Source organism: Camellia sinensis, chromosome 12 (genome assembly GCF_055761805.1).
Source record: "Camellia sinensis isolate YWXY chromosome 12, ASM5576180v1, whole genome shotgun sequence".
Lineage (NCBI taxonomy): Eukaryota > Viridiplantae > Streptophyta > Magnoliopsida > Ericales > Theaceae > Camellia > Camellia sinensis.
The window spans coordinates 144,987,018-145,102,217 of record NC_138972.1 but is presented as its reverse complement, the minus strand read 5'-3'; the positions used below and the strand labels follow the sequence as shown (position 1 = coordinate 145,102,217).

Here is a 115,200-nt window from a genome sequence, read left to right as displayed (position 1 = left end):
CCAAAAAACACGTACGCATTCTGACACGTATCGGGAAGAGGATTAACCGTCGAATTCTTGACTTCTAGCCAAACACGCCGACTAACTGATGCTAGCGAGGTGTTTGGGGGGCAATTGTGGGAGCCGGATTTTGGAGTAATCAGAAGCGTACTCTAGAAGACAAACTTTACACGGCTCTACCCTGCACGATAAGGATGCCGAATATAATAGATAGGTCGAATAGATACTGAGCTATGGAGCCGACTAAAAAAGATGACAATGAGTGACAAGTGGGCCTGGCCACGAGGTCCTGGAAACAAGTATAAATAAAGGAACAACAGACTAAGAAAGGCAGGTGAGAATTATTGTGCTTAACTTAGAATACAAGCATTCTTGAGTGCGGATTCTGACTTGTCCGTCAGAGTGCTAATTCCGGCACCCTCGACCTGAGTGTTTATTCCTTTTTAGATAACCAGAAGAGGATCACGAACGTTCTTCAAGATCAGAAGAGTATTTCCAAACCGTTTCTTCACAAATGTATTTTTTAAAGATTTTTTTCACAAATGTTATACTTTTTAAATATATTTATGTTAGGTATGTCTAAAAAATTTTATAAAAAAATTACTTAAAATATTAAAAAAATTCATTAAAAATATTAAAATATAAAAAATAAAAAATAAAATTTATTAAAATTATTTTTTAAAAATCAGAACCAAACAAGCTGAATACTATTTGATTTTGAATTCTAGAAAACACTTTTCAAGATATAATTTTTTTTTTCAATAAATTTTTTAAAATTAAGGATAAATTACACTGATCCAGGGTCTGATAAATGTTATAGTTACAGATAGACAAGACAACAATACCATCACTTATTTATTTATTTATCTTGTGTGAAAAAGAGATTAATTTAGGTGAAAGCGAAACAACTGCTAATCCATCACTGCTGAAAAAAATAAATAAATAAAAAATAATAATAATCAACATATAAGACTTCAGATCAAGCGCAGTACAATTGCATTCACCATGCTTGCTTGTGTTTTTTCAAAAACACTTTTTAAAAAATTTTATTTTCTTATTTTTTGTATTTTTTTATTTTTACTGAATTTTTTTAATATTTTAAACAATTTTTTTTATTTTTTAGACATACCTAACATAAATATACCTAAAAAGTAAAAAAATTATGAAAAAAAACCTTTTAAAAATTCACTAAATACCAAACATACAAAAAAAATATGAAAATTCAATACATTTTTTATATTTTTATGTATTTATTAAATTTTTAAAATATTTTTTCACAAATTTTTTTCATTTTAGATATATCCAAGTAAGGTGCATCTAAAAAAATAAAAAAAATATTTAAAATTTTAAAAATATTCACTAAAAAGAAAAAAACACAAAAACCAAAAAATTAAATTTTTAAAAAACTTAATTCAAAAAACTCAAACTAAACACACTGATTGCATTTCTATAACAGGTATACTGATCGTCATAAAATTGAAAATACACTTTCTGTGAAACCCTTTATCGTCCCGGTTTGCACTCTCTTTATTGTTGAAAGAAAGGAAACTGTACATGGAAAACCCTTCATAATTTCCGAGATACTCGAATGTCACAAAAGAGAAAGAGAAACAGAAACAAGGAGAGAATAGGACAAAAACCCTTAAATGTATTTTTAACTACTGTCATTAGCAGCAATGCTCTCGTAAAAGAGTATGTACCCGTGATCTGTGTTACTTGAATACTCCTGAGCAGATCCGAAGAAAGTTTGAACGGCAGACTCATCAATCATCTCTACATTCTCGTCATCAAAGAACAACCAGTGGTCATGGCTTTTCACAAGGCTAACATAGTGCCCGTGGTTTGGCCCAGTCCCAATATGAACGACAACAGCAAATAAGGAGTATTCAGAATCGGCATCTTCCATGGTGTTGCTCAGTTTCAGCTCCAGAGGGAACACAACACGGTAAGACAACTTCTTGTTCCGACCAAGCTGTTCCACGTACTTGAAACGCTTCAGATGAATAACCAGGACCTGAGGTGGTTTCTTTATTTTCATCCTCTTCTGGGCTTCTTGTAAACTGCTTTTGAGGAACAAACAATTAATTCTTCATTTTTTTTTTTTTTTTTATAATTAATTCTTTACCCCACTAAAAAGCAAGGAATGAGCATATTCTACCTGCAGCACTTGTCGCAGAAGAATTTGTCCTCAGCATTCAGAGTTTCAGTGGAACTGAAATTTTTAAGGCAGCTCGTTACTGAACTATTCTGTTCAATATCAAGGCTCAAATCTAAGAATGTCTCATCCCTTGCTGTCACCGTCTCACACCGTAAGCACCTTGTTTCATTGGTAAGAATACCCTGCATTTGTAGGCATCAGCAGCTAAGAACTCATCCAAGAACACAAGTTGAAGTCTAATGACTTAATTGTTATATTTAGAAGGTTAGGGACCAAAGTGCAATCCAAATGAAAGTTGGCATAATTTACATTTCACCCTAAACTTTTTTTAAATTCACTAAATATTTAATTATAGTCGTGTCTGCATTCTACTTCTTTGAAAATCATTCCATATTAATGTCATCGCCATGTTCCATGCTTCTTAGATATACTAGGAGGTGTTCCAAAATCCACAATCAAGAAGGGCAACTAGATAACAAATAGTAGAAGCTCTAGTGCAAAACACAAATATAACAAAATGTTACTCATATCATATCAAAGGAAAAATAAACAAGATGTTTTATTCAAATAAATGTAAATGTCAAAACCACAATAAGCTCACCTGGAAATTTTTGTGAACCCAAGTAACTAATGGTGCTTTCTTAACACCATTCGCCTGAGGATTGTTTGGTCCATTTGCAATCTTTTCAGGTGGAGAAGTTTCAGGAATACTTTTTGCTGCATGGGACTCCTTCTCCAATATGTCAACAAGCTCATTTAACAAGAAGTTCAAAAATTCATGGGCATCCTACACTCACACAAACAAACAAAAAAAGAAAAAGAAAAAAAGAAAAAGCCGTTAATTGTCAGGATAATATAAATGGGATTGAAGAATGTAAGAAATATGTATATCCTCATTCCTTGAGTAATTTAAATAAGCAATATCTTCTATGGAGAGCCATGTAAAATATAGAGACATGAGGAACGGAAACATATGGAAATGGGAGTGTATGTTCCCTATTGAAGTGACCTTATTACACATTGCTCAAATATACCTAAACAGTACATATCTTCACAGGATAAATCTACAAGCCATAGGTATCATACACACACAAGCCATGGGAAGCATACATATAGCTGTGGAAACTGAACCATAGACCATCCATTTGATAGACCAGAATTGGTGTAAAGCAGGATTTCAGCACCACAAAGAAAGTTCACTAATAGTCATTACTGAAAATCTCTCCCCCAATTTTTTCCATTCCATTCACCTAGCTATGTCATATATTGGTCCATCAAACGAGAGACATTCAAAACAAAGTGAAGTCATCAATTACTCCATTGAGAAGCCTTGGTTTGAGTACCGAATCATGGAAAGGTTGATGCTAAGAAAAGATGAATTCAGAGCAGTGGGAACCCAAAGTGCTACCTAACGTTAGAAATTTGAACAGTTAATATTGCAATTGTAATACCAATTCAGTTTTTGAGCATGAGAGACATGATAATTTTAATTGACCAATTTAGAGGATTAAAGGGAAAATCCTGATATTTTTAAGATGGTAAATTAACTACTGCAGCAAAATAATGCATCCTTACAAATAAAATGTATGGTTTTAGACTTTTATTAAGAATATATCCCCTTGCATGATATTTGTAGCTCACCCTGTCCGCGATTTTGATTATTATTCAATTTTGGAAACTGGTCTAAGACTCCCTTAAAATTGTATAAAAAAAATTACTTCAACCTCTAAAATACAATATTTATTAAAGAAAGTTTGATCACAAATGTTGTACAAACTAACTTGCAAAAGTTAATGGTTAAAAACCAAAATTGGAAAGGACAAGTTTATATGACATATAGGCCAGAGATAATCCTTTGCTAGCATAAAGATTATATTAAAGAGGAAAACCTGAGTTTATAATGTTCAAGAGTTTTATCTCGTGATTTCTCAAAGCTAACAGATACACTAACCAATGTTAAAATCATACCTGATGCATGTAGCCACGAAAAAGCTCATTTTGTTTCTTCAATCTCTGCACAAAGCGTTTTGGAGCAATTACACCTGTTTTCTTCTTCTGTGAACTTATCTGCACAAAAGATAATTGATCCAGCTGTTACAGTAAGTGAACAAACAACAACAAAGAATATCATTTTTATTTTTTCAGAACATTTACTCAAGTAAGTCCCATGGATTTCCTTTTTAACCCCTTAAAACAATCTGCTTTCCCATCAATACTCCAGGGTCCAATCAAATCCAAACAGCTGAAAATAATCATTTTGTCTTTCAAGAAGTTAAGTTCTGCATCTTGCATGATATGAGATGCCATGCCATGCCAGATTCCATTAAAAGATTCAACACCTAAGTTTACACGTGAGTTTGGCCATAGAAGCTTACACTGTATGAAGTCAATCCAAAATCCTGGTTGCTACAGTTTAGAAGCAGGTCTTTATTGCAATAATGTAAGAGACGTCTTGCTCATACAGTAAAAGAAAATTGTCAAGAAAAAATAAAAGAAGCAGGTTACAATTGATGCAATCTATGGAAATCCCCAATGTGATTCTTCATAATAAAGATACATGCATGACAATAAGTTTTTGCTTCTTTTACTACCATAATCTGCATCTTGGCACAACCCATCTCTTCTGTTCCTCCAATATTTAGGTTTCAAAGAATAACCTCTGACTTCTTTCCACAATAACAGCATGATGCCAAGCAAACTAGGGCATAACAATTTCGGTAGGAATAAAATAGCAAAAATAGTTTTGCCATCTGAAAGAAAAGTAAATTCCAGAGTATAACTTATAAGCAAGAACAATATTATCCGCATGAACCCTTCAATGCAGAAAGAGTAGACACTAGACACTATAACTTAAAGCATTCCTTGAGAATTAGCTAAAACAAGAGGGAAAACAAATTACTAGGAGTTTTCAAGTAATTGGGCAGCATAATTATCTTGAGTAAAATAGTGACATACATTAAAAATAAAACCATTTACAGCAAGTAATTTGGAAACAGCAAACTAAATAAAACCATTTATATTGTAAAACTTAAAAAGATGAATCATGAATCAGGTAATGGTGCATCACTGTTTCAAATGAACAAAGGACCACATTTTCTACTGGATTTGATACCTGTGTAAATAAGTCTGCCAAACAAGTAAGAAGATTCTCCTCTGCATCCCCTGGATTTTTATTATTTGCATAATACTCTAGTAACTGTTCACGGAATGGAACACAGAAGTAAAGTGCCTGCAAAATAAAATGGAGAACATATTAGGCAATATTCTAAAGGAGAAATCCTGCTTGATAACAAAACCTATGTCCTCACTAGAGCTCTTCTGCATTCCTAATATTGTAGCCCTAACATCTAAACCTGAGAGATCAATTTATGCAACTCAAGACCGACAAAACTATGCAAACCTACACAAAATAAGTTCACACTAAAAATAGGTATCAGGCAATTTTAATGTGAGTTTCTCACTCGCTCCAAATGGTTAGTTTTATTATAAGGAAAGGCAATAAAGAAAACAGCGGATAAAATCTCCTCCACTAAATACACCAAAAACTCAATGTATGAGACTGAATTATGAGCAACCAAAAATTCTTACTAAATAAACCCCCACCTAGAAAACCTTCATTTTCCAAAATCATCAACAAATTACCAGCTCTCAAACTAAAGGAAGGTGGCAACCAAATTAACTGTTTTGAATTACTGTTAAGAACAAAAAATTACTGGAAAAGACAGATATTTTTTACATTATTATGTATGTCAGCAATAGTTGGAAAGCCTACAAACAAGAACAGAAAGGACATATATTCCTAATTCCTAGCTCAGGCTTCCCTTCCATGTAGGAGCACGCCAATCCACATAATAAGTTCTTTTCGACTGGCATTAAACTCATTATCTAAGAGATTGGAAAATTTTAAGACGCATTTCCTAGTAGGTATTTAATAATGCAAGGCAAGACTTCTTTTCTCAATGGAAGTAATGAATGTGAGAGAGCTTGGCTGTGGCAGTTGACACCTTATCAAATAGTGAACACAAAAAATATACTTGTGCATCTGTGTATGCAGTGGCGGAACCACTATAGGCCAAGGAGGGTCACGTGCCCCTCCTCAACTTTTCAAAATTGTAGTCTTAAGATTTTGAAATTTTTTTCAATTTTTCCCTTCAAAAATTATATATATATTCCCTAAATTTTTTTCCACTCGTCTTCCAAAACACACGACACATCATTGACTAAATAGGGATATAGGCTGACTCCTTATTTGCTTCACAAATAAATTTAAAAAATCATTTCCTTTTTATATTGTGTATTTTGTTGGCATTTTTTATTATTTAATCTTCATCTCTTATTATTTAAGAGTTCTATAGATTTGAATGGTAGGATGATTTTATTATAGTAATATGTATGATAATGTAAATTTGTAACGGTACTGAAATATTGATAATTGGTTTTTCTTTTTTCTTTTTCTTTTTCTTTTTTTTTCTCTTTTCTTTATCAAATCAAACCAAACTAAATTGTGTTTCAAATCCATCCAACTCAATAATTTGAGTGAGTGAATACAAGCAATTACCTGTTTGAAGCAGATATAAAAATGGACAAAAATGAAATCAAAGCACCAGTAACAAATATATATGGAGTTCTAATCATCAAATCATCAGAAGCTAAAAAACCCACTATTCAGAAGCATGAAATTCGAAACAAAGAACCTTGAAACATCCGAAATTAGCAGAAAATCACAAATTAAATCCCAAAAAACTAAATAAATAAATACTTGAATCGAACCTGCAAGACGCTGTTGCAGTAACAGGTGTTGCCAAAATTCTCGAGGCCAAAGTAGCGCTCGCCTTCGGGAAATTGGTCTCCGAGAGCTTTCTCGAGCTTCGAACCCGAAGCACCCATGAGACCATCGACCAAATTCCAAAATTTCTCTATTTTTACCCTCTTTCTCTCTCCCTCTCCACCTCTTCTACTTCTTCAGCTTCATCAAAGCTTCAAATTCCAATAGATAGTTTCCTACATCAGGGTCTCCCCAAACTGTATTTCTAGAGAGAGAGAGAGAGAGAGAGAGAGAGAGAGAATTAGCTAGGTTTCTCTTCCCTGTATTGATGTGTTTTGTTAAGAGGAAAAAAACTTTACGCTATTGATCATTTTTTTTTCCTCTTTTGTTTTTTTCTACACAGGTGTCTCTTGACTCCTCCATCTGGTTTTGTATTTATGGGAATGGGAGCTTCTTTTTAAGATTTGTGTAAATTACAAGTGAAAAATAAAAAATTCTTTAACAAAAATAAATTTCGAATTTCGACTTATTAATTTAAATTTAAATTTAATTTTTTTTGATTTTCTTTTTTATTTAAATTATTTACCTATTTTTGTTAAATAAATCAACAAAAAAAAGTAGAGTATCTTAAACATAAAACTCAATTATCTAAAATTTCATTTACCTATTTTTATTAAGTAAAATTGATCACAAAAAAAATATTTTGATAATTAAATTTAGTAAAAAATAATATTTTAGATATTTTATGTACATTTATATTGAGTTTAATATTTACAATATTATTCTCTTTTCTTTTATCAATTTTACTTAATGAGGATAAATAAATAGTTAAAATTGAAAAAAAAATCAAAATATTAAAATTTAGATTAACAAAATTAAAAACTCATATATTATATTCAAATTTATTTATTTTATTATAATAGTCAAACTCTGTATAAAAAAAATTATAATTTCTCCTAATTTTTTTTTTATCCCCATACACTCTTTAATATTTCAACTTGATCCCATCTTTTAACTGTAATGATCCATAATTTTTCCCTCTGCTCGAGCGGGGGAGTTGACATTCAGTGGACTTGAGGGGCTCCCGGCATTTTTACAGTTTGTCCGAAATTCTGAGAGTTGTGAATTCTCGCTCGAGCGTAGGAGTGATTGCTCGAGTGGACGGCTTTGATGGTCTGCGCACTCGAGCGTGGAAAGTAAGATTGCCCTTGACATTTTTTTATTAGTGTATTTGGAACCTCCTTATTTTATTTTAGGGTATTGATTGAGGTGGTAACATGATGGTAAAGTAAGATTGGACCAAAAACTTTAATTCGAATAATTTGCCTATGATCAGCCGTCGCTCTTTTGCCCTTTTCTTTTTCCATACTTTGAATTTTGGTGTGAGGCTAAAACCATTGGAAAGCTTGTTTCCGAGGCTTCAATTTGGACATAAGAATGACCTAAAACGAAGTCCAGATGAGAGAGTTATACATGTTTGAAGTTTTAGAATCTGTGTTGGAAGCAGGTACGCTCGAGTGGACTGTGCAAATTCAGCAACTTAAAAAGTGAATTTCTACATTATTCTTTGTACTTTCTTTTTCCTTTTTCCTTCCTCTCACCCTAGGTCCGAAAACCCTAGGATTTTAACCCCAAATACTCTTCATTTCTCTAAGTTTTGGCCAAGATCTCTCACCAAGAAGTAAAGAAAGCTTGAAGATCTCATTTTTCTACCAATTGGAATTCAAATTTGCGAAGGATTCTTCTTGAAGCTTTGCTCCTTGCTTGATTCTTGAGATAGGGGTCCTAACTCTTCTTCAATACTTACATTAATAGATAGATTTGTGATATTTTGATTATATAAATGCAAAGTCTACATTTTTTAGCATATAGTGTTATATCATGAAATTTGGGGGTTTAGGATTTGAAGTGTTGGGGTTCAATTGTTGGGTTAATATGGTGGATTATGAACCTTAGGTGTATAATCAAGGGAAAATTCGAATTAAAAGTAGTGGTATGAGAAGTTTCAATTTTCTTGAAATTTTTGATTTTCTTGAAAACCCTAGGTTGATTCATGATGATAATTAATGATTTTGCCCAAATTGAAAGTAGAATCATGAAATTGAGGTATTGAATTATATATATACAAGTTTAATTGAAATTTGAAAGTGTTTGAAAATTATGTTAAAAATTAGCGATTGAACCTTTATTATGAATATTGTAAATCATGCTATAATATGAAATGAAAAATAGGGAAAAAGATTTGTTGATGATGTGGATGATATAAACTTGGTTATGGAATGTTGAAGTGGGATTCAAGAATTTATCTTGAATTATGTTGAATTGCAAATAGTGTTGTTGAATTAAGTTGTGTTGACTTATGTTGAATTAAGTTGTGTTGAATAATGTTGAATTGAATTGTGTTGAACTATGATGAATTGTGTTTGAATCATGTTGTGTTGAGTGGAGTTGCGTTTGTAACAACTCAGATTTTTAATTATTCCGTAGAATTTATACTAATATTATTTAATCTCAGTTAGGAAAATATATAATTTATTATATATTATTATGTGTAATTTTGTAAAACAATATAATTATTAAAAGTTTAGGGGTCAAAATATAAATAACAATAATAATAATAATAAGTGTGGTAGTAAAATAAATAATTAATTTTCTGTGAGTATATGATAAAGTATAATTTAATTAAAATTTATTTATTTATATAATTATATTAAGAATCTAGATTAAAATGTAATTATCTTAATTATTTATTTAATATTAGGATCGGTTTATAATCTAATCGAATGTGGTGAAGGATTCAGCCTGGCCACGTCTTGGCCAGGTATGCCTAAATATTATATTGTGATAGTCGATTTAATTATATTATAATTTTATATGATTATATATGTATATTAATTTTTTTTTTGTGCATGATTTGTGAAAGATATTAGATATAATTTTATTTGTTATAGGGTGTCGGGCTCAAACACCTACCAAAATTATAATATAATTAAATACATATAATTTTTTGGTCAGTACTCAAAAAAAAAATTTATTTTGATGTTTTTTAAAATGGGTTCAAATTATAAAGATACTAATTTTGAAACTATTTTTCATCAATGAAAAGTTCATCTCAAATTTTTCAATTCTTACATATAATTCTGTCATTGCGTTCTCATTTTTATTTATTTTTATCGTAAATAAAACGAGTGAAAAGTTTTTAAATTCGCTCCTTATTTTTTATTTTATTTTGGCCCAAAACAATTTTTGACAACTAGACAATGAGTTATTTTTGGTAAATTTTTTTTTTGAGGTACTATTTTCTATCAGATTAATCATCTAATATATAATTATCAGAGTGCGCAGTGGATAACTTACATATGACAAATTTCGAGAACGAAATTTTAAAAGAAGGGAAGATTGTAACAACCCAGATTTTTAATTATTCTGTAGAATTTATACTAATATTATTTAATCTCAGTTCGAAAAATATATAATTTATTATACATTATTATGTGTAATTTTATAAAATAATATAATTATTAAAAGTTTAGGGGTCAAAATATAAATAATAATAATAATAATGTGGTAGTAAAATAAATAATTAATTTTCTGTGAGTATACGATAAAATATAATTTAATTAAAAATTTATTTATTTATATAATTATATTAAGAATTTGGGCTAAAATGTAATTATCTTAATTATTTATTTAAAATTAGGATCAATCTATATTAAGGCCAAGTCTGGGAAGATAAGAAAAAGTCAAAAAGTTAAAAAGTTATTCAAAAAGTTAAAAAGTTAACACTATTTACCAAAAGTCAACAATTACGGCTGCACAACTCTCAATCCTAATTTTCTCCTACAAACCAATTTTTACAATTTTTTAATACACATTTTTTCATAAAAAGTCAAAAAGTTAACTTAAACATCCATATTTTTTTCCTTAATTTTTTAGTTTAAAAAGATATAAAATATACTTATTTAAGACATTCCAAACAATCCCTAAATCTAATCGAATCTGGTGAAGGATTCGGCCTGGCCACGTCTTGGCCAAGTATGCCTTTTACCTCCCTATTATAGGGAGGGGGTCCGACTATGGTACCCAAAAGTGGTATTTGGGTACCATACATGAAAATAATTTTGAACCATTAGATTTGAATCTTTAAATCTTAGCCATTCAAAATCAAAACAAATTAGTTTAAAAAAAAAAAAAAAGCATCCGGTATTGTACTGCTCATCTTGTACTCTCTTCTCTCTCTACTGTGTTATTTTTTGTTTCTTCTTCTCTCTCTCTACTATGTTAGGACCCCTTGTTTACTCTCTTCTTCTCTCTTTCTCTACTGTGTGTTAGGGTGTCTACAAACCCTTGTCTCTCACACCCCGTCGGCTCTCGCCGCCTTGATACCATTGTTCCACCACCACCGACGCAACTTCGGCATTGATTCTCGCCACTCATCGCCTGAAGATCCTTGACAATACAAAAAGCTCTGTTAATGGCTTCCTCTGATAGGAGAAAGAAGAAAATGGTTTGCTTTTTAAACTTTTTTTTTCCTTTTGATTTTTACACTCAGTTCACAGTGGAGATGCAAACTTCTTTTTATTTAGTTTCATATTTGCCTAGAGTAGTATAATGAGGAGCGAATATGCATATCAAAAAATAAAAATAAAAACAAAAAAATAATTGCACAATCCACAGAGAGAAAGAGAGATAGAATGGGCATTTTGTATTTGAAGGCTCCACAAACTACCTGCCAAAGAGATAGAATAGGCATTTTGTATTTGTAGGCTCCACAAAATTATCTGTCTTGTTTCTTGGGTAAGATTTCGAAATATCAACTTCAATCATGTGGAGAGTGTTTTTTTTTTTTTTTTGTATTTTTTGTATTTTTTGATTTTTTTCTTTTTCAAAATCATTTAGAAAGTGAAAGTGTTTTCTTTTTTTTTTTGGTTCCAGACTATAGACAAAAGTAGATGGGTAAGTTGGTTTTAGTTTTTTTGGATTTCTCTAGTCTCTAAACCTTTTTTCTTGTCCTTGATTTTTTTTGTTCAAAATCAAAGGCAAAAGTAGATAGATAGTTGGCTTCTTCTTCTTTTTTTTTTTTTTTTTTTTTTTTAGGGGGGGAGATTTCTCTGCTTTATTTATTTTTTATTTTTTTGTTCGACAAAAGTAGATGGTTTTAGCCCTTCAAAATTGTAGATTTAGTCCCTTCAAATACTCTTGTCAAACATGAAGCATCCTCCACATCTTACTACTAATAAACCAATAATCATGATTTTTTTTTCAATTTTTTAAATATTTCGCATGGCCTCTTAGAATATTTTTTTTTTCCAATTTTTTGTTTGTTTTAAACTAGTCTAACCAACTTAGTTTAATTACTAAAATAATATATAATATATTTATTATTATATAAAATTTTCAGAATTATTGAATCAAATCGAACCGAACCAAATCGAACCGACTTTTATGATTCAGTTTTGATTCAGTATTTAATTACGATTTCAATTTTTCTGAAATCGTAGAAACCGGTTTAGTTATTAATTTATTCCAAATTTGAACTAATTTGATGTGTGAACACTCTGAAGCAAAGTGGGTTTTTTTTTTTTTTTTTTTTTTTTCTTCTGATTTTTAGAAAATCTTGGATAGGTAAAAATCATATATGTATATATATTTAAAATTTATATATGGTATTTTTTTTTGGATTTTTAGTGTATGGTTGGAGGTGGAATTTTTTCCCTTAATCCCCAAATCTTTCTAGAATACTAGATATATGATTGTCTCATATGCTTTGGAGTTTGTTTGTTTGTGGATATGAATTTTGTATTGTCTCATATGCTTTGTTACTTTTTTTTGAGTAGATGGTCCATGGTGGTCCCATTTGTGTTGTTTATGTTTTTTTTTTCTTTATCATTTATGCATTTGTTTGTTTACGGAATGGAGACATGAATTGTTGACAAATTGTCTCATTGGTGGGTAATAGAGACTTTGACACTTTTTGTTAGATAATAAATAGTTGAGTTTTTCTTATTAATTTCTCGTGGTTATGAATTTTTTGTATTGTCTCATGCTTTATTGTTTATATTTTTAAAAGTAACATAGTCTATGGTGGTCCCATTTGTGTTTTTTTTTTCTTTTTTCGTTGGGTCTTATTTCTATTTTTTTTTTTTTTTGAAGTAAGATAGTCCATGGTGGTCACATATGTATTACTAGTTTGCTTTGGAGATTGTCTATATGTGGCTATGAATTTTTTGTGTGGTCTCATATGCTTTATTGGTTTTATTTTTCAAATTAAGATAGTTCATGTGGTCCCATTTGCGATTTATTGTTTTGTTTCTATTTTTTTTTTTAATTTTAAAGCAAGATAGCCCATGATGGCCCCATTTCTATTACTATTTTTGTTTATAGAAGAATAGAGGGATATGTAGGCTTGATTAATTGTCCTACTAGTGAGTAATTGGGACTGGGTGCTTTTGCTAGACTTGGGTGAGTAATCTGAAAAGTATATATACACAATATTTATAGAATGAAATGAAAGAACACTATAAAAAATTAATGATATTAATAGTATGGTTTAATTGTAATGTTTTAATGTAGGATTAAATTTTCATGGTATGTTTTGGAATTTAAATTTTCATTGTATGCCAGATGTGTGGTATCTACCTACATATTTTTGTGTTGTCTCATATGCTTTGTTACTTATTTTTTTAAAGTAAGATGGTTCATGGTGGTCCCATTTGTATTTTTTATGTTCTTTCTTTCTTTCTTTTCTTTATCATTTTTGCACTTTGTTTGTTTTTGGAATGGAGGAACTTGAATGGTTGACAAATTATCCCATTGGTGGGTAATGGGGACTTTGACACTTTTTGCTAGACAATAAATGGTTGAGTTTTTTTTATTAATTTCTCGTAGTTATAAATTTTTTGTATTATCTCATGCTTTGTTGTTTATATTTTTAAAAGTAAGATAGTCTATCAAACTTGATGTATTAGTCATTTAAACAACACTTACTACTTAATAAGACTCTATTTATTATTTTATCAGACTTAACTCATTTAAACCACACTTACTACTCAATGAGACTGTACTTACTACTTTATCAGAATCACACTTACTACTCAATGAGACTCTACTTATTACTTTATCAAACTTGACTTATCAGCAATTTAAACCACACTTACTATTCAATAAGACTGTACTTACTATTTCATCAGACTTGACTTACCACTCATTTAAACCATACCTACTACTCAATACTTGACTTACCACTCATTTAAACTATACTTACTACTCAATCAGACTGTACTTACTTCTTTATCAGACTTGACTTACCACTCATTTGAATCACACTTACTACTCAATGAGACTCTACTTACTACTTTATCAAACTTGACTTATCAGTCATTTAAACAACACTTACTACTTAATAAGACTCTACTTATTATTTTGTTAGACTTAACTCATTTAAACCACACTTACTACTTTATCAGAATCACACTTACTACTCAATGAAATTCTACTTACTACTTTATCAAACTTGACTTATCAGCCATTTAAACCACACTTATTAGTCAATGAGACTGGATTTACTATTTCATCAGAATTGACTTACCACTCATTTGAATTACACTTACTACTCAATGAGACTATCCTTACTACTTTATCACACTTGACTTACTACTCATTTAAGCCACACTTACTACTCAATACGATTATACTTATTACTTTATCAAATTTGACTCATCACTCATTTAAACAATACTTACTCAATGAGACTCTACTTACTGCTTTATCAGATTTGACTTATCAATCATTTAAACTAAATTTAAGACTACATTTACTATTTCATCAAACTTGATTTTTTTTTTTCTTACCACTTGAATCTCATAATTTTTCTTTTAACTAACTGAAATGTTATTTGTACGGGGAGGAAATAATTCTCCTCGTATAATCCTGTTGACCAAGTCCACGCTTCTCCGTACGACGTCGCTTTATAACCTGAAAACACAAAAGTGAGCTAGCCGGCGGGTGTGTGCCGGAAACCTCTCTGATGCCTAAGTTAGTAAGCTTGACAAATAGACAAAGCTCTAAGTTCTCAGAAAATTGTGTTCAATTACCTCCTCCAAGGTGGTGCTTGTGAGCTTTTATAGGTTTCGAGTGGCACAATCCTAGTAGGACTTTTATTTCTCCATACAGAGTCCTCATAGGATTCATACTCCTGAGGATAATGCTTATCCTTTTACACCCTCCCCCACTGCTTAAACCAAGTGGGATGGTTTCCTCCATGGCCGAACTACCATTTAACCGAAATAAAAACTGGCTATGTAGAGCTACAGAGAAGGCCGAACTATCCTTAGCTCGGATTTCTCCTCCAACTCCTTATCTCGGCTTTCCCCTGTTCAACCATGGTGTGTTTAGATCAATCTTCCAAGTAGCAAGTTCTGACCGACCTAACCATAATATGTCACGACCGGACTAAATGCAAGGCCGGACTCACTTCAAACTGCCACCGGACCGGAGTTGCTTTGCACATTCTTGAACCGGAGTAACCACACCCCTCCTGGGCCGGAATAACTTCACTTCTCCTGGGCCGGAGTACCTGTACCTCTGCTGGGCCGAAATAACATTACGGCTTCTTACCGATTCCTTCATACTTTGGGCCGCAGGGCCCAACTTACAGCTCGGCCCAATTCTTTCCCAAAAATTACCCTCTCAATTGCCCCTTAATTTCATCTGCATAGCATGATTGAGATTACAGATCCTTCAACCGAGCTGAAGTTCTACAAGCCTTTCCAGCCGAGATAAAAACCCTTCAGTGTATCCAGCCGAGCTAGTTTTACTCCGAACTCTGCTTTATCCGGTCAAAACGTCTCTTCAATCGCGACTGTAACGCTTCCCTTTCCCTTGCCACGTGGCGGGCTCTGATAGGCCGTGAGCTGTCATCACGCCTCCTTCGTACTTCGAACTTTTTGAACAGTCCCGCCCCTTTTTGCCGCGTTTTTCTCTCTCCTCTTTCACAAAACAACCCTTCTTTTTCTTGGATCATTCACCTTCCATTCTTCATCTCCTCTTTCTGTGTTCTTGCCGTTCGTGTTCTTCCTTCACTTTTGAGAACTGATTTTGCTCCCACTTTCCCTTCATCAGATCCCACTTCTTCCACCTGGTAAGTAGACTCACTTTGCTTCCTTTATTTTGCTTTCGCATCTGTATATCTTGTTTTGTATGTTTTTTGCAAACATTTTCTTCCATTTGCTGTTTTTGCTTCCGTATTTTCATGAAAAAACCAGTAGAACTTCATGTGTGTACGAACTATTATGTAGAAAACCAGTCTTAGATCCAAAATCACATAGCAACCGAACTAGGATACTGTTTGTCCAATATTGGTAGATCACTTCAGTCAATAGTCGAACTAGAACTTGTAGAGACAACAGTAGCCTCAAAAAATAACCTTTCGATTCACTTTAGCCGAAATAAGATCACCGAATGAAGTCTGAATATACTAAACTAAGAACCTCGGTTTTTAACCGTACTAAGCTTTTGGGGCCAAGCCGGCTTCCTTAGTTCCTAAACTGAACTCAGAAAGCCGCCCCTAGAGGCTTAACCGAAGTAACTGTATTCACACTGCAACCGATTTAGGCCTTGGGGCGAAACCAGCTTTCTTAATTTTTTAGACCGAACTCAGAAAGCTGCCCCTAGACGTTAAACCGGTCTACCGAGCAAACTGCTCAAACCGAGCTACCAAACCTTTTGATGAAGCGAGATAGAACCAGTTTTTTGAGGCCGAAGTAGGGCTCTTATACCTTGCTTTTAAATTGTAGCACGGTCCATTGATCAGTGCTTTAACCCCCTCTGTTTTTTACTTTGCAGACTTAGGTTACCCAGGCACTCCTGCGTGTGCTCAACCGAGCTACTGAGCACGATTTTTGCACCAATATAAATTATAAGTAAATTATACATCAGATGGGTAAGTATAGGTATCTAGTTGAGACCCCTGGTGGCATGGCCGAATTTAGGAAAGATTACCAAATTCCTGATGACGTCCACCTGGTGTTGGCCAAAAAAGATGTTATTCCTTGGGAAAACGAAGGCTTCGTCCCTTTTACCCTTCAATCCATAATAGAAACCGGACTACGGTTCCCTGTCCAACCATTAATCTGTGAATTTCTTAGGTAGACTAGATTATGCCCCACCCAACTGTCCACCAATACATACCGCATTATAATGGGGATTGCCGCACTAAACCACCAAACCGGATTAAACCTTGGCCTGGCCGAAATATTCCATCAATACTCCATCGGCTCAAAAGATGCTGGGTGGGTCTATTACCTTAGGATTCGCCGCCGCCGAGAGAAGATAGTTAAACACACACCGGACAAAGACCTTAATGATGACGATTTTTTCTGGGTCTTTGGGAACTTTGAGGACTTTCAAGCCCAAATTCCTGGCCGACCTATAAATTGGAAAAAGGGAGAGCCCGGTAATTTGACTTCAGTCTTCTTCATTGTATTTTATTTCGGTTTTTTTAGTCCATTGACCGATCTAACACTTCTCTTTTTTGCAGATTTCGCCCACCTCCGTTCCCTATATAGCTATCCCAACCTTGCGATTTTGCGAGCCGCACTACGGTGTCAAGAAAGGAGTTGGGCTAAGCTTCTAAACTTTGAGCCGACCTACCGGTATAGCGGTCGCCGAAAAGCAAGAGTAACCGATTTCCTTCTTGAGGAAGCACCAGAACCGGACCCAACCTTACCCGAAATACGACTTGTCCCATTAACTGCTGAAGAAGAGATGGCAAAGAAAAGCAGAGTTAGGGCCCTTCTGACCGCAACAACCAGAGCCGAAGTACCACCAACGATTGAGGCGCAGCCTACCGTTGTGGCACTCCCTTCTCAACGGCCTTCTTCGTCTCGCCCTTCCAAACGCGCCCGATCTACATCGACCGAACAGCAACTTGTCGATGAGGTTGAATCCATGCCCCAGAGTCCTCAGCCTTCCCCCCAACCGGAGCAAACTGTCCGAGCTGAATCTCCGAAGTGGGCTCCGCCACTGACCTTCAACGACCGAGACATCAAAGCTACTGACTCGGGCGTGGCTGAAAAAGATCACCAATTGGCCTTTAACCTGGCCAAAAGTGTGTGGCTCCCCAAGGACATGGAGCACCACTTAAAGCAATTGAACACCGAAATGAAGTCAATTCGGTCTGCTTCCAAGTCCATGATTTTGGTAAATGGCTCTGTCCATTTTTTCTTGTTTGAATTTTCCAACTTTTACTTCGGCTTAAGAGAAGTCTGTGTTTTGCCAGGCCTTACAGAAGAACAACATTACTTACAAGAAAGTCCAAGAACTCCGAAAAGCCACAAGGCAGGCAATGGCTGAAGCCGAAGCAAAAGCGGCCGAGCTAGAAGAAGCCGAAAAGAGAATGGCTGAGCTACAAGCGGAGAACGGCCGTCTTGCCGATCTGGTTAGTTCGGCCGAGGCAAAAAGGCAAAAAGCGGCCATTGCAATGAAAGACAAATATCTGCGTGAGCTACGAAAGCTAGAAAAGAGAAAGGATACCGAAATAAGCCAACTAAAAAAGAGTGTGGAGGGAGCCGAAAAGCAGGGTTACAAGCAGGGCTACAAGAAGGCAGAGGAAGCCTATGTGAAACAATGCGATGCTGCCAAGGAGTTGTTCTTCAAATGTGGCTGGAGGGCGGCTGTTGAGCAGCTCGGTCATGATCAACAGACCGAGGTCTTCAACCCTCCAGACTACTTTATACCGAAGTCCCTTGCTGAGTATGCCGATACCCTGCAGCAAGAGTTTCTGGAAGACTCAGATTCCGATGACTCCTCTTCTGAAGATACTCCGGTCGATAATGTGGACCAGCCAGTTCGGTCGGTGCCCACTGTTGAAGACCTAACTGTTGATCTTCCCAGTGAAACCGTGGTTCCAGCCGAAGTGACTCTCCCCATTGTGAATGAGCTCCCTCCAGAAACCGGTCTTCAAGTTGGTGGTGATGCAGGTTTTGATGCTGATATTGAAGAACTTTTTTCCTGATTTTGTACTTTTTTTCTTTGTAACCGAACTATGCCCCTTTGTAATGACTTTTCTTTGAATGAAAATTTTACGCAACTCTTACTCCGGTTTTGATGTGTATGCTTGCACTTGTAATGTCTTCTATTTACTTCAAGTGTTATTTCGGTTTTGGCTGGTTAAACTATGCTTACTAGCCAACCACTCCTTAGCTGATATAATCACTTCGGCTGAGGAGTACAAAGTGTTGGTTTATTCCAGCCAACCACTCTTCAGCCATGCACTTACTTCGGCTAAAGAGTAACAAGAGTTGGTTTATTCCAGCCAACCACTCCAGCCATGCACTTACTTCGGCTGAAGAGTAACAAGAGTTGGTTTATTCCAGCCAACCACTCTTCAGCCATACCCTTACTTCGGCTGAAGAGTATCAAGTGTTGGTTTATTCCAGCCAACCACTCTTCAGCCATACACTTACTTCGGCTGAAGAGTAACAAGAGTTGGTTTATTCCAGCCAACCACTCTTCAGCCATGCACTTACTTCGGCTGAAGAGTAACAAGAGTTGGTTTATTCCAGCCAACCACTCTTCAGCCATACCCTTACTTCGGCTGAAGAGTATCAAGTGTTGGTTTATTCCAGCCAACCACTCTTCAGCCATACACTTACTTCGGCTGAAGAGTAACAAGAGTTGGTTTATTCCAGCCAACCACTCTTCAGCCATGCACTTACTTCGGCTGAAGAGTAACAAGAGTTGGTTTATTCCAGCCAACCACTCTTCAGCCATACCCTTACTTCGGCTGAAGAGTATCAAGTGTTGGTTTATTCCAGCCAACTACTCTTCAGCCATACACTTACTTCGGCTGAAGAGTAACAAGAGTTGGTTTATTCCAGCCAACCTCTAAGTTAGTTTTTCCAGCTAACTTAGAATAAAATGCCTGCATTAAACCTAATCTATACTACGGCTAACTCTTACAAAAAATAACTTGTGCTGAAAAAGAATTGCTTGTTTTATTGAAGGAAAAAGAAATTACATATGTTTGAAGAAGAAAAGTTAAAAGTAAAATAACTTGAGATTGGCTGTATTCCATGGCCTAGGGATTGCCTTGCCATCCTTGTCTTCTAGGTGGTATGCCCCTTTGCCTGCTAACCCAACCACCTTATAAGGACCTTCCCAATTTGGGCCTAACTTGCCGTCTCCTGGGATCAAGGTGTTTCCCATTACTTTGCGTAGTACCCAATCCCCAATCTTGAATTGTCTTGGATGCACCTTTTTGCTGTATTTTCTGATTAACTCTCGTTGGTATGAGGCGATGTGGACTAGTGCTCTTTCTCTTCTTTCCTCTACAAGGTCGAGTTCTAAGGCTATGGCCTCTCCATTTAAGTCTGAATCAAAATTTTCGCTTCGAATTGTGGGGAGGCCAACTTCTAGTGGGATCACTGCTTCCATTCCATAGGCTAAGGAGAATGGTGTTTCTCCCGTTGATCGCCGAGGTGTGGTGCGGTAAGCCCATAAAACGTGAGGAAGTTCATCTGCCCATTTGCCTTTTGCTTTCTCTAGCCTTTTCTTTAGCCCATCCAAGACGACTTTATTTGATGCTTCAGCTTGCCCATTTGCTTGTGGATATGCCGGTGTGGAATTGTAGAACTCTATCTTGCACTCTTCACAAAAGCTTCTAAAGATTCTACCGTGGAACTGAGTACCATTGTCTGAGATCAATGCTTTTGGTATGCCAAACCGAGTGATGATATTCTGCCAAACAAACTTCTTCACGTCTTTTTCTTTGATTGATGCCAATGCTTCTGCTTCCACCCACTTTGTGAAGTAGTCTGTTGCTGCGAGAAAGAACTTCCTGCCGCCGGGCGCTGTTGGAAGTGGTCCTACTATGTCCAAGCCCCACATTGCGAAAGGCCACGGGCTTGTCAGTGGTAGGAGTTCTCTTGCTGGTTGATGTATTTGGTGCGCGAATTTTTGGCATTTCTCACACTTCTTCACATATTTCTCTGAGTCTGCTTGCATATATGGCCACCAATATCCTTGCGAAATAGCCCTGTAAGCGAGCGACCTTCCCCCTTGATGACTTCCACACACACCCTTCGTGTATTTCGAACAAGAATGCTTCTACTTTACTGGGATGAACGCACTTGAGGTAAGGCCCAGAGAATGACTTCTTGTATAATGCCAAAGATGGAGATAGCCAAAATCGCTGCGATTTTGCCCTTATTCTGTTGGCTTCTTTTTTCTCTTCTGGTAGGATGCCGTCTTTCAGGAACAGGATGATGGGATCCATCCAAGAAGGGCCTAATTCTGTGCAACATACTTCTTCTGCTTTGGGGTCTTCTATGCTTGGTCTTGGTAAGAAGTCGATGAGTAATGGATGAGGGATTGATGTATCTGCCATTGAGGCCAGGCCTGCTAGTTCGTCCGCTCAGCAGTTTTCCTCCCTGCCAATTTGTTCTATCCTTACTACATCAAACTTCTTGATCTCTGTTCTGACTAACTCTTGGTACTTGGCCATTCTGTCGTCCTTTGCTTCGTATTCGCCAGAAATTTGGTTTACCACCAGCAGAGAGTCACTGTATACCATTAGTTCGGTTGCCTTCATGAAGTGTGCTGACTTGAGTCCTGCGAGAAGCGCCTCATACTCCGCTTCATTGTTGGATGCTGGGAAGCCAAAGTTGATTGCTTGCTCTATAACCAGGCCGTCTGGAGAGATGAGGACTATGCCAAGCCCTGCACCATGTCGGTTGGATGCTCCATCCACAAAGAGCTTCCACATCTCTCCAACGAATAGTTTCCAGCAAGTGGAAGGATCAGATGATGTCGTGAGGTCAAGAATGGTGTTTTCTTCCAGGTCCATGTTGGCTATCTGTCCTTTGTCCTTTGTTTGAACTGTTGGTGAGCCTTTGTTTGTCTCTTCCTTGTTATCCTTAGTATGGTCTGCCTTGGTGCTTGATTGACTACCTTCTACTAGGGGTTGCGCTATTCCGGCGTCAACTTCCGTCCCTAGTTCGGTTGTGTCAGTTAGGTCGACTGGGCAGATATGATGACTTCCAGGAGTAAACTCTGCGACGAAGTCTGCCAAGGATTGGGCTTTTATTGCGGTCTTGGGTTGGAACTTGATGTCGAATTGTCCCAACTCTACTGCCCACTTCAAAATTCGCCCACTAAAATTCGCCTTTTCAAACAGAGCTTTTAGTGGAAAGGCCGTGAGGACGACTATGGTGTGGGCGTGAAAGTAGTGTGCCAATTTTTTGGATGCCATCATTAATGCTAATGCTAGTTTCTCCAAGGGCAAGTACCTTGTTTCGGCTCCCAACAATGTCTTGCTGACATAAAAGATGGGTAAGTGTTGTATTCCTTCTGCACGAACCAACACTGCGCTGACTGCGTGCTGAGAGACTGCCAGGTATAAAAAGAGTTCTTCACCAGGTACTGGAGTAACAAGTAGTGGTGGGGAAGACATGTACTCCTTCAAGCTTTCCAGAGCTCGGTCGCATTCTTCATCCCACTCAAACTTGGCCTTTAAAGCTTGGAAGAATGGTCGTAGTCTGTCTGATGACCTGCTTATGAACCGGTTGAGTGCAGCCGCCATACCAGTGAGATGCTGTACTTCTTTGACTAAGTTTGGTCTCTCCAACTCCTGGATTGCTTTAATCTGAGAGGGGTCTATTTCTATACCTCGGTTGGTCACCAGGAAGCCCAAGAATTTGCCAGATCCAACTCCGAATGCGCATTTGGACGCATTGAGGCGCAACTTGTGTGTCTTCAGGATCTGGAACATCTCGCCTAGATCTTTAAGATGGTCATTCTCATCCTTGCTTTTGACCACCATGTCGTCGATGTAAGCCTCCATTGTTTTGCCTAACAATGGTTCAAACATCTTGGTGACCATCCTTTGGAATGTCGCCCCTGCGTTCTTTAGGCCAAAGGGCATGACCTTGTAGCAATATAACCCTCTTGGTGTTGTGAAGGATGTGACCTCCTGGTCTGGTTCATGCATGGCGATCTGGTGGTAGCCTCTGTATGCATCCAGAAAGCTAAGTCGGTTATGTCCTGCCGTTAAGTCCACCAGTTGATCTATCCTTGGTAGAGGAAAGCTATCGTTTGGGCAGGCCTTGTTGACTGTTTTGTAGTCGACGCAGACACGCCATTTACCATTCTTTTTTGGCACTACAACTGTGTTGGAGATCCATCTTGGGTAGTGCACTTCTCTAATTGCTCCTGCCTCCAGCAAGTTGCCTACTTCCTCCGCCACTATTTCGGCGTGGTGGAGTGCCGATCTGCGTGTGCGTTGGATGACTGGTCGGGCGGATGGGTGGACATTGAGTTGGTGACTGATGAAGTTTGGGTCAATACCTGGCATGTCGTAGGGTGTCCAGGCAAACACTTCGATATTAGAGGTCAAGAATTCCAAGACCTCTAATCTCTCAGTGCTGAACAACGATGAGCCAAGCAAGAAGAACTTATCCGGGTTCTTCTCATCTATTTTTACCTCCACCAAGTCCTCCACTGCTTTCTGATCAGCCTCTTTGCCGATGTCCGCGAATAGTTCATTACTTTCTGGTTCTTCCACCGAATGAACGTATCCTTTGGCAACTCGGCTTCCATTTGCTGTGGCGAAGCATTGTTTTGACATGATCTGATCACCATAGACTTCTTCAATTATGCCGGTGTCGTTGGGGAACCGCATTACCTGATGGTATGATGACGCTACCGAACGCATGGCATGCAGCCATGTTCTGCCCAAGATGATGTTGTATGTGGAGGGGACCTTCAATATCCAGAACTCCACTTGTTTTGTTACACTCCCTGCTCTGACTGGAAGGATTATTTTGCCGACAAGCCATTCTGGCATGGAATTGAATCCAATCAGGGGAGAAACTGCAGGCGCCAAGTCTTTGTCTTGCAGCTTCAGTTGCTTGAATGTGTCGTAGTACATGATCTCACATGAACTACCCTGGTCGATCAGAATCCGCTTGACGTCAAAATCTTTGACTCGGAGAGTGACAACCAGAGCATCATTGTGAGGACAGTATATTCGATCCAGGTCTTTATCCGAAAAAGATATGACGTTTGTTGCCTCCGTCCTCCCTTTCTTGGTGGTAGGTTGGGCACCTAGCACTTCTCTAAAGTGCTCAGGCTTTTTGATTGACCCTCTGAGCTCGCATACGCGCTCAGGTTCAAAAACTCCATGTATGACATTGATAATACCTTGAGGCGGTGCATCGATTGGCATTCTGTTGGGATGGTCATTATGATCTTGGGGGGCCGGTTGCGTTCCTCCTTCAATGTATTTGTCCAAGTGGCCTGCTGCCACCAATTCTTCCAAGTGCTGTCTCAGTGGCGTGCAATTCTCAGTTCGGTGCCCCTTTTCTTTGTGGAAGGTGCACCGTGATCTGTCGTCGTAATTTTTCTGAGCTCCCCCTAGCTTGGTTGGCCACTTGACAAAAGGCTTATCTTTTATTTCGCTAAGAATCCGATATATTGGTTTTTTAAACACCGTTGTTATGGCAGTGCGGATTCTCAACCATCTTTTGTCTGGGTCTTCTCCGTTATCTCGTCTGCCACGCCCGTTTTTATTCTGCCGATCTACTGTATTGACCTTTGCTGAGGTCTTCTTTTCTGGTACTGCGGTTGTACTAGATTTTGCTTTTGCACGTGCGCCATCCTCTTCTACCCTGATGTGCTGATGCACTCTTTCCATTAGGGCCTCCATGGTGAGGGGTGGCGTCATGGTAATCGAATCCCTTAGTCTGTTCCCTACTGGAAGGCCTCTTTTATATTGCGCAATGGCTAGATTGGTGGGGCAGTCTCCAATCTGGTTGAATGTCTCCCAGTAGCGACTGTTGTGAGATCTGAGGGTCTCTTTTTCACCCATGTCGATGGAGAGTAACTGGTCTATCTCCACCGGCGTTTTAGTGTTTGTTCGAAACCTCGTTACGAATGCTTCTGCCAATTGGGCCCAGGAGGCTATGCTGCCCTCTGGGAGCTTTTCGAACCAAGTCAAGCCTAGGTCGCCAAGACTTGACGGGAAGAGTATGCACATTAAGGCCTCGTTTCGTCTGTACACAGCCATGACTTGGCTCAAGTGGCTCAAGTGTGAATACGGGTCCGTCTTCCCTTCATATGTGGTGAATTTCGGCTGAAGGAAGCCTGATGGTAGGGGCGCGTTTTCGATTGCTGGGACAAACGGCGAAGTCTGTAATCTTGCCAATGCCTTGTCCGTTGGTTCGTAGGCCGGTCGCGATATTGGCATTCCAACCTCGACGCTTCCATGCGTCCGAGGAGCCAACCGTTGTAAGGCCGAAACTCGGTGTGGATCCCTTGCCCTGGCATCCTCCTTGCATCGTGCTTTTTCTTCGAGTACGGTTCGTAAGTCGGATGACCTGGGCAGCTCTGTTTGTCTAGATCTGGTTTGGTGTGAGTGCGAAGGCCAATACGTGCTTCCTTCAGTGTATGATCTTTCGGATCTCATCCTCTCAGACCTGGAGTGACGAGTTCTGGAAGATAAGGAATGAGTGTCGCCTGTCCTGAGGCTTCTGCTCTCTCCTTGGGAGGGTGTAGTATTCCTACTACGATTCTCTGAGTGGCGAGGGGGCGTCTTGTGCTTGCGCCCCTCTCCTGTCGCCACATCTTTAGTCTTCATCTGGCGTTTTAATGCTTCCATGTCCGCCGCCATCTTTCGAATTAGTTCATCTTGTTCCTTCACGCGATCTTCCAGGGCTTGAGGATCAATCCTCCTCCTTTGCCTGTCAGGACTTTGAGAGTGACGAGGGCTGCTATTCCGCCTTCCCCTGCCACTCCTCTTAGAGTTATGTTGTTGGGGCTCCAGATCTGCCATAGGAGGGACAGAGGGTAATCCTTCACGCCTTGCGCCCCCGTCTGGAGTTAGTCCGTCGACGGCGGACTGCGGTAGTTCTTCAATGTGTGCCATTGATTTGAGAGAAAGGAGAAGCTTAGTCAAGAGGTTTTTGTTCTTGTCTGTTCTTCCCACAGACGGCGCCAATTGTACGGGGAGGAAATAATTCTCCTCGTATAATCCTGTTGACCAAGTCCACGCTCCTCCGTACGACGTCGCTTTATAACCTGAAAACACAAAAGTGAGCTAGCCGGCGGGTGTGTGCCGGAAACCTCTCCGATGCCTAAGTCAGTAAGCTTGACAAATAGACAAAGCTCTAAGTTCTCAGAAAATTGTGTTCAATTACCTCCTCCAAGGTGGTGCTTGTGAGCTTTTATAAGTTTCGAGTGGCACAATCCTAGTAGGACTTTTATTTCTCCATACAGAGTCCTCCTAGGATTCATACTCCTGAGGATAATGCTTATCCTTTTACACCCTCCCCCACTGCTTAAACCAAGTGGGATGGTTTCCTCCATGGCCGAACTACCATTTAACCGAAATAAAAACTGGCTATGTAGAGCTACAGAGAAGGCCGAACTATCCTTAGCTCGGATTTCTCCTCCAACTCCTTATCTCGGCTTTCCCCTGTTCAACCATGGTGTGTTTAGATCAATCTTCCAAGTAGCAAGTTCTGACCGACCTAACCATAATATGTCACGACCGGACTAAATGCAAGGCCGGACTCACTTCAAACTGCCACCGGACCGGAGTTGCTTTGCACATTCTTGAACCGGAGTAACCACACCCCTCCTGGGCCGGAATAACTTCACTTCTCCTGGGCCGGAGTACCTGTACCTCTGCTGGGCCGAAATAACATTACGGCTTCTTACCGATTCCTTCATACTTTGGGCCGCAGGGCCCAACTTACAGCTCGGCCCAATTCTTTCCCAAAAATTACCCTCTCATTATTCCAACAAAACATAAAAAATTATATATACACAATATTGTCCTATTAGTGAATAACTAGGACTTGGGTGAGTAATCTTAAAAGAATATATATATATACACAATATTTATAGAATACAATGAAAGAACACTATAAAAAATTAATGATATTAATAATATGTTTTAATTGTAGTGTTTTAATATAGGATTAAATTTTCATAGTATGTTTTGGAATTTAAATTTGGTCTAATGCATTTTTTGTTATTGTGTTTAGCTAACCATGACAACTCGGACAGAATTGAACTCAGTTCATGAGTTAATACAATTGCTTCAACCATTACAAAAAGAAGCTATCAAATCAATTGGCTTTGGAGGTTTATTAGAGCTTAAATGCACGAGATTGCCACGACAACTCTGTGAATGGTTGGTTGGTTGTTTTGATCATACATCTCGGTGTTTATTCGTTCATGGTAAAAAAATAATTATAACACCATTTGATGTAAGCCACATATTAGGACTTCCTTGTGAGGGATCAATTATAAACGTAAATGGGGACCATACTGATATTGAAGAGTTGTCGAACAAGTATGGTGTTAAGAAGTGTGGTTCTATTTTATTGAGGTCTTTAAGGAATGAGTTGTCTAATATGAAAGTAGACGGGGATGATTTTAAGGGAGGATTTGTATTGTACATTCTAGGTTCTCTTTTGTGCCCTACATCGGAGTTGTCAATAAATCGTTGTTTTCTCCATTCCTTGAAAGATATGTCTTCTTTACATAAGTTAAATTGGTCAAAACTCGTCTTAGACTTTTTAGTCGATGGTGTGCGAAAGTACAAGGACAAAGGAGAAGGAAAGGGACAACGAGGAATTCGAGGTTGCTTGTTTTTTCTGATGGTATGTTTCTAAATCATGGTAAACAAATGATTGTCTATTTAGTGCATTCTTGAACTTACTAATCATTACATAACCATATCATGTAGTTATTCTACATTGAGCATGTGACACCTGCTGTGGATTTTGTTAGTCCATGTGCAAGTAGACAATCACCTCGTTTAGTATATTGGACAGATGAGGTGATTAAAAAGAGAATCTCCATGTTAGAAAAACTTCAATACCAAAACAACAAGAAGGTAATCTTATGTGTTATATAATTTAATTTGTATGCGTGTTGTAATTAAAGAATTCGTTTAACATGTTTGTTATTATTTTCTTAATAGGTTGGTTTTATTGTTGAAGATAATGATGTGAGTGTAGAGCCAAACATAGATGCACGACTAAGTAATGTTGAAAAAGAAGTGAAAGATTTGAGAGGAGACTTGAATAACTTAGTCGTTGGTGTCAGTCAATCAATAGAATCTGCCAAAGAAGAGATTTTGATAGCAATTGCAAAGGTAGCTAATGGGTCATGGGCTATTGAGAAGGAGAAACACTCTCATGATATCGACTGTCAATTGAAAAATGAAGAAAGGAAAGAAAAGAAAGAAGAAAGATGAAAGAAGAAGAAATAAAGAAATGTATTTTACGTATGTTTTAACTTACTATGGTTTATTTTATACAAGTTATGTTTTATAAATTATTATAAATTATATTATTATTTCAGTTACGTGGTTTTATTTTTGAACCTTATTTGCTTAAAAAGAAACCCATGGATATGTTTGTTTATATTTTAAAGAATATTTGACTATGACTTTATATACAATTATGTTTTGTAAGTACCACCACGGGAGTCCCACGCCTTGGGGGACTTAAATAACCATTGGCCTCTGTTTTGCCACTTTGTGGTCCTCTGTTTGTCATGGATCCATTGACCTCTGTTCTGTGCGGGGTAAAGTGCTGTGCGGAGCTAAGTGCTGCACTATTGTGGGAGCTATCTCTAGAATCCGTACGAGCCACCTCTTGAATCCGTACCTCTGTTCTGTGCGGAGCTAAGTGCTACACTTAGGGGTGTTCATGAAAAACCGGAATCCGACCCATCCGCCGGCCCGAACCGAACCGAAGTAAAACGGACGGTTTCGAATATTCAACAGGTCGGCTACCGTTTCGTTTGGTTGAATTTCGCGGTTTCACGGTCGGCAACGGTTTTGTGTAAATTATTTCGGTCGAAACCGACCCGATCGAATTTTCATGCAGTTGTTACATTTTTTTTTATATTTGTATAATTGTTTTATTATTGGGAGAAGTGCAAAGCTTCTCGTGGAAGCTTTCTATGATGATGATGATGCATTTCAATTTTCAACTTTCAAAGCAAAAGGAGTTGTCCAACAGCAGACCTATCATATCATATCAACTCCTCTCCTCTCCTCTCCTCTTCCCCATATTTCTCTCTTTCCCATATTTCACTCTCTCACTCTCTCTAACGTAAACCAATCTTTTCCCTCATTACATATCTTTTTACAGCTTTGATCACACATTCTCAACTTCCATCTCTTTCCAATCTCTCTCTCTCTCTCTGATACTCTTTGAGGTGTTTTATCTATCCTTCAAATCAGAGATGCTGGTGGTGATGCTCTCTTACTAACCAAAGCTTTAGGTATGAGTTTATTTGTTTAAACTGTTTTTGATTAATTGCAACTCGTGATCGATATTGTGTTTATAGTTAATTGTTTCTTGAATAACTGAAATCCAACATGGATTTCGTATTTTTAAATTTTGTTTTAACAAAAACACTAGATTTAATGTATATATATATTTAATTTTTTGTAGACTAACTAACATAATCCATACATGGATTTTATTTATTTATTTATTTATTAGCAAAACCCCTTGTTTTAAGTCATTGTTTTTGTTTCAAAGAAGCTAAATGAAAAAAAATCTGAATGCTCTCATGTGTGTTTTTTTATTCTTTGGTACTTTAAAATGTTTGTTAGTTTTTCAATAAATCATTGTATTAACTGTTTTGAAAATGAAAATTTATTATCATGTTTGATTAGTTGATGTAAATTATGCTTTAGATAATGGATCATTCATATTTTTGAATGCTCCAAATATATTTGTTCCAGTATTTTTTTTTTTTTTCAGATCACCAAAAACCTTAGATTTATTTTGTCATTTTATTTAGTTTGTTTCAAGTTAACAAAATCCCTACATGTAAAAAAGATTTTTAAGTAACTTATTTTTCTTAAAAGAAGCTGAAATGGAAAAACGAAAAATAAAAATAAAAAATGAATGCTTAAATATACTCAATAAGAATGAAGTGTATGTTTTTTTTTTGTTTTATTTTATTTTTTTTTTTGTTTTTAAATTACAAGCTTAAAGTTAAAGTGTATGTTTTTTTATTTTTTTATTTTTTAATATCTGTTTGTTTGCTATTATTTTAAAAATTGCAAGCTTTATATTTTTGTTTTTTTTTTTCATTAAGTAAGCATGCTTTTATTTATATTTTTGGATCCTATAATAATGGTATCATATTAGAATGCATAATGCTCTTCTGTTAAAAAAAAAAAAGAAAAAAAGAATGCATAATGCTCTTTGTTTTTGTATGGATCATTTTTTAGAAAATAGTTTGTTAACTAACTGTTTACAAAATTGGAATTTATTAGCATGTTTGATTTGTTTATGTATATTATGTAATATATTTATTGTTGTATTTTGTGTCTAGATAATGGATCATTCTCCTACTGAAATAGCCACTATTGGTGCCCAACCTAATGAAGCAGTCACAATTGCTGCCCAACCTACTGAAACAGCCGCTGGTAGTGCCTAACCTATTGAAGGTAATACCACTGGACCTTTTCTTTCTAATAAGCCTCCATTACCACCTAAGGAGAAGGGTAAGGCACGGGGAAAAGGTAGTGGTAGGAAACCATCAAGAGCATGGGATCATTTTGATAAAATTAAAAATGAGGAAGATGGGAAAACACGGGCTGTATGTAAGTATTGTCAAAAAGAACACATGGCTGAGTCAAAGTCTCATGGGACTAGTAATTTATTGAGTCATGTGGCTAGTTGTTTAAAGTATCCTTATAGAGAACAAGAAAAGAGTCAACATACATTGTCTTTTCAAAACAAAAAAGATGGAGATGGTGTTGGTCTAGTGGCAACTTCTTTTACAGTGGAAGGTGCTAGGAAAGCTCTAGCTGAAATGATCATTCTTGATGAATTGCCTTTTAGATTTGTTGAAGGGGTTGGTTTTTGTAGGTTTTGCAATGCTTTACAACCAAAGTTTACCATGATTCCATCTCGTACCACTGTTGCTAAAGATGTAGTTGCAATTTTTAACACTGAGAGGACTAAGTTAAGAAATTTTTTGAAGGGTCGTAGAGTTTGTCTTACAACTGATACATGGACATCCATACAAAATCTTAATTACATGTGTTTTACGGCTCATTTTATTGATGATGATTGGAAATTGCAAAAAAGGATTTTAAATTTCTGTCAAGTTGAGGATCATAAAGGTGAAACTGTTGGTAAGAGGATTGAGTTGTGTTTACTTGAATGGAATCTTGGTAGTGTTTTTACTTTGACTGTTGATAATGCGAGTTCTAACAACACAGCCATAAAATTCTTGAAAAGAAAAACAAAAGATTGAAAGGGCACTGTTTTGGGTCATGAGTTCTTACATATGCGTTGTTGTGCGCATATTTTGAATCTCATTGTTGGTGAGGGCTTGAAAGAGTTGGATACTTCAATTTGTTGTGTGCGTGATGTTGTGAGATATGTGAGGTCCTCTCCAAATAGGCATGAATCTTTTAAGAAGTGTGTGGAGATGTGTCAAATTGAGTCCAAGTCTTTGTTATGTCTTGATGTACCTACTAGGTGGAATTCAACTTATTTGATGTTGGAGAGTGCTGAAAAATTTGAGAAAGCATTTGAGTGTTTAGAGGAGGAGGACTCAAATTATCGATCTTACTTTTTAGAGGGTGATGGGGAGGATGGAAGTGGTAAAAAGAAGAAGTCATGGGGTGCTCCAACAGAGGGTGACTAGAACAATTGTAGACTATTTTTAAAATTCTTGAGGCTTTTCTACAATGCTACTAAATGGTTTTCGGGCTCCCTTTATGTAACTTCTAATTGTTTTTTTGATGAGATGTTTGTTATTCTAACCAAAATTGAGCAATTAAGTAAAACAGATGGGAGGGAAGATGAATTGTTGGGTTTAATGGCAAAAGGAATGAAAACAAAATTTGACAAATATTGGGGTAATGGAGATAAAATAAATCTGTTGATGTATGTTGCTATGGTGCTTGATCCACGAAAAAAATTAAGGTATGTCCAGTTTTACTTTTCCCAATTGTTTGGTGAAAATGTAGTCAATACAATGACTAGTCAAGTGAAAGATTGTTTGACTCGTTTGTATGACCATTACCTTGCAAATGATTCAAATTTTACGGAAGTACTTGACACAAATGAACCATCTAGGATGGTGATTGATGATGATTGTGATGATCCTCATTTGTTGATTGAATCTCAATTTAATACCTATTTGGATGCTGAATTTTCTGTTATGTGCAAGTCCAAAGTGGACAAGTATTTGGCTGATTGTTGTGAAGGAGTGAGAGATGAAAAATTTGAAATTTTGGGGTGGTGGAAAGCTAATTCTTCTAAGTATCGAGTGTTGTCCCAAGTAGCTCGTGATGTATTGGCAATGCCGGTTTCAATAGTGGCTTCGGAGTCGGCATTTAGTACCGGTGGACGCATTCTTGATCCTTTTCGAAGTTCTCTTTCTCCTATGATGGTTGAGGTACTTGTTTGTACTCAGAATTGGCTTCAAAGCACTGTGCCAATCTCTCTTCGCAAGGCAATGGATGATGTTTTAGAATTTGAGCAGTATGCCTCAGGTAATTTTGAGTATAAATTTGATTTGTTAATTTTGTTTATCTTTTGATTTAATCATCTATTTTTATTATTGACTTGTTTTATTTTGTGATTTTTCAAGAATCAAGTTCATCCTCAAACTTAAGTTCAAGTCCCATAACTGTTTAGCATGGCAATGGAGCATAGCTTGGTAAATAAACTAAAGTCTTTTTTAATTTTATACTATGTTGTTTCCTTTTATTTATGTTTACTTATTTATCAAATTTTTTTCCCTTGTAGGTGGTTGATATCTGTTGATAATACTGTTGATAATACCTTGTTGCTTTGGCAGACTGTTTGCTGATGGTTATTTTTGTGTATTTTTTGTCCATCCTTCCTATCCAAGCTGTTCATATTCTACTAAGTTTTGTATTAATATTGCTTCAGTTCTATAGTTGGATGAATGTAATCATTAAACAAAATTACAAACTTCTGGTTGGTTATTTTTTTGAAGCTTTTTGGCTACCAACTGGAGTGACAAGTATGGAAGTAGGGAATATTTTGACAGTTGCTAAGTATAGTTATATATTTTTTTTTGGCTATGAACATCATTAGTTGATAGGTTATCTTGATGATGTTGCCAATCAGAAAAGTTGATAGTTGATCTTGAATTACTTATTTTGTTTGTTAATTGGAACTTAGAAGTTTGTAATTTTTTTGTTTGTTTATTTGTTTGTTTGTAAAAAGTTTGAAACTACTATTCGTCGATATAATTGGGTTCAAAACAGGTAGTAAGTGGTGTATGAAATTTCTTAGTTAATTATTTTTTATTTATATTATTGTGTGGAATTTATTGTTTGTTTGGTTAACAAATAATTCTTTAAGGTCGAAACTACTGTTTTTATTCATATTTTTTTATTTATCAACATATTTATTTATTGAATTGGTGGAATTGATTTTAGAATTGTAAAATTATAAATTTAATATTTTTTGCTAATTATACTTTTAATTGTAAAGTTGTCTATTTTTAAAATTACTAATATTTTAACTTGGTAATAAATTAAAAATCATGAAAAATGTCTATTTTCATAATAAAATTGCTAATGGTGAAGGCCTAGTTATGGTTTGGCCCAAAATTTTTTATTGATACAGCCCAACCCGTGAAACTAACCGAATCCGACCGTCAATCCGATTCCTATGAATGGACGGTTTCGAACCATCACCTGATCGAAATCGGATATTAATTCTTCCAACCCGAATGTGTTCGGTCGGCTACCGGTTAATAGGTTAACCTGATCCGAACCGACCCGTGTGCAGCCCTAGCTACACTATTGTGGGAGCCACCTCTAGAATCCGTACGAGCCACCTCTTGAATCCATATCTCTATTCCGACTGTCACTTCTGTAACCTCTGTTCTATTCTGTTCAGTACCATGGTTATGGTTATGGTTATTTATTTTCATAATTTATGTATTTCAGTTTTCTGCTACTCAAATGATTTATGTACCAAACTGAGTTATGTAAATGTTTTGGCCTAATTAACTATTCATGGTTATTTCGTGTCCCTTATACTCTTGGTATAATATTTCTCACTCTGCCATGTGCTTATAGTTGTTTACCAATTTTCAGGAAATAATGCAATTCAGAAATAGCTTTTCGCAGAGTCTTAGATGCGGGGCTACGGAATAGACACACAAAGCACTTTTATTGATATTTTTTATATGTAAATATCGGCCTTTTTGGTTAATAAATTTTGTAATAAAAATAGAAGCTCTGATGATTATTTTGGTACCCTTATTTAAATATTACTTCCGCTCGCGTTTATTAATTTGTTTATGAATTGGTCGTAGGTAACTTCAGTTACTGGTCATCACGATACTTAACTTTTTGGTACTGGGAGTGGTCGTGACAGTGTTGGGTTATGTTGTGTTTGGGTTGAGTTGTGTTGGTACCCGCGCGGGGAGTCGAAAAATATTTTTTCGGTGCCCACGACCATTCGTATAATAGCCGGTAAATGTAGGGGATGGTTTTAAAAATTGAAGAAAAAGGTTTTTTGAGACCCACGTCCCGCCGTATGGTAGCTTCCAAATGTGATGGTGGTTTTGAATTAAAGATGCCCAATTGCCCTATCTAAGTTTATCGCTGGACGAATGTGGGAAAATATTTTTTGATGTCCACACAGTCTCGCCGTATAGTAGCTGGCAAAAGTGGAAAAATGATTTTTGGGTGTCTACACAGTCCTGCCGTGTTGTAGCTGGCAAAAGTGGAAAAATTGATGGTTTTGGGTGCCCACGTCTTGCCGTATAGTAGCCGGCAAATGTGGGGGATTGTTTTAAAGAGTTGAAAAATGGTTTTTGGAAAAATATGATTTTTCGAAAGAAAATGGCTTTTGAGAAAGTGGTTTTTGAGAGTTCACTTCCCGCTGTATAGTAGCCGGCGAAAGGTGGAAAGTGTTATGAATTGGGTGCCCACTATCTCGCCGTAGTAAGTCGGCAAAAGGTGGATTGTGTTGAGATATGTGTTGACAAGTGTGTTGAGTTGATGATGTTATTTGTGACTTGTGATGAATCGGTGAAATTGCAAATTGATGTGTAATTTGGTTGAAAGAGGAAATGTACATAGACATTATTTGTAAATAATGGAACCCAAAAATGGGTAAGGGGATTATGGATTAGTGATGGTAAACTTAATGAATTAGTTATGATAATAAAAGTAAATTATGAGTGTTGTTCTGTGAATAAATGAGAGGCTGAATCGGAAAGGGTGTATTAATCTTGCGTTATCTTGAAATAAAATTTGAGTGTGTAAATAATGAAGTAAATTGGATATAGGAGAATTGTTAGTGACTTAAAAAGGGAACTTGAACATGATGTTATGGGGTTCTGAATAAAAATAACGAATAGGAAAGAAGAATGAAAGAAAAAGAGGAATGTTAAAAATGGAAATTAAATTAGAAGTATTTTGAGAATTGGTTAATAATTTGTAAACGATGTTGTTTCTTAAATATGTTTGTTTTACAAGGATCTATGGTTTTTTAAAGTTAAGGGATGATTTTAATAGCTGAAGGTTTTTCCTAAAAGTGTTTAAATAGTTTTTGAGAAAAAGGTATTTTATTTATAATATTTTGAAATTATAAAATGTCACCCTACTATATGGTATTACCCTGTATGCATGATCATTTTTATCTGTGTGTTAGTTATTGATTTAGAACTATGAGATTCCTACTGGGCATTAGTGCTCACCCCTTTATTGTTTTATTTTTTTTTCAGGCAGAAAGTGTGGATTCTTTGATAGAGGAGTTATGGAGTCTTAGAGTCTCTTTGTATAACTTCATAGTAGAGGTAAAAAGAAATGGATCTTGTATTTGTATTTTATTAATTTGTAGCTTCATAGTAGGAGATTGACATGGATTGTTGTCATTGTAATATTTCTTGAGAGAGAGAGAGAGAGAGAACATGTATCATTGTATTTCTATTACTCAAGGGTAATGGATGTTTTAAAAAAATAAATAAATAATAAAAAAAAATGATGAACTTAAATTACAGGCTTTGATAATGTTTATGAGTAATTAAAAATTGGGGCGTGACATTAACACTCCTTTCTTCTTGTTACACCCACCTCTTTCTTGATCAAATCTAAGTTTTCAAGGCGGCAGGAAGGCGATTAGGATTCTAAAAGGTGGTAAAATGGTGAAATTTAATGGTGTCTTGGAAAGTTGGTAAAAAGTTAACTTTTTGTTTTTTTGTGAGTAAAAAATGTGAGAGGTGATGTGATCCAAAATAAGTAAAAAATTAAAAACTAGCTTTTTTTTTGCTTGCCAAAAGATGGGATATTTGGAGAGACGAAAAAGGAAATGTGACAATGGCTTATTTTGAAAAGTTGGTAAAAAGTGACTTTTTGACTTTTAACCAAATTTTTTTGTTTTTCAAAAAGTCATTTGAGAATGTGGTAAAAAGTGACTTTTTAGCTTTTTGACTTTTTTAATTAATAATTTTTAATGTTGTCATATCATCATGGCATAATGTAAAATGACCAAAATACCCCCCTTTTTTTTTGCAATTTAAAGAATTTCACCTACTCTTTGCAATACTCCTTAATCGAATAAGTGACTTGTGCATGGCATTCTTGTAAATTACAATTCTGCGTTTATCCAACTTCCCAAATGGGTTTTAAGAACAAAAAATCCACGTTTGACTTTTTCATCACACGCCCAAACGTGACTACAAACCACGTTGCCACAACAAGCCAATGTTTCACAAACATCAAATAACTTGTCTTACATCTGTAGTAGTATTTTGAAAAGTTGGTAAAAAGTTAATTTTTTGACCTTTTAGCTTTTTTGGCAAAAAACTGGATTGTTTTGGGTAAAAAAACTGATTTTTTTAGCTAAAAAAGCTAAAAAGCTGAAAAATTGACTTTTTACCAATCTTCCCAAAGTGGTTTCTCTTCACAAGTATAAAAAGTTTCTTACTTTTTCATTTTTGTTCTTCGCTTTGTTTATGTTATAATTCATGTTTATACGAGGAATTCAAAAAAAAATTGTACAACCACAACCCTTCTCTTCATTTGAACTTGGAACTAGCAGTGTTAAAACAACAGCGGCAGAGTAAATGTTGAGCACCCTGTTTGACAAAATGATTTACACATTCTTCTTGTTCAACCTCTTCTTTTTCAACTCTATTTTTCCCAACTTGAAATAGTAGGTTCACAGTTGCTGAGCTTGTATCCAAATTATTAACTATGGTGACCCAAAATTATGACCTCCTTCCTGGATGTTGATTTCTCTCTCTCTTTGGTGGTGTCTTTCCTGAGAAGAAAGAAAAAGCTGGGGCTTTTCTTTCCTGCGAAAATACAGAAGTTAGAAAGAAAATAAAAGAAAAGAAAAAGTCAACATACATTTTCACTATTGAAGAACAAGACATTGACAAATAACGATAACTTAGTATGGACACGCCAATATGAGTGTCGTGGCTGTGTTTGACACGTAAGGAACACACGTGTCTAACATAGTAACACTTCAGGACAAATTTGTAGAAGTTTTTGCTATACTTTTCTAAAATTGATTAGGGATTAAAATGAAATAAAATACGAATAAATAGAGAAAAAAAACACATATGTATCAATGCCTATCATATGTATCTTAGATTTTGGACATAAATAATTAATTTTTTTTTGTCGTATCCCAACTTGTGACTCGTGTTCGTACTTCTTAGAGGATGACAGAAATGCATGGTAAGAGAAAGTGTGCCATTGTAATGTGGAAAATCAAAGAATTTGAGAAGTCCTATTTTTGTATCTTGACATTATTATGATAGCCAAAAAAAAAAAAATGAAAAACAGTTGCTGTATGATATAAAAGTCAGTAACAGGTTTCCTCTGACTTCCTAGGGTGGCCATTTTTGAATGAGAAGAGGATAGCAGAATATATACACCAATCAATGAATCGATACACACACACACAGAAGTTCAAAATCAAAAACTTGAACAAAATACATTACATCTTCATCATAGCATCTACTTCAAAAAAATTGCAAGTAAAACAGTCACTTTCACTGAATAGGATGATACTGATCTGATACGCGTCTTGGTGGCAGCTTCCGAAGGATGAAGAGCACCAGAGCAGATGGAAAAATCTCTACCGTCTGAAGAAAACAAAGCATAAAAAGTAAAAATCAATGTGAACATTAGCAGATTTAATAACTGCATTTTCAATTAGTTCACTCATTTCTTGTCAATAAGAGAGGTACGAGACAGAAGATGCATATGAACATTAGTAGTGAGGGATCAACATCTGCATTTCATTGATTGTGTTTTTTTTGTTTTTTGTTTTCAGAAACAAAAAGAACAAAGAGTTTGAAAACACTCATCATTTACATTTTTGTGCGAAATTTTTTGAAATTTTTTCGAAAACAAATATGTTGGTGTTTTCTAAACGTTGGCTCCTTTTAAAGAAAATTTTTAAAAATAGTTTTAAAAGCATTTTGTAAACAAAATTTATATGTTCCCCCCCCCCCCCCCCCCCAAAAAAAAAAAAAAAAAAAGAAAAAGAAAAAGAAGGTAAGTTCAAGAAAATTTCTTTTGGTGCCAATAAATCTGGCCACCCAATATTTTGTTCAGAAGATGTTCATGATATTAGTCATTTGAAGAAAGTAGCCTAAGAACACTGTACCGTGAATAAAGAACTGAACTTTGGGTCGAAGGGAAAAGAAACAACTTCGGCTTCCTTACCATGTAATATACGAAGTTTAGAATAGGGTGATTCAGGACATCGACATCAGCATCCTCATCGAATGCAGAGAGAGCTACCTACATACATCTCATACCAATCAAGGTGATCTAGTCACATAAATTAAAATTTGGATTTCACAAGTGCTCAATATAGAATCAAAAGAAACTCACCACAAAGCATCTTATCAAGAAACAGGTGCAACAAATTCCTGTTACAAAGCCGACCTGCCAAACAGATAGAATAAGCATTTGATTTGACAAAAGCCATGAAAACAACTAAATTACTTAAAAAAATCATATTTTACTTTTTATCTAAACATTAAACACATGTTTAGTGGGCTCATTTTTATTTTAAATTTTTGATCAGTAAAAAAGGACATCAACAAGAAGGATAACTAAGTTGGAGTATTAATCAAATTTGAACAAGAAAAAGGGAATTTAAAGCCAAACACAGTTGCTATACTCCCATTTACACAGACCTCATGAAGCTTTTTCCGACGACCTGTAGATTCAATAGGGAACCGCCTCAGCATGAAGAACAACCTACAGGACACAGAATTTAATGTAGCACAAAAAATAAACACATCTTCGTAACACCGAACGATGATGGAATTTTTTTTTGTTTGGGGTGATCTTGGCTGTACCTCCCACCATATATCAAGAACCCCAAAGCAGTGCAGAAACAAATAACTGCAAAAAGAAACAAATGGTCCTTTCTTCTCATTTTCTTAATCATCATGACAACAAAACACACAGAAGCATTTTCCCCAAATAAATTAAGTGCATGAAAGTAAATTATTATTTTTTATAATACTACCTGAAAAGAAGATTTTAGAAAATTCAACCGCTGCACGACTTTGGCCAAGTCTTATGTAAATCCAGATGCATACCTATCATCAACACATTCACTACTAACTGGGATAGTTACTAAAAAAAAAGGTTACATTGTGTTCTCTTTTATCTCTCGTTTTTTTCTACAGTGTAATTTGTTGAATAGCTCATGAGAAATTAGATGCTTTTACGATTTTTACCCACCTGCGTGAAATATATAGCTCCATTTAGAATAAAGTAAGCAGGTCTAAGTTTATTAATTGGAAGGCTTCTTGCCTGCAGGTAATCGTAAAATCAATTATCAATATTACTTGCAGATAAATAACTTGTAACATATAAGAAAACCTAAGACAAAAAGCAGAGCACCTGATGATATATCTCGGCCCAGAACAAGATCAGTAATGTATATGTTGAGAAAAATAGAAGTCCGGGAAGATCTAGAAGCATCATTTCAAGCGCCTGAAGCATCGATATTTTTAGGTAACAAAACTAACAAAAAACAGGTGACACAATCTGATAGTTTTTCATGCAAAACAAATTGACAGCCAGCAAAGAAACCGAAAAAAGTTGCAGCAATATATTGGCAAACACATGTACTGCTACATTTGCCCAATTCAACCCCTCCTGATCTTTGAGATGGCCAAAAAAAAAAAGAAAGGATGATACTTTATCTCAAAGTGAACATGAATTTCACTTATGTTATGCTTTACATGTTAGGAAATTTGTAACACCAAACCATCGGTAAGAGTGAGACACGAAAGATAGAGAAGAATGAGTGTACGAGAATTATAAATCACATGCGCACACAGGAACACAAGAATTATGCAGTTTACTCCAGAAATATGGCTACGTCCATGGTTGTTGCGGTTCTACTATGATTAGAAAAGTTATAAGAGATACAAAGATAGATGCACCCTGTCACAGGTGCGGAAATACTACTTATCATGATCCACACTACCCCAACATTACCCATAAAATGTTCATGACACCTCTGAATTTTGTTTTGCATCCAAATTCGAAGGAAACTAATGAAACAGAAATGGATCCATGTATCTGACCCAAGTAAGAAAAGTTGCATCACATTGTTTGCAGAAAAACACTTTACTCACCATTTGAAGACTTAGGCAACAAAACACGACCTGATTTACCATTCAGAATATGTCAAGCCGTATAGTTCAGATAAGATGTGTAATTTTAAATCCATTATCTTATTTCAAGTTCTATAAATCATTGAATAATTTTAAATCAAATACTCTTGATTAGCTATTAAATAAGATCGGAGCTCATGTTACCAGAATACAGTTTGAAGAAACTTACTTGTGATTTGAGACTGAATACAGTCTTGTACAGTCCAAACAGGATAGCTCTTACTGTCAAAATGCATTTTGTTTTTAGCTAGCTTATGATATACTTGATGTAAAAATAGTTGCACAGTTAACTACAGCAATGTAAAATGCAACCCTTACATCCATTGACAACAAAATTCATCAAGTGAAAAACCTTTTGTGTTGTCCAACCATACTCTGGTACTCTCAATTGAATGCGGACAAATTGTACCTGAAATTAAGCAACGTTGCCATTTAAGAAACAAATAAAACCATACACATCTTTTGCGTGTCACAAAATTTAAAAAACTATGGGAACTATAGAGAAGTGAAATGATCTTCGTTGAGGGTAGTAAAATAAATAGAGGAAGGCTAAAGACACTGAAAATGAGTGTGAGTAATTACAAGACATTTCCTAACCTATATGAGGACACAGATACAAGGTAGTGCCAAGTGTATTGTCTGACAATCACATGCGACTGACACATTTGTCCGTCCCGTTTACTGTATCTTAGGACACTGATACACATGTTTGATGTCTTATATGCACATGTCACCAAACAAATTCAACTTGACGAAGGCCTCTAATTAGTTGGGGACAACCAATCTTGACCACTCTCGATCTAAATCCATGTTTCACATAATTTAGTAGTGACAATATCTTTCTTGCATTTTGAGTCCCCATTCTCTTCTTCTTGTTTATTTTCCTTATTTCCCATCTCTTGTTTATGTAATGCTTTCAACTTTACGTAATACATCCCAAGATAGTTGTTTGAACTTGTTTCACATAATGAAATCATTGTAACTTGGTTCTTGTCTATCTTTAGTGCTGCCTCAAGCTTCTCCAAAGTGAATGCATTGCCTTTCTTCTCTTCTCTTGCATAGCAACTCAATAAATATAACCAAAATGAATTATTTCAGGTATCTCATAGTGTTTGGTACCTAATCCTCATACTATAACCAGCTTGTTGATTCACAAAAATATTTCTGTATTTTTATTGTCTCAACTAATGCACTCTTCCATTCCATCCATTTTCCTCTTATTGTACTAAAAGCATCCTCTTCAATATTTTCCTGCTTATTAACAATCAATCAACATAACCAAAATGAATTATGTTAGGTATCTCCTGGTGTTCAGTACCTAATCCTCCTACTATAAACTGTTCATTCGCAATCATATTTCTATAGTTTTAATTATCCCAACTCTAACTTGTCAATTATTACCACATCTTCATTTAGTAACCCATGCCACCAAAAGTTGTTGCAATTTTTACTTTCGTTAAAATCAATAATCCATTATGTGTTGGGGGAATACCGGAAAAAATAAAAACGGGGAAGTAATTGCAAAACAATAGACAGCAAATAAGATGTGCCCGGTCCAAGTGAGAAATGTGACACACACTTGTACTCCATTTTCTATAAGATTATGTTTGGATCTTGGATGTGTGAAATGGATCTGTGAAGGAAAACAAAAAAGAAAAAGGAAACAAGAAATGAAGTAGAAGCTATTTTTTTCCTCTTTTCCCTTTCCTATCCTATTCCCTCCATAGATCCATCCACAAATTCAAGATCCAAACTTGGTCAAATGTTCCCCTCAAATCTTAATCAATAGAGACTGAAGGAAAGAAGAAAATTAACAACTTCTCTTCCTTACCAATCTGCCACTAAAAGAAAGAAATATGGGTGTGCTGTAGCTTTCAAATAAATTGGCTCTATTGTCTCAATTATACTACTGAAGAGATAGACCAGGTCCTGTCATTCATTAAATTGGATGACAACAATTCTAGGGTGTAGTGGTCCCCTATAGGCTATATATATGCATAGTGTTTATTTCAAATTTGTACTGCCTTACAAAAAACGGACACTTCTAAAAAAATAACATGTCGTGTCAAATACTGTATTGGACAAACACTTCTTAACACTTAAAACAAAAATGAAAGACATTACACATTTGAATAAAATAACTTGAAATCCAACTATAAAACAAAACAACGTAAATTTATACCTACTCTCTTCCTTTAAACTTTAAAAATTATTATCTTTGGCTTTTTTTTTTTTTTATATAATAAAAAATTATCCTTGTATATTACATATAATAAATACATATAATCATATATTTTGTACGTGTCTGTATTTGTATCTATATCCCGGCTTCTTAGGTACATCCCAATTGATGGGTATTGATTCCATTAGAAAGGGGAGTCAAATTTTATCCCCTTCTTGTACTATATATGCTTTTTGCAACTCAAAGCAAAGAAAAGTGAATCGGAATTGTCGTATTTTAAAATTATGTTGAAATATTGGGGTTGATTAATACATTTAAGTCTGTTTCAAAATCACATATAACTTACTTAGATTTGAATGATAATAGGAGATTTTCATATAAGACTTTTTGCTAAAATTTTGATTAGGGTTAAACTCAATTATAGCCAATGTTCAAGATATCTAACTTTTTGATAATTAAGAATTTAACATGGTATGATATGGCCACAAGTGAGGGGTGTCAAGGATAAAAATAATTAAGTTCCCTCTTTAACATGGTCATAGTTTAAGCTTGTAAATAGGTTGGGTATTTTTTGGGGCGTAAATTACAAACACACATTCTGGGATTTTCTTAAAATACAAATTGCTTCCTGTAATTTTAAAAATTACAAATACCTCTTGTCATAATTTTTTATTTAACATGATTAATGAAAAAAAATGAAATTTCTAGTTACCTTCCTATACAACAATAAAATTATTTGAATCTTTAATTGAAGTACATTTTTTATATCATTAAAAATTGTTAATTGAGTTATGATTTAATAATAAAAGAGATTATTTGTTATGCGATTAGAAACTTGAATGGACGAGATGTAATTTTTAAAATCACAGGGAGGACAATTCGTATTTTAAGAAAATCTTAGAGGGTGTAATTGTATTTTACCTTCATTTTTTGATAACTTAATATTTGGTTAAAAGGACCTAACTAATCTGGGGACGAATCCCATCATTGTAATTTAACAACAAAAAAAAAGAAGGTTCGTATGACTACACAACCTTTTACTTTTTTCCCAAAACAAATCCAAAATATATATATATATATATATCATTTTTTTTGTTTAAAAAATCAAAAAATCATAATGGTGTTTACCACTAAACATTATCAAATATTAACCTCACAATGTCACATATCATGTCAACTTTCCATTGGTTATCCCTTTCAAATCCTTCTCGCATGGTATGAACATAATGCAATGATATGGTGACCAAATTGTGAATACCATATGATCAATGACAAATCGACAATATTAGGGGAATTAACTATATAAAATATTCTTGACCATATCCATAATAAAAATTACTATTTCATTAAGATTGTGCCACATGTTTTATGTAGTTGGTTCCATCATTTCGTTTCCGTCGACTAACTGATGGCAAATATAAGGGGCCAGATCATGGCAATTAGAAACATCTCAGCAGTCCAAATTTGCAATTTTACCCCCAAAATCTATATAATTTACTTTAATCTTTCAAAATTTAAATATATTTACCTTATCCTATTTTGTAAAACTTTGGATTCGTGCCTAATGATTTTTACACATAAAGATGATACCCAAATATAGTCAAGGTAATATATGCATAATTAACAAAGAAAATCAGGTAATAGATTCAAGGGACATTGAAGGCATAACTATATGAGTAATTCTATACTCATTTTTCTCCCATCATTTTTACCACTAAATATATAGCCAATAGAGCCCACACTAATAAGGTTGAGTTTGATAATTATTATTTTTTAATAGTTATTTATTTATTTATATCTTTTATAAACTTTAAAAAAAAATTCACTTGTAGATCTTCTTTAGACTGGACGTAAAAAAATTATTTAAAAAAACAAAAATAAAAAATATTTTTTTTAAAACTTTTTTCTTGTTTTTATTTTTATTTTTTAATTTAATTTTTAAGATCCTTGTAGAAACATAAATTTTAAAAAAATTATATTTTTTAACTGTGAAACAAATATTGTAAGTGGAGCCCATGTCTTATATGAAAGGAAAACCCATTTTAACGCAATAATTTATAATTTAAAAATGAAATTATGTGATAATGTCACGTATATTTGTATTAATATATTACATATTTTTCTATCAAAACATTTTTAAAACACAAATGCCTAACATATAATATTAAAAAAAAAAAACTTAGTCCAATAAAATCAGATTAAAAATCTACTAAATATAACATTTTCTTAGCAATATAAAGAACGAAATAAATAAATAAATAAATAAAAAGAGAAGGAACATACTAGGGCAATCAAGGAGACCAATGCATAAGAGGCACAGAGTGTATAGAAGATGCCTTGTTGCCATTGTTCAGAGTTCTCGATTTCGTTCCACCAGTTCGATAGACCTAGCCTTCCTCCTCCTCCGTCTCTCTCTCTCATCACCACAAAGCTCTTCGTTCTCAGCATCGACGCCGCCATTGATTTGATGATTTCTGAGATCAAACAAAAAAAATCAAAATGCTCTCAAACTCTGATGATTAACAAAAATATACCAATTTAGCCTAAGAAGAAGAGGAGTGAGAAAGTGAAACAGTTTAGAGAGAGAGAGAAAACAAAAACACACAAAAAAAAAACTAGTTGAGGTGGTGGGGGCACGTGGAGGGAAGGGAGCGTGCCACCGTATAACGGCCGACTTCACCTCGTGGCATGCATTCATTAATTTCGCAACAGAAATCAGCCCCGCCCCCTTCCCACCCTTTTCTCCAACTGAAAAATATCATCAACAAGTTGCCTGAGAAGTTATTCGCTGCTCTTCACCACTCTCGCTGCTCCCCACCAAGTACAACGGCCGACTTCACCTCATTATCTTTTTATTTTTTTTTTATACATTTAAAAAAAATTAAAAAATTAACTTTTAATATATTTTCCAACAAGCCTTTTTCTAGCTTAAAAAAAAATCTTAAAAAACAGAAAATTGATCATATAATACATGATTAATGAAATTGTTTAGTAATATTGGCAAGTTATTGTTTTGAATTTGTTTTTTTATTTTTTATTTTTACTAAACTGTCACCCGATCACCATTGGACTATAATTGACAACCAAAAAAAGTTTTTGACATAGGTAAAATTATCAGAGGTAGCCAACGGCGACAAGTGATGGTATAGTGATTACGAAAAAAATTGATAAATTAAGTGAATAGATAAGTGACACATAGATAAATAGAGAGATAACATATAAATAGATAGACAAATAAGTAATAATAGGAAAATGTTTGGTGGCCACAAATTCTATGGCTTAAATGGCTTGAAACTGCCAAAACGACGTTGTTTTGGGTGTTTTGAACCATTTGAGTCACAAAATTTATGGCCACCTAGCATTGCTGGTAATAATAATGTGATCTTTCAAATTTTTTGTTATCATTTTGATATAAAAAACTAAAACTTTGAATTATTGCTCAAAAAAATTTAAAATTAGACTTATCCCTGTGCCTCCACCCCCTCCCCATTTTTAATGGAATGAAGCTTACTTCAAGTCTATTATTTTGGATTGGTGGTTGCAGTTTAGGACAAATATGACCATTAATTTTTTTTAAAAATTAAATATATGGTTATTAATATATGATTCGTTTGATTTTTTGTCTTTTAGTGATACTCTAGAGACACTTGTTAGTAACACGTTTATCTATTTATTAGGTACCAAATTTTGAAAGGTTTAGATCACTGAAGTGGGGGCAAAATGGTCTCTCAAAACTTAACTATACCTTTTAGTCCAATTATCAAATGACTTAACACAGGAATGTCAATTAATTGGTTATTATTATGGAGAAATTAAATATATATATATATATATATAAATACATTCTTTAAAATTTATTTAAAATATAAAATTTTCTGTCAAGCTTCGAAAAATATAACCCTTTTAAAGTTTCAAATCGCATAATAAACAGCCTTATTGTTAGTCATGACTAATTGATCAATTGTTTAGGTTGACTAATTGATTTTGCCACTATCAGTAATTTTATTTATTAAAATACTTATTTAACTCTCAACACTCTTTTTTACACGCACGCACAAAAAAGAAAAGAAAAAAAAAAATGAAATGGGGGAGGTGATGAGGTAGCCGTGGATAGGGAAAGAAAGGGATAGGTGATGAGGCAGCGGTGGAGGGGTGGGGGACTCAGTGGGTGTGAGGGGTGGGGGACTCAGTGGGTGTGACGGTAGTCATGTGCAAGGGTGGGGGAGGGGTAGCCACTGTATTGGTTTCAGTGAAGAAGAACAGAAAAAAATATTAAAAAAAAAAAAAAAGTAAAAAGAAGAAGACGAGAGTAATGATGAAGAAGATGAGGGTAGTAGAGTCATTTATTGAAGGATATAATCAAGTAATTTTATTGTTAATGTTGAGGGGAAGATTATGGTACATATGCATTTTATAATTGAAGTAGAAAATATTATAATTTTATATTTTTCGAATCATAATTAAAGAGAGAGAGAAAAAAAAAAGAAAAAAAGGGTCATCACTGAATAATACATGAAGAGTGTGTTTGATTGGACGGACTGGATAAGGGGAGATTATAATCCATCGGACTTGAGTCCTGGAATTGTGAATCTCCAGGAGTATTTGGTTGGATTGGATATGTATTCTGTGTTTGTTTTTTCATGGGATTAGATGTCTGAAAATGACTATTTTTAGTGAATCCAACGTTTGGTTGGACGAACTGGATAGGATAAATGAACAAATGACTATTTTACCATTTTTTAATTGTTTACTAAGTAATAGCAATATTAAACATATCTTTAATATTTTAATTATTTTTAGCTAGATTAAATAAAAATTTATTTTATTTTATTTTTTACACAATTAAATAAATTTATTATTTTTAAAAAAAATAAAAAAATAAAAAAATATCAATAAAAATATATATTATTTTTTTTAATTAAAATTTTAAATAAATTTGTTTTTAAAAATAATAATAATAATCAAAAAATGAAATTAAATAAAACATCTATTAAATTTAAATAATGAAATTAAATAAAATATAAACAAAATTTTAAAATAAAACATCAATAAAATATTCATAAAAAATTATTTCAAAAAATTAAATAAATAAAACATCAATAAAAAGTTAAATAAAATTATTTTATTTTTAAATTGAGACATTTAAATTTTATTGAATTTTATTAAATATAATACATAATTAAATAGTAGATGGTCAAAATGGTCATTTCATCATCTAATCCAAACAGTGATTAGTCCCCCCAAAACAATCCCACCCCCAGGACAGAATAGTCCCCCATATGGGGGACATGGAGTCTGGCAGACTAAAAAAAAATCAAACGGCGGATAAGGACTACTATTTGAATTACAATCTAAATAGTGGATAGTCCCTCCCTTATCCCCCAATCAAATATGCCCGAAGTATAACTAAAGAAAAAAAAATCATAATTAAAGAATAAAATAACATAATTTAAAGAAGCATATGATAGGTGAGAGGGTGATTTATGCTCCGGTGTTGGGCCGAGGTATAGACCGAACAAGTTGAGGGCCCAGCAGAGCATTGGGCCGAGATGATCGACTGTTCACCCGGAGGTGGGCTACCAGAAGTTGGGCCGGGCAGAGTTTGGTCTGTGTGCTGCCCCGGACCGTGCAGAAGCTGCTCGGCCAGGAAGTGACCGGTCAGGCTAGGATGCTCGGTCCGAGGATTGTCGAGACCAGACAGACCGAGATGCCGGCGCTCGGAAAGGCGCGGTCAGCCGAGGTAGTTGACTGACCGGCGAGAAGGCCGACCAAAGGAGGAGCCCGGGCTAAGCTCTGCCGAGATGCCGCCTAGCCCGGTCCTTCATTCGGTTATCCGGTTAGGCGCTTAAGGTATGAAGCATGGTATGACCGAGGTAGGGCAGCTCGGCTGCCGAGCTCCAGCTATGCTGACAGGCAGTTGAGAGCAGGTGATGAACGGCATGGTTTATGCTGACAGATGGGATAGCAGAGCCACGTGTCAGGAGATGACAGGGAGTGGATATGGGGCTCAGAAGGTATATAAGCATGTCTGCGCCCCCCATACGCGATAGACGAACACTCTGTAAGAAAATCCTTACACTCAAACACTCTCTCCCTTCTCTCTATTCCCTCTAAGGTGTGTGCTAACTTGATCGTCGGAGGGTTTTTCCGGCCACACACCGCCGGGTAGCTCACCGTTATTTGCTCGCAGGTGATCGGACATCGACGGAGCTCGGAAGAAAGGAATACGGGCACGCCGGAATATTTGCTCCCCGTACAATTGGCGCCGTCTGTGGGAATCTTGACAGACAAAACCTTGTCTTCCAGGTTCATCTGATCGCCATCCATGGCAAACAACGACGAGTTCCCGTTGTCCGCCATCGATGGAGCCACCCCGGAGTATACCCGAAGGAGAGAGGGACCACCTGCCGTCCATCCAATGGCTGACTTGGGGACGCCCACTGGAGGACAGTCAGGTGACGCGCGGGATAAGCGCGGAAGGAGTCATGGGCATTCACGAAGTCCAGACGGTCACCGGCGGAGAGACTCACACGCCAGGCGATTGGAAAGCAAGTTAAGGGACCAAGACGCTGTCATCAGGCGGATGGCGGCGGAGATGGAGGATCTTAAGCGGCATGTCAAAGGGAAAGGTGTAGCTGGGGTGGGAGACCACAGTGAGCGCACCCCATCCCGCCGGTCAGGCGATCAGAGTCAGCGACGTACTCAGTCCATTTCCATCACCAGGAGTTACCAGGTTGGTGATTCCGACATACGTGCAGAAAAGTCTAGCGCGCAAGACAGCACTTACAAACCCTCACGTCCGGCGACGACGTCGAGGTACTCTTATTCTGCTCAGTCAGAGGATCTACGGGCCGTGTTAAAGGAGCGGGCTCGCCGGCGCGAAGCTCAGAGAATACCTGCTTTCCAGCGGCTCTTCTACGGAGTTCACGGCAGCGAGGAGGTCGGAATGCCTCCACCCCGCCCAGCAATGCCAATATTCGAAGATACAGACTTGGCAAGGCTGAGTGCCACTCCTTTTTCCCTGGAAATAGAAACAACGCCGCTTCCGGCAGGCTTCCACCAGCCTAAGTTCACACTTTACGACGGAAAAACCGATCCGTACATGCATGTGAGCCACTTCCGACAGGTTATGGCCGGACATCGGCGCAATGACGGACTTATGTGCCTAATCTTCCCGTCAAGTTTAGGCGAGCTGGGCCTAAAGTGGTTCGAGAGGTTGCCGGAAGAGAGCATACAAAGGTGGCATCAGTTGGCCGAGGCGTTTGTTACGCGCTTCAAAACCAACACAAAAACGCCAAAGGAAGTCGATCACTTGCTAAGTGTCAAGATGGAACCGTGCGACACACTGAAGGCGTACAATTCAAGGTATTGGGAAACCTTCAACGAGATCTTAGACTGCCCGGTCAACCTTGCTATCACGCAATATAAGCGCGGTCTCCCGGTCGGACATAGACTGCGGGACTCGCTTACCATGCACCAACCGACCTCCATGGGCCAGCTCATGCAGCGCATCAATGAGCACATCCGAGTAGAGGATGATGCGTCGGCTTCCACCGTGAAGGCCACTCCGGTCGGAACAGATAAGAAGACAGCAGGCAAGGTGCACGCAGTTGGGCAAGAGTCCAACCGCTCAAATGACCGAGCAGAGGAATCAGACCGAGGTTCAAATCGAAAAAACCGGGGTAGAGGACGTCGGAATGACCGGGATGATTATCCCCGAGATGACGTTGAGGACGCAAACAGAAGAATGAAGGCAAGAACTGGCATAACCACGGTCTTCAAGATTCCAATCTATCGCATACTTAGTGAAATCCGAGAAGAGGAGTATGTCCGGTTTCCTGCTAAATTGGGTGATGGACAAAAGGGCTACAATCCGCGGTATCGTTGTACGTTTCACCGGGAGAGGGGCCACCGAACTGAGGATTGTTTGCCTCTACGACAGCACTTGGAAGAACTGGTTGCGGCCGGGCATCTGGACCTTTACATCGATGGCGGAGTGAAACCGAATCAGGCTCCGGTCGATCCCAGGGGACAGGACGACCGAGATGCACCACCACAGGGAGTAATTAATGTCATCCACGGAATCGTGGAACCGGAGCGTGTTTGCGAACTCCGGGGCATGATTAAGAAGGCAGAGCATATGAGGGAGGTTTTGTCAGTACAGCCTGCCATCAAAAGGGGGAAGACAGAGGAGAAAGACGTGATCAGTTTCACCTCAAGGGATTTAGAGCGTATCCAGACGCCGCACAACGATGCTCTTGTCGTAACACTACGCGTCAAAGAATTTGATGTTAGACGGATCTTGATCGATCAGGGAAGCTCGGTCGAGATCATGTATTATGATGCGTTCAAACAGCTCAAACTTCGTGAGACAGACTTGGCACCGGCCACTTCGCCACTGGTTGGATTTAACTCGCAGCCGGAGTGGCCATTGGGAAAGATTATCCTGCCGGTCAAAGCGGGATCCGTGGTCCACCAAGTGGAGTTTTGGGTGCTACAAGTGCCTTCAACATACAACCTTATCCTTGGAAGAGAATGGCTTCACGCCATGCAAGCCGTAGCATCGACCTACCACCAGGTGATGAGATTCCCCTCGGCTATGGGGGCAATCGAGGAGATTTGGGGTGATCAGGTCATGTCCAAGCAGTACTTCGTGGCGGTCAACGGGAGCCGGGCTGCCAAAGGATTCGTTCAAATGATCGAGGGACCGGAGGACCAGAGTGTCTTGGATGATGTTGGCACCAAAGCAGAAGACAAGGCAGTTGAAGAATTAGTTGAGGTGCGGATTGATGCCGAGCAGCCGGACAGGTTCTTCTTGCTCGGTTCAAGTCTCTCGGCCATGGAGAGAACCGAGATGATTGAGTTTTTAATGGCGAACATCGAAGTCTTTGCATGGTCGCCCTATGACATGCCTGGTCTTGACCCAAGCTTTATCTGCCATCACCTCAATGTCTTCCCTGGAGCAAAGCCAGTCATCCAGCGAACAAGGCGATCGGCGCTGCATCACGCCGAGGTAGTAGCAGAGGAGGTAAAGAACTTGCTTGAGGCACGAGCAATACAGGAAGTGCACTACCCTCGGTGGATTTCCAACACGGTAGTGGTGCCCAAGAAAAATGGAAAGTGGCGAGTTTGTGTCGACTACAAGACAGTCAACCGAGCTTGTCCAAAAGACAGCTTCCCTTTGCCGCGCATTGACCAGCTAGTGGATTTGACGGCTGGACACAGTCGGCTCAGTTTCTTGGATGCGTACCGCGGCTATCACCAGATTGCCATGCATGGGCCTGACCAAGAAATCACCTCTTTTACGACTCCAAGGGGACTCTTCTGCTATCGAGTTATGCCCTTTGGTTTGAAAAACGCCGGGGCAACCTTTCAGAGGATGGTGACCAAAATGTTCGCTCCTTTGCTCGGCCGGACAATGGAGGCTTACATCGATGATATGGTGGTAAAGAGCCGACATGAGGCACACCATTTGTCCGACTTAGCCGAGATGTTCGCCATTCTTAAGAAGCACAAGCTGCGCTTGAACGCCTCGAAGTGTACCTTTGGCGTGGGATCTGGGAATTTTTTGGGATTCTTAGTCACGAACCGAGGCATCGAAGCAGACCCTACTCAGATCAAAGCCGTGCAAGAATTGAAACAACCCAGCTCGGCTAAGGACGTGCAGCATCTGGCCGGGATGGCCGCCGCGCTTAATCGATTTATAAGCCGGTCATCAGATCGCTGCCGCCCTTTCTTTCAAGCATTGAAGTCAAAATTCTCATGGGATGACGAGTGTGACCGAGCTTTGGCTGAGCTCAAAGATTATTTGTCTTCTCCGCCGCTGTTGGTTACACCAGAGCCCAGTGAGGAACTCTACCTTTACCTTGCCGTCTCCCAGCACGCAGTAAGTGCGGTGTTAGTCCGGGCTGAAGGAATTAAGCACCTCCCAATTTTTTACGTAAGTAAGACCCTTCTGCCAGCTGAGACGAGGTACTTGCCGCTGGAAAAGCTTGCGTTGGCACTGATGATGGCTTCGAGAAAATTGGCACATTATTTTCACGCCCATACCATCGTCGTACTGACCGAGTTCCCTCTCAAGGCCTTGTTTGAGCGCGCAGACTTTTCCAGCCGAATATTAAAATGGGCGGTCGAGTTGGGACAGTTTGATGTGAAGTTCCAGCCGCGCACCGCACTCAAAGCCCAAACCTTGGCCGATTTTGTTGCCGAGTTCTCACTTGGCACTCATCCGGTATGCCCGGTCGACATTGCCGGGGCAGATGATGAGACGCCCACAATGCCAACCGAGGAACTACTAGCTGCAGAAGGTCGCGCCGCGGAGTTAGCGCGCACCATCGAAATTCCCTCAGTTTGCACGGTCATACCTCCCGGTGCTGCGATGACGGAGTTGTGTATCACCAACCCATCCACTCTGTCCGGTACCGCATCACCAAGGGGGGAAGGAATGGTTCCACACAGCTCAGAACTTGATGATTCGCCTACGGACTTGGGCATTCTGAACCAACTTGCTGAGTCCGGTGCCGAATCCTCAAGGGGGGAAGGAATGGTTCCAGGCAGCTCAGAACCTGCGGCCGGCTTCACACCGCAACCTGGTGTTTCGCCTACGGACTTGGGCATTACGGACCAACTCGCTGAGTCCGGTGTCGAATCACCAAGGGACACTGACTTTGAACCGGTCAACACCAAACTTGACACCGCACAGCCGAGCAGTTGTGATCCCATTGCCCTTCGCAACTCTCAGGACCCATCTGACTGCTGGAAGCTTTTCGTGGGGGACATGTGGAAGCTTTTTGTTGATGGAGCGTCCAACCGCCATGGTGCCGGCCTAGGTATTGTTCTTATATCCCCGGACGGCCTAACCATAGAGCATTCTATCACACTCGGCTTCCCGGCGTCTAACAACGAGGCTGAGTACGAGGCGCTTCTTGCTGGGCTCAAGAGCGCAATCCAAATGAAGGCTGCCGAGCTTCTGGTATATAGTGATTCCCAGCTTGTGGTTAATCAAGTTTCCGGGATTTATGAAGCGAAGGACGACAGGATGGCGAAGTACCAAGCTCTGGTCAGGGACCATATCAAGCAGTTTGAGGCAATCAGAGTCCAGCAGATTGGCCGGGAAGAAAACAGCCGGGCTGATGAACTCGCCGGCCTCGCTTCCATGGTAGATAGCACATCTCCAAACCCCCTGTTGATTGACTTTCTTCCGCGGCCAAGCATTGAAAACGCCGGGCAGACGGATGTACTCTACGCCGAGCTAGGTCCTTCATGGATGGACCCCTTGATCTCGTTCCTCAGAGACCGGACTCTTCCAGCGGACAAGAAAGAAGCACACAAAATCCGGGTGAAGTCCGAGCGGTTTTGGCTCTCTCCATCAGGCGCGTTGTATAAGAAGTCCTTCACCGGTCCTTATCTCAAGTGCGTGCACCCGAACAGTGTGGAGGCCTTCTTGTTTGAAATTCATGAAGGCAGTTGTGGCAGCCACGTCGGGGGACGGTCCTTGGCCTACCGAGCTATTTCGCAGGGATACTGGTGGCCGTGCATGCAGGCCGACGCCCAAAAATATGTCCGCAAGTGCGAGAAATGCCAAAAATTCGCCCATCAGATCCACCAGCCTGCCAGGGAACTTCTTCCCCTCACCAGTCCTTGGCCTTTCGCCATGTGGGGGCTAGATATAGTGGGACCGTTGCCAACAGCACCGGGCAACCGGAAATTCTTCATTGCGACCACAGATTACTTCACAAAGTGGGTTGAAGCTGAGCCCTTGGCAACTATCAAAGAAAAAGACGTGAAGCGATTTGTCTGGCAGAACATTGTCACGCGGTTTGGCGTCCCCAAGATTTTGATCTCTGACAACGGTACCCAGTTTGACGGTCGCCTATTCAGAGGATTTTGTGAAGATCTGAAGATAGAATTCTACAACTCCACCCCGGCCTACCCGCAGTCCAATGGTCAAGCCGAAGCATCAAACAAGACTATACTGGATGGGTTGAAGAAACGGTTGGAAAAGGCTAAGGGCAAGTGGGCTGAAGAATTACCGAGCGTCCTTTGGGCATATCGAACAACCCCGCGACGTTCGACCGGGGAAACTCCATTTGCTTTGGCTTATGGCATGGAGGCGGTCATACCCTTGGAAGTTGAAATGCCCACCCTCAGAACTGAGAGTTTTGAGCCCGAGCTAAATGCCGAGGCTATTGCCTTGGAGTTGGACCTAGCGGAAGAGCGCCGGGAGAAAGCCCTCATCCATGTTGCCGCTTACCAACAAGAGCTCTCCAAGAAGTATAACAAGACAGTGCACCCCAGACCGTTCAAAGTTGGGGATTGGGTTTTGAGGAAGATTATGGGCAACACCCTGGTGCCAGGAGAAGGCAAACTAGGGGCAAATTGGGAAGGACCCTACAAGATCACTGGTCTGGCAGGCAAGGGGGCTTACCACTTGGAGGATCTAGAGGGAAGAGCCATACCCCGGCCATGGAATGCGGCCAACTTGAAATTGTATTATTTTTAAGCTTTTTACTTTCCTCTTTTTTGTAAAGCAATTTTTTGGCTTGCAAAGCAGAATGTAATTCTTTTTATCAAATTATAGAAGTCATTTTGCATTAGCACTTGGATTGTTCTTTTAATGTTTAAAACCGAGATGATTTGCTCCGGTTGGAAGAGTTGGTGTTTTGTCCAACTTAGGATTCCCAACCGAGATGATTTGCTCCGGTTGGAAGAGTTGGTGTTTTGTCCAACTTAGGATTCCCAACCGAGATGATTTGCTCCGGTTGGAAGAGTTGGTGTTTTGTCCAACTTAGAATCCCCAACCGAGATGATGTACTCCGGTTGGAAGAGTTGGTGATTTGTCCAACTTAAAATTCCAAACCGAGATGGTGTATTCCGGTTGGAAGAGTTAGTGTTTTGTCCAACTTTGGATTCCCAACCGAGATGAAGTACTCCGGTTGGAAGAGTTGGTGTTTTGTCCAACTTTGGATTCCCAACCGAGATGAAGTACTCCGGTTGGAAGAGTTGGTGTTCTGTCCAACTTGGGATTCCCAACCGTGATGAAGTACTCCGGTTGGAAGAGTTGGCGTCTTGTCCAACATGGTATCTTGTCCAAACTTAGCTACAACCGAGATGGGTATTTCGGTGCATGAATTTGTTTTGTTATGCTCAAATTGCTTCGACCGTGTTATGGACTCCGGTCGACAAAGTGTTCCAATGATAAGTTATACCGAGATAGTTTGCTGAAGATGGAATGGATTACTACCGGACAAACACTTGGCGACAACTCAAAATTTTTCATTGATAAAGAAATTCATTACAAGAGGTGGGGACAGAGCCCGGTTACATCAAAAGTATTGAAAGCAAAAATACAAAGAAAAGAAAACTAAACCAAGGGGGATAGATTGGTGAATTCATCCTCGGCAGCCTCAAGGTTGACGGTTGGGCTCGCTTCTTGGGCACCGGGCTCAACTTGACCGGGCTGCACTTCCACTTCGGCGTCCTCAGCCTCCGAATCTGTCTCGTCACTTCCTTCTTCAAGCCCCTCCTCGGCCTCCGCTTGAAGCGCACTGAATACATCATTTGCGTAAGGCACGAGGTAGACCGGTAGCTTGGCGGGAGGAGGATTAGTAAATACATCGGTGTCGGAGCCCTGGCCGAGGTGCTCGCAGGCGGACTTCCAGCCAGCCTTGAAAAAGATGTCTTGTGTTGCAAAGACTTGTTTCTTGTAATTCTTCTCGGCTTCGTTAAACCCGGCATTGTTGGCAGCCCGGCAAGCTCTCCTCTTCGTCTTCTTAAAAGCGTCCACCTCAATCTGGAGCTCACTTTGTTTTTTCTCGGCCGCCTCCAGCTGACCGAGCAGTCTGTTGTTGTCAGCATTGGCTATCTGGAGGGAAGCCTTAGCCCGGCCCAGCTCGGCTTGAAGGCTCTCAACCTGGCTGGCTGTGTCATTTGCCTTTTGCCTAAGCCGGTGGATGCGCTCCAAAACCAGATGTTGTTTTTGAATGGCCTGCAAAAAAACAAAGTTGATGAGAAACGGAACCGGGCAAACACTTAGGAAAATTTTCAGAGCTGCATTGGCTTACCCGGGCCATGGACTTTACTGATGACTTGACTAACCGAGTGTCAGGGACGTGGTCGCTGCCAACCACGTCGCTCGGTAGTAGGAATGCTTTGGACAGATCAAAGGCGAGCAGATGCTCTTTGTCAGCCTTGATCGAAGCCGTCGCCGGGATGTCCTGACCCCGGTGCTTCAGATGTGGGCGCCAGGCTGGCACTGGGGCGGGGGCGTCCGTGGGATGCTCGGTGGCGAGCTCGGTGACTAGCTCGGCGGACGGATCTGCCCGAGCTCTTTTCCCGGCCCGCCGCGCAGAAGGTTCTCGGCTGGATTGCCCAGCGGATGCAGTGGCTAGGGCGACCACGGCGCCACTGGATTGACCGGCGGTTGGCGACCGGGTTACCACGCTCGGCACCTCGGCAGATGTGGCGGTGAGCAGGTTCTTGATTCGACTTCTCTTGGCCATTTCTTGCTCGTCTGTTAAACGGATTAACGGGATGTCGGGAAGGGTTGGATCTGGCGGTGGCGAAGGAGCTCTGAGGAAGTCGGTTACTTTACTCCGGCGGGGAGCGGAATATCTATATGTAGGACTGTAGCCGAGTAGTTGGTTACAGTCACGATCCCGGTAGTGAAGCGCGGTCCTGATCGCCTCTACGTTGGGGAAGTTGTAGTTGGCTTGCAAGGCTTGGATGGCTGCAAAAGAAACAAGAGAATGATTAAACTGCGAAAAACATAAGTATGTAAACCGAGATTATTTGCGCAGCTTACATGTGCTCCCAAAACTTTTGCTAATCATCCAGCCCGGTGTCTCGGCTGTTTCATAGTTACCAGACACCCAGAAGAAATCATCGTCATGAAGATCCTTGTCTGGTGTGCCGGTTACGATTTTTTCTCGGCCCGGTCGAATCTTCAAGTAATAGGCGAGACCGTCGCCGGTGTGGCCAAGTGTGTACTGGCGTAGGATCTCGGCTAAACCTAGGCTTATGCCTAACCGGTTATTTAACTCATGCACGCCATTTATTATCCTGTATGTGTTGGTGGACACTTGGGTTGGCGCTAGCCCGGTTCGGCGTAAGAACTCGGTAATCAGCGGGTTAAGAGGGAAACGAAGGCCCCCTTCGACAATGGACAGCACGGTGAAGGGGCATTCCTCCCTACCCCAAGGCGTGGTTTCTTCTTCGGCCAGCTCGAGATGGACGTCGGCCGGGACGCCGTAATCCTCTCTGAAAACGGCTAGCGCGGCCGGAGTGTCCACTAGGAAGCAGAATTTCCCCATTCGAGGCCGACTTACTATAGCCCGGTTGATGGGTTGGGCACGGTGGTAATTGGCTGCAGCTCGGTCCTGAGAAGTTCAGGAATGGCAGTGGTCCCCTTGGACTCTGCAGGAAAAGGATGGCAAGTGTAAGTGAGCGCGGTTTCGCATTAGGAGCTAGACTTCAGCTCGGTCGGTAAGGGTGCCAAACCACCTCGGTTGACTAATTAAGGAGCTCGGTCGCCCAAGCAGACCTAATTTTAGCCCGGTTAAGCGATCGAGTAATTGGGTTATCTCGGTTTGTGCCGTGGTTATTACAAACATGTTGTTTGCCCGGTTTGGTTGGTTTTTTGGATCAAAAGAAGGCCCAGAGCCCGGTTCACTCCAGTTCTTCAGCGTTCTTCAGGGAGACGAAGAACGCCAAGAACAGTGGGAGGTTTGTGACGTTTTCAGTGATCAATGCCCTAAAAGCTACGTTTTTGTGCCCTAATGTGTGTAAAATGAAAGAAAATAGCAACTAGGGGGATCGAAAATCTTACCTTTGGAGGTTGGGGGCAGTTCTTCCAAGAGTGAGAAATGGCAGTCGAGATCGAGTAGAGGGCTTGAGCTCTGGATCGTCAGGAAGTATAAGGGCAGTAGGAAGAAACGGCTTGAGGAGGGTGTTGTATTTGTAAGGGTGAAAGGCCGCCCAAATTCAAATTCTGGCAAAAACGGCGGGTTGGCTGCCCGATGACCAATGGCAGACCGCCACGTGTCCCCATTTATGGCTTTGGCAGGACTGAAGCGACGGGTTGAAAAGACGAAGAGCCAACCGAGCTACTTTCAACGGGAATAGGTCAGCCGAGGAATATAACCGGTCAAATCTGCGGACAATTACGTCAACTAGCTCGGTCGAGGCTTATCGTCTTGACGACCGGAGAAACGTTATCTCGGACGAGGTGAATAATCCCAGTCACGCTTCCGCGGACGGAATTAAGGGGCAATTGAGAGGGTGATTTATGCTCCGGTGTTGGGCCGAGGTATAGACCGAACAAGTTGAGGGCCCAGCAGAGCATTGGGCCGAGATGATCGACTGTTCACCCGGAGGTGGGCTACCAGAAGTTGGGCCGGGCAGAGTTTGGTCTGTGTGCTGCCCCGGACCGTGCAGAAGCTGCTCGGCCAGGAAGTGACCGGTCAGGCTAGGATGCTCGGTCCGAGGATTGTCGAGACCAGACAGACCGAGATGTCGGCGCTCGGAAAGGCGCGGTCAGCCGAGGTAGTTGACTGACCGGCGAGAAGGCCGACCAAAGGAGGAGCCCGGGCTAAGCTCTGCCGAGATGCCGCCTAGCCCGGTCCTTCATTCGGTTATCCGGTTAGGCGCTTAAGGTATGAAGCATGGTATGACCGAGGTAGGGCAGCTCGGCTGCCGAGCTCCAGCTATGCTGACAGGCAGTTGAGAGCAGGTGATGAACGGCATGGTTTATGCTGACAGATGGGATAGCAGAGCCACGTGTCAGGAGATGACAGGGAGTGGATATGGGGCTCAGAAGGTATATAAGCATGTCTGCGCCCCCCATACGCGATAGACGAACACTCTGTAAGAAAATCCTTACACTCAAACACTCTCTCCCTTCTCTCTATTCCCTCTAAGGTGTGTGCTAACTTGACCGTCGGAGGGTTTTTCCGGCCACACACCGCCGGGTAGCTCACCGTTATTTGCTCGCAGGTGATCGGACATCGACGGAGCTCGGAAGAAAGGAATACGGGCACGCCGGAATATTTGCTCCCCGTACAATAGGAATGTTTATAGTAAAATTTTCCTAATGTTAATACTATTAAAAGTCAAATGCACCAACAAGGGGTTGGTTCAGTGGATAAGACTTTTAAATCCCTCGCTCAAGGCTTGAGTTCGAGTCTCGATAACCCTTTGTTGGGGTCAAACATACTCTTTAGTGCCTGGAGCACGCAGGTGCCTAAGCTTTGGCCTCGACGTATGTGTGGTGGGGTTCCCTGCAGATATGCTGTAGGTGCTAAGGGGCGACGTAGGTGTGGATATATGTTATAGGTGCTAAGGGGCAATATGGGGCAACATAGGTGTGGTGGGATTCCCTGCAGATATGCTGTAAGTGCTAAGGCAATATTCCTTGACAAATATATTGGAATAACCTATTTACATATCTATTTTGTTGAATTGAAAAAAAAAAAAAAAACAGAAGTCAAACGCAGACAGTAATATATTTATAATTTTTCAAATTAGATAAAAAAATTATATTTTAAATAAATCTAAAGAAATATACTTATAATTTATTTAAAATCTTAATATAATATGCGAAAGCATAAAAGCACTATTTCGGACGATACTAAGGAACGCGCTTGTTAAATTTGTAAAAGAAATATCCACTCGTAATTTTTCCAATTCATTATTTACTGGTTTTTTTATTATTTTATTTGAATTATTAAATAAAATCCCCCAACAAAAGAGAAAAAAGAAAAAAACCGAGGAGAAAAGTACGAAAAGGTTGGGGTATAAAAAGAAAAAGTTTAATCTAACTTTTATTTTCTAAATTATCACAATTTTTTATATTTCATCCATGTACTATCAATTTCATCTATATAATTCTTAAAGTTTTTATTTTTTATTTTTGTTCAGGTGGCTCAATTGGAGATGATGCCTTGTTTAAAAATATGTTATTTTAGTAAATTTTTTAATTTTTTACAAAAAAAAAATTAAGAGAATGATATAACAACTTATAGTGACTTTTTGACTAAAACTGAAAGTTGCCAAACGAATTGATGAGAAAAATGGTAGAATTTTAATTTAAACAATTTAAATCCTACAATCAATAGTAAATTAGAAAAAATATTTCATTTACACAATTTTTCCTTGTAAACTCTCTCGAATGACGTGACAAGAAGAAGATAAATTAATGACTTACACTTCTATATTCCTCCCTTCTCTCAAAACTTTTCAGCTAATCTTGTCACGTCGTTTAAAGATATTTGTAAGAAAAAAATTGTGTGGATATAAATTAGTTCTGGTATAATTTGTTCAAAATAGTAAGAAAAATCAGTATTCTTTTGTATGATTTAAGCTTTTACAATTAGCAAATAACATTTTCTCATTAAATTAGACTTCAAATTTTATAAACTAAATAGATCAAATTGATAATTAAAAAAAAATATTAATAATCTATCTATATGTTATATAAGTAAAAAGGAATATCTAATATGAACGATTCTAATGCCTCTGAAGTCTCAAACTAATTTTTCTGAATTTTTATAATTATAAATTTACTCTATTTCTTATGTGGCATACTTCTCCCACTCTATCCTTATTTGTTTTGACTTTTCAAATTTAAAAAAAAAAATCCACACAAAGGCATAATCTCTTTAAACTCTCTCAAATTACCCTTCTTTCCTACCCTTTCTCATTTATATTTCTTTTGTTGAAAAATTTGAATTAAAATTTACTCTAATGGTTGTGTCTCTTGAGATGGAAAGGTGTGTCATTTTAAAGAGTTACAACCTTTCTGAAGAGTCATGGATGAATCTATAAATTCCATCTCCCTCACTTCAATTTGGATGGAGAATTTGTCATTTCTTCTTCATCTTTGCATTTATTCTTCATATTTTTCCTGAGTCTAATTTTTCCTATAAAGAGAGTGCATGCACAACAAAGTTCGCTAGGCTTGTAATAGTAGTGCTGCTAGTGTAAGATATTGATCGTTGTATCATGGGAGATAGACGTCCATTGAATCATAAGCACTGATAGGAAGACAAATCTGTCTTAAGAAAAGTATGTCACACACTTGACTCGATCAGGTTTTATCTATTTATGTACTGTAAATTTTATTTTAGTTTTGGTTTTGCTCAAAAACCGTTTACATATTTTTAAATTATTTTTTACATATAGTTTGGTATTATTTTTCTAACAATCTTAAGACAGACTCATTCATGTTTATAGTTTTTGAGAAAATATAATTGATTTATTATTTGTATATGGTGAATTGCATGGGCCGGTGGCATTGCAATATGTTGGACCATCATATTTGTTTTTTTTCTCTTCAATATTCAAATTTATTGTTTGATGGTTGTTAATAGTTTATATACAATTATTATTGTTGTATAACTGGAAACTTGCAGCTTGAATAGAACTTACCATGATAAATATTTGTTTATGTGATGTTAGTCATCATTCGAATATATGGTATTAAAAAATGATTTGTTCAAATCAATTACTTTTGTGCATTGTTTATTTGGAGATGGAATGGTTACATTCGTGAGGGAAATATAAACGTTACTCGCAAACTGTTTGATGAAAACCCCTTTTCGAGAGACCCCTTTTCGAGAGACGTCTCTTGGAATTTGATGTTTTTCGGATACTTAAAACACAACCAAATCCAACACGCTCAACACATGTTCAATCAAATGCTCCTAAGAGACGTTGTTTCTCATGTTATCTGGTTTGCTCTAGATCAAAAACCCACAAAGAATCTACCATTGTTTCCTATGTATGGGAAGAGATAGATTGAGACCGAATGATTTCACATTTTCAATAATCATCAGCGCGCTTACAAACATGGGATTTACCCTTTTGATCCCTCAACTCCATGGCCTTGCACTCTGTTCAACACTAAATTCGTGTGTGTTTGTTGGGTCCTCATTGATGGGAGGTTACACTGATTTGGGAGATCGCAAAGGTTTATATCTAGTGTTTGATGAAATTTTAGCAAAAATGTGAGGCTCAGAGAACTTTTGAGATGATGTGTGAGAAGAATTTTATTTCTTGGACTACTTTGATATTTGCCATGATGGCAATGATGGTTTATACAGGAAATGTTTTATATATAAAAGTTTTTATTTTTTAATTTAGTTTATTTATTAGAAAACTGGTTTTTTGTTTAAATCAGAAGAATTTGAAAATAGTTTTCTGAGAGGGGAGATTTGCGCGTTAGTACGGCCGAGCTACGATAACGCCGATCATGACGAACCGCACGGCGCCGAGCAGACTCCTCTCTTGTATGGCCCAGTGGCCTGACTTGCACGGCCAGAGAGGTCGACCGACCAGACACGAACCAATGCCTGGCCGAGCTATGACGCGGCTGAGCGCGCAGCGGTGTCTGATGACCAAGCTAAGAGGAGCCCGGACTAGACTTGAGATGCGATTAGCGCCGGCATGGGCCTAACCGATCGGCCGAGATGGACGGGCTTCATGTGATCAAGAATGAAGAACGGTGGAAGTCCAGCGTGCTTCATGGCCGGTCAGTCAAGTGGGACTGATCATAAATAGCTCGGTCATAAGCATAACACTTTGGCCCCTTTGCCAAGTGGCAGGTCGGCGTTTATTAGCTCGGTTGTGTGCTTGTGGAGAATTGCCTCCACAAGGAACCGGCCGGTCGTGGTACTCCGGTTAAGTGTGCCACCTGGGCCAATGGCGTGAGAAAGAGGACATCTGCTCCACGCACGCACCAATACTGTTTGGCAGTTCTGCATGTGCTGGTTGGAGGACAAAATCTTTATACGCGTAAGGTGGTGAGAGGCAAGCACTGCCACCTGTCCAGGGAAGGACAACAGAGGTGGTGCACGCACGATCTTGGGGCTGCATGGCCAGCCTAGAAATAGTGGAGGAAGGTGAACGTTAGAGGTATGTACCTTCTTCCCCAAAGAGAATACTCTCTCTCTAACAGTTTTCTTCTTCCTCAAGTGGACTGACTTGATCGTCGGAGGGTTTATCCGGCACACCACCGCCGGGCAGCTCACCGTTTCTGTGTTTCCAGGTAGACGCCGTCAAGAGAAGCTTGGAGTACAAGGAGTACGGAAAGCAAAGGATATTTTGCCCCCGTACAATTGGCGCCGTCTGTGGGAAGTCTTTGATACTCAACCCTTGTTCTTTGAGCTTCTTCGACCATTTCCATGGCAAACAATGGCGAAGCCCCACTGTCCGTCGTCGATGGCGTCACACCTAAGTATGTTCGCTTGAGAGAAGGCCCCCCGAATATTCCAGCCATAGCGGGCCTAGAGACTTCTTCGCGAGGTGCGCGAGACAAACGCGGGAGGAGTACTGATCGCTCGCAGAGTCCAGAGGGCCGCCGAGCCGGGGGGAGTCCCATGCACAGCACCTGGAGCACAAACTCAAGGACCAAGACGTCCTCATTCGCAAGATGGCGGCGGAGATGGAGCTGCTGAAACGCCAAATTAAAGGGAAGGGTGTTGCTGGAGAGGGCAACCTCAGTGAGCGCACCCCGTCCCCTCGTTGTAGCAGTCGCCGCCAGGGGAAGACTCACTCTCTCTCCATCACCAGGAACTATGGGGTTGGAGATTCTGACCAAAGAGGGGGCAGGTCCCTCTCTCGCGACAGCACTTACTGCCCCTCACGCCCGACGCCGACGTCGGGATCCTCTTTCTCCACACGTTCCAGGGACTTGAGGGATGTATTGAAGGAGAGGGCGCGCCATCGAGAGGCTCGGAGAGTGCCGGCATTGCAGAGATTGAGCGCTCCAGTTCATTGTAGTGAGGAAGTGGCGATGCCAGGCCCCAAAGTGATAGCCCCTGCGCTGGTGGACAAAGAGCTGGTGCGACTTACAGCCACGCTGCTGTCTCCAGATATTGAAAGTACACCACTCCCCGCCAGATTCCACCAGCCAAAGTTCACTTTGTACGATGGCAAGACGGATCCGTACATGCATGTGAGCCATTACCGGCAAGTAATGGCTGGCCACTGGCGCAACGACGCCTTAATGTGCCTCATATTCCCAACAAGCTTGGGAGAGCCGGGTTTGAAGTGGTTCGAAAGGCTCCCGGAGAGGAGTATTGAGGGGTGGCAGCAACTAGCGGAAGCCTTCGTCACCAGATTCAAAACCAACACACGAACGCCGAAGGAGGTCGACCACCTCCTGGGCGTCAAGATGGAGTCTGGATGTTCGTTGAAGGCATATAATGCGAAATACTGGAAAACTTACAATGAGATCCTCAACTGCCCCACCAATCTGGTGATCACTCAATACAAACGGGGTCTCCCAATCGGACATAGGCTGCGAGATTCACTCACGATGCATCAACCCACGACCATGGAGTCGTTGATGCAGCAGATCAATGAGCACATTCGTGTAAAGGATGATGCCGCCTCCGTGACCGAGAAGGCTAATCCGATCGCGGCAGACAGAAGGGTGGCGGGGAAAGTTCACTCGGTTGGGCAGGAGGATAACCGCCCAAACAACCGGTCAAAAGATCAGCGCCATGGTTCAAACCGTGATGACAGAAACAAGGGCCGCCAAAACGACCGGGCTGACACTCCCCGTGATGCAGCAGAGGATGCCAAAAGAAAATGGAAGGCACGAACTGGAATCACCACGGTCTTTAAAATCCCCATCTACCACGTTTTGAGCGAGATTCGAGGTGAACCCTTCGTCCGTTGGCCGGCCAAGTTGGGGAGTGCGCAGCGGGGTTTCAATTCGAAATATCGCTGCACCTTCCATGAAGAACGGGGCCACCGAACGGAGGACTGCTTGCCGCTCAAACAACACTTGGAGGAGTTGGTGACGGCTGAACATCTTGACCAATACATAGATGGAGGAATGAAGGCCGCACCATCAGGGCAAGCCGAGCCAAACGGCCTAGCCGCCCTGGATGCGGCCCCGCAAGGTGTAATCAATGTTATCCATGGTATCATTGAACCGGCCAGGGTCTGCGAGCTGAGAGGGATGATCAAGAAGGCTGAGCACATGAGGGAAGTGTTCTCTGTTCAGCCTGCTGTGAAGAGGGGAAAGACCGAAGAGAGGGACATCCTTTTATTCTCGACCAAGGACTTAGAAAGAGTTCAGATGCCGCACAATGATGCTTTAGTAGTCACTCTTCGCGTCAAAGACTTTGACATCAAGAGAATCTTGATCGACCAGGGGAGTTCAGTAGAAATTATGTATTATGACGCGTTTAAACAAATGAAGTTGGAAGACAAGGACTTAGCCCCCACAACGTCCCCTTTGGTCGGCTTCAACTCACAGCCAGAATGGCCAATCGAAAAGATTATTTTTCCGGTCAAAGCTGGATCGGTCGTAAAGCAAGTAGAATTCTGGGTGCTCAAAGTTCCATCGACTTACAACTTGATCTTAGGCAGGGGCTGGCTGCACGCCATGCAAGCAGTTGCTTCGACCTTCCACCAAGTCATGCGCTTTCCGGCGCCCACCGGGCAAATCGAAGAAGTTTGGGGTGACCAGGTGATGGCAAAACAATGCTTCATTGCGGTAAATGGCAGTCGAGAAGCCAAAGGGTTCGTCCAGATGATTGAGGGGCCCGAGGGGAAGGAGGTCCTTGAAGACGTAGGAAGGAAGGCCGAGGAAAAATCGGTAGAGGATTTGGTTGAAGTGCGCATCGACGAGAACGACCTGACTAAGTTCTTCCTCTTGGGATCATCTTTGTTGAGCGCCGAGCGGTTAGATTACGTCAAATTCTTGACTTCTAATTTGGAGGCCTTTGCATGGACGCCTTACGATATGCCTGGCGTTGACCCAAGCTTCATTTGCCATCAGTTGAATGTCTTCCCTGATGCACGGCCCGTCATCCAAAGGACACGCCGCTCAGCCTTGCACCATGCTGAGGTGGTAGCGGAAGAAGTGAAGAACCTGTTAGAAGCTGGGGCCATAGAAGAAGTGCAATACCCTCGATGGATATCCAACACGGTGGTGGTTCCAAAGAAGAACGGCAAGTGGCGGGTCTGCGTTGACTACAAGACTGTCAATCGTGCTTGCCCAAAGGATAGCTTTCCCCTCCCTTGAATTGACCAGCTGGTGGACTTAACCGCTGGCCATCAAAGGTTTAGCTTCTTGGACGCATATCGCGGCTACCACCAAATAGCTATGTATAGACCGAACCGAGAGATCACATCATTCACCACTCCCAGGGGCTTATATTGCTACAAAGTCATGTCGTTCGGACTAAAGAACGTCGGGGCGACTTTTCAGAGGATGGTAACAAAGATGTTCGCTCCTCTTTTGGGTCGAACAATGGAGGCCTATGTCGACGACATGGTGGTGAAGAGTAGGGAGAAGTCTCAACACCTCGCCGACCTAGCAGAAATGTTTGCCATCCTAAAGCACCATAAGCTTCGTCTAAACGCCTCCAAATGCGCCTTCGGAGTTGGCATTGGGAAGTTCTTGGGTTTTCTGGTTACTAACCGGGGAATCGAAGCCGACCCATCACAAATCAAGGCAATACAAGAGCTGGAGCGTCCTAACTCCACGAAGGACGTGCAATATCTTGCCGGGATGGCAGCCGCGTTGAACAGATTTATCAGCCGATCTTCGGATCGTTGCAGGCCATTCTTTAAAACTTTGAAGTCCAAATTCTTCTAGGATGATGAGTGCGACCGCGCACTAGCAGACCTGAAAGCATATCTCTCCTCAGCCCCTATTTTGGTCACGCCTCAGCCGGGCAAAGAGTTGTACCTCTACTTGGCTGTCTCTCAACACGCGGTCAGCGCGGTATTGGTCCGTGCTGAAGGCATCCAGCACCTACCGATCTTCTATGTAAGCAAGACTCTGCTCCCAGCCGAAACGAGATATCTTTCCTTGGAAAAATTGGCGCTGGCCCTAATGATGGCGTCAAGAAAGCTGGCACACTATTTTCATGCCCATACAATAGTTGTGTTAACTGAGTTCCCACTCAAGGTGCTTTTTGAAAATGCAGACTTTACTGGGAGAATTTTGAAATGGGCCATGGAATTAGGACAATATGACATCAAGTTCCGACCACGCACCGCAATCAAGGCTCAAGCACTTGCTGACTTTGTGGCGGAATTTGCCCCTGGGATGCATCTAGTATACTCGATTGATTTGGTTGGTGCGGATTTAGCACAACCCATGGTTCTGGCAACAAAAACAAGTGTTGGTTCGCAAGTAGGAAAAGGGACGAGCACGACCGAACTAACAAAGTCCGGCGATGATGAACCCAACCAAGACAAGGAAAGAGACCAGAATGAACCGATCAGAGACTTGGAATTGAGAAGCTCCAAGAACCCCTCTGATTGCTGGAAGCTGTTTATTGGTGAGATGTGGAAGCTTTTCATTGATGGGGCATCCAACAAACATGGGGCCGGGCTGGGCATCGTGCTGAACTCACCGGACGGGCTGGTCATCGAGCAGGCAATTACATTCGGCTTCCTAGCATCCAACAACGAGGCTGAGTATGACGCTCTCCTTGCCGGACTAAGAAGCGTGCTGAGAATGAAAGCCACAACCCTTATGGTATTCAGTGATTCCAAGTTGGTGGTCAATCAGGTCTCAGGGGAGTATGAGGCAAAGGACGAAAGAATGGCCAAGTATCAGGCGCTGGTACGCGCAGAGATCAAGAAGTTCGCTGCAATAAGGATGGAACAAATCGACCGCGAGGAAAACAGTGCGGCTGATGAATTGGCCGGACTTGCTTCTGCTCAGACAGCTTTTCCTAACCCCTTGATGATAGAATTTTTACCCCGGCCAAGCATTGAGGAACCAAAATCAGCCGAGGTACTCTGCACCGATTTGGGTCCTTTCTGGATGGATCCCATCGTCGCCTTCCTGAGAGATAGAGTTCTGCTGGAAGAAAAGAAGACGGCCAACAAGGCCCGAGCCAAGTCAGAGCGGTTTTGGCTCTCCCCTTCCGGAGCTTTGTATAAGAAGTCTTTCGCCGGGCCGTACTTGAAGTGTGTTCACCCCTCTAAGGTGGAGGCCTTCCTCTATGAGATCCATGAAGGCATCTGTGGCAGCCATTCTAGGGGCAGATCTTTGGCCTACCGAGCGATTTCTCAGGGCTACTGGTGGCCATGCATGCAGGCGGATGCGTAGAAGTACGTTCGCCGGTGTGAAAAATGTCAGAAGTTTGCTCATCAGATCCATCAGCCAGCAAGAGAACTGCTCCCCCTTACCAGTCCTTGGCCGTTCGCACTCTGGGGATTGGACATAGTGGAGCCACTTCCAGCGGCCCCGGGCAATCGGAAGTTCTTCATCGCCGCCACTGACTACTTCACGAAGTGGGTTGAGGCCGAGCCATTGGCGACCATAAAGGAAAAGGACGTGAAGAAGTTTGTATGGAGAAATGTCATCACCCGTTTCGGTATACCCAAGGCCCTCATCTCGGATAATGGCACTCAATTCGATGGAAAACTCTTTCGCGGATTTTGTGAAGAGTTGAAGATCAAGTTTTACAATTCAACGCCAGCCTATCCTCAGTCAAATGGTCAAGCCGAAGCCTCAAACAAGACCATCCTGGATGGGCTGAAGAAGCGGCTTGAGAAGGCCAAGGGCAAGTGGGCAGAAGAACTCCTTAATGTGCTCTGGGCATACCGCACTACGCCAAGGCGGTCGACTGGGGAAACACCATTTGCTTTGGCCTATGGCATGGAGGCCGTCATCCCGTTGGAAATGGGTATGCCAACCATCCGCTCTGAAAATTTCTAGCCAGATCTGAATAATGAAGCGGTGGCATTGGAGCTGGACCTTGCTGAAGAAAGGAGGGAGCGAGCATTGATCCATATAGCGGCTTATCAACAAGAACTCTCCAAAAAGTACAACAAGGCTGTGCACCCCAAGCTATTCAAGATTGAGGACTGGGCATTAAGAAAGGTGCTTGGCAACACGGTGGTCCCAGGTGAAGGAAAGCTCAGTGCAAATTGGGAAGGACCATACAAGGTGATTAGTCTCGCCGGCAAAGGAGCATACCATTTAGAAGATTCGGATGGCAAGGCTGTCCCCCGACCTTGGAACGCAGCCAATCTTAAGGTCTTTTACTTTTAAGATGTAATCGCTTTTGTTGTTTAGATTTATGTAACTTTGAGCCTCTTGGCATTTTGATGTAAGAGATGTAGCACGATATTATGTAATGAAAATTAGCCCTCTCGTTGTCCGGTATTACATCTCTGTACAATGACATCGCAAGGATACAAGACAATTATGGCTGCCAGGGGCAAGGAGACCGACCTGAATGGGACCGGACTGATCTCCTCTCGCTGGAATGGAAACAGGCCGCACAAACAGTTGGTGCTTTATCCAAAGAAATGATTGGCGAATGAACCAATTCACATATGAGCCGAGCTGGGATTTGCTCGGCCAACGAGAATGTTGGCGACATGACCAACCTAAATGAAACATTGGTGTTTTGCCCAATGTAGCGGCTGGGCTGACTTTGCTCGGCCAGATTTGGCATGTTGGTGTTTTGTCCAACTAATGAGAAGCCGAGCTGACATTGCTCGGCAGAAGTGAAATGTTGGCGATCTACCCAACTGAAAGGGCGAGCTGGTTTTTGCTCGGTCACATTGAAGTACTAGAATTTTATAAAGTTTGAAAACCCGTTAAGGCCGAGCTGATTTTGCTCGGCCCCGTTCATGAGCCCTTAATTTCGAGCCGAGCAGATTTTGCTCGGCATTTTAAAAGTTACATTTGAAATTTCAAGGAGCCGAGCTGCTAGATGAAGTTTGAACACATTTAAGGAAATTTTGCACGTTGAAGCCAAAAAGCAATAGAAGTTAAACGGGCAAAAAGTTCGAAAATTTCATTCATTGAGAAAGTTACAGTACATAAGGGCGGACATAGCCCGGTTACATTCCAAAACAAAGAAAGGAAAGAAGTAAACAAAAAACAAAGAAAATAAAGGCAGAGTTCAATCTAATTCTAGTTCAGCTGTCTGTTCGGCGACTTGCACAGTTTGCTCGGCCTCCTCCACATTGCGCTCGGGCAGGTTTTCTTCGGCCTCATCGTCAGCACCCTCCACCGTGACAAGCTCCCGGTCAATAACTTCTTCATCGTCGGTATCTTGAGATGCTGCAGGAGAAGTTTGCTCGATTTGCTGTGCGGCGGCGGCTTCTTCTTCGGCCTCTTTCCGTGCCTCTGCGATAAGCCAGTTTTGAGTGGCCTGGGAGTACGCCAACATGTAGACCGGGATATAGGCCGTAGGTGGATTTATGAACATGTCAGAATCCTGTCCAAGGCCAACTCTCTCCACGGCAGCTTTCCAGCCGCACTAGAAAAAGATGTCCTTGCTCGCTTGGACCTGCCGCTCATAAGTTTTCTCCCCCTGAGCGTATCCCCGGTCCTCGGCGTCGTCCACAGCTTTGTCCTTTTCTTCTTTGTGGGCATCGCGCAGCTTGCGCAGCTCGGCGAGGTACCAGGCCTTATTTGACTTCACGGCCCTTTGTTTGTCCGCCTCAGCTCGGTCAACCTTCAGGCGCAGTTCATCTTGCTCGGCCATAACTACATCTTGCGCGGCCTTGAGTTTCTCAATCTCGACCTTTTGAACCTTGTTTTCGGCAATGGCATCCCGAAGGCTCTGCCGCACTTTGATCATTCGGTCGTGGGCCAAATAGTTCTTTTGCGCGGCTTGAAAACAAGCGAGAGATTGTGAGTATTCGAGAAACCGAGCAAAAACCGAGAAAACAGTTTAAAGTAAAGAATGGAGAACTTACCAGCACTATGGATTTTGCCGCCGAACGGAGGACCTTGAGGTCGGAAAGCTCGTCGTGTTTTTTCATACCAGCGGGCAAGATCAACCCCTTGGTCAAATTGAAACCAAGCGAGTAGTCCTTGTCTGCGTAGACAAAGTCTTCAGCAGAAACTCCTCGGCCCTGGTATTTGAACTTGGGCTCCCAGATCGGAGGGGTGGCTGGGCCCTTGGATTTGCCGGTCTGTGGTTGCTCGGTCTGGTCCCCGAGCTCAATGGAGACGCGATCGATAGAGTCTTCATCTGCTAGACGCGGCCCGGTTTGCTCCTTCCTCGGCCGCTTCTTAGACCGACCAGCCGGTTGCTCGCTGGCAAGTGCCAGTACTGCCCCTTCTTGTTGTCCGGTGGGTGTGGAGGATGTCCCCCCAATTGCCTCTGGTTTTTGGGACTCGCCTTCTTCCCCGGTGATCATGGACTTGATGGCCCTGATTTTCGCCATTTCTTGCTCGGCGGTGAGTGGAACAAGCCTGATTGGTGGTAGGTTCGGATCTGGTTCTGGGGTTGGTGCACGCAGAAAGTCGGTAACCCGGCTCTTGCGCGGTGTGGTGTAATGGTATGTCTGTTCGAAGCCGAGCAGTTTCGAAGCCTCCCTCTCCTCGGCAGGATGGCACAACAGGGCTCTGATGGCCTCTTGGTTGGCCTGGTGGTAGTCTGCTGCTTGGTGCTTATCTGCAAAAAGAAGATAAGTGTTAGATTAGCATGGAAAGTAATTAATGCATAAAGAAAATAGCGCGGTCAGCCAAGCGACTCACTGGCACTGCCAAAATCCTTTCTAATATACCATCCCGGTATGGGTGCCTCGGTGTCCTCTTAGCGACCGGACACCGACAAGAAGTCGTCGTCGTTGGTCTCCTTGTCCAGGTTGCCCTCTATTAGCTTTGCTCGGCCCTTCTTGACTTTGAGGTACCAGCAAAGCCCACTCTTATTTCTACTTAGACTATACTGATGGAAAATTTCGGCCAGACCGAGATTGAGACCGAGCCTCCGGTTCAGCTCAGCGACCCCGTTTATTATTTTGTAAGTGTTATTTGAAACTTGGGTCGGGCAAAGCCTTGTCTGCCTCAAAAATTCGCAGATCAAGGGTTGAACCGGGAAGCGGAGCCCTCCCTCTACTATTGATACGACGGTGAAGGGGCACCGGTCTAGATCCCCCCAAGGGGTGTCTCCCTTTTTGGCAAGCTCTAAGACGACGTCATCTGGGATGTTGTACTCCCTACGAAACTCGGCCATCGCACCGGGCGAGCTCACCATAAATCGGTACTTGCCCATCTATCTCAGTTTTATTTGGTGAACTAACTTGTATCTCGGACAAAAATGTTGGTGTGTTTGCTCAGATTTTGAGCTCCACCAATTATAGTGTTGGACTAGCTTGGTCGGTCCTATTTGTTTTGCATGTTAAAAAATAATTCCAAGGGTTAGCACGGCATAAATTGCGCGGCCCCTATGGGAATTGGCTCAGTGAAGGGATTATTAGTGTTTGGCTGGTTCGACCCCTACCTCGGCTAGGCTACTTGGTCGATTTCCTAGTTCGGTTCTAACTCTCCACTTCTAGCTCGGTCAAGGTCCAAGAAGGAGATCCTAACAAAGCTATTGCTCGGTCGGGTCTTATTTGACGAACTAACTGAGCCTTTAGCTCGATCAAGGCCCAAGTAACGACCTCAAGTTTTCGCCTCATTCAGTTCTATTACCGGTCTAATTGGTAGTTCAGCTCGGCTACAGCCTCTACGAGAAGCCACAAACCAGTTTTTTGCTCGGCCGTAGTATCATTTATGGATCTAAACGAGCGTTTAGCTCGGTTCTACCCAGATTCAAACTGTTCATCCTAGAAATAGGACGAACTCGTTCGAACCCAGGAGAAACAAGGGGCACGAAAGCCCCATCCATTCCTACTATTTTTGTTTGCCCTAGGGTGTGTAAGATCTAAGCAAGGGAAAGCAACTCTAATGGCCCCAAGCATAAACATGAAGAATACAAGCACAAAAAAGTGGAAAACTTGAGGAACTCGAGTACGAGAGTTTGAAGGAAGTGTAGGAGGACTTACCAAATACCAGATGCAAGAACAGGGTCTCTCGAACTTGGTTGTGACCTCACGAGAAACAAAAAATAGGAACGGAAGCAGGTGAGATGCAGCGGCAGTTAGGGCAATTTCTCAGAGAATATGGAAGCTAGGGTTTAGGGTTTGTGTAGAAGAGAAGGTGAAAAGTGAAGGGTTTTAGGCCCTTCGTTGGAATACAAAAGAGGGGGGAAGGAACCCAAACGGCTGCGCCGTTTGAATTCTACGCGTGCAGAACAGCTGGCTGCACGACCCAATGGCGTAAAGCCACGTGGCACTGGGAACGCGACTGTCAGTACGGCTGTACGACCTTTGATGAGACTACGGAGGAAATAGCCGACCAAATGGGACAACTCGGCGACAGGTATGCCCCCAATCGTGCTCGGCTTGGTAATGGCGCAACTCATCCATTAGCTCGGTCACGATGGTAACCCCAATCACGACTAGGTCGGATGGGGCTAAGGGGCAATTGAGAGGGGAGATTTGCGCATTAGTACAGCCGAGCTACGACAACGCCGATCATGACGAACCGCACAGCGCCGAGCATACTTCTCTCTTGCACGGCCCAGCGGCCTGACTTGCACGGCCGGAGAGGTCGACCGACCAGACACGAACCAATGCTTGGCCGAGCTATGACGCGGCTGAGCGCGCAGCGGTGTCTGATGACCAAGCTAAGAGGAGCCCGGACTAGACTTGAGATGCGATTAGCGCCGGTATGCGCCTAACCGATCGGCCGAGATGGACGGGCTTCATGTGATCAAGAATGAAGAACGGTGGAAGTCCAGCGTGCTTCATGGCCGGTCAGTCAGGTGGGACCGATCATAAATAGCCCGGTCATAAGCATAACACTTTGGCCCCTTTGCCAAGTGGCAGGTCGGCGTTTATTAGCTCGGTTGTGTGCTTGTGGAGAATTGCCTCCACAAGGAACCGGCCGGTCGTGGTACTCCGGTTAAGTGTGCCACCTGGGCCAATGGTGTGAGGGAGAGGACATCTGCTCCACGCACGCACCAATATCGTTTGGCAGTTCTGCATGTGCTGGTTGGAGGACAAAATCTTTATATGCGTAAGGTGGTGAGAGACAAGCACTGCCACCTGTCCAGGGAAGGACAACAGAGGTGGTACGCGCACGATCTTGGGACTGCATGGCCAGCCTAGAAATAGTGGAGGAAGGTGAACGCTAGAGGTATGCAACTTCTTCCCCAAAGAGGATACTCTCTCTCTAACAGTTTTCTTCTTCCTCAAGTGGACTGACTTGATCGTCAGAGGGTTTATCCGGCACACCACCGCCGGGCAGCTCATCGTTTCTGTGTTGCCAGGTTGACGCCGTCAAGAGAAGCTTGGAGTACAAGGAGTAAGGAAAGCAGAGGATATTTCGCCCCCGTACATTTTCTATTTTATTTAAAAAAAAATTTTGTTTATATAAACTGTGCTGAAACAATTTATTTATTTATTTTTTTTAAAACGGTGCTGGAAAGAGTTGTTTTTAAAACTGTTTTTATTTTTATTTTCTTATTCTGGAAATTGTTAAACTGGTTTTGAATAGTTTATTTTTTTGGTTTTTCTAGTTTTGAAATTTAAAATGTTTTTATGTATTTCCAGTTCTGAAAATTTTTGTTTAAATTTGTTTTCCGATTTTCAATGCTGAAAATTTTAATTTATTTGTGTCCATGCCTACATATGTTATAGAGTTGATAATTAATGTTTATAATTCTTTGTAATCTAATGTCATTAATTGATATATTTGATATATCAATTTGGTATGTGGTGTATTATAAATGGATGTCAATTATTTATCAAAGTGTTGATAAAAATGTGAACTTATGTCTTCTGAAATAAGAGGAATTCTAACTATTCTTTGAAATAATGACTAAAATTTGTGTGGTGACCGATAACTCTATAATGAAATATTATATGAATTAAAATATTTCATGGGTGAAAGAAGCTTTGGTAATTGTCGACGTAGTCACCAATACTGGATAAGACAAATAAGATATAACTGTATTTACATAGTGATATTTATATTCCATGTTAAGATTGGAATTAAGGGTTGCAGTAAACAAAAAAAAAAAAAAATGCATGGCTAAAGAAATGTTGTTTGACAAAGTGTTGTGGCCACAACCAGTATTAGCCATTTTTTCTTTGTACTTAAGTCTAATTGTATTTTAAACAAATTAGTATTGTGATTATATTCACAAAGCAATTTACATCTTGTTATTTAGTTCAAGCACACCAATTAATGATACATTCGAATTACCTCAGAATTGTGGGGGTGTATTAACATTTTTGTATAATTATACATTAGCAAGAGAAATTAAGTTTCCTTAGAATGCTTAAAATGTGGGGGTGCTTGGAAGATTTTACCAAAGTAACAGTTTCGATAATAGGTATACAAAAAATTTCAATTCTTTCTATAGGACAAAGTTGGAGTAGAAGCAAAAATGATTTCATTAACTTTTAAAGAATAACTCTATGTTTATTATTATTTACATTTGAAAATGGGAGTGATATAGAGTAACGGTAAGTCTCGATCTAATCAAAGGCTTAACACCATAGGACATTTGCTTTCAGTTGTGAATATTTTCTAAGGATAATATAATGGATCTACTAACTACTCAATGATATATAATTGAGAAGGTCAAACGGAAAATAGCGGCCGCAAAACAAAAAGTTTGACCACAGAGCAAATGAGGGAAAAGTTCATCGAGGAAAATGTGATTAAAGCCTATTACATCAGAGTTATCATAATGGCAACCCTACTTAGATGACTGGAGATCGCAAGAACTAAGTTCAAAGGGACAACTAAGTTATGTGTGGCTCGCCAGAAATCACAAAAGGAGTCTATCTCCTATCCATTTCTATGATGAGAGTAATATCTGTAACATGTATTGTATGTAAGGGACTTAGGGTAAACTATGATTTTAATGATCACTTATATGTTGAAAAACCCTAGAGGGATATCTTTCAAAATGAGTATTTAAGAGACTCAAAATAAGGATCACCTATATGAGTGTGAATGAGCCACTTCCATGAGAATTGATAAGGTTAAATTTTCTAAAGCACTCATGAAACACCTAACATGCCTAAGGCCAAAACGGGCACAACCATGAGAACTAAGCTATGTCTGGAGATATTCTGTTTCAATTCTATTGTCTTGGCATTGTAGACGCGCCCCGAGGGCCTCCGTGCTACAATTCGGACTCAAATTGTCACGGTTCTTAATCTGATCTCACAATGTGCAATGTGAGATTGATAAATCACCAAAGAGTCCAAATCCGGCAAATCGTTTTGGAAAACTGATTTTTAAGAAAGAAGTGCCAAACATGGACTGCTTTGCCACATACAGAGTCGCCACCTAAATATTTTTATTTTTGGTGAAATTTAGGAAACCCTGACTCGTGCCTAAGGCCACGTGTCCGTCATCATCAAAGTTGTCTCGGCTCGGGAACTTGGGTACGATTGGGGAAGGTCAGCTATGAGCACCCCCGCTCGCCCGATCAAGATCGGCCACTACTAAACATGATATCTAGTTTTTGAAAACACATGTGTTCTTATTCCGATTAATTAGCTAATCTTACTGTGTGATGCGCACAGCACACAAGTATAGACTAGATCGCCTAATTTGGAACAAAGCATCGCATATCCGTTCGTTTGGAAATGGTTTGAAGTTTGCTACTCGTAAGTAGGCTAAAACACGGATTTTAATGAATTGTTTCAATTCAGGTAATCCAACTTTCACCCACAGGCATTTAGACAGTTAAACACTTAAGCAAATAGCCTCATGGCAAGCATGCTATCATGGCAGCACTCACACACATGCAGTATGCTAAAGCATAAAAGCTTACCTAGCACTCCGAGCCAAAATAAAAAAAAACTAGTTAGAAATCAATGCATGATCCTAGTTCATGTTAAGATGGCTAATGTAACGCATGCAAGATGTAACTAGAAATAGGCTCGGCTATTCTAAGATGACATATGAGATGCTATAATTGATACATGTATTCAACTTGGAATTGAAATACGATACAGTTAGTATGATGCGCCAAGCCCGGTGCATGCAAGATAGATGAATGGATGCAAACATGCATGCATAAGTATGCTAGACAAATGAATGGATGCAAACATGCAGAGCATAAGTATACTAATTGAAAAGTGAATGCAAACACGCAAAGCATAAGGATGCTAATTGAAGAATGACCTAAAACTAACCAACAAAAGCAGGTAAGTAAAAGGAGGAAAGACATGGGGTTGGAAGACATTCACACACTCACGCACATTTATTACAAAATTGGCCCTCTTGACGGAGGGTCCGAATAAATAATACAGAACCGAATAATAAATCAACTATCCTAACTAATTAATTATTACAAACCTTTAATTAATTAACAAATTAATTACAAAACAGTCTAAGTATGAAACTAAAAGAGGTCGCCGCAGCCCCGCCTCGAAATGCTTGAATGATGCATGCTCGATCGCCTTGCCCGGAAACCCGTTGCCATGCCACTGTTGCCTCTGTTTGCACTGTTCTGCACCTCTAAGAACTATGAAAATCCATGGGATGCTCCTGAATAACCTCATAGTCATGCTGAAAAGTCACCGGCTAGAATAAAAGGTCACCGGCCACAGGGAAATGGTCATCGACTAGGAATGGGGATATCGGCCAATAATTGATGGCCGGTCGGCATTAAAGATGGTCGACCGACCATCTGTTCCTGTAGAACCCTATTTTTGTTACAGCAGAGGACAGACAGTGCATGGCAAGGCGTTTACAAGACAATGTGTGCACGACCATTCTCCCTATCATGCTATGAACTCAAGGAAGTATGGCCCTCGACCCTCGGGCCACCAATCACGCATTTCGATGCATGATGGCCAAAGGTGTCAAAGATGCATATCAATATGGAATGAATGCAACAAACATATGAATGCCTAGAGCTCTATCATGTTGGATCAAGAGCTTCAGCGACTAAGGGTTGAGGTATGTTTCGTCACTTCAAGTACAAACATCCCTCATTCCTCACGTTTGGTTTGACACCCCAAACCAAACAAGATGCAATATGCGTATGCCATATACAATGCAAAGCATGCAACTAATGCAATGCAATATGACATGAGCATGCCAAGTGTAATGCAATGCAACCTATCATGCAAACAACATGGTAATGCAACAAATATCTAATACTACAATGCAACCTAGATATGGGAATGCACAAAGTCATAGGCATGCAACAATGATACCAACCACAAGGATGTGACAACATACAATGCGATAAGCCTACAACAATACATAAATGCATGATCCATGGACTTACACTAAGGATGGATAGACCTCAACCGTACCAAACAGTGGCCGAAACACCCAAATCAAGGCACCAAAAGGGGAGACATGCATGTATATTCATGGACCCGTAAGCTAGGCAATGATGCACAATCCTCAACCATGAGTGAAATGGGATAAACATGAGAACATAACAATGCAATGAGCTCTGAAATCAAATGACGAGTGATGCCAAATCACATACACAAGTGAAGCATAGCATGCTAATGGACCCAATGCTCAAAGCTAGTCAAGGGGCTAACACCATAGCCATACTAACCAAGCCCCAAAGGGTCAAAGGGACATAAAACAGTCATAGGACAGACCAAAACAAGACTAGAACATGTATGGAATGAGGCCAAAACATGCTAAAAGATAGGCATAAACAAAGGGGCATGCAAGGCTACAAAAGGGAGCATTGCACTACACCTATCACAACCACATGAGGCATGAATTATGCAACCAAAAATAGAGTTATAATACGTCAAAATAAGCCCCAAAACCCACTGACATGGCAGCCTAAGGACTTAAACAAAGAGGCATGCACAATGACCTATTTTAAGGCACAAAAGGACAACTCTTCAAAGCATTGAAAGGATAATAGATGCAAGCACACAAGCATGGAACATGGACTAAAATAACATGATAAGTGATTCCAAATCACTGAAATAACCCAAATAAAACATGCTTATGACTCACACAGTCAAAGCTAACAAGTTAGGATATATGGTAGCTATACAAAACATGGCAAACATGAGTGAATCAAGACCAAACAGAGCTTAAACACATCACAACATAGCTAAAATCTTCAAGAAGTCAAGCTAAAACATGCATGCATGATGGTCTAAATGCATGGTACATGTTATGACAATACAGGGGATTACAAAGCAAGTGCATGATGCAAACAATAGGCCACCGAACCAACATAAAACAGAGGTCTAATGCGATAAACTAACACCAAATACCCTCTGAAATGGAGCCAAATAAAGCTATGCAAACATGCTACCTTTATGAGCCCTAAATCCAAGCAAATGAGTCACAAAGGGAAAAGGGGTGTCCCTCCCCTATACAAGACCTCAAGACCACTTCTTCACTACTGAAAACCCTCTGGATTTTAGTGGTGAGAAGGCCAATACATGAAGGTACCGAAACTCAAAAAGAAAAGGCACAAAGAGAGGCCAAACAAGGCCAAAGAGGGAGTGGACAACCCCAAACACAAAAGTGACCTTAATGAAACATCTTAAGCATGAAAAATTAGAACTTTTATCAGTAGAACACTAAGCTTAAAACAGTATGCAAGATAAGCTAAAAGCCCATGCAAGAATAGGGAACATAAAGCAATAGTGCTCACCCTTGAAGAACACTTCAAGAACACCAACTTCAGTCCCTCCTTCTGATCAAAACCAACTTAAAAACTCTGAAACCAGCCCCTCAACACCTCAGTAACCGAAGTATAGTGTAACACTAGGTGTCTTAGTGCAAAACTAAGAACAAAAACCCCTTTAGAACACTATTACACACACAACCATATATAGAGAAGGAGATATAGAGATTGTGGAGAAGTGGTTTTAGAGATACTCTTCTGATCCTGAGGAGCGCTCGTGATCCTCCGATAGTCACTTGAAAGGAAATAAACACTCCGGTAGGGGGTGTCGAAATTAGCACTCCGACGGACAAGTCAGTCACCAGCTCTAGGTTACTTGTATTCTAAGTTAAATACCACAATTATCACATACCTCTCCAAGATTGTAGGTCTTCTATTTATAGTATTCTCCTCGGGTCTGGGAACTTGGCCCACTCATCGCCTCTATAGTGCATTCCTACACGGCACTTATTAGTAGGAACGCCGGCTCTTATACTCGGCCCCTCAACTGGATAGGGTAAATGCCGAATAGAAGTCACGTTCGAGGCCGTCCTGTCCTACTCTCATTGATCTAGAAGTTATTCGGCTCCCACAATTGCCCCCCAAACACCCTACTAGCAACAGTTTAGTCGGCGTGTTTGGCTCCTGGTCTGGAGGTTAGAAATCTGGCGGTTATTCCTCTTCCCGATGCGTATCAGAACGCGTTCATGCTCCTTGGTCATTGCAACGCTTTCCCGCCCCTTCGTACGCTGCCTCCATTTAATGCGATTTGAATTTGCCTTTTCGAATGTGTCTTCTGCACACTCAAAGATATCTGGTTCACCTTCTAGTGGGACTCCTGTACTCCGCGGCTTTTGCAACCTTTTGTTCCTCACCTTTTCCTTCTCCTCCTGTAAGTCTTCTTTCTCCTGCATTCTTTTTGATCCCTTTTTTATCTGCTTTTAGTTTTTTTTTTTTTTTTTTTTTTTTTTGTAATCCTTGGGTCGGCCAAAAAATGATAAAACATTTGAAGGACCTCCTTTCTGCGGATCGAATCTCCGGCTTTAGATGCCATTTCTCCATCCCCGATGACGTCCATCTGTCACTTCTGGCAGACAGCACCACTGATATGGTGAGGAAAGATGAGAACATGATCGTCTTTCCTCTTCTATCAATTGCCGAGGGTGGCGTCCGTTTTCCTCTTCACCCACTTTTGAGGGCCGTCTTTTGGTACTGGGGTCTCATCCTTCCCAGCCCAATGTGAATTTCTTCCGCATCATAATGGGAATTGTAGAAATAAATCGGCGTCTTAGAATTAATTTAGGTATCCCCGCCATTCGGCACTGTTACGTCCTAGCCAAATCTACTGGTCGGCTAGGACGCTACTTCCTTAGAACCAAGGATACTGATCACCACTTAGTGACCATGCTTGCTAGCTCTGGCAAGCGTGTCGATAACTTAATGGTCGTAGTCCGAGGCAATTGGGAATTCGGCGAAGGGGAAGATCGCCTAGATCCTGTGCCAAGGCAAAAAGGTGAACCAGGTGGCCGACCGAATCTCTTTGTTTTTATCACTTACATATGCATTTATTCGACACTGTATCTCACCTAAGTGTTTTATTTATGCCGGCAGCAATTTGAAGAGAGTGTTGACCTCAGACGACGAAGTTGTGCTCACAGAAATCAAGGCCGCGTTACAGTTCTTCGACTGTCCAGACCTTAAAAAGAAAGGGAGGGCAGCCCATATTCTGTTATGGTACGAGCCCACCTATACGACGTTTTCGGCGGTGGACAATATTCCCATCGCGCGAGGCGATGACCATCTGACGGCCCTGATCTTCCCCAGCTTCAAAAACTTGAGACAGATCGGCCTCGAATCATCTAACCCTGAGAACGAACAAGTGGTCAAACCAATCGCTGACGACCCAGAGGATTTGGCCGCGGACGTTGACGAAGCCATAAATTCGGCCTTCGAGGAAGCCGGGTTGAACTCTTTTGGCCCTCCTTCTGCATCAGGCCGAAGGGATGCCTACGAAGATATCTTTACAAACTTGGGAGACATTCCCGACGATTTCTCTAAGGATATGGCTGGAGAAAGCCTGACGCAGATGGCACGAAAAAGGAATGCCGAACGTTTGGCCGCCTGACAAAAGGTCGTAGCCGTTCGTTCCGGACTTATTCTGTCTGAATCTATTGCCCCGGCTGTTGTAGAAGAAACGGCTCACGTCGTCGTAGTCGAGACAGAAAAAGGGGTCGATCGCCCGATTGCGGAAATACAGCCGATTTCGAAAGAGCAGGGGGGAAAACGAAATGCAGAAGGTGAGGACGGCTCCGAAGGGGGTCCTACTGAAAAGCGGCCACGCTTAGAGGAGTCGGCCGTGGTCGCTTCTTTTGTTATCGAGCCAAAGATAGAAAATGTGCTGATCTCCTCCGAAGCGTCGGCTTTGAAAGATCCAGCCGTGGCCCTAAGCCTGGCTGCCTCGATCTCCTTGTCGGCGGACAGGGCAACCATTCATTCTGAGCCGGTTTTGGTGACAATAGCTTTAGCCGCCCAGTCGGCTCTTCTAGTATGTGACATTTTTGGTTTGGTTTACAGTTGATATTTCTCGGCATACGATGATTCTTTGTTTTGCAGATGGTTGGGAGGATTACAGAATTGGGCCGCCGCTAGCATGACGCTGTGGAAAAGATTGGCTGTTTGCAATCTGAAGTCGAGGGTCAAAGGAGCAAGGCGGAGTTTGAGGCGATGAGAGCCGCCAAAGAAAACGCACGGGTCGAGGCCGAGGAGGAAAAGGCCAGGACGGCGGATCAACTCAGAGCTGATGCCGAGAAGAGGGCAAATGCGAGCGAGGAATCGCTCAGGTTAGCCAAGGAGGCGCTTGCCAAGCTTGAGGCCGAATTTGAGGAGTTGAAGCAGGCCAAGGAGAAAATTGACTCTGAGTCTTTGGCGGCGTTCGAGGCGGGAAAAAGCTCTGTCCTTTAAGACTATGTAGAAGAGGTCCCCAAATTTGAGAATCGGGGGGTTCAAACACGGCTGGCTCAAGGCCCTTGCTGCCACTGGAGTTACATTGGCCATGCCAATTCTTTACGAGCAAGTGGATGTTGAGCCGCTTGAGTCTGACCCTGAGACTTGATTTGGGAGACGTTCTAGTTTTGCTAGGCTTTTCTTACTTGTTTTTTGTCTAGTAGATTTTCGTCTATTTTGGATTTTCATATGTAAAATGTCCGCTGTTGGCGCACAATTTTATGAATGAAAATTTTATATACTTTTCCAGACATTTTTTGTATTGTTTGTTGTGTGAGTAGACAACTAGGAGCATCAGTAGTTATGACAAAATGTCAAGACTACGTGAGCTGGCAGGCTTACGAACCAAATAACACTTTGATGCTAATTTTTGTGTTGATGAATCGATTCGTGGAGCTGTTGGGTCATTTGAACCAAATAGATTGATGAATCTGCCCTTGGCCGAGCGGGTCCACAATCGCAGCACACTGAATAACACGTTTATACCGATTCATGGAACGGCTGGGGTATTTGAGCCGACTGGATTGATGAATCTGTCCTTGCCCCAGCGGGTCCACAATCGTAGCTCACCGAATCACATTTTCATGATTCTTGTGTTGATGAATTGATTCGTGGAGCGGCTGGGTCATTTGAGCCGAATAGATTGATGAATCTGCCCTTGGCCCAGCGGGTCCACAATCGCAGCACACCGAATAACACATTTACGCCGATTCATGGAACGGCTGGGGTATGTGCTCGGCGCACGACCCGGTCGGCGCTAGGTTGTTTGGCGCTTCGACATTAAGGAGATTGCCTTGGAGGTGCTGTCCCCGCAGATAATAAATGGGTGTGTACTTCGTGAACGGGGGTCCTATTTACGTGCTCATTTAGCAGTTCATTCCAGCTCTTTCGAGGAAGATTAAACAAGCGAGAATGTTAGATAAACTTTTCTTCAACAACAAAGGAGAAACAAAGACGCTAGCTGAGCTGGGAGGAGCCATGAGTCGAAGTGGTGAGCCTTCACGCACGGGCAATAAGACTTCGAGGGATCGGGAAGGACGCCAATCTCCTCGTCGTTGGAGTAGGTCGCCTAGGAAGGACAAACAACCTCACCGTAAGTCTCCTCAACCAGGTCCAGGCAGGCAATCTGACGCGACTCCTTGTCCATTGAGTTTCGCGGTCTTTGTGGGTAATAGACCAATGACAGAGGTGGACTTAATTATTTGAGATCCAAACGTGGGAGTCGAGTTTGCTCGACAGATTTTCCCGCCCGAAGTTCAGCAGCCGATGGTAGGTCGACAGGATTTCAAAGTGTTTTGCGAAGGTGTTCACGGGGCGGTGAGGGGACTATACACGGCTTACGAGATTGGCATGCGTCTCCGCGTCGCTCATCGCGATATCGAACAGAGAGATGACCGCATTCGGAAATTGAAGGCTCGCGTCGAGAAGGCCGAGCGCGAACTAAGAAAAATCAAGTCTGCGGGGCCCCAATCGACCAGCCACCCCAACTCGATTGTTGAAGAGAGGGTTACTCAAAGGCTGATTAACGAAGCGATCGCCAATCAAAATACGACTAGCATGTTTGTGGTCGAGATTGTGAGGACAACGACTTATGAAAAAGGCTTCCACGACGGCCGAAAGATCGAAATTCAGAAAACCAAGGAGAAGCTCGCCGAAGAAGTCTGCCGATGCGAAGATCGCGGATTTAAGCACGGTTGGATCAAGGCGCTTCATCAAGCGGAGAGTCTCTGGACAACAGGGCTGGATTCGGCATTTCCGTTGTACCAACAAAATGATCTTCCCTTCTCTGCATTTGAAATTGAGAAGAGCGATGACGAAGAAGACGACGAGCCGAAGAAAACTTTGTAATACTTTGTAATGCTTTGTAAAAGTGAACTTATGTATTTACTAGCTGAATTTAATAAAATGCTTGATTTTCAGTTCTTTGTAGTAGCGCACTTGTTATTTATATTAGTATGCCCTTTATTTATATTAGATGCTTGGGCTGCTTGAACATTCTTATTCGGAATTTGAAAATTTTCTTCGGCACACGCGTAATTTCTGCGGGGCGTTGTTCGGCCTAAAGATTTGGATTGACTCCGAACTCGGGGACTCCAATTGGGCGATCGTGATATCTACGAAGGGCGCTCCGAATCCGAAGGATTTCTCGGCCTAAGGACGTCTTGCGCTGAGGGCTCTCCAAATCCGGAGGCTTTGATTTGGCCAATTGTGATATCCACGAAGGGTGCTCCGAATCTGGAGACTTTTTCGGCCCAAAGACGTCTTGCGCCAAAGGGCGCTCTGAATTCGGAGACTTTGTTTTGGCCAATCGTGATATCCACGAAGGGCGTTCCGAATCCGGAGGATTTCTCGGCCTAAAGACGTCTTGCGCTGAGGGCTTTCCGAATCCGGAGGCTTTGATTTGGCCAATCGTGATATCCACGAAGGGCGCTCCGAATCCGGAGACTTTAATTTGGCCAATCGTGATATCCACAAAGGGCGCTCCGAATATAGAGGCTTTGATTTGGCCAATCGTGATATCCATGAAGGGCGTTCCGAACCCGGAGACTTTGATTTGGCCAATCGTGATATCCACGAAGGGCGCTCCGAATCTGGAGGCTTTGATTTGGCCAATCGTGATATCCACGAAGGGCGCTCTGAATCTGGAGGGTTTGTCGGCCCAAAGACGACTTGTGCCCGATGGGGCACCTTTGAACTACGTGTGATAAATGAATAGGAAACTTTGTATTAGAAAAGAAAAAAGATGTACATAGCATTATGTCCCACAAGTCGGTTTAATGATAAAATTTGCGTAAATGTGTGGAATTCCAAGGCCGTGGCAGACTCCTTCCCGACATGTCTTTGAGCCGATATGCCCCTACTCCTGCGATTGAATCAATCCCATAGGGGCCGTCCCAGTTAGGACCTAATTTTTCATCGGTCGGTTTCTTGGCAGCTGGCAGTACCGTCTTCAGGACCAACTCTCTTGGTGTGTAGCGGCGCAGCTGAACACATTGATTGTACGACTTAGCCAGCTGCTGTTGATGCCGCGCCATAGATGCGAGGGCACGGTCTCTTCGTTCTTCAATTAGGACCAAGTCCAAGGCCAGCATCATATCATTTCGACCTATATCGAAAACTGCCGATTTCAGGGTTGGGAAGCCGATCTCCAGGGGTATAATGGCCTGGGTTCCGAAGCAGAGAGCAAATGGGGTTTCCCTAGTAGACCACCTTGGCGTAGTTCGATGAGCCCATAATACACTTGGCAATTCCTCGACCCATTCGCCTTTGGCCTTCTCTAGCCTCTTCTTGATGCCGTCCAAGATAGATTTGTTAGAGGCTTCGGCCTGACCATTGCTTTGTGGATAAACCGGGGTAGAAAAATAAGGCCGTATACCGTACTTGCTGCACAGCTCTCGGTAGACGCCACAATCGAATTGGGTGCCGTTGTCTGAGATAAGTGCTCTTGGAATGTCGAACCTTGTTATGATGTTTCTCCAAACAAATCGTTTCATGTCGGTGTCTTGAATATGGGTTAGTGCCTCCGCTTTTGCCCATTTTGTAAAATAATTTGTCGCGACAATCAAAAATCGCTTGTTACCGGGGGCACGAGGCAGTGGTCCGACGATGTCGAGTCCCCATTGGGCGAAGGGCCGTGGACTAGTTATGGAGCTCAGCTCTTCAGCAGGCAGGTGGGTCAAAGGAGAGAACTTCTGGCACTGTTCGCACTTTTTCACGTAGCGTTCGGCATCTGCCCTCATTGTCGGCCAGTAATATCCCTGCGTCACGGCTCGGTGGGCCAACGACCGCCGGTCAGAATGGGCCCCACAACTGCCCTCATGTATTTCATTCAAAAACTCTTCGACTTTGTCTGGGTGCACACATTCCAAATACGGGCCAGAGAGGGATTTTTTGTAAAGCCTTCCTTGCGGGTCCAAGTAGTAGCGCAAAGCTTTGTTTCGCAGCTTGTGCCCTTCTTTCTTGTCTTCTGGGAGCTGTTCGGAAGAGAGGAATGCGGCAATGGGATCCATCCAACTTGGTCCAAGTTCTATAACATTGACCTGGAATTCCTCCGAAGAGCCAATGCTCGGCTTTGGAATGAATCCTACCTCGATGGTTCGTTTAATCTCCTAGTTGATGGCGGAGGCTAGGCAAGCAAGGGCATGTACGTGTGTGTTCTGATCACATGTTATCTGGTTCAGCTCATGATGGTCTAATTTTGCCAGCAAGGAGTTGGCCGTTTTCATGTAAGCCGCCATACGGTCGTTTCTTGTCGTGTACTCCCCCTTTAGCTAATTGATCACCAGTTTTGAGTCACAAAATATAAGCAAACGCCGAGCGCCCAAAAGATGTGCGTTCCTCAAACCGGCTAGAAGAGCCTCATATTCGACTTCATTGTTTGACGCTTCGAAGCCGAGCTTGACGGCTTGCTCAATTATTGTGCCATCCAAAGCCATGATCACAACTCCTGCTCCGCTGCCCCGCTGCCCCGCTAGTTGGATGATCCATCACAGTACAACTGCCAAATGTCCCCAACATAAATCCTCCAGTTCGGCTCTGATCGACTCTCCTCAATGGACTTGAAATCGGCAAGACCCCCAGTGAATTCGGCAACAAAGTCAGCAAGAACCTGTCCCTTGATTGAAGTTCTCGGTAGAAACCGAATGTCGTATTGGCCGAGTTCAAAAGCCCACTTTGAAACACGTCCTGACGCTTCTGCACTTCGTAGTACTGATCGGAGGGGATAGTCTGTTAGTACCCCAATGCTATGGCCCTGGAAGTAATGCATTAGTTTTCTTGCCGCCATGACTAAGGCAATGATGAGTTTTTCCAGCGGAAGGTAACGTGTTTCGGCGTCAACCATAGCCTTGCTCACGTAATACACTGGCCGCTGCTCCCCCAGCTTTTCCTTTATCAGTACGGCGCTGACGGCCCTGTCGGAGACTGCCAAATACAAAATGAGCGGGTCACCAGCAGCAGGTGTTAACAAGAGTGGTACTGAGCGAAGGTAGGTCTTGAGCCCGTTGAAAGCGGCTTCACATTCGGCGGACCATTCAAAAGCCTTGCCCTGCCGTAGTGTATGGAAGAATTGTTGGCAGCGATCTGTGGACCGACTGATGAACCTGTTGAGTGCGGCGGCCATCCCCATCAACTTTTGAACCTCTTTTATCGAACGGGGGGAGCCGAGTTCCAAGATTGCTAAAATTTGCCTTGGGTTGGCATCGATTCCTCGGTGGTTGACAATGTAGCCCAAGAACTTGCCGGAGCCGATTCCAAACGCACATTTGGAAGCATTCAGCTTCATTTTGTATTTTCGTAAAATGCCGAATGTATTCTCCAGATCGGCTATATGATTTTGTTCTTCCTTGGACTTGACTACGATGTCATCAATGTACACTTCCATAGTGTGGCCGAGTTGCTCCTTGAACATGGCGGTGACCAGTCTTTGGTAGGTTGCCCCTGCATTCTTCAGCCCAAAAGGCATGACCTTGTAGCAGTAGGTTCCTCTTGGGGTGAGGAATGTAGTTTTGTCCTGGTCTTCTGGGTGCATGGCGATCTGATGGTAGCCTCGGTAAATATCGAGGAAGCTCATACATTGATGGTGAGCCGTCGCATCGACAAGTTGGTCGATTCTGGATAGGGGAAAACAATCTTTAGGGTAGGCTTTGTTTAGGTCTGTAAAATCAACACACACTCGCCAAGTCCCGTTTTTTTTCTTCACCACCATTGTATTAGAGAGCTACGTAGGGTAGGTCATTTCTCTAATTGCCCCGGCGGCAAGCAGCTTGTCAACCTCCTCAACAACGGCGACAGTGTGTTTTGCGCCTGACCACCAACTTTTCTGAATAATCGGCTTGCATTTTGGATCGACATTCAACTGGTGCTGAGAAATTGACGGATCGATACCTGGTATCTCATACGAAGTCCAGGAAAAGATATCCAGGTTATTGAGCAGGAAAGAGACCAACTGCTGTCTGTCAGCTTGATTCAGGGAGGAGCCGATCATGAAGAACTTGTTCGGGCTTCCATCGATTTCAACTCGGTCTAAACCTTCCGTGGCCTTTTCATTTGGGAACCGCCCAACATCGTCGAGGCTCTCTTGATCCGGGACCTCAATGGAATTCACTTGCAGTTCCTTTGGCGTTTTGGCAGCAAGGAGATAACATGCTTGTGCCGATTTCTGGGAGTCGCAGATTTGCTCAATACCTCGTTCCGTCAGGAAGCGTAGCAGCTGATGGTAGGTGCTTGGCACGGCTTGCATTGTATGCAACCAGGATCGTCCCATGATGAGATTATACGGCGATGGCAACTTGATGATCAAGAATTCTACATCCACTGTTCGGGAGCCTACTCGAACGGGTAGCCTGATTTTCCTCAATGGATACTCTGGATTGGCATTGAAGCCGAATAGTGGATAAGGGGTCGGAGAGAGATCGGATTCGGAGAAGCCGAGTTTGGTAAAAGTCCTATAGTACATAATCTCCGAAGTGCTCCCCGGATCAATGAGTGCGCGCTCAACTGTGAACCGGTTTACGCATAACTCGATTATCAAGGGATCAATGTGGGGCAGTGTTACTCCGGCTAAATCTGAATCATCAAAAGTAATGCCCTTGGCTTCGTAGGGCCGTTTAGTCGACGTGAGTTGGTTATGAGGCTCAGACTCTGACCGGATCGTGTGCACCGCTGATGACATCGGCAGGCTGTATATCATGTGGATTATGCCGAGAGGAGGTGAATCCTGTCTTAAGGCTATTGCAGTGTTTGGGACCGCCGGTGCTTTGAATTTCTTGGGTAGCACTGCCTTTGTAATTCGTCGGACAAAAGGATTGTGTTGATCTGCATCCGAGCTGTTTCTTCTTTGCTTGAGTCTTATACGGGGCCTCTCTTCAGAAGAACTGGAAGTGTCAGCTCGGGCTTTCTTCTTGAGCTCCGGGGGTAATGAGTCGGAGTTGTTATTAGTGTCTTGTTGTCGGGCTTGAGATCGTCGACCATCTGTCCTCACGAGTTGCTCCGGGCCTTGGTGTGCGGCTTGTTTGGACTTCGCCACCTCCGAGGCCAAATCCAGGCGGAGACGTTCGTTCTCTGCGCTCATGTTCTCCAACCTTTGTTCGTTTTTCTTTGCCTGTTCCATGATCGCTTGGATTGCTTCATGTTCTGGAGTCGAAGGTGAGGTGAAGTTCAGGGCGTGTTTTACGGGGGTGGTGTCCGGTCCAAGCATGTTCGTTGGAGTGAGGTCGTTTCTCTGCGTGGTTTCATCAATGACTATCGGAGGGTCCTCCGTTACGCCCACCATAGATGTGTTTGAGTATTCCCACAGACAGCGCTAGTTATGGAGAAGTGATTTTGGAGATACTCTTCTGATCTTGGGGAGCGCTCGTGATCCTCCGATAGTCACCTGAAAGGAAATAAACACTCCGGTCGGGGGTGCCAGAATTAGCACTTCGACGGACAAGTCAATCACCAGCTCTAGGTTACTTGTATTCTAAGTTAAATACCACAATTATCACATACCTCTCCAAGATTGCAGGTCTCCTATTTATAGTATTCTCCTTGGGTCTGGGAACTTGGCCCACTCTTAGCCTCTATAGTGCATTCCTACACGACACTTATTAGTAGGAACGCCGGCTCTTATACTCGGCCCCTCAACTGGATAGAGTAAATGCCGAATAGAAGTCACGTTCGGGGCCGTCCTGTCCTACTCTCGTTGATCCAGAAGTTATTTGGCTCCCACAGAGATATATGGATATATAAGCTGTGTCTCAGAGTTGTTCAACCTCTAGAAAGGGAGGGGAGGCCCTCTTCTTATAGAGGATGCAATCCAAAGCTTCCAAGGGAAGCTAAGTAAATGATGAAATCCCTCCATACACATGTATGGAGGGCAGGTTCTGTGCTCACCAGCTGGCACAGCTGGCATGCACAAAGCCTAAAAAAGGTAAAGAAAAGGTTCCGGCCAGCAAAAGGGCCGGTCAACCAATATCTGTGGCCGGCCGACCACAAAAGGGTGTCGGTCGGCCAAACACTCGGCCGATAGCAACAATACATGGTTGATGGCATCATGCCATAGCCGATGGGTTTCAGGGATGGCTAACAAGCCACTTCCCATACTCAGAAGCACAAAACACAAGCCCTTGGTGCTCAAACAAAGATAAGACAGTCAGGTTGAGAGATCCTAAGGCACGGCGCGCAGCTAAGTCCTTCGGGAACTCAAAACGAACACGATCATGGATGATCATCGAGTGTTCCGACGATGACATCCAAGTCTTGAGGACGGTCAAAAATGGGGTGTCTACAGGCATACATAAACGGCTGAACAATTCAAGACATCATGTCCACTGATTAGCTAGTAAGTCTGATAAGCTTTCATTAGGAAAGGTTCAAAATCACAAGCTACCTATCCTGATGCAGGGTATTTCCTTAATGTACTCTCTCTTTGGCTGCATATTGTTACATGTCATTTTCGTAAATTTTATTTATGTGGGAGATTATTGGAAAAAATGAATTAAAATTTACTCCAATAGTTGTTTCGTGAGATGGAAGGATGTGTCCTTTTAAAGGGTTATAACCTTTCTGAAGAGTTACGGAGAAATCTATAAATTCCATCTCCCTCACTTTGATTTGGATGGAGAATTCGTTATTTCTTCTTCATCTTTGCATTTATTCTTCATATTTTTCCTGAGTATAATTTTTCTTATAAAGAGAGTGCATGCACAACGAAATTTGCTAGGCTTGCAATAGTAGTGCTGCTAGTACAAGTTATTGATCGTTGTATCATGGGAGATAGATGTCCATTGAATCCTAAGCACCGATGGGAGGACGAATCTGTCTTAAGAAAAGAGTGTCATACACTCGACTCGATCATGTTTTATCTATTTATGTACTGTAAGTTTTATTTTAGTTTTGGTTTTGCCTAAAAATCGTTTACATATTTTTAAATTAGATTTTCCATATAGTTTGGTATTATTTTTCTAACATCTTTTACCTTTCCTTTTTTCTTCTTCAATTCCCCTTTACAAGTTTCCATAGGTTATTGAGTCATTGTGAGCACACAACACAACAAAGTTGAGGACTATAATGAAGAGCATTCATTACGAATAATTGGCTTAGGAGTTTGTGTGCAAAGGTGATTGATATGTGTTCTTATTGGTTAATCCAATTATTTTTTCCGGTACTCATTCACCAAGTTGTAAGTATTCTCGCATTCTTTCCTTCTTCCTATGCTACATCCATTTTGATTATTTCTTTGTTTATTCTGAATTTTTTATTTTTATTTTTTTATCGAAACCCATGCACCAAAGAAAGTAAAGTCGAGATTGCAAGACTCTCAGGATTGCAAGGCTACCAGTGAATCATGCAAGCAGTAAATCTATGTATGTTTTTCTTCTATTTAATCTATTTGAATTAGAAATTAAATTTAAATTAATATTTTTTTATTGTTGACTTTGTTTTGCTTTGTATATATTCCCATACTACTACTTATTTGAACTAATTCTTACAACATTGCATTGTTGTGGGATAGGAAACTATAATGATTTTTCATTTAAAATGCTCTATTAGCTCAAAAAAATTTATCTAAATTTTTAATTTTTAAATTTTAGTAAATACACATGGCATAGAAATATTAGTCCATCTAAATATCTATAATTTTGAAAATTAAAAATCTGAAAATAAAATGTCAAAAATAAAATTTATCCATCTAATTTGAAAGTTAAAAACATTTAAAGGAAGTTCCAAATATAACTTTAGTCTTATTTAATTTCAAAATTAAAAATATTTACTTAAAAAAATAAAAAAGAATGGAAAGGCATAATTTTATGTCTTCCTATTCTATATTTGAGTGATTCTCTCATTTAAAACCCAAAAATTATGGGATAGTTTTCATAATTTTGAATTTTAAAATTTATTTCTTCACAGGTAACCAATTAGATTTTTTTTTCAATTTTTTAAATAAAAAAATTAGAAAAATTAGTTTGAGAGATTAGAGCACTCAAAAAATTAGTTTGAGGAGAATTTATTTATTTATTCGTTTAATTCGGATATTATGTAAGACACAAGAATAATAATAATTTTTTTAAATTGAAAATTTGATTTTAGGCAATGATCAATTTGAATTTGAATTGATCTTCTTATATATATATATATATATTATTTTAGGTAAAGATGTTATAAGATTTTGAAGAAATTTTATTTATTATTTTTTTAATTCAAAAATTATATGAACAGATTTGAATTGATCCTTCTTTGATTTATTGTAGGGAATGAAGGATTTTAGGTAAAGATTTTAAAATATGAACAAATAATTATTTAATGGGGGGTTTGGTGATAGACCCCTCACTATATAATTTATTTTTCAAAAGGATAAGAATTATATAGGTATTTTTAAAACCCCATAATATTTTAAAACTTGTTTCTTTTACTATATTACCCTCATATCTATCAGCTCTCTTATTAAGCCATCCTCATAGTGTATTTCAGAGTAAAATTTTACTTTGAAAGTACAATTTTACCCTAAATCATAGTAAACTTTACAGAGTAATATTTTACTTTGAAATTACAATTTTACTTTGAATCAAAATAAAGTTTACTATGATTGAACGTAAAATTTTAAATTTTGTACCATGAGTAAAATTTTAGTCTGAAAGTATAATTTTACTCTGAATCAAAGTAAAATTTTAAATTTTGTACCTTTTCCACTTCCACCAACCGATGGCGAACCAGATCTACGGACTTTGTTGGTGCACCATTGTTGCCTTTATATCTAAAGCCCTCAGATCTGAATCTCTCGCATTTTAACTTTCTCAAACTCGTTTTCATCATTTTCCTTCCCAACATGACAACACGAGGAATAGAGCAAAAACATGAGGGTTTGGATGTAGTGAATCTGAGAAGAGAAAAAAGAGATAGAGAGATTCGATGACGGTGCAGTGGAGGCGACATCGAGAACGGTGGTGAACCAACTGTGAGAACTAACCTTTGGTGGAAAAATCCAACCAGTGATGCACACTCTCTTCTCAACCTCGTCATTGGTGAGAGACCATGAACCGATGATAAATGATGCAGAAGATTGGGAAGATGAGAGGTTTTGTAGTCATCGCCAGCGGTGGTTGTGGTAGCGGAGGTGAGGTACTCGGTGAAGGATTAGCGGCGGCTTCTCGGTCGGGCGATGGGGGAGATCGACGGAGATTAGGAAAGGGAGAGGGTAGAATAGTCTGATAAAATATTTAAATAATAAATTTTGTCTTTTATACAAGATTTTATAATTACGAGGGAGTTTTGAAAGTATAATTTTTTTTTTGGTCCTTTTAACAATAAAAGGAAGGTAAGAGGAGTTTATAACCAAATTTTCCTTATTTAATTCATTTTTTTAAATTGGAAGGCCAACAAATTGTATTTCTATATTTGATTTTAGAAAAGGACGAATTTAGGCAATTATCTTAGAAGATGTGTTTAAAAAGATTTTATTTATTTGTTTGTTTAATTTAAAAAAAAATTATTTATTTATTTTTTAATTCAAAAATTATATGAACATATTTGAATTGGTCTTTTTTTTTAAATATATTTATTTAAGGGAAGGAAGGATTTTAGGTAGATTAACAAATAAATATTTAATTTATTTCTTTAAATTGAAAGTTAAACGAGCTATGATTATGTATTTGATTTTAGAAAAAGATGAATTTTAGACAATGATATTAAGAAATGGGTTTGAAAATATTTTATTTATTTATTTGTTGTTTAATTTAAAAATTATGTGAGATACATAAATATTTATTATTTTTTTAAATTGAAAAATTAATTTTAGGCAATAATCTTAGAAGATGGGTTTAAAAAGATTTTATTTATTTAATTTAGAAATGATTTAATTAAATTTCATTTAATTTAAAATATTAAAATTAAATTATTTATCCGTTCATAAGAAATGGAAGTAAAATTAACAGCAAAAGTAGGTGCAAAGGCAATACCGAGTTGAAAAAGTCAAGGGAGCTGACCAAAGATGGGGTCCCACGCACAGGTGACCAAATCAGTACTCTTTGCTTTTGTCAGAAATAAAGAAAACTAAAAAAAACAGCTGTAACATAAAAATCAAACAAACAGTCCTCTGACTAGCGCTGTGAAATTAAAGAAACAATAAAGACATCAAAGTCAATAAGGAAGGGAGGCCACACACAGCTTTGGTTTCACAGCGAATCCAAGACTACAACCCCCCTTCCCAAACAAAACCCAAATTGCTTTTACAAACCCGAACCCTTCAATTCCTTCCTAATCACACTGCATATATATTGTTTATTTGTAAAAAAAAAATTAGAAAAAAAAAAAAATCTTTACTTGAATTGAATACATATCTATATTCTGTACGAGGACTCAGTCAGCAGCATAGAAAAACCCATATCTCCCTTTCCTTTTTCTTGTGTTTTCTTGTTATTGGTGGATCGGCTTCTGAATTCTCAGGTACCCATCTGTTAATTTTCTTGATTTTTTTTAAAAAAATTTATTCTGGGTATGTTTGTTTTGATGATCTGAATGATTTGAGTTGACTGATACAGCTTGTGAAATTCAGGGTTTTGTTTGGAAGAAGAGCTAGTAGATGTTGAGTTGGAGAGGTAGAAGGTGAACTGGGTCTGACTTTTTTTTATGGATAATTTATGTTGCTTCGGTTCTCAGGTGGGGATACTAAAACAATTTATGAATTTGTACTATCTTTTTTAGTTCCTGCATACTTTTTTGGTGAATTTTATGGTATGGTTGTTGAATCTCTCTCTTGAAGTTGATGATCCATTAGATTTGAAGGTGGGTTTTGTGTTTTGGAGATTAAAATTTTGGGGGATTGTCTGTTTATGGAAATTTTAATTAGGGTTTCAGTTGAAAAATGGGGAAAGTCTAAATTATGTTGGTTTGTAAGTTTAAATTGTATGGATTATCCTTCTCATAAAGAGATCTTGTGATGTCTTCTCTGGGAAGCTCTTCTGATTTGTGAAAGAAATCAATTTTCTTGAAAGGAGTTTCTGATCTTTGCTGGATTTTGAGATTGGAACTATTGAGTGAGGGTGAGTTGTCTGTTCTTATCCCTAGTGCTATGTTTGGATCTTGGATTTATTTAGGGAAAGGAAGGTAATAAATTTAATTTAATTTTCTCTTGATCTTTTCCCTTTTCTTTTTTCTTTTCCTTTCCCTCCCAAAATCCCTCATCCAAACATAGACTAAGGGATTGCTAGTACTGTTTTTCCAGTATGTTGATTGATGAGGTAACTTGTGGCCATGAGGATATTTTCTGTGTTGTATGAACTCTTCTATTTCCTCCAAAGTATCCATGTGTTTGACTCCCGCGGTACCCAATTTAGACACTTGGATCCTTCAATTTTTCACAAAGTTTGAAGAATAAGAAACTTGCATTTGCTAGAAAAGAAACATTTATAATCTATAACATAGATGAAAGATAAAAGTTTCACTTTTTTATTATTTATTTATTATTATTATTATGAAGAAAAGTTAAATAATTTCGAGTACATTTCTATATAATTTAGAACATCTCATCGAAGAATATTATATAATATGTAATATATGTGTGCGCATAACAAATCTCTATACCCATACCCAACACTTTTACCTAAGTCCATGTAACATAGGATATTTGTGGTTTGATCATATGGATTTACAAATTGTTACTCTCATTTTTTTTTTCACTTGAAGATGTTTGAACAAACAGTTAGTGGGACAGGATGTTGTATTTCTGTTATGCAAGGTATGTTTTAAAGCTGAATGTTTTCTATCACTTCAGTTCTCAGGGGGACGATCGTCAGGTGGCTCTGGCAAAGGAAGAAGCCATCAAGGGCCTATCAAGTATGGGTTCAATCTGGTAAAAGGGAAAGCAAATCATCCCATGGAGGATTATCATGTTGCTAAATTTGTTCAATACCATGGACGTGAGCTTGGACTATTCGCTATTTATGATGGGCATTTGGGAGATAGTGTGCCTTCCTATCTGCAAAAGCATTTGTTTCCCAACATTCTAAAGGAGGTGGGTTGTTGGTTTGAAATCACTTTGGGTTTGGCCATTGCTTTTTTAGTAGCTTTATGCGGTTGGTAATTGCTAAAAAGTTGTTCTGTTGGGTCTTTTCAAACTTGCTTTTTGGTGAGAAATTATCATATCACCCTTAGGCCATGTTTGTTTGGGCGGACTGGATAGGTTAGATTAGTAACTAATAGTCTTAGACTACGAATCCCTTTAGATTGTGTATCCTATCCTATGTTTGGATTGAGTTAGAATTATAAGGAGGGATTAATAAAATATTATCTAATTCAATGTTTGTTTAAGGGGATGGGAATGGATGAGACATGACAGGACATGAGACATCCAATATATTGACTGTAATACCTCTATTATGGTCATTTGACAAGTTAGTCCAGACTTTGATTTAGTCCCTTAATTTATATCCCACCCCCTATGTGGGATCAAATAGTTTATCATATATGGGATATTATATCCGAATGGATTGTTAGTCCGCATTTCAATTTTTAACCAAATATCGGATTAATAATTTTATTGGACTATTAGTCCAATCCCAAGCACATTTCTGCCCAAACAAACATGATCTTATAGTATTGGGGAGCCTCTGCAAGGATATAGTGGAATTTTTGAAAGTATTGAGGTAAAATCATCTTTTCACAAATTTGATAAAAAATTTGCTTTTTTATGGAGAAGTAACTCTAAACAGGCTTATTTGCTTTTGATTTTTTTTGCAAAAAAACTGCTTATTTAGATCTACTCAATCAGGACCTTAATATGTAATTAGGATTTCTATTATGGTTTCGGACAACATATGCTATTTAACCATGTTTTCAAATCATTTCAGGAGGAGTTTTGGACTGACCCGAATAGGTCCATTTCTAAAGCTTATGAAAGAACGGATCAAGCAATCCTATCACATAGTCCTGACTTGGGTAGAGGTGGATCTACTGCTGTCACTGCAATTATTATAAATGGTCGAAAGCTTTGGGTGGCCAATGTTGGTGATTCACGAGCAGTTCTTTCAAGGGGAGGGCAAGCGATTCAGCTGACAATTGATCATGAGCCCAATACGGAGCGGGGTAGCATCGAAGACAGAGGGGGATTTGTCTCAAACATGCCAGGTTCAGTCTATGGCCTATTCTCACTTGTGTCATATCAGAAGCTAATCTTATATGCTAGTATAAGGCTTCTAAAATTAGGCAATCTCTGTGTGCTTGAATCTAGTCATCAATTCTTAAGCAGGATCATAATTGCATTTTCCCCCCTCAGGTTTTGGATTTATGTTATGAGTTTTAATGATGTAGGATTTGGAAACAACATGCATAACTTTCATTTTTCTTGAAGAAACTTAGTCTATAATCTTAATATATATGTATTAATTCACTAATAAAATATGTTCATATTTTGTTAGAAATATAAGAGTTCTAGTAGTTGGTGAAAATATCTTTCTCCTAATTTGGCCCCCCTCAAGTTAAATTCCTGGTTCTGCCCCTGGTTGTTGATCCAAAAACGAAACAGAAAAGCAGTTGGGGTGTTTGTCGTTTAGTGGAGCTGGTGGGTGAAGCAACTGGTTGAAGCCCATTTGGGAAGGGGCAATGAACTATTTTTTGGGAAGACTGAAGTGTAGCTTGAGATGATTGGAGTGTAGGTTTCTACAAATAAGGGATAGGTTTTGTGAGATTGAAGTGTGTGATACGAAGAAGAGGGGTTTGGTGACTGACCACTAAGCCAACCCTTATATAGACTATTCTTTTTAGATTAGAAAACACTGATGTTGTAATTTGTTTGACTTGCCTCTATTTAACATCTTGGAAATGGAACAATGCCTGACAAATGGGGAAGCACTTTGACTCCAATAGATAAGAATAATGGTGATTATTCTTAACTTCAGGTAACTCGTTCTGTTCCTTGTCTCTGGACTACCAACACCTTGCAGTAGGGAATTGTGTTTTCATGATTGATTGTCCTTTGATGATATACCTTTAGTCAAGCAACAAGAGTTTACATAGTATAAAAATGGTTTTCAGTAAAGGCTTAAACATAAATTATGAAGAGGTATTTTCATGTTTTAATTATAAAATGTTATTTTTGTGTTCTCAGCCAAGAATGTACAAACTAAAAGTGAGATTGGAGGAATAATTAAAATTATCAGCAACAATCTGCAAAAGTACTACTTTTTATGTTTTCGTTATCTATGATAAGGACAGTATACATGCAAAATGTTTTATTTGAAATTACAGGGGAATATTCCATTGCTATATGATGTTTGAGTAGTTAAAAAATGATGTTGAAAAAAATGAATGAATGCAGTTGAAAGGAGTAGGTTAATAGAGGTGTTACCATAAGCCACCAGCTGTTAGATTGAGTTGTATCTCTTGTCACTGTCACCCACCCCCAATGGGAAGGTGCATGGTCTAAGTACTATGGGTGGGATACAAGGTTTGGTGTCTTACTTATCCCGAGGAAAAAAAGGGGTAAAGGTCTTTTCCAATGCTGAACACAATCAATGATAGAAGTTATTATACAATATGTTCCTCGGGATAAGCAAGACACCAAACCCTGTATCCCACCCATAGTACTTAGACCATGCACCTTATCATTGATTATTATACAATATGTTCCAGCCATTTGAACACAATCAATGATAGAAGTTGATATTTGGTATTGAGTTTTATGCTTTTGAACTCGGTTTTAAAATCTTTTCCTTTGGTGAAGATATAGATATCCTTATTTGTCTAAATTGCAAAAAAAATTTCGTTATCCTACTTCAGTATTTCACTTTAGACAGACCCTAATGCAAATTTAAGCTGATCTCTGGTTTGTGTTCTTTTTACTTTTGAGTAATTGTTTTTGATAAATGCTGCACACTCAAGACCTTACTTCTATCCTTCCTGTTCTCTACTACTAAGTTTTGCATCTCTCGGAGAAATAGAACAAAAGTTACAAAATCCATTGAAGTTGTTCATTTCGAAAGCTAATTGCAAATTGGGGTCCTTGGTTTTTTTCACCTTTCATCTACATTTATACATCAGATCTTGAAATGGAATAATTCATGTACATTTTTTGGTATGGTATAAATAGTCATAAACACTTCTGTTGCATAATTTCAGGAGATGTTGCAAGAGTAAATGGCCAACTGGCTGTTTCTCGTGCTTTTGGGGACAAGAACCTGAAATCACATCTGCGGTCTGATCCTGATGTAACAAATGCTGATATTGATGGCGATACTGATCTTCTCATCCTTGCAAGCGATGGTTTATGGAAGGTGAAATTCTTCTCTCTCTCTCTCTCTCTCTCAACTAGTTTTAACCGTTAATGATTCAGACAACCGTCTCTAATTGGATTACATTAGCTGAAATTAGATAGTTTAGCGACTAAATAGACAAAATTAATAGTTTAAAGATGAAATAGAAAAAATGGTGATAGTTTACAAGATAAAAGAGAGATTAACCCTTATCTTATAGATACTGCCGTTTCTTTTTCTTATTTTGCTTGCAATTAATCCAGGTCATGGCTAATCAAGAAGCGGTTGACATTGCGAAGAAGATCAGGGACCCACAGAAGGCGGCAAAGCAACTAGTAGTCGAAGCATTGCATAGAGAGAGTAAAGATGATATCTCGTGTGTTGTTGTTCGTTTCGGGGGGTAAACGACGAGTATAATCCCGGCATGCAGGATTGTATATTAGTGGGGGGTTTTCTGTTGCGGGGATGCGATTCTATACTTCTTAAAAACAAGTTTTAAGCCCTTGTGGTGTCTGGCATGAGGATGGAAGTTATTCCAGAACAGGTTATATACCCCTTTCCTTTCGCTGGTCGTGTAATATGTAATTTTATTTTTGTACTCGGGTTGTGTGGTTTGTTGTTGCTCGATTTCTTTGTTACGTAGATTCATACCATTATTTTTGTATAATATGTGCAGCGACTGAAAAAGCTGTGCTGTCGACAGCCATGGATTCTTGTAATAACGAAATAGGATGTATGCATTTGTTGTGAATGGACAAAACTGTTGTCTTGTTGGTATATTACAACAACTGCTTGGTTGGAGATTGGATATGCTTCACGCCTGTGCTGATTGATGAGGGCATTATGAAGCTCTTGATACTCCTCATATCTGATGCTTGCTGCAATTTAAATGGGTTGCTTAAATTTTATTTATTTACTGTAGAGATTATATGTCACATAAGTTTGCTGTTGTTTTTACATACTGCTTATGCAGTAAAATAATTTGAATAAATTGGTTATTTTAAAGTTGGGTTGAGTTTTTTTTTTTTGTGCAGCTCATGGAGTTGTACAAAATCATCATCATCTTCTTTCTTTATTTTTTTTTTTATCATTTTTTTATAAAGGGAAATTGAGACACAGTTAACTGAAATAATTTGAAAATAGTTTATTATTACGAAGTAAGAAAAAGAAGGTAATTTCTGTTTTATGATTATCAGTTTATAACTTGCTAGAAGTTGTCGCCAAACAGGGTGCAACACACAACAATTTGTGTCATTTTGAACCTCATGGGGTTGCAGCAAAAATCTGCTATTTGGCCCTATTCATCTATTTGTTATATGACTAGGCAACCTCATCCTGATTACTATTTAAGTATTTTTGCTCTAAATTTACAAATAATTGGACAAAAATGATATGACAAAAGTTGATTTGGTCTGTGCTATGAGTCAAGGAGCAGCTTGCAAAGGACGTAGTCTTATTGTCAATTTTTTGAAAAGAAAAATGCTTGGAACCCTTAAAGTTGGGGACTCTCATGATTTTTAAAATGATGCGGGTTAATTATGTGTTTTTATTATTTTATTTTATTTTTTTATTTTTTCTTGGACCAATCACAGTGGGTAGAGGTTGCGGAGGTCGTGTTTTTTTGAGAGTCTGTAGTATTATTGTTTTGGAAAATAGCTTTCACGTGGATCATTTTTTTTGAAATCCAAAACTTAATTTTCCAATCGGACCACAAAGTGAGTTTTATTTATTTATAACTTAATCTTCCAATCGGACCACAAAGTGAGTTTTATTTATTTATATTTTATTTATTTGGGTTAGAAATTTAAATCCCAAACTCGATCAGAAAATCAATAGGCTTAAAACTAAGTAAGTTTGACTTGTAAGTCAAAATATCAATATTAAGCCCTATAAAAATAAGATTGGGTAGAATGAACTGAGCGGTCAACATGCATGTGTTCATTACTATTTTCAAGACTAACATCCAATAAATTATTTTTTGATAATTCATTAGGATATCTCATACTCAGCCCAACTCAATGAAACCTGAATTAACTAAAATCACGTCATGTTTTTTTTTTTTTTTTTTTTATCTTCCCAAAATGATCACACAATTTTAATAAACATTTATTATTTATTTTATTTTATGGAATGACGTGGATGATTAATTCATCCTAACATAATTAACTAAACAAAGCTCATATAACGTATGACGGTTATAACTGTCTTTCATTCTTACATATATTTGTGTTAGAATTTCTAATTTTTCAAGATTTAAGAAATTTGGTGGATTTCAGGCTCAGATCCTTAAGGTTAAAAATAGGAAACTAACAAGCCCTATTCCTTTGGTAATATACCCCAAAATAATTTGTGGACTAGTTGTGTCTCTCGCCCTAGCCATTTGATCCTTGGAAACAAAAGCCACGTGGACCCACTATTTTAGAATTTAAGTTTGGGATTTTCTATTCTTTAAATAAAAATTATTGAGACTTTGAGATCTCAAATATACACAAATATCATGACATTTGGAAATTATATCAAGAATATCTCAAAATTTCATGAACATTACTAAATGAAATGATTTTGGCTAATATATATGACATAATTTTGTAAGACAAACTATTAATTAATCAACTTTGATAGAGACCCCCTCAATCACCAATCCCTACCACCCTCCACACACGTGGGGGTTGGTGATTGGAGGAAGAGATTTAAAAAAAAAAAAAAAAAGAAATCTGGCCAATCACAGGCCAAGGGAGTCGTGGGGGTCACTATTTAGAGGAGTTCTGGAACATTTTTGTTAATTAATTTTACTAATTGTAACAAACGACATCAACAAATAAATTGAACTATGGAGAATGGTTTTCTTGCATTTGTCCTATTAAATTTTGAATCAACAACAAAATTATTTTTTTATCTTTTTTACTTTCCATTGCTTCTTTTTACAGGAAAAAAAGAACAAAAAAAATTAAAAGGTAAGAGAGTAATTGACTTGAAGTGCCAATTTCATATATCACCTGTCTTTTGCTAAATATATACCCACTTTCACAATTGGCTTCCCAAAGTTTGTCACTTCCTTTTGAACTTTTCATTTCTCTAAAAATTCCTCCATCCATTCCTTTACAACCCATATATGCTATAATATATATTTCCAAAATCATCCATTTCTAAATCTAACTCTTTCCTAGGATTGGTTTTACATGCAATGCCAACCCTAGAAAAGAAAAAGAAAATCACATCAACCTTCATATGACCAAATGATGAAGTTCTTGATTCAAAAATACATGTGGGAAGATTGAAATATTATATAGCATCCTCCAATTTGTTGATCTTGTTTGGTTGCATTTCCCTTTTCTTCTTCAATGAAAAGTTGAAAACTCCCAATATTTCATATAGTTTTCATTTTTGTGCTAAAATATTTTTTAAAAATTCGAAAACATGTCGGTGTTGTTTCCTAAATAGTGAGTTTGTTTTTACTGAAAATTTAAAAACATTAATATTTTCATATCAATTTCATCTTTGAAAAAAAAAATTAAAAAATTCGAAAACAAAACATCTTGTTGGTAGAAAGTGGGCTGCTTTATTTAAAAAAAAAAAAAAAAAAAAAACCAGAAACAATTCTGGGTGTTTTTTATTGCTTTTTTTGGAAACAAAAAGACATGAAAAAGTTAAAAACACCCACCATTTTCATTTTTATGCGAAAATAACTTTTGCAAATCGCAACACGTCTTGTTGCTATTTCTTGAGATGTGAGTTGTTTTAAAACAATTTTTTCAAGCATAGTATTTAGAAACAGTTTGTCAAACAAATTCTTAGCACTTTGAAGTTGAAAATGGCGAAATGCTTTAGCTTCACGGCATCTCGAGATTTTTTCTACCGGTACTTCTTTGCTTATACCGGCCTTCGCTCCGTGACTGCCGACCTCGGCGACAACACCGTGATCCACTGCTGGGTTCCCAAAATCCATAACCCCACAAAACCCACCCTCCTCCTCATCCACGGCTTTGGCGCCAACGCCATGTGGCAATACAGCGACCTCCTTCGCCACTTCGTCCCCCGCTTCAACGTCTACGTACCGGACCTCCTCTTCTTCGGCCGGTTCGTTTCCCAACTCTAACACTGTGTTGGGTTAGAGGATTTAGAAAGGTATTTAAAAAGATAAAGGAAAAATGTGCGTGAAATTTAGGTGAAATGTATTCACATCTCACCTATGTTTGCCCTTTCATTTTTCAAATCCCTTATCAAATCCTCAGATCAAACTCAAGGTAAGTCATTATAACTAAATCCACAATTTTGTCTCGTTAAAAATATAATAACATTGACATTTTCAATAACTAAAATATTTTGTCGCTAAAAATGAATTTGTTCCTAAATTTTTGTATGTTATTTCACTTGCATTCATTAATTATTTATATGTTATATATATATATCTCCATTATTTTATTAATTAAAATTGTATTATTGTACGATATTTTTATAAAAATAACTGATAAAAGTGTAAAATAAACTATTAAATATTTGTTGAATGATAGATGATGTTCTTCATGCGTGTCTATGATGACCTTTGAAATTCATGAATAATTTAAATCTCACAAATTATTACTATTTTTTTTTTCTTGTTTAGATGATAATTATTTGGGAGAATTATAGCCCAGTGAATTTTTTAATTTTTTAGGTAAATATATGGAAAAATTTAAAAGTTCAATTATTAATATTAATAAAGTTTACTACTGTATTAATGTGTATTTATTTCTTAAATTTTATTGCTTGATAATTTTATTTTTATTAAAATTCCAACAGCTCCTCCACGGGTCGGCCGGAGCGGAACGAGGCATTTCAGGCACGGTGTTTGATGAGGTTGATGGAGGCCCATGGGGCGGTGTCGGTGGCGGAGAAGAAGAAGATGAGTTTGGTGGGGATAAGTTATGGTGGGTTTGTTGGGTATAGTATGGCAGTGCAGTTCCCGGAGGCGGTGGAGAGGATAGTGTTGTGTTGTACCGGGGTTTGTTTGGAGGAGAAAGATGTGGAGAGTGGGTTGTTTAAAGTGGCGGATTTGGACGAGGCGGCTAGTATTTTGATGCCCCAAACGGTGGACAAGTTGAGGGAGTTAATGAAACTTTCTTATGTCAAGCCTCCTAGAGGGTTGCCTTCTTATATTTTGTCTGATTTCATTCAAGTAAGTTACTTGCATTCATTCAATGAAATCAGATAAAAAAGGTTACTTGCGTAGTTGTTACCAAAAAAAAATAAAAATAAAAAAAATAAAAATAAAAAATAAAAATTAAAATTAAAAGAATTACTTGCATAGTTTTCTAGTTTCAACATTGCTACTATTATCCAAAAATTTGGAAAATGAAAAATCGTTTACAAATAGAATTTTTATATATTAAAAAGAAATTGCTAAAAACTATTATTAATATTGCAAAAAAATTGTATAAAAGAATATGTAAAGATTGTATTGAGATTATAAATATTATAGTTCTTATTGACAGTGCCATCAAAAGGACCATATAAAAACCATATAAAATGATGTTAGTAATATTTTTATAATTATGAAATATTATGATTCGTGTTGAGATGAAAGGATCATAAAGAGTCACGCCATTATGTATGTTTTTTTTTTTGTATGAAAATTATTTTTTTAGAGATAGGGGACCGAATTATCTGTTTTTAATTTTTTTTTGTCATTCTGTCTCCATGCGATCATAATTATTAGATTATATTTGTTTAGGGTACACTAAAATAGCATATTTTTTTTTTTATTTTTTTTGAGTCGCATCACCTTTCTATTTTTATGCACATCTTTTATAAAAATTCAAAAAATATACTTATTTAAATCATCACTAATAATATATTTTGAAATTTTTATATGATTAGAGCACATTGAAATAGGAAGATAGAAAAATAAACAGTGTGTTTGGTTTGAGTTTTCTGGATTAAATTTTTTGAAAACTAATTTTTTTGGTTTTTGTGTTTTTTTATTTTTAGTGAATAATTTTTAAATTTTAAACATTTTTTTTTACTTTTTTAGATGCACATTACTTAGATGTATCTAAAAAGTAAAAAAAAATTGTGAAAAAATATTTTTAAAAATTAATAAATACATAAAAATATAAAAAATGTTTTGAATTATTGTATTTTTTTTTTGTATTTTTGGTATTTAGTGAATTTTTAAAAGATTTTTTTACAATTTTTTTACTTTTTAAGTGTATTTATGTTAGGTGTGTTTAAAAAGTAAAAAAATTGCTTAAAATATAAAAAAAATTCAGTAAAAATAAAAAAATACAAAAAATAAGAAAGTAAAATTTTTTGAAAAGTATTTTTTTAAAAAGTGAAAACAAGCAAGGTAAAAAGTATTTTGAGACAAAGCAACACCTCCCAATTGGAGAGAAGTGAGACCCTATCCAATTAGACCTGTACGTCTTACCATTCCTCAAATAATTAAATCATGTAATTATGATTATTGAATTTAATCAAATTATAAAATGAATAACTTAGATTATCATTGTAAGACCTGTGTTAGAAGCCAAGGACCCAACTATGTAGAACGAGACTTCTTAATTAGAGAAGCTGGTTTTATATTATTATTCATTAACTTTAGAATTAAAATGCATTACTTTTTCTTTCAATACATTGAACTAATTTGTGTATGGGACAGGTTATGTGTACAGATCATCTAAAAGAGAAGAGAGAATTAATTGAAGAAATACTCAAAGATCGAAAGCTTTCTAATATTCCCAAGATCAATCAGGTTTTTATTTGTCATTTATATTTTAGTGCCTTTTTTTTTTCCCCAGATCAAATTGTAATTTGCAAGCTTTTTTTCTTTTAATTTATATATATCTTAATATTTGCCTTTTTACATTTTTTTTTATGAAAATTAATTATGATAAACTGTATGATTTTATTCTTTAAACAGCGAACGTTAATAATATGGGGAGAGCAAGATCAGATATTCCCACTGGAATTGGGGCACAGATTAAAAAGGTTCATAAACATTTAATATCTAATCTATAGTTTTTGCATTATAATTAATATTCATCTCCATTGACAAATATATGCTTTCTTTATTTTAGTAGAAAATATTTTCTTAATATTCTGGATGCTTTGTATGATAAAAAACAAAAATCAACTGAAATAAAGTAGAAATACTTTATTTAGGTCAAAAATGTTTTCTACTTTTAAAAAATAGAAAACGTTTCTGCCATCATGAATACCAACACTAGAGTCACCACTACTATCATTACCACATCACTAGCACAATCATTAGTACATTAGTTTTAAAATCATGACAAAACATAAGAAAATATTTTATGTTTCACAAAAATATTTATTTGTAAGAATATATATATTTTTACCAAAACAAAAAAAGTGTTTTATTACAATTTTTTTTGAATTTTAAAGTGTTTGCATGTATAGCCATATTGGGGAGAATGCTGAGCTAGTGATAATCAAGAATGGAGGGCATGCTGTCAACTTGGAGAGGCCTAAGGAGTTCACCAAGCACTTGAAGACTTTTCTTCATGGTTCATTTTTATCTTCTCCAACAGATAAAGAACGTGAAAGTTGATTTCAATATGTACATTTGTACACTATAAATTTCGTCTTCAGTATTAAATCAAAAATATTATGTTTGTGCGTACATTTAATTCCTTTTAAACGTTAAAATGGGATTTGAGAAATCATTTTTGCTCTTTCTAAGGTGCTGTCAAATCTTAATTTTACATTTTATTTCTGCAAGAACAATACATTTTTGATGTTATATGAAATTTGCCGAAACTTTGAAAAATGCCATGCAACCCTACATTTCCCCTTTTAGGTATGAAAATTCATTCAATACATATGCGCCTTCTTACATAACCCATACTGGAATAATGCAAAATAAGATGCATATAGTATAGACGGTCACTACAAGAAAATATATTTTTGACGACTAAAAAATTAGTCGCCAAAAGTCAAATTTTTAGTTGTTGAAATACTTTCGCAGCTAGATTGTCGTTGAGGGTAGTGGCGACTAAAGAAATTTAGTCGCCAAAACCGCTATAACATGGTGACTAATGTTTTAGTAGGCAAAAGTAAAAGGTATTAGCGACAAAATATGTTTAGTCGCTGATGAGTGAAATTGGCGACTAATATATTAGTCGCCCAAAGGATACTATTTAATTTAACTCACATCTTAAGCTATTAAATATTTTGTTACGAAAACCTCCAATATCTACGTCAACTAAATTGTTAGTGGCCAATTAGTGTTGTTTTAGCTACTAAATATTTAGATGCGGAAATGTTGATTCTGTAGGAAAACTTTCTCTCCGAGTATATGTAATTTACAGAATATTAAACACAGATATAACATACAAACAGAATTATACACAGAAACAGATCAAGTAGTTTTTCCCTTAACAGAATAATAAATAAAATACAAAACTTACTACTTTCTTGAAAAAATCAAACTAAGAACAAATTTGTGATTGAGGCCAGTGTATGGACACTGTGTCTTTAAGACAGAAATTCGTCCTCTCCTAGGTGCTCGAGAATGATGGACGTCCTGCCTCCAGGATTCAACAATCACCCCAAACAAATGCAGCACTGCAACCTTGTTTGTACAGCGAACCAGAATGTTTTATTTTCTGAACTCTCACAAGATGCAAAAATGAAGAATGAATGAAGCAGAGATCGGAGAAGACTGATTACGGAAGGGGAAAAAAAACATTCAACATCTTGGAATGGAGGATTGCTATAAATAACGGCAGTGAAGTGCCATTTCCGGAACAGACAAAAACGTTTTGAAGAACAGTCGCGACTGGTCGGAATTTGAGAAGGATCATAACCGAAAATTTTGAATTCAAAATTTCGGTATTTGTATTTTTCCCGCAGAATTTATTTGAAACATTTCAAATAATTTTGGAGCAAAAACAAAGGACGGGTTAAACCCACACCCGCGCCCGCCCCGACCCGGCCGGACGGACGGCGGCGGCGGCGCGCGCGCGTGGTGATGGTTTTGGGTTTGTCCATAACTCCTCCTCCTACAAAACTTGGGTACCCCTTGGGGCCCAACCCAAGGTCTCCAACTTAGAGCTTATAAACATTTTGAAACTATTCTAAGTTTCCTATGTGGGACAAGGTTTTAGATACCAACTCAAGGGAACCACACAAAACATTTCATGTTTATGAGGCTCACTACGGTATCAATTTCTTATTCACTCGTAAATGGTTTCGACCACCTGAGTATATATTCTTGTTCACCACATGGCAAGGAACGTGTTGCCACTCGGACCCATCCAAATCGAGGTATGGGACCTATATTAATAAAAGCTCAAATTTACCGGAAATTAATGGTGAAATCCATTTCTCTAACAATCCCCCACATGAATGAAATTGAAAACGAAAATGCAACAACATGCAGACACTGAGAGTACAAAACTGAAAATATCCTGCACAGGATAGGTAGCTTTTGACTTTGAACCTTCCCTTGTGAAAGACGATCGGGTTTACTGGCTGATTAGTGAACATGATGTCTTGAACTATTCTGCCATTGGTGTAAACTGAGACAACAGTCTGTCACACAGTTTTATTTTCTTACACAATCTGGTTTTATCGGTTGTGCCCATTTTGGCCCTGGACAATACCTGGTTTTCCTGAGTGCTCTAGAGAATTCAGCCTTTTATCAATTCTCATTGAACCAGCCCAGTTCACACTCATATAGGTGATTTTCATTAAGAGTATTCTGCTATACCCCACTTGGATTTCCAAGTTATGAATATCATTAAAAGCAAAGCTTAACCTGATTAGCGGCGCAGACATCACTATGTCATCATAGGAAAGGGTAGGAAAAAATTTTCCCTTAGTGATCCTAATGAGTCACACATAATTCGGTTGTCCCTTTGAACCTAGATTTTGGGATCTCCAGTCAGCTAGGTTGGGTTGCCATTAAAGTGACTCTTTAGTTAAAAAGGCTTTAATCCCATTCCCCTCGATGATGTTAAAACTTGCTCTCTGGTCAAACCTTTGGTTAACGGATCTGCGATATTATCTCTTGACCTTATGTACTCAATGGAGATCACTCCATTTGAGAGCAGTTGCCTAACAGTATTATGTCTACGTCGAATATGACGAGACTTACCGTTATACATATTATTTTGTGCTCTTGCCATTGCTGCTTGACTATCGCAATGAATGCAAATGGCTGGCACAGGTTTTGGCCACATTGGGATATCCTCTAGAAATTGACGAAGCCACTCTCCTTCTTCACCTGCTTTATCTAAAGCAATAAATTCGGACTCCATTGTGGACCTTGCGATGCATGTCTGTTTGGATGATTTCCATGAGACTGCTGCGCCTCCCAATGTAAAGACATAACCACTGGTAGACTTAGAGTCTTTAGTGTCTGAGATCCAATTAGCGTCACTATAACCTTCTAAAACTGCTGGATATCTCATATAGTTCAGCCCATAGTTTCGAGTATACTTTAGATATCTAAGTACCCTAACTATTGCTGTCCAGTGGTCTGTTCCTGGATTGCTAGTATACCTGCTTAATCTACTAACTGCATATGCTAAATCTGGACGAGTGCAGTTCATGAGGTACATTAAGCTTCCGATAATCCGGGAGTATTCTACTTGTGATACACCTTCACCCATATTCTTCATCAAATGAAGATTAGCATCTATAGGGGTCTTAGCGAGACGATCGTCATGCTTGTTAAATTTCTCAAGTATTTTATCAACATAATGTCCTTGAGACAGGGTATATCCTTCAGATGTCTTTGTAATCTTTATTCCAAGTATAACATCTGCTATCCCCATATCTTTCATGTCAAACTTAGAGTTCAACATTTTCTTGGTAGCTTTGATCATTTCATTATTACTACCAAGGATGAGCATATCATCTACATATAGGCAAACAATGACATATCCCTTTTCTGTGTTTCTTATATAAACACATTTATCACATTCATTAATTTTAAATCCATTTGACATCATTATATTGTCAAATTTTTCATGCCATTGTTTGGGTGCTTGTTTTAGACCGTAAAGAGACTTCACAAGTTTGCACACTTTTTTCCTTTGCCCTGGAACCACGAACCCTTCTGGTTGTTCCATGTAAATTTCCTCATTCAAATAGCCATTCAAGAATGCAGTCTTAACATCCATTTGATGGATCTCAAGATTATACAAAGCTGCAATAGCTATTAACATTCGAATAGACGTTATTCTTGTTACAGGTGAGTAAGTATCAAAATAATCTACTCCTTCAGTTTGTCTGTAACCTTTAACTACAAGTCTCGCCTTGTATTTATCAATTGAACCATCCGGCTTTATCTTTCTTCTAAAAATCCACTTGTAGCCAAGAGGCTTACAACCTGGTGGAAGATCCACCAATTCCCATGTATGATTTTGCAAGATTGATTCAATTTCACTATTGATAGCTTTTTTCCAGGAAGGAGCTTCAGGAGTAGACATACCTTCTTTGAAAGTTCGAGGCTCCTCTTCCAGTAAGTATGTTAAGAAATCAGGACCGAAAGATTTTCCTGTCCTAGCTCTTTTACTACGTCTGGGTTCCTCCTCGACTTTTTCCTCTGGGTTTTCCTCAACTTGCCTTTGATCATTGTCAAAGGCAGCATCATATGTCCTTTTAGACTCTTGTGTCAATTTACAAGGAAACACATTTTCAAAAAATGATGCATTCCTAGACTCGATAATTGTATTGACATGAATCTCTGTGTTCTCACTTTTATGTACTAAAAACCGATAGGCACTGCTGTTGATTGCATATCCTATGAAAAAACAATCAACAGTCTTGGGTCCAATTTTAACCCTTTTCGGTTCTGGTATTGCTACCTTAGCCAAACACCCCCACACTTTCAAGTATTTGTAGGAAGGCTTTCGACCTCTCCACAGTTCATAGGGTGTTTTATGAGACTTTTTATGAGGAATTTTATTGAGAATATAATTAGCGGAAAGAATAGCTTCCCCCCACAAGTTCTGAGGTAACCCTGAACTTATTAACATGGCATTCATCATTTCTTTTAAAGTGCGATTCTTCCGCTCAGCAACTCCATTTTGCTGAGGTGTATAAGGTGCAGTGGTTTGATGTATTATTCCTAATTGTGAACATAAGTCACCAAATGGTGCTTCATATTCACCACCTCTGTCACTCCTTATAGCCTTTATTTTCTTGCCAAGTTGATTCTCAACCTCAGCCTTAAATTCTATGAATTTTTCTAAGGCTTCATCTTTGCTTCGCAACAAGTATACAAAGCAATACCGAGTGCTATCATCAATAAAGGTGATGAAATATTTTTTCCCTCCTCGTGTTTGAACAAATTTCAAATCACATATATCACTATGGATTAGATCCAGAGGTTCAGTATTTCTTTCAATTGACTTAAAAGATGCCTTAGTCAATTTTGATTCAACACATACTTCACACTTATGATTTGTAACAAAATGAAATTTAGGTAGAAATTCTAAGTTAATTAATCTACGCAAGGTACCATAATTAACATGTCCTAATCTACCATGCCACATATATAAAGACTCAACAAAGTAAGCAGAAGATGTGTTAATCTTATTAGAAATAGGAACCACTGTCATTACATTTAGTTTAAAGAGCCCATCGCTCAAGTACCCTTTCCCTACATACATCCCATTTTTAGTGAGTACAAATTTGTCAGATTCAAACACAAGGCGAAACCCGTTCTTGCTCAGCAATGACCCAGATACCAGGTTCTTCCGAATTTCTGGTACATGCAGCACTTCTTTCAAAGTAAGCTCTTTGCCGGATGTCATCTTGAGTACTACTTGTCCCTTGCCTTCAACCTTTGAGGTAGAAGAATTGCCCATATAAAGTTGTTCCCCGTTATCCACCATTTGATATGTGGAGAACATCTTTTTCTCAGAGCAAATGTGACGTGTAGCACCTGTGTCCACCCACCATGTTTTGGGGTTGTTTACCAAATTCACTTCAGACACCATTCCGGACACATGTAATCCCGAAATCATTGCACAAAGATTTTCTTCCTCTGTTATGTTGGCTTGAGCAGGTTTCTTTTTCAAGGTTCGTTGAGTCCGACGCTTGTAACAATCTTTGGCACGATGTCCTTGCTTGTTACACACATAGCATTTGCCTGTGAAGTTTTGAATTTCACTTGTCTTAGAACCAGAGCTGCGTTTTAAACTCTCACCAGGATACTTCCTCTTCTTACTGTTGTGCTTAGGCTTCTGTTCCACCACATTAGCCTTAGCCTCCATCAGATTACGCCCATTTTTCTTTTCAGACCCACGGTTGTCTTCTTCAATCCTCAACCGAACAATCAAGTCCTCCAGTGACATCTCTTTGCGTTTGTGTTTTAAATAATTCTTGAAATCCTTCCAAGACAGCGGTAATTTTTCAATCATAGCTGCTACCTGAAAAGATTCACTCAGAGACATACCTTCTGCATGAATTTCATGCAAGATAAGTTGTAGATCTTGGACTTGACTGATCACCGTCTTGGAATCCACCATCTTAAAATCCAGGAAGCGGCCAACAACAAATTTCTTTGTTCCTGCATCTTCCGTCTTATATTTGCGATCCAAGGAATCCCACAACGTTTTTGCTGTCTTGATCGGACTATACACATTGTAAAGTGTGTTGTCCAATCCATTGAGGATATAGTTCCTGCAGAGAAAGTCTGCATGTTTCCATGCATCTACTGCAGCGACAACTTGCGCATCACTCTCATCTTCTTTCAGAGTTGGCGCATCTTCTCGTAAAAACCTTGCCAAATTCAGGGTGGTTAAATAAAATAACATCTTTTGTTGCCACCTTTTAAAATCGGTACCACTGAATTTTTCAGGTTTTTCCCCATGGTTCACTGGAACATGTCCATGACCCGGGCCATGAGTCAGAGTTGGAGTAACTACCGGTATAGAAACCACCGGTGGAGGCACAATGGGATTAGGAGTAATAACAGTATCCTCAGTTGCCATCTTATAGTTTAATAAAATAAATTAAAATAAACAGAAATTAATCTCCAATATACTAACAAAATTCGGAATAAAGTACTCTAGTAAAAAATACTAATGAGGAGAACAAGAATCTAATTTTATTGATCTTAAAAACAGACTATAAAGTATAAACCAAAGTAACCAAATAATCTGTCAAAAGAAACAATAGAATTGACCAAAATAAATAACTCCCCGAAATAATCTCAATAAAAAATATCAACAGTAATATGACTAATTAAAACAATAAATTAAAAAGCATATACTGTGTATGAATATTATAAGTACCAAACATCCTAAAAACTAATCATGCTCATGTACTCAAAAGAAACATTATCCAACACACATGATATGTGATCAACCTGCTAGTGCTTTAATAAAATAAAGAATAAAACAATGTATTCAAGAAACAGTGCATGCAAATATTTTATTCAAGAAGCAATGCATGTGGAAAAACGGCTACTGCACATATGAACTAAAGAATAAAACAACTTATCACAATATGATCACATATCCTTAACAGGAATATAAATACACTGAACTGCTTTATCATTCTGTAAATTAGTTTTTTAAAACGAAGATCATCTATACAGGATTAGAAAGGTAAAACAGTAACCAACGAAGTATATAAACGGGAAATTTCTGTCTTAAAATTGTAGGAAAACTTTCTCTCCGAGTATATGTAATTTACAGAATATTAAACACAGATATAACATACAAACAGAATTATAC

The 115,200-nt window shown here is 39.4% G+C and overlaps 9 protein-coding genes across 16 annotated transcripts; 7 read left to right on the top strand and 2 right to left on the bottom strand.

Annotated features, from left to right (window-relative positions):
- Nucleotides 1-1,414: 1,414 nt before the first annotated feature.
- Nucleotides 1,415-7,400, bottom strand: LOC114294108 (ubiquitin carboxyl-terminal hydrolase 3). Its single transcript, XM_028238223.2, has 6 exons — nucleotides 6,929-7,400; nucleotides 5,271-5,387; nucleotides 4,127-4,225; nucleotides 2,760-2,945; nucleotides 2,159-2,340; nucleotides 1,415-2,060 (listed from the first exon to the last, which is right to left on the bottom strand). Exons 1-6 carry the CDS (start codon nucleotides 7,043-7,045, stop codon nucleotides 1,655-1,657), a joined length of 1,107 nt encoding a protein of 368 aa, XP_028094024.1. The 5' UTR covers nucleotides 7,046-7,400; the 3' UTR covers nucleotides 1,415-1,654.
- Nucleotides 7,401-11,004: 3,604 nt separating this feature from the next.
- On the top strand, nucleotides 11,005-28,188 carry LOC114323893 (uncharacterized). The gene is made up of 4 exons (XM_082897354.1): nucleotides 11,005-11,430; nucleotides 26,969-27,589; nucleotides 27,676-27,825; nucleotides 27,913-28,188. The coding sequence occupies exons 1-4, from the start codon at nucleotides 11,398-11,400 to the stop codon at nucleotides 28,186-28,188; spliced, it is 1,080 nt and encodes a 359-aa protein (XP_082753480.1). The 5' UTR covers nucleotides 11,005-11,397.
- Nucleotides 28,189-31,256: 3,068 nt separating this feature from the next.
- On the top strand, nucleotides 31,257-31,619 carry LOC145803961 (zinc finger BED domain-containing protein RICESLEEPER 2-like). Its single transcript, XM_082897353.1, has one exon. It carries the CDS (start codon nucleotides 31,257-31,259, stop codon nucleotides 31,617-31,619), a length of 363 nt encoding a protein of 120 aa, XP_082753479.1.
- Nucleotides 31,620-31,922: 303 nt separating this feature from the next.
- Nucleotides 31,923-32,941, top strand: LOC114300159 (putative AC transposase). Its single transcript, XM_028245048.2, has 3 exons — nucleotides 31,923-32,472; nucleotides 32,571-32,639; nucleotides 32,729-32,941. Exons 1-2 carry the CDS (start codon nucleotides 31,953-31,955, stop codon nucleotides 32,615-32,617), a joined length of 567 nt encoding a protein of 188 aa, XP_028100849.2. The 5' UTR covers nucleotides 31,923-31,952; the 3' UTR covers nucleotides 32,618-32,639; nucleotides 32,729-32,941.
- A 4,025-nt stretch (nucleotides 32,942-36,966) lies between these two features.
- LOC114294097 (tobamovirus multiplication protein 1) lies at nucleotides 36,967-45,681 on the bottom strand. Of its 7 annotated transcripts, none has more exons than XR_014347430.1 (13): nucleotides 45,420-45,681; nucleotides 45,100-45,290; nucleotides 40,953-41,043; nucleotides 40,804-40,856; nucleotides 39,853-39,945; nucleotides 39,691-39,762; nucleotides 39,473-39,545; nucleotides 39,300-39,345; nucleotides 39,135-39,198; nucleotides 38,827-38,880; nucleotides 38,656-38,733; nucleotides 37,926-38,069; nucleotides 36,967-37,268 (listed from the first exon to the last, which is right to left on the bottom strand). XR_014347430.1 is itself a non-coding variant. In XM_082900075.1 (13 exons), exons 2-13 carry the CDS (start codon nucleotides 45,274-45,276, stop codon nucleotides 37,166-37,168), a joined length of 993 nt encoding a protein of 330 aa, XP_082756201.1. In that variant the 5' UTR covers nucleotides 45,277-45,290; nucleotides 45,420-45,681; the 3' UTR covers nucleotides 36,967-37,165. The 7 variants fall into 7 exon arrangements, 5 of the variants coding, with proteins under 5 accessions (XP_082756201.1, XP_082756204.1, XP_082756203.1 ...); XM_082900075.1 differs by having other exon boundaries at nucleotides 37,981-38,069; XM_082900078.1 differs by having other exon boundaries at nucleotides 37,981-38,069; nucleotides 40,987-41,043; nucleotides 45,422-45,540.
- Nucleotides 45,682-64,606: 18,925 nt separating this feature from the next.
- On the top strand, nucleotides 64,607-66,853 carry LOC145803960 (uncharacterized). Its single transcript, XM_082897352.1, has one exon. It carries the CDS (start codon nucleotides 64,607-64,609, stop codon nucleotides 66,851-66,853), a length of 2,247 nt encoding a protein of 748 aa, XP_082753478.1.
- Nucleotides 66,854-67,672: 819 nt separating this feature from the next.
- LOC145803959 (uncharacterized) lies at nucleotides 67,673-69,847 on the top strand. The gene is made up of 2 exons (XM_082897351.1): nucleotides 67,673-68,807; nucleotides 69,516-69,847. The coding sequence occupies exons 1-2, from the start codon at nucleotides 67,673-67,675 to the stop codon at nucleotides 69,845-69,847; spliced, it is 1,467 nt and encodes a 488-aa protein (XP_082753477.1).
- A 25,454-nt stretch (nucleotides 69,848-95,301) lies between these two features.
- On the top strand, nucleotides 95,302-101,281 carry LOC114298756 (putative protein phosphatase 2C 10). 2 transcript variants are annotated; one of them, XM_028243369.2, is made up of 6 exons: nucleotides 95,302-95,702; nucleotides 95,812-95,915; nucleotides 97,030-97,269; nucleotides 98,105-98,381; nucleotides 100,371-100,525; nucleotides 100,768-101,281. In XM_028243369.2, exons 2-6 carry the CDS (start codon nucleotides 95,886-95,888, stop codon nucleotides 100,906-100,908), a joined length of 843 nt encoding a protein of 280 aa, XP_028099170.1. In that variant the 5' UTR covers nucleotides 95,302-95,702; nucleotides 95,812-95,885; the 3' UTR covers nucleotides 100,909-101,281. The 2 variants fall into 2 exon arrangements, with proteins under 2 accessions (XP_028099170.1, XP_028099171.1); XM_028243370.2 differs by having other exon boundaries at nucleotides 95,332-95,702; nucleotides 95,798-95,915.
- Nucleotides 101,282-104,287: 3,006 nt separating this feature from the next.
- LOC114298755 (alpha/beta-Hydrolases superfamily protein) lies at nucleotides 104,288-108,160 on the top strand. The gene is made up of 5 exons (XM_028243368.2): nucleotides 104,288-104,581; nucleotides 105,284-105,659; nucleotides 107,142-107,234; nucleotides 107,403-107,470; nucleotides 107,903-108,160. Exons 1-5 carry the CDS (start codon nucleotides 104,316-104,318, stop codon nucleotides 108,051-108,053), a joined length of 954 nt encoding a protein of 317 aa, XP_028099169.2. The 5' UTR covers nucleotides 104,288-104,315; the 3' UTR covers nucleotides 108,054-108,160.
- Nucleotides 108,161-115,200: the final 7,040 nt, after the last annotated feature.

Bases quoted from the DNA above. Each gene is read 5' to 3' on its own strand.
- LOC114300159 (XM_028245048.2), top strand. From the start codon at position 31,953: ATGACTAGTCAAGTGAAAGATTGTTTGACTCGTTTGTATGACCATTAC. The intron at 32,473-32,570 runs GTAATTTTGAGT...TGATTTTTCAAG, and splicing joins ATTTGAGCAGTATGCCTCAG to AATCAAGTTCATCCTCAAAC.
- LOC145803959 (XM_082897351.1), top strand. From the start codon at position 67,673: ATGGCGTCAAGAAAGCTGGCACACTATTTTCATGCCCATACAATAGTT. The intron at 68,808-69,515 runs GCATCTGTGGCA...ATTTCTAGCCAG, and splicing joins CCTCTATGAGATCCATGAAG to ATCTGAATAATGAAGCGGTG.
- LOC114294108 (XM_028238223.2), bottom strand. From the start codon at position 7,045: ATGGGTGCTTCGGGTTCGAAGCTCGAGAAAGCTCTCGGAGACCAATTT. The intron at 5,388-6,928 runs GTTCGATTCAAG...TTTATTTTGCAG, and splicing joins ACTGCAACAGCGTCTTGCAG to GCACTTTACTTCTGTGTTCC. The intron at 2,946-4,126 runs GTATGATTTTAA...GTGTGAGTGTAG, and splicing joins TTCGTGGCTACATGCATCAG to GATGCCCATGAATTTTTGAA.
- LOC114298755 (XM_028243368.2), top strand. From the start codon at position 104,316: ATGGCGAAATGCTTTAGCTTCACGGCATCTCGAGATTTTTTCTACCGG. The intron at 105,660-107,141 runs GTAAGTTACTTG...TGTATGGGACAG, and splicing joins TTTTGTCTGATTTCATTCAA to GTTATGTGTACAGATCATCT. The intron at 107,471-107,902 runs GTTCATAAACAT...TTGCATGTATAG, and splicing joins TTGGGGCACAGATTAAAAAG to CCATATTGGGGAGAATGCTG.
- LOC114294097 (XM_082900075.1), bottom strand. From the start codon at position 45,276: ATGGCGGCGTCGATGCTGAGAACGAAGAGCTTTGTGGTGATGAGAGAG. The intron at 39,346-39,472 runs GTAGTATTATAA...TTCTTTTTGCAG, and splicing joins TTCTAAAATCTTCTTTTCAG to TTATTTGTTTCTGCACTGCT. The intron at 38,070-38,655 runs GTAAGGAAGCCG...TGTTTTCTTCAG, and splicing joins TAAACTTCGTATATTACATG to ACGGTAGAGATTTTTCCATC.
- LOC114323893 (XM_082897354.1), top strand. From the start codon at position 11,398: ATGGCTTCCTCTGATAGGAGAAAGAAGAAAATG. The intron at 11,431-26,968 runs GTTTGCTTTTTA...TATTGTGTTTAG, and splicing joins ATAGGAGAAAGAAGAAAATG to CTAACCATGACAACTCGGAC. The intron at 27,826-27,912 runs GTAATCTTATGT...TTTTCTTAATAG, and splicing joins AATACCAAAACAACAAGAAG to GTTGGTTTTATTGTTGAAGA.
- LOC145803960 (XM_082897352.1), top strand. From the start codon at position 64,607: ATGCCAGGCCCCAAAGTGATAGCCCCTGCGCTGGTGGACAAAGAGCTG.
- LOC114298756 (XM_028243369.2), top strand. From the start codon at position 95,886: ATGGATAATTTATGTTGCTTCGGTTCTCAG. The intron at 98,382-100,370 runs GTTCAGTCTATG...GCATAATTTCAG, and splicing joins ATTTGTCTCAAACATGCCAG to GAGATGTTGCAAGAGTAAAT. The intron at 100,526-100,767 runs GTGAAATTCTTC...CAATTAATCCAG, and splicing joins CAAGCGATGGTTTATGGAAG to GTCATGGCTAATCAAGAAGC.
- LOC145803961 (XM_082897353.1), top strand. From the start codon at position 31,257: ATGCGTTGTTGTGCGCATATTTTGAATCTCATTGTTGGTGAGGGCTTG.